Below are 144,179 nucleotides of genomic sequence, written 5' to 3'. Positions count from 1 at the left end.
TAAGTTTAATTTGGTCCCATTTGTTTATTTTTGTTTTTATTTTCATTACTATAGGAGGGGGGGATTCAAAAAGATATTGCTGCAATTTATGGCAATCTACAGATTCAATGTGATCTCTATCAAATTGCCAATGGCATTTTTTGTGGATCTAAAACAAAAATCATAAAATTTGTTTGGAAACACAAAAACCTCGAATAGCCAAAGCAATCTGGAGAAAGAAAAACAGAGCTGGAAGAATCAAGCTCACTGACTTCAGACTATACTATAAAGCTCCAGTAATCAAAACAGTATGGTACTTGCACAAAGACAGACTTATACATCAATGGAACAGGATAGAAAGCCCAGAGGGGAAAAAAAAAAACCACACACACCTATGGTCAATTAATCAATGCCAAAGAAGGCAAGAATATACAATGGAGAAAAAACAGTCTCTTCAATAAGTGGTGCTGGGAAAACTGGACAGCCGCATGTAAAAGAATGAGTCTAGAACATTCTCTTACATCATACACCAAGTTAAACTCAAAATGGATTAAAGACCTAAATATAACACTGGATCCTATAAAACTCTTAGAGGAAAACATAGGAAGAATCCTCCTCAAAAATTTTTAAAGCACCCTTCTTATAAAATATTGTTACTTTGTAATTAGAAAAATGTCAGCTTGAAGGTTCAAAATACATTCCATGTTTGAACAGGTTTCATTGCTTTTAGAAAAGATGTGATAAGCATAAAATAGAGACAAAAATAAATTTTGCTTTAAACTAAAATTTGCAGACTAACCTTATCACTGTCATTTCCAAAGCTGTATTAAATGAGATTACTGGCTAATTATATATGCCTGTACAAAGAGTCCTAACAAGAGTTTACACAAATATTACCACTCTATTGAAAAATCAGTTTCCTAACCTTCATCTTGCACACTCTTTCACTAATAATGTTCCTACTCTAATAGAGTTTACAGTCTATTGTGGGGAGAGGCATAAAGCTAAATGATTACACAAACACGTGTACAGTTTCAACTGTGACGTGATTTACAAAACAGGTACATAGCACACTGAAGTCCTATTAGCAGGAAAGTTGGCCTAGTCAAGAAACTCAGCAAAGTCTCCCATGAGGAAGTGAAGTTTAGCTGAGATATAAAGGTTAATAAGAAGAGTGGAAAAGAAAAATGAAAAGAAATTCAGAGGAGGCAGTGGCTTTTGCATGGACTTGTAGGGAGCAGAACATGTAGGAAACGGACTGAAGGAAGCCCACGGCTGGAGCATTTGACTCATGGCAAGATTTAGCAGTGGGGGGTGCTGAAAGGTAAGTACTGGGCAGCTGAGACAAGCACCTGTAGGCCACGTTATAGTCTATTTCTTGCCTGCCGTTAGTCTCCATAAAACTAAAAGTGTAGAGTATTTATTGAGAAAGCATTTAAAGTGCTTCTCAAACTGGCGTGTGCATCAGAATCACCTTTGGTCTGTTTAAACATAAACTGTGGAGAATTAGCCCTGGACTTTATGATTCAGGCCTGAGAATTTGCATTTTTAAAAAGTTCCTGGTGATGTCCATGCTGCTGATCTGGTGAGAACACTTTGAGAATCACCAAAACTCAAAAATAACTGAAGAACTGTAGTATCCCACTTATCTATTGCTACATAACAAACCCTTCAAAACTTAGTGACCTAAAACAATTTTTTAATAAGATCTCATAGCTCTGTGGGTTGATAAGCTTGGCTGGGTTGCTTCCTCTTGAGGGCTGTGGGAAGAATCTGTTCTCTGCTTCTGGTAGTTTTCGGCAATCTTTGGAGTCCCTTGGCTTGTAGATCTCTGCTTTCATTCTTCCAGTGTGTATCTTTCCTTCAAATTTCCCCATTTTAAAAGGACACTAGTCATATGGGATTAGAACCCACCCTAATGATCACATTTTAACTTAATTATCTCTGTAAAGATCTTATCTCCAAATAAAGACACATTCTGAGATACTGGGGGTTAGAACATTAACATTTGAACTGGGGGGGTGGAAAACATAATTCAACCCATAACATAAGAGTAGCCCTGATTCAAAGGCAGGGACTCTAGGAGGATGTGGATACTGGCAGTTTTGGTTCATTTATTGGGCTGGATTTTCATATTATTTCCATATTTCCTTATTTTGAGAAAATACCAGGTAACAGGGAAGTATGGAAGAAACTGCCAATTTTTTTAAAATACAGATAGTAAATGCTTCCACTATTCCTGTATTAACCTCACTCATTCATTCATTCTTCTTTTCATAGTCAAGTAATATTTACTGCCAAGAATAGTCAAATGCCAGGTGACTAACACAACAAAAGACTGTTTTGTTTCTAAATTGAAAGGAAAAATATGAACTTTAATCTTTAAAAAATTCACCACTGGCATTATCAACTATTAAAATTGAAATAAGTAGAGGACAGAATTTATTGCTTTTAATTGTATACAATTATGGTTAAAATATCTTCTTTCCCAATTGGTTCTCAAATATCATGTCCTCCTTTAGTTTTACTTCAGATGCAGATGCAAAATTATTGTTAGAATGATAAATAAATTAGGAAAAATATCCTCTTATCCTTTACAAGACTTCAATGTTACAGTTTTCATGATGTAGTAAAATTCAGGAATATGTTACTACAATACATTTTTACTCTCAATCACTTGAAATTTTTTTAAAAAGAGACATTCCAACTAAAAACTCAAAACTTTTACTTGTACAAAAGATGTTTTAAAATATATATTTAATTTAGTTGTGGTGCATATGATTAAGTGAGAATTTAATCATTTTCTTTAAGGAAAGAAATAGAAGAAACATAATCCTCCAACTCATATTACTGAAAATAATTTTAGTTTTTGCTTTTATTTCTGTTAACATGATTTAATTCTATGTATTAGAGAACTATACACTGATGACTTACAATATACAATTCTTGAGCTAGAAACTGGTGCTCTAACACTGAACAAAATAGGCCAATTTTGTTGGCCTATTCCTCCCTTCTTGGAGTGGATTTTCTATTGGGAAGGCACATATCAAAAAGCTATCCTAGCTCTCCACCCAACCGCTGACAGGCCGCCATCACAGACACGAGCTGTGTGCAGCCCATCATTGCCAGGGTCACCAAGGTGCTGCGCAGGACCGGTTCGCAGGGACAGTGCACGCAGGTGTGCGTAGAATTCATGGAGGACAGGAGCCGCTCCCTGATCGGAAACGTGAAAGGCCCCATGCGCGAGGGCAACGTGCTCACCCTGTTGGTGTCAGAGCCAGAGGCTCAGAGGCTGCGCAGAACATGTAACTGTGTCCTGGATGTCTGGGTCGACCACTTGGCCCACGAGGATGATCTGCTGTTAATAAATGATGATCTGCTGTTATATTGTATGTTAAAAAAAAAAAAGCTAGCCTATTACAAATACGAGAATTTATTAAAATGTATCTAAGTTTCAAAAAATGATAATTTAATCTGAAAATTAAAACAGAAAGGATATAAATGAGGAAAGATGGGTTATGTTGTGGTGTTTAGGGAGAGCTTTCCAGAGAGAATTGATAGCATATGTAAACATTCAGATATGACATAATCTTCAATATAGTATGTCTTTATTATTGATCAGAATTGTGTTGAAATTAATAGATTTTTTTAATTTATGAGATTTTTTAGATTGACGAGTCCTTTTTATTTTTTTATGAGTCCTTTCTAGAACCTCTGAAATCTGCATCAAAAGTTCCTTCTGCTACTTAATGCAAGTGAAATATAAATTTGAAAAATAATTCATTTATTCATATAGGCACAAAGTTTACAGGAGTATTTATGAATTCTCACTATTTTTCTAAAAAACTATTCTTCACAACACTTTTTATCTGGGGTAAGGATGAAACAAAGTAATGCATCATTCAGCATGTTAAAAAGCAAAACAAATCCAATCCTCTAAACCAAACTTCCTCTTATGTTTCTTAATTTTCAGGGTTTTTTTTTTTTTTTTTTGTATTTTTAAAAATACAATTAGTAATACTGACTTTTCAAAAAGTCTAAACAAATAAGCAGACAGGCAATTGCAATGGGGAATGAATTAAGAAATATAAAAATCATAAGTATTTTCATTTAAGAGGAAATATAGAATAACTAGAGCAACTCTACATTTGGAATTATGTAATCTAGAGATGAATAAGAGGACACTTTATGTCCTTCTGTAACAGTAAGTGATACCACCTGCTTATAATTCCTACTGAGAAACAAAATTAGATTAGATATACTGTAAAGATTGTAGATGATATGCCAGGAAGAATTCCTTGTTGTGGGGAATATAGCCACTGAATGACTTCTTTCAGTGTAATTGTTTCAGTAACACTACTTTATTTTTCTGTCATTACATCTGCTTTAAAAATATTTTCCATTTTTCTCTATGTTCTGCAGTCAACAATTTTAAATAAGCATAATATATTCAATAAAATGACTATTTATCTCCTTAATATTAGGACTGATCTTGTAGAAGGGAATCCTCCTACCAAGTGCAGCATCTGGTCTACTAAAGCTTGTATTATTTGCAATGTTTTATGAAAGTCCCAGTACGATAATTTAGATTCTGTTTGAAGTAAGTGATAGAAACCATCGTTTTTAGCTTAAGCCAAACAAGGGAAAGGATTGGCAGGATATTGTAGAAATGACAGAACTTAAGGAACAGAATTTAAGGAGCAGAGCTCCAGACAATTACCTCAATAATAGGAAGTTTTGGATTTTCTCTATGGAAACACTGCTGATTCTGAAAATGAACCCACACACTCCCAGCTTCCCTGATTAACAGTTTCAAATTCCAATTCCTAGAGAGAGAATTTCTAGTTTGGGTTGAATGTCAGATAGTTATAGGTATTTGGGTAGGAAAATTCATGACTATTTGGAACAATATCAACTCCTAAGAAATTAAATACTGTTTTTAAAATTAAAATATGAGTTATTCTTACATGTTTCTTGTATGTTTCTGAGACTCTGGGAGAACAACACAGCTCTGCTTTGTTTTTCCCTTTTAAAATTTTACCTCTTCCAGCCACAGGTGCATTATGAATGATTTTCTGCATTTTTAAATACTTAATGTAAAATAAATAGTAAAAAATACCTTGAGCATACTTCAGAATTAAGAGATACACAATATGTGGAGTTATTTAATACACACTACACATATATATGTATTCAGTTAATGTTGTTATTTTATGTGCTAATATTATAGGTATGTTTGCTGTGCTATTTTATGCCTATTTTCGAGCAATAAAAACAAAGAAAAAGAACATAGTCCACTACTCGGTAAGAGTGTTAAGATTTAGTTAATAGGCTTGCAGACATCCATGTCTTGATAAGTAAATACATACACACATATTTTACATAAACAGTCCACATAGCTTTATAAGAATAAAGTTGTATTATTTAAAGACAAATACTTTTATAATTTTATTTTAATTTAGGAGAAGGAGAAACAATCATGTGAAATGGAAGAAATTCCTATATTTCCAATAATTATACCTTCAACATGATATATTAGTGACTAAAAGATCACTTTAAGTATGATAAGAAGGTCATTAAAAATCATCAAGAAGTTGTAGTTGTTATTTTGTAAGCCACAGTTTAGACAGTTAAAAAGAGGAGCTGATTTACACTTTTCTTCTCTCCTCTATCTCAGTTTTCATTGTTTTATATATTGTTCTTTAACCATAAGTCTTCTCACTCTTTCATCTCAAGTTTTAAAATAAATAAACTCATTGTCCCAAACCAGTCCTTTTACCATGCCTTCTGTAACTTAGAGTTGGTATTTCAACACATCTTTTTCAACCTTAATCATTTAGCTTTTAAGAGAAATTCTTGTGGAGGATGCATTTCCTTGATTCATTGATATTTGAGAATTTCTGCCTTTTATCTTTATTTTAGAAGGACAAATTACCTGATGTTAATACTCTGGATCTTTTCCTTATTCTTATACTATGTTTCCTCATAGTATTTCATAGCCAGTTTGCATTTGTCCTCTGATTCTAATGTTAGTTTCTATATGCTTTTTTTTTTTTTTTCTTATTTGGGCCCCTTAAAAGAATTATCTTTACAGTTGAATAATGTAATATAAATGTGCCTTGATGCTAGTAATTTTGTATCAAATTCTTCCCTTATAATTTTCATTTCAATCAAAATATCCTTTATTCTTTCATTTTATAGAAAGCTTGCTCTTATGTGTTTGAATTTCTATTCCATTTATTGATTTTTTTTTACCACTAGTTACTAATTATCTTTATGTTGAACCAGTGATATCTGTTCTCTTATATATAATTTTTTCTCAACTTTAATAATTTTGGGGATTTCTCCTCTGTTTTCACCATGACATTAATTTGATTTTATTCTTCTGAGGCCGGGTGGTATGGTGATATTTTGTTAAGCAGGCTCTCTGGAGGCAGACAGCAAGTGTCTGCATCCTAGCTTTACAGGGTACTAGCCTTGTAACCTTAAACAAGTTGCTTAGCCAATCTGTCTAAAGTTTATTACTTTTTAAATGTAGAAACTTGAGTTTTCTACATAAAAATGTTTTTGTGAGTATTAAAAGAGATAACACAAGTAATGGGATTATGAGTTTCTGGCATATAGTAGTTAATAAATATTAGGTATTATTGTTATTTATCAAATTTGTTTAGAAGGTAAACAATGATTCAGTATATTGTTCTCAGTCTATTTCTCTACTTCAACTACTTTATTATCTCATTCTATTGTTTTATCATCTCCTTGTTGATCTTATATATGATAGGATTACTATTAGTACTAAATTCTTCAAAGCACAAATAGGTAATCAATTTCAATCCTTTAGAAAATGTTCTCTTCCAACCTGAATTTTTCATTTGCCTTTTGCATGCTATTTATTATCTTTTGGTGGTTTTCCTATTGTGTTTGCACAATAGAACAAATTTCAGGCCATTTATTTCATTTTAATTTAAACTAATGTGGATAAATTTGTCTAGATATTATGCTTACTTTTGGGTGACATGGGAAAATTTATTCTGAATTTTTCCCACCTTCTCTGGGATTACTTTGTGTTGGCTTAGGCAATTTGAATGGGATGTGAGAAACCAAGATGGCTTCACTCACATATCCAGTGCCTCATCTGGGGAAAGTAGTAGAATGACAGGGAGCTGGTCAGACTTCTCATTTCCCCTCTTGTTTCTTATTTTCCAAAGCCTCTCTGTATCCACCTGGCATCTTTCTCCAACAGAGGAGTGGGCTTTTTTTAAATGGCAGCTGGCTTCCAAGAGAAAAAATCATAAGCTTCCTCGGTCTGGAACCACATAGTACCACTTTGATTTTATTCTATTGGCTCAACAAGTCATAAGGCCAACCCAATCATGGGTAGTGGACATAGAGGCCACTTCGCGTTCGGAAGAAGCATATTTGTACAGAGATAGAAATAATTGTCTTTCACTGTTATATATTCTCCAGGGTCTAGAACAGTGCTGTCACATTGTAACTGGCACATATCTGTTGGATGGATGAATGAATATCACTTTCATCATTGCATATAGTTTAAGAATATATTTTGGAATAGAAGTGGTCCTCTCTCTCCTCCTCCTCCTTCTCCTCTTTGTCCCCTCCCTTCCCTTCCTCTTCATCTTCTCCTTCTTTTTCTTCTTTTACCACAGACTATTATCATGATAGAGCATCTTAGAATACATTGTGGGAAATGTTGCCAAATATTCTTCTTCTGAAATATATTGGCTTTCAAATAATGGTATGTAACACAGCATTAAAAACTCAGGTTAGTAGCAAGAAACTAAGCAAAAGTTCTGATTTGTGTTCTTGTGTGTTTACAAATTGATAAATATTTTATAAGCATGAGGCTGTGGACTCAGAAGATGTTTAATTGGGAAAGTCAAGGAACTTGATTTTTTTTTTTTCTCTGAGAGCCTCTTGAGGAATCGCAAGGCTTTCCCTACTTTTCTTCAAACCCTTATTGTACATTTAATCAAGAACAAAGTCCTTCACTGTACCATAGCTTTTGCAATGTGGTCTATTTTTCTGTATGGAATTTGTTTCTTAAGACTTATTTCTTCAAATGAGCCTGGATACATAAATGAGCTTATTTGTTGCTTCTGTAGAGGAGACCTTGGCCCACACACTTTCTTTCTTTCTCCCTTCCTTCCTCCCTCCCTCCCTACCCCTTTTTCTTTCTTTCTTTCTTTTTTTCTTTCTTTCTTTCTTTCTTTCTTTTTTTCTTTCTTTCTTTCTTTCTTTCTTTTTCTTTCTTTCTTTCTTCTTTCTTTCCTTCTTTTTTCTTTCTTTCTTTCTTTTTTCTTTCTTTCTTTCTTTCTTTTTCTTTCTTCCTTCTTTCTCCCTTCCTTCCCCCCTCCCTTCCTCCTTCCCTCTCTCTCTCTCTCTTTCTTTCTTTCTTTCTTTTCCTCTTATTTCCTGTCTTTGGACTTTCCTTTACGATGAAATGAAGAAGGAATAAACAACTTGGATGCTGTCTCTTTCTACCTCTGGATATTTCTTCCATTCTTTCTTTCATTCTCTTTTCATTGACAGGTGAAACAGACTTGTGATGCTGCCATTTGGTGGTTACCCACCCTGAGAGGGTGGTGTTTCTGTCCTGAATTCTCCATTCAGACTCTTTTACCTCACAGTTAGCAAAGCAACATACAGGTAGGCCTTGTGCTTCTCCCTTCATGCAATGACCTTCCTCTGAGAAATTTACTCAAAAGATCTTGCTTTGGCATTATCTAAGCATTGTAGAAAATACCATTCTTTTTGCATAACTTATTCATGCTTATTACCAAAGTAATAAAATACAAATGCTTAAGTATCAGCTGTTCCTTTTGGAGTTCCTGAGAGGGATCTTTGTTTCACAAGAAACAGCTAGGCAAAAGATAAAAGATGTTACTATGATTTCTTTGTAATTTTACACTGAGGCATCCCTGAAATTTAGCTGTATGTATTTAACAGTGTTTAAGAGATGATAAATATCTTTCTCATAATTCTTATGTTGGAGTTCTTCAGAGAAGGAGAACCAATAGGAGATCTAATATATATGTATATTAATGTTATATATTATATACATATAATATATATTAATATATTTGATATTATGTAATACATATTAATATGTCTACATTATTTATATAATATAGGAGAGATAATTTATTATATTGGAGATCTAATATATATGTATATTAATAGTATATATTATATGCATATATTATTATATTTTATATCATTTAATATATGCATATATTACATTATGTCTACATTATATATAGTACATATATTTATATAGGAGGGATTTGTTTTAAGGAATTGGCGCCATGCAAATATGGAGGCTGGCAAGTCTAAAGTTTATATGGCAAGTTGACAGGGTACAGATTCAGGTAAGAGCTTGCAGTCCTAAGTCTGAAAACTGAAAACTCAGGATTTCTATGCTGCAGTCTGGAAGCAGAATTCCTTCCTTGAGAAAACTCATTCTTTGTTCTTAAGTTCTTCACTGATTGAATAAGACTCATCCACATTATGGAGGATAATCTGCTTTACTCAAGTCAACTGATTGAAAATGCTAATCATATCTAAAACGTATCTTTACAGGAACATCTAGACTATTGTTTGACCAAATAAATAATTACCAATCCAGACAAGTTGACACACAAAATTAACCATCACAGTCTCCTTCCATTTTGACTTTGACTTCATAAAATGCACTTCCATTTCATTCATTGTATTCACATTTTTTCATTATGATGTTTCTGACAAAGAAAGTTATCAAAGTAAATGCACTGGTTTGTTTGTGGAAATCTTGCTCTATGTTAAAATAAGTTATTTGTTAAACATATGGAATGAATCCAGTAGAAAAACAGTATAGTAACTTTAAATGAGATTTGATAGAACAAAAATAATTATTAACAAAGAAGAAATAGTGATAATTCTCTATCATTTTGAAACCTATTGGGTTAGAAATATATTATTTCTTAATTTACATGCTGCCTTTTCAAAAAAATTTTTAGTAAAAAAGGAGTTAGAATTGATGATTTGCATTAGTGATTATTTGCTTTATTTTCAAAAAGATAGTTATGTATGAATACCTAATAATATATTGAAGATTGTACCTCAGTTCTTTATCCGATTTGTTAAACATTTTGTTCATTGCATATTATTGTATAACAGTAGTTGTTATGCCAAAATTACCTAAAGGATATTTTCAAATATGTTAAAGAAGTTAGGACTTCTGAAATGATAGCATAAGGAGCTTAGAAAATTCTCTTTTCCTAAAAATTAATGATGAAACTGGACAGCATTGTCAAAAAAAATCCTTGTCAGGATTCTGGAAATCACCCAAAGGCACAGAGCAAATTGAGAAGTGATTATTCAAGGAAAACTACTAAACAGGCGTAGAAACAGTGGCAATCTGTGGTGTTTTATCCCAGTCAAGTTCCCCTCCCTCCCAGCTACATCGACATTGTAGGGTTTTTTTTCTAATTTTTTTTAACATCTTTATTGAATTATAATTGCTTTACAATGTTGTGTTAGTTTCTGCTGTATAACAAAGTGAATCAGCTATACGTATACATATATCCCCATATCTCGTCCCTCTTGCATCTCCCTCCCTTTCACCCTCCCTATCCCACTCCTCTAGGTGGTCATACAGTACCTAGCTGATCTCTCTGTTTTATGTGGCTGCTTCCCACTAGCTATCTGTTTTACATTTGGTAGTGTATATATGTCCATGCCACTCTCTCACTTCACCCCAGCTTACCCTTCCCCCTCCCCGTATCCTCAAGTCCATTCTCTACATCTGCGTCTTTATGCTTCTCCTGCTCCTAGGTTCATCAGAACCATTTTTTTTTAGATTCCATATATATGTGTTAGCATAAGGTATTTGTTCTTCTCTTTCTGACTTACTTCACTCTGTATGACAGACCCTAGGTCCATCCATCTCACTAAAAATAACTCAATTTCATTTCTTTTTATGGCTGAGTAATATTCCATTGTATATATGTGCCACATCTTCTTTATCCATTCATCTGTCCATGGACACTTAGGTTGCTTCCATGTCCTGGCTATTGTAAATAGTGCTGCAATGAACATTGTGGTACATGTCTCACTTTGATTTATGGTTTTCTCAGGGTATATGCCCAGTAGTGGGGTTGCTGGGTCCTATGGTAGTTCTATTTTTAGTTTTTAAAGGAATCTTCATACTGTTCTCCATAGTGGCTGTATCAATTTACATTCCCACCAACAGGGCAAGAGGGTTCCCTTTTCTCTACACCCTCTCCAGCATTTATTGTTTGTAGATTTTTTGATGATGGCCATTCTGACCAGTGTGAGGAGATACCTCATTGTGTTTTTGATTTGCATTTCTCTAATGATTAGTGATGCTGAACATCCTTTCATGTGTTTGTTGGCAATCTGTATGTTCTCTTTGGAGAAATATCTATTTAGGTCTTCCGCCCATTTTTGGATTGGGTTGTTTGTTTTTTTGATATTGAGCTACATGAGCTGCTTATAGATTTTGAAGATTAATCCTTTGTTAGTTGCTTCATTTGCAAATATTTTCTCTCATTCTGAGGGTTGTCTTTTCTTCTTTTTTATGGTTTCCTTTGCTGTGCAAAAGCTTTTAAGTTTCATTAGGTCCCACTTCTTTATTTTTGGTTTGACTTCCATTTCTCTAGGAGGTGGATCAAAAAAGGTCTTGCTGCAATTTATGTCTAAGAGTGTTCTGCCTATGTTTTCCTCTAAGAGTTTTATAGCGTCTGTCCTTACATTTAGGTTGTTGATCCATTTTGAGTTTATTTTTGTGTATGGTGTTAGGGAGTGTTCTAATTTCATTCTTTTACATGTAGCTGTCCAATTTTCCCAGCACCACTTACTGAAGAGGCTGTCTTTTTTCCATTGTATATTCTTGCCTCCTTTATCAAAGATAAGGTGACCATATGTGCATGGGTTTATCTCTGGGATTTCTATACTGTTCCATTGATCTAAATTGTGTTTTTGTGCCAGTACCATACTATCTTGATTAGTGTAGCTTTGTAGTATAGTCTGAAGTCAGGGAGCCTGATTTCTCCAGCTCTGTTTTTCTTAATCAAGATTGCTTTGCCTATTTGGGGTCTTCTGTGTTTCCATACAAATTGTAAAATTTTTTATTCTAATTCTGTGAAAAATGCATTGGTAGTTTGATAGGGATTGCATTGAATCTGTAGATTGCTTTGGGTAGTATAGTCATTTTCACAATGTTTATTCTTCCAATCAAGAACATGGTGTATCTTTCCATCTGTTTGTATCATCTTTAATTTCTTTCATCAGTGTCTTATACTTTTCTGCATAGCAGAAAAGACAGGTCTTTGGTCTCCTTAGGTAGGTTTATTCCTAGGTATTTTATTCTTTTTGTTGCAGTGGTAAATGAGAGTGTTTCCTTAATTTCTTTTTTGATTTTTCATCATTAATGTATAGGAATGCAAGAGATTTCTGTGCATTAATTTTGTATCCTGCTACTTTACCAAATTCATGGATTAGCTCTAGTAGTTTTCTGGTAGCATCTTTAGGTTTCTCTATGTATAGTATCATGTCATCTGCAAACAGTGATAGCTTTACTTCTTCTTTTCTGATGTATTCCTTTTATTTCTTTTTCTTCTCTGATTGCCATGACTAAAACTTCCAAAACTATGTTGAATAATAGTGGTGAGAGTGGACAGCCTTGTCTTTTTCCTGATCTTAGAGGAAACGGTTTCAGTTTTTCACCATTGAGAATGATGTTGGCTGTGCGTTTGTCATAGATGGCCTTTATTATGTTGAGGTAAGTTCCCTCTATGCCTACTTTCTGGAAGGTTTTTATCATAAATGGGTGTTGAATTTTGTCAAAAGCTTTCTCTGCATCTATTGAGATGATCATATGGTTTTTATCCTTGAATTTGTTAATATAGTGTATCACATTGATTGATTTGCATATATTGAAGAATCCTGGCATTCCTGGGATAAACCCCACTTGATCATGGTCTGTGATCCTTTTAATGTGCTGTTGGATTCTGTTTGCTAGTATTTTGTTGAGGATTTTTGCCTCTATGTTCATCAGTGTTTTATTGGCCTGCAGTTTTCTTTTTTGTGACATCTTTGTCTGGTTTTGGTATCAGGGTGATGGTGGCCTTGTAGAATGAGTTTGGGAGTGTTCCTCCTTCTGCTATATTTTGGATGAGTTTGAGAAAGATAGGTGTTAGCCCTTCTCTAAATGTTTGATATTATTCGCCTGTGAAGCCATCTGGTCCTGGGCTTTTGTTTGTTGGAAGATTTTTAATCACAGTTTCAATTTCAGTGCTTGTGATTGGTCTGTTCATATTTTCTATTTCTTCCTGGTTCAGTCTCAGCAGGTTGTGCATATCTAGGAATTTGTCCATTTCTTCCAGGTTGTCCATTTTATTGGCATATACTTGCTTGCAGTAATCTCTCATGATCTTTTCTATTTCTGCAGTGTCAGTTGTTACTTCTCCTTTTTCATTTCTAATTCTGTTGATTTGAGTCTTCTCCCTTTTTTTTCTTGATGAGTCTGGCTAATGGTTTATCAATTTTGTTTATCTTCTCAAAGAACAAGCTTTTAGTTTTATGGATCTTTGCTATTGTTTCCTTCATTTCTTTCTGATCCGATCTTTATTATTTCTTTCCTTCTGCTAACATTGGAGATTTTTTGTTCTCCTTTCTCTAATTGCTTTAGGTGTAAGCTTAGGTTTTTTATTTGAGATTTTTCATGTTTCTTGAGGTAGGATTTTATTGCTATAAACTCCCCTCTTAGAACTGCTTTTGGTGCATCCCATAGGTTTTGGGTCGTCATGTTTTCACTGTCATTTGTTTCTAGGTATTTTTTGATTTCCTCTTTGATTTCTTCAGTGGTCTCTTGGTTATTAAGTAGTGTATTGTTTAGCCTCCATGTGATTGTATTTTTTACAGATTTTTTTCCTGTAATTGATATCTAGTCTCATAGCATTGTGGTCGGAAGAGATACTTGATACAATTTCAATTTTCTTAAATTTACCAAGGCTTGATTTGTGACCCAAGATATGATCTATCCTGGAGAATGTTCCATGAGCACTTGAGAAGATAATGTATTCTGTTGTTTTTGGATGGAATGTCCTATAAATATCAGTTAAGTCCAACTGGTCTAATGTGTCATTTAAAGCTTGTGTTTCCTTATTTATTTTCATTTTGAATGATCTAACCATTGGTGAAATTAGGGTCTTAAAGTCCCCTACTATTATTGTATAGTATTGTATTATTGTATTATTTCTGTCGATTTCCCCTTTTATAGCTGTTAGCATTTGCCTTATGTATTGAGGTGCTCCTATGTTTGGCGCATAAATATTTACAACTGTTGTATCTTCTTCTTGGGTTGATCCCTTGATCTTTATGTAGTGTCCTTCTTTGTCTCTTTTAATAGTCTTTATTTTAAATTCTATTTTGTCTGATATGAGAATTGCTACTCCAGCTTTCTTTTGATTTCCATTTGCATGGACTATCTTTTTCCATCCCCTCACTTTCAGTCTGTCTGTGTCCGTAGGCCTGAAGTGGGTCTCTTGTATATAGCATATATACAGGTCTTTTTTTTGTATCCATTCAGCCAGTCTATGCCTTTTGGTTGGAGCATTTAATCCCTTTATATTTATGGTAATTATCTATATGTATGTTCCTATTACCATTTTCTTAATTGTTTTGGGTTTGTTATTGTAGGTCTTTTCTGTCTCTTGTGTTTCCTGCCTAGAGAAGTTCCTTTAGCATTTGTTGTAAAGCTGGTTTGGTGGTTCTGAATTTTCTTAACGTTTGCTTGTCTGTAAAGCTGTTGATTTCTCCATCGAATCTGAATAAGATCCTTGCTAGGTAAAGTAATCTTGGTTGTAGGTTTTTCCCTTTCATCACTTTAAATATGTCCTGCCACTCCTTTCTGGCTTGCAGAGTTTTTGCTGAAAGATCAGCTGTTAACCTTATGGAGATTCCCTTGTATGTCATTTGTTGCTTTTCCCTTGCTTCTTTTAATATTTTTTCTTTGTATTTAATTTTTGTTAGTTTGATTAATATGTGTCTTGGTGTGTTTTTCCTAGGGTTTATCCTCTATGGGACTCTCTGTGCCTCCTGGACTTGATTGACTATTTCCTTTCCTATGTTAGGGAAGTTTTCAACTATAATCTCTTCAAATATTTTCTCAGATCCTTTCTTTTTCTCTTCTTCTTCTGGGACCCCTATAATTCGAATATTGGTGCGTTTAATATTTCCCCAGAGGTCTCTGAGACTGTCCTCAATTCTTTTCATTGGTTTTTCTTTATTCTGCTCTTCAGCAGTTATTTCCACTATTTTATCATCCAGGTTACTTATTCATTCTTCTGCCTCAGTTATTCTGCTATTGATTCCTTCTAGAGAATTTTTAATTTCATTTATTGGTCATCATTGTTTGTTTGCTCTTTAGTTCTTCTAGGTCCTTGTTAAACGTTTTTTGTATTTTCTCCATTCTATATCCAAGATTTTGGATCATCTTTACTATCATTACTCTGAATTCTTTTTTAGGTAGACTGCCTATTTCCTCTTCATTTGTTTTGTCTGGTGGGTTTTTACCTTGCTCCTTCATCTGTTCCATATTTCTCTGTCTTCTCATTTTGTTTAACTTACTGTGTTTGGGGTCTCCTTTTTGCAGGCTGCAGGTTTGTAGTTCCCGTTGTTTTGGTGTCTGCCCCCAGTGGGTGAGGTTGTTCAGTTGTTTATGTAGGCTTCCTGGTGGAGGGGTCTGGTGCCTCTGTTCTGGTGGATGAGGCTGGATCTTGTCCTTCTCGTGGGCAGGGCTGCATCCAGTGGTGTGTTTTGAGGTATCTGTGAACTTAGTATGACTTTAGGTAGCCTCTCTGCTATTGGGTGGGCGTGTGTTCCTGTCTTGCTAGTTGTTTGGCATGGGGTGTCCAGCACTGGAGTTTGCTGGTCGTTGGGTGGAGCTGGGTCTTAGTGATGAGACGGAGATCTCTGGGAGAGCTCTAGCTGATTGATATTACATGGGGCCATAAAGTCTCTGGTGGTCCAATATCCTGGACTCGGATCTCTCACCTCAGGGCTCAGGCCTGACACCTGGAGCACCATGACCCTGCCAGCCACACGGATTGGAAGAAAAGAAAGAAAAAAAATGAGCAGATAGAACCCCACATCAAATGGTAAAAGCAAAATAAAGAGACAAAATCACACAAGGAAACATACACATACACACTCACAAAAAGAGAAAAGAGGAAGAAAATTTAAAAATATATATAAAAATATAATAAAATTAAAAAAGAAAAAAGAAGAGAGCCACCAAACCAATAAACAAATCCATCAATGACAACAAGCACTAAAAACTGAAGTAACATAAACATAAAAACCAGAAACAAATCAGATGCAGTAAGAACCCCAAGTCTACAGTTGCTCCCACAGTACACTGTCTCAATTTTGGGTTGATTCGTTGTCTATTCAGGTATTCCACAGATTCAGAGTTCCTCAAGTTGATTGTGGGGATTTAATCTGCTGCTCCTGAGGCTGCACGAAGAAATTTCCCTTTCTCTTCTTTGTTCACACAGCTCCTGGGGTTCAGCTTTGGTTTTGGCCCTGCCTCTGCGTGTAGGTCACCCTCAGACATCTGTTCCCACCCAGACAGGACGGGGTTAAAGCAGCGGCTGATTAGGGGGCTCTGGCTCACTCAGGCCATGGGGAGGGAGGGGTACGGTAGTCATAATTGGAATGCAGGGCGAGCCTGTGGTGGCAGAGGCGGATGTAACATTGCAACAGCCTGAGGCGAGCCATGTGTTCTCCCGGGGAAGTTGTCCCTGGATCTCGGGACCCTGGCAGTGGCGGGCTGCACACGCTCCTGGGAGCGGGGCTGTGGGTAGTGACCTGTGCTTGCACAAAGGATTCTTGGTGCCAGTGGTGGCAGCATTAGCATTTCATGCCCATCTCTGGAGTCCGGGCTGATAGCCGCGGGTCATGCCCATCTCTGGATCTCGCTTAGGCGGTGCTCTGCCTTCTGTGGGCTCATGGAGCAGGAATCCCCTCTCCTCGCGCACCCCAAAACAATGGTCTCTTGCCTCTTCGGCAGCTCCAGACTTTTTCCCGGACTCCCTCCTGGCTAGCTGTGGCACACAAGCCCCCTTCAGGCTGTGTTCACGCAGCCAACCCCAGTCCTCTCCCTGAGATCCGACCTCCGAAGCCCAAGCCTCAGCTCCCTGCCCCCACCCGCCCCGGCGAGTGAGCAGACAAGCCTCTCAGGCTGGTGAGTGCTGGTTGGCACTGATCCTCCGTGTGGGAACCTCTCCGCTTTGCCCTCCGCACCCCTGTGGCTGCGCTCTCCTCCGCGGCTCCGAAGCTTCCCCCCTCCGCAACCCACAGTCTCCGCCCACGAAGGGGCTTCCTAGTGTGTGGAAACCTTTCCTCCTTCACAGCTCCCTCCCACTGGTGCAGGTCCCATCCCTATTCTTTTGTCTCTGTTTTTTCTTTTTTCTTTTGCCCTACCCAGGTACGTGGGGAGTTTCTTGCCTTTTGGGAGGCCTGAGGTCTTCTGCCAGCATTCAGTAGGTGTTCTGTAGGAGTTGTTCCACATGTAGATGTATTTCTGTTGTATTTGTGGGGAGGAAGGTGATCTCCACATCTTACTCCTCTGCCATCTTGAAGGTCTCCCAAGTTTTCTGATTTTGACATCGTAGTTTTATGAAGGCCGGGCAAGCCATAAAAACCAGAAGCTTTTCTGGGGCTACTTGATTTGGAGCAATGTATACAAAATTTCCATGTCCAAGGGTGATGTTGAAAAGAACCCTCAACTCAGTGACAAATATTTGAGGAAGGCCAACATCACAGCTAATCTATGGTTGTGATACTGTTGGAACAGACAACAAACCAACAGACTAGCCAGATATTTAACAGAAAGATCTGAAGAATGATATAGCTGTTGTGGGCATTGATAAGTTTCCATACATACATGGATGTCTGGAAAGCTGCATACATACGCAAGGCTATGTTTACTACAGCAGAAACTAAAGATGACTCTAGCTATCTACCTACCCTAGGCTGAACACAAAGCCTTGAACACCTACAGAGGAGAAACAAAAAGGCCCAGCAGAAAGACAAATCTGAGATAGACTTGTAAGCTGTCTAAGCATTGAATGGATCACCCAGTTTTCACATAGATCCGTTAGTAATGGATGGAAACATTATTGACTCAAGATGTTTAAGAACAACCTCAGACCAATCACTGACTGACAACTGTGCTCTGATGACACAGAGGTGACACCTAGGAAGCTAGGATTAAAATAGAAAAAAAAAGCATTCGTGGAAAAAAGGCAGTACTATAGAGGCAGAAAAAATAATAATAACTAGCCTGGGGCTGGTGACAGACATTGGATTTCCTGTTGTTTGTGTTCCCCCCAAATTCATATATTGAAATTCTAACGCCCAGGAGATGGTATTAGGAGGTGTGCCTTTGGAAGGTGCTTATGTCGTGAGGGTGGAACCGTCATGACTGGGATTATTATTCTTATAAAAGAGACCACACAGAGTTCCCTAGCCCCTTCCACCCTGTGAGATTATAGTGAAAAGATGGCCATTTAAGAAACATACCCTCATCAGACACCAAATCTGTCTTTACCTTGATCTTAGATTTCCTAGCCTCCAGAGTTTTGAAAAATAAATGTTTGTCATTATTAAGCCACATAGTTTATGGTATTGCTATAGCAGCTCGAATGGGCTAAGACAGGACTGACCACAAAGTTCTAAAACTAGATTGTGCTGAAGGTTGCACAGCTCTGTACATTTACTAAAAACATAGAATTTCACTGAAATGGGTAAATTTTATGGTATGTAAATTGTACTTCAGTATAGTTTCTTTAAAACGGTTATATGAATGGCCCTCATCCTTAAGAGTTATTTGTACTCCATCCCCCCCCCCCCACGATACACACAGCTAAAGATTTTGAGCTAAAGATTCTGCCAGAACTAAGATAAAATATTGTGCCTTTAATACTTAGAATTAATAAAGGTCAAGAATAAAGGTGCCTGAGATTAAGCCACTTAGAAATCACAGGAGAGAATCGTTTCAAGTCAGCAATAAAAATCATCAGTTGTATACCTAATCTGTGATATGCTGAAGAAGTGATACGTGTCATCAAGGTGAATAGGGAAAAGTGAACATTTCAGAGTAAACCACCATGAGAAATAGAAAAGGGAAACAGGAAACAGGAAAGGCAAAGCAGATACATCAATATTGCAATTTTTATAAAACTTTTGAGATCCACAAATTACCTTGCTTTTTCTACTTTATGATTCAAGGGTGCATTTCCCTAGGGGAGAGTGACACTTGTTCTTTGGCAATGTTACAGTTAGTTATGTCACATGCTGCATAACAAATAATGACTCTTTATGCTCAAATAAATTTGAGAGGAAAGGAAACTTGTAATCATGTAGTTCAAATCCTGAGGGATTTAGAATTTCCTGTATCTATTGCAAGAGAGGTCTCATAAGGTTCCTAATCCCTGTTTTTTTCTACAAAAGTAAAGGGTAATTTCTGCAATCCTAAAAATACCATATTTAAAAAGAATCACAGTGTGTCACAAATAAAACACATCCTTCAAGAGACCCCTCCTTGAGCCCTGGTAAGGACCAAAAACATTAATGTCAGTAGAATGAAAGATGTAGTACACAACCTTTTCATGTAACTTGTTTCAAGGGAAAGATTTGGTCGATAATTACTATAATATCCTGATCAACTAAATTCTAGTTCTTTAAATATACTCTATGCTTAGAATCACTAGGTGCTCAAATTCATCTAACTCTATGTATTACTATTTCAATTAAGTAGAAGTTGTATTTGAGTACTGAAATTCCATAACTGTTTCATGTAAAGTACCAATAATTATAGTAATGACAATATTTATTATTCAATAAACATTCAGTGCTTACAAATGCCACACAGAAAGAAGGAGAAAAACCTTGTGCTAAGGGAAATTACACTGTAGTGGCAGGAAAGAAATGATTTAAGTCAAACCACTGAATAATAATAATAACAATATATTAGATAGTAATAAGTGTCATGAAGAAAATAAGAGAGTGTAGTGATATTGGGGAAGGGGAATGGAGAATCACAGCTTTAGCTTGGTGTCTAGGGCAGGGCACCCTGAGGGCTAACATTTGAGCTGATGCTCTTCTAGGGAGAAGACATGCAAGTATCTGGAGCAAAAACTCTGAAGGCAGGAGAGCAAGCAATTTCAAACACCCAGGGGGTGGCACAAGCCACAGTTGAAGACTCAGAATGTTCACTGAACTGGATGAGTGCTGAGTTAGGGAAGCCTGCAACCAGATAATGTTGGGAATGTGAACAGGCGTTACAATGGAGGACATTTTAGCTTACCATATGGAGCCTGTATGCATTCTAAATGCAATAATATATTATTAACAATTAACAAAAATATATTATTTAATAATCATTAAAGTAGTTAACTGAAAAATATGGTATAACTAGAAAAAATTATTTCCCTTCCTAATCTTAACAAGGTAAGGAACCTCAACAAAGAATTTGTTGAAATGCTTCCTGGAAGTAAGATTTAGTCTTTGGCCAGATCTTTGTATAGCTGAGTAGAGGTTATTATATTTTACCTATAATGATAGTCCTTTATATCCTTTAGAGCAGACCAACAGGTGCATAATTTGAAAACAGGTAATGAAAGAAAAAACAAAATTAATAATTGAAAAAAGGACTTATCAATAAAAGAAGAACCTTGTCAATTATGAGCTAGAAGGAAAATATTTATCTTCTATGAATTTTGATTATAGAGTCCCAACAAAAGCCGCAATGCTTCTGTGTGTGTGTGTGTATGTGTGTGTGCTTCTTACAAGGATCTTCAAGGACCACAAGCTTTGAGATTCATTCCTCCTAAATATATTTGTTGTGTCATTGCCCATCACTGAAGTTCTTTGAGATGTTATTCAAAGCTGAATGTGCAAAATTTAGGGAACTATGTTAAGTATATTTGTGTATTGAGTATATGCAAATTATATATATTAGGAAATTGGATCCTGGGGCAATATCAGTATCACCACTGGTAGGTGGAAATCTGAAAAACAGTGATTAGAATGAGTAGAATTTGGGAAAGAGAGACCTAGGTTAAGGAAGCCTGGTTAACACCATTGGTAACCTGGCAATAACAACCTGTTAAAGTTTCTGGAGGTTTTTTCCCCTAGATTTGGAAAATGTTATACTTAGCACACAACTAGAACATTTTGACTCCTATATTGTAATTGTTTTTCTTTGCTGTTTTGTTTTGTTTTAATTATCTCTAATCATTCAGTTAAGTTTGATGCAATTGCCTGTTAGTATTGTGAAGAATAAAGAGAGCAGGCAAGGAAAGTCCAGCTTGTTCTACATCAACCTCTTCACTCACACTGAAGGAGTAGCATATATAGGGAGATGGTGTCCAGGAGTTCCAAGAAAAGCATTAATTAAGGCACAGGCAGAAAAAGAGTCGAGAAAAGGGGAATATAAAAAAGAGAAGCAATATCTAAATGGACAATTCAAAATAAATGTGATATGGTGCCTCATTTTAAAACATGTACTAGAAGAAATTCACATTAGAAAAACTGAAGACTCAGTGAAGGAGCTGAACATCTGGCTTACAATAGCTAACACTAATAGTGGTCCTTAACTGGATACATCAGGTATCCTGCCCCAGATCACTTCAGATCGCCTTCTACATGAATCACTTTTGAGAATACCAGCTTGGAACATTTGTAATTTGACTGAAGAGCCCTTCAAAAATATTGCTTTATGTTTGACTTTCTGCCCAGGGCCTCTCTGATAGACAGACTTTGGGACCCTGCCTCAGCACCCATGGGAGGGCAAACCTGAAAGTGCATGGTATTAACACATCCCTGGCAACTGTTGACCAATGGCGGGTGGGAGGATTGTTGGGCTAATTTCCGCTTGACTCATTCATTCCTCAGAACTTAATTCTGTAACACATTCTTAAAGGGGACATATAAGCCATGGACTGCCACAACTGCTGCATTCCCAGTTCAAGTCACCCAGAAGACAAAGCTTATGACATTTTTAATGGATTCTTGCATATTGAAATCAACTATTTAGAAAGGACTGGTAAAACAGCCATATGCTACATGGTTCTCAATTATATATACCTATATTTACTAATGTGTACATTTACCCGAACCCTTTTCTTTGGTCTGTCTTTAAATTCTACTACCAGATTCCCACCCAGTATCTCGTATGGTCTATTTGATCTCATGGATAAGTTCAGGATGCTGAATTGCATCTCTACCTTTGTATTAACATTGCATTGTAATATAGGAGCGGGTTGGTGTTGAAGGCTACCTGTTTGGAGCATGTTGTGGTGGTAGCTAGTACTGATTCAAAAATTATTTCAGCTCTTAATCTCGAGGACAAAGTAGATTTATACATTCTGGTCACTTTTTAGATGGGTAGGATGGGAGGAGGGCACAAAATTAGTTCTGGTTGTTTGTTATGTATAAGTCAAACATTTATTTGCAAGTGTGAGAACTTTCAGCTCTACTCTCCTCTGGTATAGTAATTGGCAACCACAGTGGCTCTTTCGTCAGCCTTGAGTCCTGAGTGATTATGATAAGCAGAAACCCCCTTACCATCTGAAAACCTGTGATAGACATGTAGAGTAGTTGAGAAATTAATTGTTGTTTAAAATTATGAAGATTCTGGTGCTACTACCATAGTACAACCAAGACTGATAACACCTATGCAGTTGTTCCTTAGTGATAAACTCTGTTAGTATTCTTTCATATTGTTAGTAACTATTAGTAGGTTTTTATAATTAAAACTATAAAAATCAGATTTATATTCTGTTTTAACTTATAAATACCAGATGTCATTTAAATGACTTTTAGTATTGTTGTTTTTTTTTTTTCCTATAGTGCTCTACTATATTGTTGCTAATTCAATTCTCCAATTAACGAGGTTTTAAATACCTCATTTCTTATTTGGGAGAAATCAGTTCACTGCTCTATTCAAATAAACAAGCAGGTAGTTGTGGAGAGGCATTTTTACATTTTCTAATATCTGAACCCCAAAAGAGGCACCAAAATATTTTCTGGAATTTGGTTATTCATTTCATGTTTTATTGTGTGTTGTCACTTTACTGATATTATTTTCTAAAATATAAATCCTTTCAATTTATCTCCAATTATTTAGCAACTCAAGTCCAATGAATACTAATGCCCAGTATTAAAATTATGAGTTAGGCTGACAAAGAGATTCCTTCTCTCATTCTTTATTTGGTTTCATTCATATGACAATAATTACTCCCCAAGCCATATTTCTCTAATTTTTACTTAAATGTTGTTTCCATGAAAGGATACTTGCATTTAAATTATTTATGCATACTAATCAAATCAAATCATTTTCAACCCAAATGATTACATTTCTTTACAAAGACCAGCAACAAATCACACTTGGAAGAGAAATAGCAGAAAAAGATGTCAGGATTGATTCAAATATTTTATAAAATATCAAAAGAAAGATTATGCCCTTCATTTAGTCATTTCCTCAAAATTCACTAAGAAATCAAACCAGAGTTACTTTAAGAATAAATTCAAAGCCATCTGTTGTTTCATTCACAGCTTTCCACTTTTTATTCATAAAAATCAATTGGTAAGTAAATATATTTTAATCTCTATGGGGAAATATTTTCTGGAAATTGAAAATTATTTTATATGATCACCAATGAAAAATTACCTTAAAATAAAATTCCAACACCATAAATTTTGTTTGAATAAATGTAATAGAATAACATAGCAAAAGTGAAAAATAAAATATTCAAAAGTGAATATATGCACAAATATTTAACAATGTATACAAATATTTAAAAGATGGGTGATAGTAAAATATTTGTAGTAATACTTATGGAAAATATGTTAAATAATATCTCTATATTTAGAAACTACCTACCACACTTTCTAATTAATCTTTACCTATATATTAAATAAATATGAAGTTTAGGAAAAGAGAATATGAAGATGATTTTTCTCTACAAACAATTTGTTATTCTTTTTCTGCATTTAGTTTGAAAATTATTGGTATATACAAAATATTCCAATAATATATTCTTGGAAATTTTTAGCATAATATAACAGTGTAATACTAGCATGCTCATTATTTTACTTTATACGATTTTCAAAATGAAAATGAGAATGCATTGTTTTCTAATTTCCTGATAGTATTCATCAATAAAAATTAGCATTATATCTCTGGGAGGCTGATGCTACTTATTTTGGGAATCAATGTAAAGAGATTTGGGGAATTTCTAATATGAATTGATGGTGACTTTTGTATGCATCTCATTAGAGTCATAAAGTGAGTTGAAATTTAAATCAAGGGTAAATAACACATTAGAACAAATTGTAGAAAGCTCATTAAAATTTAAAGTTTAAGAACTATTCAAAGGAATACATTATTTTGTATCTGAAGGAATAGATTTTTGTTACAATTTTAAGTGCCAATGAATAGAAAAATAGAAGTTTAAATTTAATTGGTTTATATAATAAAAAGCATACAGTTCCTCAAGTTTAGAATCACATGATGTATATACATTTTAATTTCCTCATGAATGCTATCATAAGGCTGCAAATCACATATCTGATAAGGAGCTAATATCTGAAATATGTAAAGAACTCATACAACTCAATAGCCAAAAACAATCCAATTAAAAAATGGGCAGAGGAACTGAACAGACATTTCTCCAAAGAAGACATACAAATGGGCAACGAGTACAGGAAAAGGTGCTCATCATCACTAATCATCAGGGAAATACAAATCAAAACCATAATGAGAAATCACCTTACACTTGTTAGGTTGGCTATTATCAAAAATACAAGAGAGAACAATTGTTGGTGAAGATGTAGAGAAAAGGGAACCCTTGTACCCTGTTGGTAGGAATGTAAATTGGTGCAGCCACTATGAAAAACAATATGGAGTTTCCTCAGAAAATTAAAAATAGAACTACATATGATTCAACAATTCCATTTCTGGATATAAATCCAAAGGAAATGAGAACAAATCAAAGAGAAATGTACACTTTTATGTTCGTGGCAGCATTATTCACAATAGCCAAGATATGGAAACAACCTAAGTGTCTGTCAGTGTATGAATGGATAAAGAAAACACACACACACACACACACACAGAGCCATGATAAAGAAGGATATCCTGCCATTTACAACAACATGAATGGACCTGAGACATTATGCTAAGTGAAGTAAGTCAGACAGGAAAATATAGATACTGTGTGATATCACTTATATGTGGAACCTAAAAAAGCCAAAGTCACAGAAACAGAGAATAGAATGGTGGTACCAGGGGCTGGGGATTGGGGGAAAGGCAGATGTTGATCAAAGGGTATAAACATCCAGTTATAAGATGAAAAAATTCTGGGGATCCAATGCACAGCATGGTTATTATAGTTCATAATATTGTATTATATACTTCAAAGTTGCTATGAAAGTGCATCTTAAAATGTTTCACCACAAAATCAACTAGTAATTAGGTGAGGTGATGCTGGTGTTAGCTAATGCTGTTAGTAACCATTTTGTAATATATAAGTGTATTAAAGCAATGCATTGTACACCTTAAACTTGCACCTTTTTAAATGTCAATTATATTAACATAATGGGGAAAATCCACATGTGGTGTAAAATTTTAAAATCCCAGAGTTAGAAAGGGATGTAATACTATAAAAGTATATACACATTTATTTTATATGTAATTACGTAGCCCAAATTTTGGGAAGAGGCTGATAAGATATTTCTCCTCTACTAAAGGATGAGGAAATGGCTTCTCACATGTGAAAAACACCATGTGATTTCAGATAGTCTGAAAGTTCAATATAGCCCTCTCCCTGATAACTGTACAGTATTATAAAAAGAAAACATTTAATGAGGCCATTCCATTTCTAAAAAAATTAATACTAATTTTTAATATTATCCCTATTATGATAAACAAATATACTTTAAAAATATTGTCAGGGCAAAAGAATTTTTAAAGAACTTTGCCAGGTGGAAAGGTTAATTATTTTCCCTTGATATCTGAAGCAAAAACTGGCTAACATTATACAACTAAGGTTTGGTTAAAGAGCCTGGAATACAGGACTCCAAGATGGTACCATATTTAGAATGAAACAAAAACCTCTCTATTGTCTGCAAGACTCTGAATTTCTTCCCTGACTCCTCATCCAGATCTCTTGCTTCTCTCATCCTTGCTCGTTATGTTTCTACCACACTGGCCTGTTTTGGGCACCTTACCCACGTCAAGCTCTTTTTGTTTAGAGGTTTCTGTGCTTGCTGTTCCCTTTGCTTGGTGTGCTTTTCCCTGGTCTCCTTTCAAAAGCATCAGTTTGTACCATACGTTTCTGTTGAAAAATATTCTGTTGGAGATTCCTCCATCTAAATTATCCCCTGTAGAATCTAGAAAATATTACCCTACCTTACTTACTACCCTCAGAGCACTAATCTAATTGTAGTTATATAACTTTTTATTCGTCCCATATTTGCTGTCTCCCTCCACTAAAATATAAGCGCCATGAGGGCAAGAGAGCTTCTTGACATTATTCAATTGTATCCCTAGCACCTAGCACATATGGCTTAGAACTGTGTTTTCTTGCCATATCTAAGATATTCTCTGAGTGAATAAATAAGCTTGAATCCAGTTTTTCTGGTTAAAAAAAAGGGGAGAGGCAGCCTAAATAGATACGTGTAACAGAGATTGAGTGATTTCTCACGAATCCGTTTCTTCATTTTGGGTACGTGGGAGACAATACTCCCCATAATTTCAGTCCTCTTGTGATTTCTTTCTTGCAATGTGACTTGGCCAGAGAACTGTGGGTAGAAGGTTTTTACCACATAGACTTGGCCATCATACATGATTTAGTTTCTGTCATAGGCTGTCATTGCTCACTGGACAACTGTACACAGAGGATCCAGTGGAGAATTCTGAGACAGACATAGGAGACGATAGAGCCTCAGACACAGGTAGCCTGGATCTCTGGATCCTTCCTGAAGAAGAGCAGCACTGTAGACACATCTTAAATGTGTTGGACTAAGACGTAAATGAGAAATACTTTTATTGTATTAAGGAACTAAGATTTTGTGGCTGTTTTTAAGACCAGCTAGGAATTATTATCCTGGCTAATATAATATGCAACCATATAGAAAGATTTTCTGGTTAAGGATGTTCAAAATAACAGTGCTAGATATTTAATAATGATATTGGGTTTAATCTATTCTATTTTGATTGATCAACTTATAAGAAAAGAGGTATTTATTTATATGAGTTTTATTTCTTAGATTTCAAATGTTTAAGGCAGTTTCTAAAAGCAGTAAGAATATAAATTTTAGAGAGTTTTAAAGCTGGTTGCCAATTACAAATAATATAAAATAGAAGTAGAAAATTTAACCATTATACATTTAATATTTTCGCTCAAATGCCATTACATTCTTGGCATGCACTTGCCTGTATAAAATGAGGCTTAATAACACACGAATGGGACCATCATTAATGCAATTCAGAGACCCATACAGAGTGATTAAAGCAACCCAAATCGCCCTTGATCATATTTCTGACCACTTATCAGAAGTGTCTTTATACTGTCATTAGCTGAGCTTCTCTTTTATGATTTTCTATGTCCTTGTCAAGTAATTGCTTCAGAACCAGATCAATGAGAATCTATAAAAAGAATTAAGATCAAACTCAGCTCAAATATTCCTTTCAGTGTGGACCTGTCCTCTTTGACAGTAGCATAGAACAATTAATATACATATATGTTCACCGACCCCCTCCCCCCCAGTTCCCTCTACTGGGCAAAAGAATTGCAAAGCTTCAGGATTCTTTACAGAATTCAACATAACCTCCAGATAAGGGGGAAAAAATGCTATTATGGCATCTCAAACTCTACCAGTTCAGTGCATTTCCTCAGAAAGATTATAAGTGTTTTATGGTTGATATGCCTGAAGAAAATGTTCTGCATGATGGGAAAAAAGTAATTAAACCTAGTGGCGGTTTCTTTCACGAGCTATCAGGGTGAAAGACTAGAACTTACAGAGCAGTGAATAAGTACTGACCAAATATCTACTGAAATTTATTCAGAATTAGTAGTCAATACATGCAATTATATTTTTCAATGTAACAATTGCTGAGAATATAGTTTGAGCAGATAGACATCAGAGGTTGTTCTGTCACTGTGCTAAACATATTTATTTTCTGGTATGTATAGTTCACGGACAAGTAAATTATACGGACAATGTGTACGTGTTATAAAAGATGTTCAAATATGCACTATGACCAATGGAGAATGTCAATAGCTCATAAGAAAATATTTGCCTGAGTTTTTAAATTTTATTTGCCTCTGAATTTGTCTAGTTAAAAAATGAGTGTGTGTATTTGTATAGATTGATTAAAATAATCTTTCATTTTCATGTTTCACATTCAGAGTTATTTTATTTTTCTTTATACACACATTGCTACCTAGTACTTTCTGTTCCCTGTTGTTTGCTTGGATAGAGTCACCTTGATTTTCAGGTTGCCAGTAAAATGTCACCTTCCCTGAGAAACCAACTCTCACAGCCCAATGGAAAGCAGATCCTTCTTCCCACAGCCTCTTAACAACTGGTGTTTTGAAATGTTTAATTTCCCTAATAAACTGTAAGACCCGTGAGCATATTGTTTACCTCTGATTTCTCAGTGTCCAGAGTGCGTGGAAAAGAGCAAGTGCTTGAAAGCCAACTCTGAATGAATGAATGAATGAATCTACTCAGTCCTATCCTCACAGCCAACAATGTAGTCAAGCCCTCTCTATTTACTGGGACTGCTAAAATAACCTAAAACTTTTCTTTGCATCTACTTTTTTCTTGTACTAATACATTTTTCATTTCCATTTCACCACAAAGAACAATCTTGTGTAAATGTGATCATAATTACATCTCTTCCTTAAAATTCCCCCATTGTTTTCCATTATGCTTAATATAAAGCTAATACGTATTTCATTACAATTCCATTGTAACAAATATAAAGATACCTATCAGGACATACAAAGTTTTATAGGACATGTTCCCAGCTCAAGACATATCTCTCTGTACTTGTTCCCATGTCACTAGGCTTGAGTCATACAAAACTTATTTTAGGGCTTCCCTGGTGGTGCAGTGGTTGAGAATCTGCCTGCCAACGCAGGGGACACGGGTTCGAGCCCTGGTCTGGGAAGATCCCACATGCCGCAGAGCGACTGGGCCCGTGAGCCACAACTACTGAGCCTGCGCGTCTGGAGCCTGTGCTCCGCAACAGGAGAGGCCACAATAGTGAGAGGCCCGCGCACCGCGATGAAGAGTGGCCCCCGCTTGCCGCAACTAGAGAAAGCCCTCGCACAGAAACGAAGACCCAACACAGCCATAAATAAATTAATTAATTAATTTTTTAAAAAACAACAACTTATTTTATTCCTGATCACACCTAGCTTATTTCTGCTTTGAGACCTTCACACAGGTTGTTTCCTGGGCCTGAACCACAACTCCAGCCTTTAACATTAACAATGCTTTTAACATTAATAATCCTTGAAGTCTCAGCATAAGTTTTACGTCCTCCGTGAGGCCTCCTTGATGCCCCCAGAGAAAATAAAATGTACAATTCTGTTATATGGACATTGATAGTTACAAATGCAATAATAATTGAACATATTTTCCCCACGAGATTATAAGCTCCTTGAAGACAAGTCATGGCTCATTACACTCAACATCGCAACACTGTACCAGGCACATGATAGGTGATCAATACATACTTTTCATAAGTTAATAAATTATTAAACAAAAATAATATCCATGCTATTGCATGAGAAAATGTTAATGTATTGAATGATCAATCATTTATTGAATAACTATTTAAGAATAAATACTTGTGAATAAATATTTATATATTAACCATACAATAATAATTAGAAGTAATATAATACTATCATAAATAAATATTTAGAAATACTATGTATCAGGCACTGTTCTAGGTACAGGGAATGCAACAAGAAAAAAATAATAGACAAAAAGCCTGGCTCTTGGAGAGCTTAAATTCAGGTAGGGATGATAAGCGATGAAATATACAGTATGTTGGAAGATAAGTGCTAAAGAGCAAAAAGGAAGAGAAGGCAACAGGTGTTGAGCTGCATTCTCCATGAGTCAAAAAAAGTGCAGGTATTTCTAATAGGAATAAGAACATACCTAACTGGGAGGTGTTATAGACATATGCTCTTGTCCTTGAATGAAACAGTTCTTCCTTTTCTTCACTGAGGACACTGGGGGCTTTGCTGAGCCTCATTAGAAACCACATGGTGTAATCTTTCCGCTATTAATGAGGCTTTATATTTTCCCTTTTACTTTAACCTTGAGGACTTTACCATGAGCAGTGAGACACACCTGAAGGGTGTCTGGAACCTTCATGTAATATATATCCGAGGCACGAATAATAGTTATTTAGGATAACTTTGCTAAACTTCCATAATATTCTTTTCTAGTTTTTGCATGATGCTACATATTTGCTAGAGATGCATGAAAAACAATAGAATTCTCTCATTTTCCACAGGTGATTTGATTAGCCAAGCTGTACCTGGAAGAAAATACAATGTCTGGAGAAAAAAGACTTAGATTAAGAATAAGAGAATCCATTCTCACATTTCAGCGGCTCAGCTTTTTCCATGTCTCAACCTGTCTGAGCCACGATTTCTCCTGTTGTTTAATTGCACTGAGGATTCATACCTGCTTACTGTGAGTATCCACAAAGGTAATGTGTTTTAAACTCATTAACCAATTTTAAAGTAGTAAATAAATGTAAAGTGACACATCATTCTTATTAAACCCTTTAAGGGTACATAACTGAACTATATTTATGGAAAATAAGTAATAGAAAGTTTCTAGTTATTAAGCCATGCCTATACATCTAAAATTTTCTCTCTGAAGATTTATCGTAGCTTATTTGTGTTAAGTTAGGATTAATAACTTGAATTCTATGTATATGTAACCAAACCTTTTGATCTTGTATTAGCACTTATTTTACATTGCAAATATGTGCCTATCAGTTTCATTAAACTGAGACATACTTGAAGATAAAAACAATCTCATGTTTCTATTCCTCCACACAAAGTTTGACATTCATATTCTAAAAAGAATAGAATACATTAATTAATCTTTTGTATTAACCTAAGTTACAAATACCTTGAACTTTTCCCCAGAAAACAGTGAAGGAATACATGAGTTTGTCATCTTTGGGTATGTTTCAATATTTACGAGATTCAAGTTACTCCTTGGAGCTTTACAATGATTAGGCAATACATATATTTAAAAACATTATTGTAATCCCTAGAAGCTGCACTTTTGAGAATGAAGATCATCTTTGAAGATTTACTAGACCACCAATATTTTATTATCTTGAATCTGAAATTCAGTTTCCAGCCAGATGCATATGTTTAATCAATATCTCATCGCCATTGTATTTTTCAAGAATCTGTGAAATTCCATACCTATTCACTTGATCCTGAAATCATTAGCTTGACTCTAAAACCATGGAAACTACTGAATTTCTATAATCCCTTCTTTTTGATCTGTTTATATAAAACTCTGTTAAGCATAGAATGTGAAAGCACATTGGATACTATTGATGTGATTTATAATTTTCTGCTGTCTTATTGAAATGTAAAAATCAAGTGGTACAATATTAGTTTAAAGTAGGATCATCTCGTATAAAATATACATGTATATATTATATGTTATTATAATTTTCCTTTACTTATGAAATATGCTGTTTTTTGCACTTTGTGCCTGGGGATTTTCTTTTCCTCTATTAATAGAAGGCTCACACTGACCATCCTGAACTTATCACAGTAGTATCAATCCTAACTCCCTCCATTTTCACCAGTGAGGAAGGCTAAGTAAATACTTTTCCAGATAAGGTTATTTCAGTTCATGTAGAAAGTACCTATTTATTGAAGTCCTTCTCAATACTGATAATAAGAAAATGTTTCTCAAAACAACTGAGGTTGAGGTGAATACTGTCTGACTGACTACAGCAAAATAAAGCGGTTATATTGGTTTAATTAGCTCATCATTTGTGTGAACATGGTCAGAGTGTATTAATTACATGACTGCCCTTTCACCCTGTGCTCAGTTCACTAGAGTCACTAGAATAGGTGTCCCTCCTGGGGCTCTAATTGGCAGGTGCCTTTGCTCATGAAGTTCCCATTGGATGGAATATGTACTCGCATTTTTCAGCTTGTGAAAATTGTTGACATGCTGTTGTCTGGTATAAAGTGCCATGTAACAGTTCACTTGAATTTTGAAATTTTGGGTGTTTTCACCTTTCCTCCCCTTAGCTTTTCATTTAAGTACCAGTTCAAATAGTGTCTTTTGTGTTAATTACTTCACAACATTTTCCAAAAAAATTATTCCTTTTCTCATCTATTTTTCCACAGCACTTATGGTGTGCACTTATGACACTTAATATGATGGGTCAGAGTAAGTCTTATGTGTTTCTTTATTTCCACTAATCTGTGAACTCATCGAGGAAGTTAAGTTATTCATTTCCATTTTCACTGAATTTAGTACAGAGTTTACTTACAGTAACAATTACAATATTTTTAGATAAATACATGTAAAATAAATAAATATATATATAATTGTTTAAAGAATTCATGTTAAGTGAAGAATTTAATTAAGTTCAATATAAACTTTGTTTTATTTGCTCAATTAATGAACAATTAGCTGTAATATATACAGAACACTGCATTAAGTATCTGAACCTACAAAGAAACAATTTTAACTTCTATCTGTTCTCAAAACATATTTCAAATTTGTATCTTTATTCATTTAATTCTTTGTAACTTTTGGTAATTTACATGCATTTCCTCATTAGAATCTTATAAACACTCTATGTGTTTGACAGAACAGATGTTGTTTTTTAAACAGATATTTTTTTTTTATTTTTAAAATAAAATGATGGTTTAGAGAGGTTAAATGGCATGTTCAAGTGAAAACTTGGAGAAGATAATTGTAAGTCCAGAGCCTGTGCATTTTGTTTCTTCATCAAAGGGTTTTCTACCAATCCACCCACTCTTCCATTTGTGCTCTATTATGAACTGAATTCAAACAACTTAGATATCCCTTTTTATAATTTCAGCCTAAATGATTTCATATATTTCACAATATGCACTGCCTTAAATGTTGACTCCTCTAAATAAAGTTGAAAAAAACAAAGAACTGGGGTACTCAACTCAGAGTTCAAAGTTGTGAGTTTGACAGTGGCTCTTCTTATGACTTATTTTATTATTTTTAAGGTGTCCTCAAATATTTTCATGTAAATTTCATTAATTCCTCAGGGAAGTCAGAACAATTTTCAGCTTCATCATTGATCTGTGCTTTCATCACATAACTTTGGCTCTCCTTGAGGTTCCTATTTTAAGACTTTTATATTGCCTGCAAATATTTCCATGTAAAGACACATGAGTCTTCATGGAGATAAGCAAAAATATTAGCTGCGTCATTGATCTTTGCTTCTTTCAGATAACTTTTAAACCAACCTAGGGAAAATTTTTTTCATTGCACTTCAACTTGAAGGTGTGTGTGTGTGTGTATATATATATATATATATGTATATAGATATAACCTTGTATTAAGGGAAATATTAAGATCAATATTTTTTGAAATTCATCCAGACTTTTTGCTTTTATATCTATATATTTGCTTCATCCTTGAGCAGATTTGTAACTGGAAAATGTAATTTTTCTCAACAAAGGAATTGAAAATTAAATTCTCTTTTCTCAAACAACCAAGTATACTTATAATTTTGATAAAACACAGTAAGAACTAACCCTTTATTTCCCCTACTCCTATTGAGTTTTTTTCTGTTATGGAATGCTTGCATTAAAAATATGCTGATGGGAAATAGGGGGTATAAGTAGATTAGATATATTGGAAAAAAAGCATATCCCTGTTAACATGGATAATAAATAATGCCTTTTCTTGGTTAGTATAATAATAGATGAGGCATTTGTGAAATCTATTAATGAATTTATCTCAATACAGGAAATATTATAAAGTATCTACATTATGTTATTGATGAGTTTGCAAAATCTAGAAAACCAACAAGGCCAAAATGCAAACAAAAAAAAACAATGGCAACAACGAAAATGCTTGAAACTAAAGTCAGGGCTGTATTGGATTCAAATACGAATGCTAGCATTAAGCTTGATGTCAGTAGAGTTTGCTTCTGATATGGCTATGTAAGTTCCTATTGGACAGATCTTCCTACTGGTAACAACTATAAATTCTGGGCAAACAAGCAAAAACAACAAAACCCAAATACCTGAAGATACTGGAAAGCAACCCAAAGCAGGTACTTATAAAAAAGAAATGGCTTGGAGTAAATTTTCATGGCTGCTAGCTATGATCATCAATGTAAGACTGGGTAGATCTCTGAGATAACACACTGTCTTTGTGACCTAAAGAACCACCCTCCAATTGTGTATTTAATAAACCAGAGCTATTTGATAGTGTGGAGGGCCCAGAAGTAAAAGAGTCATAGAAGGGGAACTCCATATACTGAGAATAAGCTCTAAGCAAATCTCTCACTGGCCATTAAATTACACATTGGAATTTAATCTGCACAGGGCAGATTCCAAGTAATACAGCTAAGAATTAAATAATTAAACCCAGGGTTGACTTGTCACTCAAAATATAGAGATTACAGTCTGAGGCAACCAAATTAACTGTCTCATAGAATAAAACAAATAATGTAATATACTCTTTGGAGGAATACAACACAATCCAGATTGTCTACATATAACATCCAACTGTCCTGATTGTAATCCAGATGATTACACATGTGAAGAAACAGGAAAATGTGAACCACATTCAAACCCCCAAAAATAAATTTATGGATACTAATCCTGAGATAACCTAGTGATTGGAATTAAGAACGCCAGACTGTTATAATTATGCTCAATATAAAAACAGACTTTGTTTGTAATTAATGAATACTTAGACAACCTCAACAGAGACATAGTAACTATCAGAATAGAAAGAAATCATTGACATCAGAGGGGAATGTTTACTCAAACAGCTTTGGGGAGAACAGAACTTGAAGCACCTAACGAAAGCTAGGATGTTCACATGAATTTCACATCCAGTTATAGAGTGAGCTGAAAAAGAAAATCTACTTATGGAAAGTGATCCAAAAACTAAAATGTACAACTGTATACCAACATTACATAGAAAAAAATATAGCCATAATTGTCCTCCCTGAATATTGGAACCATAGGCCAAGGATGATTTGGGTCTGGTGTTCAAAATTATAGTACCTGTGTGGTTAAAATTTTCCAATGACAATTGTCAATGAGCAATACTATTTTGAAAGAAATATTTTTTATGAGAAATATGTCACAACAGTAGGCTTAAAATATTCAGTAATTCAGGTTGTAGAGAGATATTCTGTCACCCAGGCTTTGTTGTGTCATTGATAGAGCATAGTTAGAGTAGACTTAGTATAATTCTAAAGGGTCCTAGAATTTTCTTTTTTTCTTTTTTTTTTTTAAATTTTTATTGGAGTATAGTTGATGTACAATGTTGTGTTAGTTTCAGGTGTACAGCAAAGTGAATCAATTATACATATACATATATCTACTCTTTCCACTCTTTTTTTAGATTCTCTTCTCATATAGGCCATTACAGAGTATTGAGTAGAGCTCCCTGTGCTATACAGCAGGTTCTTACTAGTTAATCTATTTTATATCTAATACTGTGTCTATGTCAGTCCCAATCTCCCAATTTATTCCCCCCTCTTATCCCCTGGTAACCATAAGTTTGTTTTCTACATCCATGAGTCTATTTCTGTTTTGTAAATAAGTTCATTTGTACCCTTTTTTTTTTTAGATTCCACATAGAAGTGATATCGCACAATATTTGTCTTTCTGGTCTGACTTACTTCACTCAGTATGACAATCTCTAGGTCCATCCATGTTGCTGCAAATGGCATGGTAAATAAGCATTGGCTTCAACTTAAAGTCACCAGCTGCATTAGCCCCTATGAAGAGAGTCAGAGTGACCTTTGAAGCTTTGAAGCCAGGCATTGACTTCTCCTCTCTAGCTATGAAAGTCCTAGATGGCATCTTCTTCCAATAGAAGGCTGTTTCATCTACATTGAGATCTGTTATTTAGTATAGCCACCTTCATTAATTATCTTAGCTAGGTCTTCTGGATAGCTTGCTGTTGCTTCTATATAAGCACTTGCTGCTTACCTTGCACTTTTATGTTGTGAAGATGGTTTCTTTCCTTAAACTTCATGAAACAACCTCTGCTAGCTTCAGACTTCTCTTCTGCAGCTTCCTCATCCTCTTAGTCTTCATAGAATTGAACAGAGTTAGGACCTTGCTCTGGATTAGGCTTTGCCTTAAGGGAATGCTGTGGCTGGTTTGATCTTCTGTCCAGACCATTAAAACTTTCTCCATATCAGCAATAAGGGTATTTTACTTTCTTATCATTCACATGTTTACTGGAGCAGCCTTTTTAATTTCCTTCAAGAACTTTTCCTTTGCATTTTTCAACTTGTCTAATTGGTGCAAGAGGCCTAGCTTTTGGCCTATAGGCTTTTGAAGTGCCTTCCTTACTAAGCTTAATCATTTCTAGCTTTTGACTTGGGACTCTTCCTTTTACTTGAACACTTAGAGGCTATTGCAGGGATATTAAACAGCCTAATTTCAATATTCTTGTGTCTCAGTGAACAGAGAGACCTGAGGAGAGGAAGAGAGATAGGAGAACAGCCAGTTAGTGAAGCAGTCAGAATACAAACAATATTTATTGATTACATTTGCCATCTTATATGCATGGTTTGTGGAGCCCCCAAATACGATATTAACATCAAAGATCACAGATCACCATAACAAATAAAATAAAGAGGAAACTTTTGGAAATATTTCAAAAATTACCAAAATGTGACAGAGAGAGACACAAAGTGAGCAAATGCTGTTGGAAAAATGGTGTCAATAGACTTGCTCAATGCAGGCTTGCCACAGACCTTTAGTTTGTTTACTGAGCAAAGCTCAGCAAAGCAAAGCACAATAAAAGTATGTATGCCTGTACTGTGCATATTCAAGCTCCTTGCCCTCAGTCTTAGCAAGGTTTTTTAAATTTGACACTAAAAGCAAAGGAACAAAACCAAAAAACAATGAGACTACATCGAACTAAAAAGCTTCTGCATGGTAAAGGAAACCACCAACAAAATAAAAAGGCAATGTATGGAATGAGAGAACAGATTTGCAAATCACATACTGATAAGGGATTAATATACAAAATATATAATGAATTTATAGAACTTAATAGCAAAAAAAAGAAAGAAAGAAAACAATCCAATTAAAAATGGGCAGAGGATCTAAAATGACATTTTTCCAAAGAAGACTTACAGATGGCCAAAAGTACCTGAAAAGATACTCAACATCACGAACCATCAGAGAAATGCAAACCAAAACCACAATGAGATATCACCACACATGTGTTAGAATAGTTATCCTCAAAAAAAAAAAAAAAAAAAAAAAGAGTTAACAAGAGCTGCCAAAGATGTAGAAAAAAGGGAACCCTTGTGCACTACTGGTAGGGATGTAAATTGGTGCAGCCACTATGAAAAACACTATGGAAAAGAGTAAAAACTTAAAAATAGAACTATCATATGATCCAGGAATCCCACTTCTGGGTATATATCCAAATGAAATGAAAACAGGATAACAACGAGATATCTGCACTTCCATCTTAATGGCAGCATTATTCACAATAGCCAAGACATGCAAACAACCTGAGTGTCTGTCAATGGATGAATGGGTAAAGGAGTGGTATATATATATGCAATAGAATACTATCCAGCCATAAGAAAGAAGGAAATCCTGCTGTTTGTGACAACATGGATGGACCGTGAGGATATTATGCTAAGTGAAATAAGGCAGACAGAGAAAGACAAATACTGCATGGTATCACTTCTATGTGAAATCTAAATAAACAAGCTCATAGAAACAGGATAGAAAAGTGGCTGTCATGGCCTGAGGGTTGTAGGGGATAGGGAGTGGTTGGTAAAAGCATACAGACTTTTAGATATAAGATGAATAAGGTCTGAGGAGGTAATGTATAATATGGTGACTGTAGTTCATAACACTGTATTATATAAGTGAAAGTTGCAGAGAGTAGAATTTAAATGTTCTTATCAAAAAAAAGAGGTAAATATGTGAAGTGATGGATGTGTTAATAAACTAGATAGAGGAATTCTTTCATAATGTATACGTGTATCAAATCATCAAGACGTACACTTAAATATCTTACAATTTTATTTTTCAATTATATTTCAGTAAAGCTGAAAAAAATAATGAGGGAATATCAAATAAACAGTCTTGAGAATTTTATTACTTTTTTGGTTTCCCTCAGTTATTTTTTCTCTCATTCTCACTGAGCATTTATCATGGATAGGGAGAAAAAAACCCCAAACATATAATTTCTATATTTTAAATGTCAAAATAACTTTCTTTCATAAATTGTAATGTTAAGCCATCAATGGGTTTTATTCTACTTTATGTATATTTTTAAATATTCTTTCTCTATATTTTGCTATGTCAATGAAAAAGCAGCAGTTTAAAAGCATTCAGTTAGTTAATTTGAAAGGAAAGATATAAAATAATGTGGCTTAGGTTGTAAGTAGGAAAATTGAATAGCTAGAAATAAGCTTTCATTACTAGATAAGCACCGTAATACCTGCTACCTTGAGCTGGAAAAATATTGAAATCCAAAGTTTTAATTATCAAAACTTACAGATGTTTGTGCTTGGGAAATGTGTTTCTTTGCTGCAATACAATAAATGAGATTTTGAGCTGTGACTAATAAACATTTAATAATGACTGTATTAGACTTTATTTTCCTTTGAGTGTTCTCTTGATGTGTGCAATGTAAAACAGGTGCCAGATTATTCTACAGATACCAGAGTTTAATAATTCTTACTAAGCTTGACGTTATTCATCTAGAATCAGGCCACTTGCATTGCTATTGCTTTGGAAAACTTCATTAGGAGTTAGGGAATTAGAAGCACAAATAATATAATATGGTTCACTCATGATGAGAAATTATTTAGATGCATTATGTTGAAATATGAATATTATACATTCAATGTTTTGTGATTTAAAAATAATTTATTAGAACAGAGAGAGGTAAATGTGACCAAACAAAACAAAACAAAACAACTCTAAAGACCTCTGCCTTAAGCTGTTTTACTAACTTGACATTTCAATCTTCGGATCTTCTATTAAAATCATTATAGCAACTATACCTGTTCTATTATCAAGAAAACTATTTCTAAAACTGTAAAAACTGGAATTCCTGCTGCATCTTCCTCTTGTTTTTCCTTTAGCCTTGAATAACTTGTTCTTTCTTTAAAAAACAATTCTCATAAATATGAGAAATATCTATATCTTAATCATCAAAATTTTCTAAGCACAGATGTTTGGAGTTGTAACTGGAGGAATTTCTTTTTACTGAAATCATATTTTTCCCTGTTTGTAGTCCAATCTCCATATTATCCCCAAACTAAATCTCTGACTGAGTATGAAGCAAGTTTGCTAATGAAGTAGGCACTTCCCAATGAAGCCTCCTGATCTCTTACCCTGTGATTTGAGTGCTCTGTTTCAGACATGATGCTTCCCCACCCCTTTGGGGCCTTGGGGAGTGATAACCATTGGTGGTCTCTGCAGAGTATTTCTCTCAGCCATTTCCAGGCTCCTCTCAGATAGGAATGCAAAACTGCATCTTCTGAGAGGCCATGGTCCATAAGGACACGAGTCAGTGTATTTAAAGTTTTGTTGGTTTGTTCATTTGTTTGTGTTTTTAAATCCATAACTGTAGCAATAAACATTTCCTCTTAGGAAGGTAGTGGTAGATAACTTAATCCATTCTACTAGAAGTGACCATTATTTTGTTATTTCTCCTTAGTCCTTCTTTACTAGTCAGAGCAGCATATTCTGTCCAGTTAAGTCCTCTGTTCCTCGGTTAGTTCCACTAATCCCTTTAAACAATTTGACCCCTTGAACTCCATTTTTCAATTATGAATGCTTGCAAGGAGGAACTCAAGTGTGTGTCTCTAACCTTTCTGTTTTGTTTTTTTTTTTTCTTAACAAACTTTTTAATATCCACAGGGGTATTAAAAAGAAGATCTATGCCAAATGTTAAAATTCTAAAGCCATGCACAAGAGTAGATCATTTACATGATCGTACTCTTCTCAGTGAAATGAAAGGAAATCTCAAGTCATGCCTGCTAGGCCCATGTAATCTGAGAAGCTGCCCTGAAAACAATATTTCAATGAATCATTAATATCCTGACTTTCATAGACGGCAGAGAGAATATAAATCTACCTGTGCTTTAGTTGTAATCTATTCTACCTATATAAGTAATAATACAAATTATTAGATCATAAATAATGTCTAATTGTTAATAAGCATTTATTTGTATTTAAAGTGCAAAAATTTTTTTATTTTATAATTTGCATCACCTCTCTAAATCATCACCTCTAACAAGATTTTATTTCATGAAGAGTAGACAATTAAATTTAAGGCTGCATTTAAAAAAAATAACCATTTCATCCCAATTCCTGTACTGTCTGTCTTACACTACTATAAAAGATAATGCTTTTACTGCCTCTTAAATACTTACCCTGAATTTGTTTCATTAAGCAAATCTTTATGCACTATTTTTTAAATCAGTAATTATCTTTCCTAGGTTGCTTACAAATATAAAAATTATTTGATATATATAAGGAGATTATAAGTGCGTATTGGTATAATTAATAATGTGGCATGTTGAGCCACATTTTTAAAGCAATAAGATGTGAAATCTCTACCTAATATTTCATTTTCAGCAGTTCAGAGTTTTCAGCATTAAATTGAATAGAAAGTTTACCTATATCTATTTCTTTGTACTTTTTATTTGTGAAAGATTATAGAAAATATTTTCATGAAAACTGTTCATATGATTCATTAATATTTCAGGGATATTTACAATTCAAAATCATCCTTAAGTTATCCAAACAGGTATAAATATGTTAATTTTTAGGGGAATTCATTAAATACATCATTATTAATATAATCATTTGTCAGTATTTCAGGAATTGTACTTTTTGAGGGAGATGACATTCCGATAAACTTTTAAGACTCAATAGGGTGTGATTGGTTCTGTTTTAAATATAGCACAAAACGTTCCAAGTGTATAAATTTATATTCACTTAGCGATCTGAAAGAAGGAATGATATTTTTAAAAATCTAGTCCTAATTAGTTTCATTAAACCAAATTCTATTGAGCATAAACTAGGAGCAGGACACTTAGCATACAATGCTGCAAGTACATGTTATTACCTTTATGTTGAGGATATTGATGAAAAAGTTGAACCTTAAGGACACTAAGTCACTTACTCAAGGTAACTGAAGCAAGAAATGTAGCTATGGTTCAAACATACACCCATGTGACTCTAATTAATAGATCTTTCCCAATTTTCAAACAAAGTGGATTTTTTAAAAATTAAGTTTGAAATTTGACATATACAAACCAAATATTCTCATTTATTCAAGCAATGCAGCTAATTTGACTAGAGAGGGTTTTCTTTGTTTTCAAGTGTCTGGGCAAATACATTTGTGACGATGTAGGAAAGCACTTCTAGAATATATGGAACTTGGGACAAGATGGTGAATCTGTTGGCTTAAGAAGTATCACCAAAAAAAAAGCTGTTAGAGATCAGATTGAGTGGGTTATAGCTTAAAAAGTCCACATCTCAACATCAACATCACTAATTATTAGAGAAATGCAAATCAAAACTACAATGAGATGTCACCTCACACCGGTCAGAATGACCATCATCAGAATATCTACAAACGATAAATGCTGGAGAGGGTGTGGAGAAAAGGGAACCCTCCTACGCTGTTGGTGGGAGTGTAAATTGATACAGCCACTATGGAGAACAGTATGGAGGTTCCTTAAAAAACTAAAAATAGACCTACCATATGACCCAGCAATCCCACTCCCAGGCACATATCTGGAGAAAATCATAATTCAAAAGGATGCGTGCACCCCGATGTTCATTGCAGCACTATTTACAATAGCCAGGACATGGAAGCAACCTAAATGTCCATCGACAGATGAATGGATAAAGAAGATGTGGCACATATATACAATGAAATATTACTCAGCCATAAAAAGGAACAAAATAGTGCCATTTGCAGAGACATGGATGGACCTAGAGCTTGTCATAGAGAGTGACGTAAGCCAGAAAGAGAAAAACAAATATAATATCGCTTGTATGTGGACTCTAGAAAAATGGTAGAGATGAACTTATTTGCAAAGCAGAAATAGAGTCACAGATGTAGAGAACAAACTTACTGTTACCAAGGGGGGAAGGGAGGGGTGGGATGAATTGGGAGATTGGGACTGACATATATATTGATACACTACTATGTATAAAATAGATAACTAATGAGAACCTACAGCATAGCACAGGGAACTCTACTCAATACTCTGTGGTGACCTAAATGGGAAGGAAATCTAAGAAAGAGTGGATATATGTATACATATGACTGATTCAGTTTGCTGTACAGCAAGAAACTAATACAACATTGTAAAGCAACTATACTTTTATAGTTAAAAATAATTATAAAAATTATTTATAAAAAAAATATGTCCACATCCATAACTCTAGGAATGAACCTGTGTCAGTATGTATGAGTGTTTTATGTTTTGCAAAAAGTGTTGGTTGCATGTGAATTAAGTGTCTGAACAAAGTATAGTGCTCCTGTGAAGTTCTGAAAGCTAAGGATTACTTTATTGGGATTATTTCTGTATGTACCTTGAATTATATAAGAAATGATGATACTGCATGAAGCAAGAATTACAAAATAGTATTAAATATAATAGTGATTATTTTTCAAGCCTGTGGATTAATGGGGGGAAAATAATCTGAAGAGGATGGGAGTTTATGGGTTATGTTTTGTCCTCCATAATATTCATAACTAGCAAGATAAATATTTGATATGTCTTATTGTTCTATATTAAACACTGCTATGGACTAATGTTATCATCTCCCCAAAATGTATATGTTGAAATCCTAACTCTAAATATGATGGTGGTAGGAGGAGAGGCCTTTGGGAGATAATTAGGTCATGAGGGTGGAGGTCTATGAATGGGATTAGTGACCTTATAAGAGACAGGAGAGGTTCCTCTCTTTCTTCCTGACATGTGAGGATACAACACGAAGAGGGCCCTCACCAGACACTGGATCTGTCACTGCCTTGATCTTGGACTTCCCAGCCCTCAGAACCATGAGAAATAAATTTCTGTTGTTTAAGCCACCCTGTCTTTGGGACTTTGTTATAGCTGCCCAAACTGACTGAGACAAACACTTTCTCCAGGACACTACAACGAGTTTGATGATTATGCATATTTAGCCACTGGTGAACAGCAATTACATGCATTAGGGGTTTAATTAGATTTCAAGTAAATGATTATTTCTCATTTCCCTTGGTGCATAAAATTTGTCCTGGACTATGGTGGAATTATTGGAAAATTTAAATTTGAATTCTGACAGTATTGGTCACCTGCTAACTAAAGGCTGAGGTCATCAGGAGTAGATATTTTTGCCTTAAACTATAGCACATATGACATAAGTAAGATGGTCAAACTTATATTTGTGCAAAGAAATTAAGACAATTAACGACTTTACTTCTGTTTATCTCCTCAATTTAGTTTAAAAATATCTTATATTGAAATAGAAAATTTGTTTTTGCCTTTCTATTATATTTTTGTTGGAAATAGTTCAGAAATGAAAGAGTCTCTATTTTATCATGAAATTTTTGCTAGCATGGCAAAATTAATTTCCTCAATAATATTAGTACCTTTGATGTTGAATAGGGCATTAAATCATGTTTATGAATTTTATGTCTCTATTCAGTTGTATATTTAATATATCTAAATGTGCACATAATATAATGTATATTGATCTGAATTATAATTATTTAATTTTTTTCCATGTTAAACGTAATAATTGCATAATAAAAATAACATGTTTCTTATTTACTTTCTTTGTAATACCCAAAGAGCTAATGTTATTAGTATTTCAGTAAAATGAAAGTAATAAGTAGTCAGGACATTGATGAAAAGCATCAATTTGAAAGATATGTACTTGAATTTAATCTTCTCAATCGCATTGGATTAGTGTTCTTTTATGAGTTTTAAATATCAAGAAATGCATATTATTTCTTTTGCCTCTATAATTATTTTCCAGCCTCAAATTATGCTAAAAATAATTGAAAGCCATTGTAATCTAAAAGAAACAATGAGTCATATGTTCAACAGAGCAAGTTATCATAATTAAAAGACTGTTTTTTTTCCTGTTAGGCTAAATTGCTGATTCTGCTAAATAACTACTTAGAATTAAAATCTGATGCTGAATTGCACTAGCAATGTAATTTGCATTTAGTGCATCCATTTTCTCAAGAGTTATTTTCAATGTATTATTATTATGTGGCTTAGAGAAGACTAAAACCAGACATATTGTCAATCAAAATCAGGTGTATCTGTACTTTGTTTTTGAACATGTTTTCTTCCTTATTTATCCAAAGGTACATTTTACAAAGCTCAGAACTAAGTCATATAAAGCTTAATTGAGGTCTGCTTAAAAGTATTTCATTAATAAACCCTCCAACACGTTACCTTTACAGCACAACATGGTGGACCCTGATAACCTTGGTTACTATTCTTGGTGATTTTTAATGAGGTCAGAGCAGCAGAAGGGCTATGTACAGATTAAGTAAGTATATCAAAGGATATTTGGAGGTTAGCTACATTTCTATGTCTTTTTAAATTAATAGGACACTTCATAAGAGTAGACAATTTCATGACAAGTCCCCCAACTTTTCTATGAAGTACTTGGGATTTGATTAATAAAAAAGGAAGGAATATCCTATTTCCATGATTCTCTCAGAGCATTTCAACATGTCAGAAAAACTGGGGTGACCAAAGTATTGTCAATATAGCTACTAGGCAAGCCAGAAGCTACAATTAACTGGCTAGAGGCTTTCTGCAGGTATATCTCCTAAGCCTGATTCAACTCTTGGTGTACTGGCATCTTATTGTATTTTCCGGGTTTAACAGATATCTAGTATGTGTTTATTTTCATTCTCACTAGAGAAAGAAGGAACATTCTGGTTAATGAAAGTAACAAATAGATGGTAAACCATAGCTCGTAAATCAAGTAATCATCCTGCCTTATGTTTTGGAGGTCATTGAAAATTTGGTTATACATTGCCATTTCAGGTCAAAGAAGATAACTTAAAGGACTGTAGTCTATACTAAAAATTAATAAATAAATAAAAATTAATAAACCCACTCCATTATTTTTCCAGCAATAGTTTTTAATTTCAACCAGTAATTTGGTACAAAAAAACCCCCTTTTTTAAGGGTAATTTTGTTATACAGGTAGAAGCCAATTAGCTCTCTATATAAAGGCTTCTATTTTTAAAACTAATTATAAATGAGAATTTGTCAATCTGTCTTAAGGGTTAGGATATAGGTTTGATGTTTTAAAATCCTAGATTCCAAATCCTATAGAATAATTGATCAGTTATTAAATTAAACACTGTTTTCCTACTAAGTATAAGATACTCTGATGGGTGGGGTCTAAGAATGAAAAGACAAATTATAAAAGATAGATATTTGCATGTATCTCCCAGTACTTAGGGGGATGGGGTGAGGAAAATAACAACAGTAATATATGTACCTAGGAGACATGATAGGTCCTATAAAACAGATCATTATTAACGTAGAGAAAAAAAGATTCTGTTTCTGAGCCAAATTAAAGCTAGAAAATTTAGATACAAATAACACTGGAAGAAAAATGGGGATCATGGTAATCTATAACAGAAAGAGAGTTTAGCGAATAGTGAGTCTAAACATCTTATTTTTCAGAAAAGAAAAAGACTATGGCTTTGCAAGTTTAAGTGAACTGTACAAATTCACACTATCGTCAATATTTAATAAACTGAAATTATTTTAAAACTTCATTTTTATCAAAATAAGCTATACATTTTAGATATCATCTTTAACCTCATATTTTCTAGAAACAATATCAGATCTCATTGCAAAAGCAGTATTTTCAATAGCATTACTTTTATCTGGTAAATTTGAGAGGATTCCCTTGTGAACTCAATTACTCATTTCCATAAAACATCAGGGCGCTAGAACTACAACTGCATGGAACTAATATGGGAAGCCCAGGCCATGGTTTACAATCTTAGAGCAAAGCAGTTCTGGTTTTTGTATCTGCTGAAATGTCCCTGCTGCAGGACTGGAGTGTTTTAACTGAGAACATTACAGTGATTCTGTTTATGTGATGTGTCCTTGTTCTTTTTTCCACTCATTTTCCTCAGTGTTTCCTTCTACTTTTTCTTTTTTCTTTCAATTTATTGACTGTATTTGGTCTTTGACTCTTCCATTTGAACTTTATATTAGCTTGTTAAGATTCTCAGGAAACCAATCCTGCTATCATTTGTTTTAGAATTGTATTAACTTTAGCAAGTGGTACGTGGAAAATTGGAATTACAAAGTCTCGTTCTGTTTTGTTCACTGAGATATCCCAGTTCTTCAGAAGAGTACTTGACACTTAATCGGCATTTAATAAATAGCTCTTGGTTCAATGGATGCATCTTTATGATATTAATTTTTCCTAACCATGAACATGGTAAATCTCTTCATTTATTTAGGGAAATTTGATGTTTTTAATTATATTAAAAAGAGCATGGGATCGTGTTCCCAGATTGCTAACTTTTCTCTTGTTCACCTTTGTATTTTACCTGTCTTGAGCTACTCTCTGTAGGATATTGCCATATATGTATCCTCTGGCAACTGTCAGTATTTGTTACTCTGAGATATAGTTCTTTTTTTTCCATTATGAGACCCAGCCTTTCTCCAGAGGGATTATCTTTTCACATAGCTAGTTATTAGTATGGTAACCAAGAGGGAGATGGAGGTATCTTAATCAGGGGAATGTGTGCTGTCTTGCAAGGCAAAGGCCTCTGCATCATATTCAGGTAAAACGTGGTTTTCATAGGGAAGGATGGGATAACTCTGAATGTCTAGAAGTTTTAGGTGAATCTGGGGATTCAAGATTTTCGAATATATAATTCAAATGTTTCTCTCCCAAATTTCACAAAGTTACTTCTTTCCAATGAGGGTGCCAACCTTGGCACATTACTGATGAGATCTAGAGTTCGCCCTCTTCTTGAATTCTGCTACTCTTATAGTTAAGTCCTGGGCCTGGTTATCATATCTGTGCCTTCCAGATTCAGGTGATCCAAGTCTATCTATATGATTCCAAAGAGACTCTCTAGCTTTCACACTTAATTTTTTATTAGTGATTAATCTCCCTCAGCATTTTTTGCCATTTGCCAAATCATCAGTTGCTCTAAAACAACCATTACACTTTGTAATTATAATTTATAATAATTAATAATAATTATTATTATTAACAATAATAATAATTATTATTATTAATTTATAATTATTTTGCCCCATATTTTATAAATTTCTGTGACTCACAAGTCCACCCATCTGTGTGCCAACCCAGTCCACCATGGCTGAAAATTTTCACAGTTGTAATACTAGTATATCTCAAAGCTATCCCTCTTCACCTACTACCCATCACCTGTTACATGGTACTCCAAGCCAGCAGATCAACAACTGTTCCAGTTCCAAAATCCTACTTTACAGTCTACTGTCTCAGGCCACTTCTAGTGCAAAATATTGCAAGTCAAATTCTCCAAAAGCAGAAATTTAGCTAGGTATTTGCGTTCATGGAAGATATTGAATAGAGTTTGGGGGACCAACATCTGTGGGAGACTGAAGGAAAAGGACTGTAGAAAAAAATATAATTTGACCTGTAAATCAGTGGCAACAGATATTTCAGCGGTTCCTATGGCAGCTCCGGACCTGGGAAGGTGGCATGGGTGGAACTGTGTCCCTCCCCAAATTCATATTGCAGTCCTAAGGTACAGTACCTCAGAACGTGACCCTATTTGGAAATAGGGTTGTTTCAGATGTAATTAGTTAAGATGAGGCCAGAGTGGGATAGGGTGAGCCCCTAATCCAATATGACTCATGTCCTTATAAAAAGTGGAAATTTGGACACAGACACACACAGGAGAAGATAGAATGCAATGGGAAGATGAAGGCAGAGAACATCATGATGCCACAAAAGCTAAGGAGAAAAGATTTCCAGTCAATTACCAGAAGGTAGGAGAGAGGCCTGGAACAAAGTTTTCCTTCACGCCCCTCAGAAATAACCCCCACTTTCCTGCTGGCGTCTTGATCTCAGATTTTTAGCCTCCAGAACTCTGAGACAATGAACTTCTACTGTTTAAGCACCCAATTTGTGGTACTTTGTTACAGCAGCTTTGGAAAATGAATACGGATTTTTCTTTTAAAGGATTGTCCCAAATTGAGATACTGTGGCTAGCAATTTGTATCTTTGCATCAACCAGTCTCTTGATATGAGATGCTCTAATTAAGGGAGGGGGAATGTGAGACCTTGAGTAAAGTGGCTTTATTCATCCAAAACAAATCCCAGACGTGGATTCATCTGAGAGCTCTTGAGTGACAATACTGCCTGCATTTAGAAAAACGAGTGCTTTAGTCTTGGGGTTTGGAACAGGGAGATCTGTGTCACACATCTGTTACATCTGACTAAGGAATTAATTCCACTGTCTGAAGGGAAAGTATTCATTAATACTAATAAGCAGTATACAGTTTATGTTCTGAACCAGCGACTAGAGTTTGTTTGTTTATTCATCTTAAACTCTCCTAAACTATTGGAATTGTGCCATCAATGATACTGAGTCCATTAGACTCAGTAACATATACAGTATTCCAACATTCAGGCCTTTGTTGCTGGATTGTAAGGAGCCACACCTGCATCTAAGCAACAAGGTTAAACATAATCCACAGGCCTCAGGCAGCAATTAGATACAGTGATTGGTAGAGATCTGGAGATGTCTACTTTGCAGAGAGTTGAGCATCGTTTATTTTGAATGTGGGGTTAGGGTAGTAAAGTATTGTTTGAATGTTGTTCATTCATTTTTTCAACAGACATTAAATTCAAAATTACAAATGTAAAGAGTATTGTGAATGAGATGTACACGAATCTTTGCGAGGGCGTACTAGGAAGATTTCACCCCATTTAGAAAGTCAGACAACATACATACCTCTGAAGAAGTGACAACTGAGTTGAAATCTGTAGCACCTGTGGTTACTTGGTGAGAATGGCAAGGAAAACCATTCCCTTCATAATGAAAGGTGTGGAGTATGTGCAAAGGTCCTGTGGTATGAAGGAAGAGTACATGCTAAAAACTGAAAGAAGGCCTATGGCTCTTGAATGGAAAGACAGTGACAGGAAGTGGCACAAAATTAAATCAGAGGAGTAGATAGGAGTAGACAGTGTGGGATGTTTCAGGCAGTGTGTTAGATTTTGCTTGCTGAGTACTATTATTTGAATTTCAAGAAATTTCTCTGGCTGTACTGGGAAAGAAGAGATTGGAAGACAGAGGAGAAGATGGTAGGGAACCTACTGGCAAATGTGGAGTTCCAGGGGTGAGGTGACAGTAAAGTTGGCCTTTATAGTGATAATTAAGATGCAATGAACCACTTAAGGGGTTAAGTTTACAGAAGGTAGAAATACATCTAATACGAGTGGTAAGAGAGAGGAGACAGCAGGCATGGGTGGCGGTAGACGTCACACACTGAGCCAGTGCCACTAGAAGACTGTATCAGTGCATGTGTGGAAGCTTGATGGAGGAAGAAGGGGAAAATAACTTGTTTTTAACTAGGGAGTGTTTCATTAAAGGTGCTCCTAAGAACCCCAAAAGAAATAAAAATATTAACACAGCAGTTTGGTATAGGATCTGTAACTCAGAGGGAATTCCTCAGTTGAGCAGAGTTTTAGCCATCTCTGTATACCTATATTTCAGGTATATCTCTGTATACCTATACAGAGTTTTAGTCATCTCTGTATACGTATATTTTAAGACATAACCATGGAGGAGATTACTTATGGAGGGAATATAAAGTGAGGAAAGAGAAGAGGGCCAAGCACCAAAATTCATGGTGCTCCTGTATTTAATATCTGGAATAAGGAAGATGAACCTGCAAGAAGCACTGAAAAGGAATTAGTCAGGGATGCTAGGAAAATCAAGGTAGTATGGAGTCATTTTTTGCAAGGGAAGAAACTTCTTCAAGAAGTCAAATTCTGCTAGGATGTCAAGTTAGGTGAAAACAGAAAAACAGTTTCTTTGATTTAGCAACAAGAAAGTTAGGTGTAGCCTTAACAAGAACGGTTTCAGTAGAATGATCTGAGCTAGGGAAGTCATGAAAGCAAAAGTGGTAGAGGCAGCAACTTTAGGAGACTTTCTTCAGAAATCTGCATGTGAAGGAGGGAAGAGAAAAAGCAGTGGCTGCAGAGCTGGAGGATGATATTCAGTCAAGATAGGATTGTGTGTGTGTGTGTGTGTTTGTGTGAGTTAGAGAATTGTGAACATGTTTAGAGTCTAAGGGAGGGCATATGCGTTCTAGAAATGGCCTTTGTGTGTGCGTGTGTGTCTGTGAGTCTGTGTGATAGGCTAGATTTGGGAGGCCAGGCACATGGACTGTCTTGGTTTACTCAGCAGCCCTTCTTTCCTTTCTGTGATAAGAACACCCTGGGCTTCTGGCAGAATGTCCACCCTCTTTGTCTTGTCTTCCCAATGATGCCTGACTAATCAAACCATCCTAATTCCTGCCCACATAGATTCTGGCAATTAGTCTTTTTAAAAAATTTTATATGCATGTGTAATGAGAGGGAGTTTTCCATTTCTTCGGGTTGTTTGGTGGGATAATGTAAGCCTGGCCCCAGGGACTCCTGCTAACTGCATTTAGGCACAAGCAGATGGGTGATTGGAAGATCAAATTCAGCCTGAATGCCGCTGGCCAAGCCATGTGCCCTGGCACAGGGCTGCTTTCCCCAGAGAAAGAGGCGGGCTTTTCTATGACCTGTCATTATCGAGCTCATATGGCTGAGCTTATTTTGAAGAAGTATGTTCTGCTAATTTATTTAGCTACACAGATACATTTTCAATTTCACACAGAAGTTCCATATAGGCCGGTCAGTGGTGGCCTCAGCTCCAGCTCTCTCTGGCCATTTCCTGGGGACTTAGTTCATAGAGAAGCCTACATAAAGTTTTGTATCAGGTCTGCATAGAGGGAAAAGGAAATATGAGTGAGAACACAGCACAAAAAAAGATTAGAGAGAGATCTGAACTTATATTGTACGTCCCTCTCAGCTATAAAACCCACACCACACCTGGATTTCCCAGATACAACAACTAGTTTCCTTTAAAATATTTCTCATATTAGAGACACCAGCTAGTTTGAGTTAGGATTTTGCCATTTTCAACTAAAGCATTCTGATTAATATACTGCTTATTTTATAAATTTTTTAAAAATACTGCCATATTCTCCTTGATCTTTCTATAAAAATCATTTCCTAAATAAATAGTTTGTGATAAAACTACATAGAATCAAAGTCAAAATCACCTATGTCTTTATGTTACACCTAGAGATAGGATTCCTCAATTCCCTGGTATCATAAGTTTTCTTTTATGCCATAGAGAGTATAGGTTTCCTCTTTTATTCTTCTGTTAGAAGGAAAACTTCCTGTTAGTTGTCTGGTTGGCATAGTGCCTTCTTATCCATGGCCACAGTCTATTGGTGTTCATGACCAAAATTCCTTCTATTCACAGCTGGAGTCACTTCAAGCTCCCTGTAAATCAAATCTCCCTCAGTCTCCAGGTTCCATCCTGTCCCTCACTACTGATGGTGAACTTTTGCTCAGTAGCTACATTACTCAGCCTCAAGAATGGATTCTCTCTGACCTCCAATTCTATTGGCTCTTTTCCTTCTTTATTTCTTGACCAGAGACTTGATATCTATCACAGTACCAATAAGTATGTGTGCTGAGGTGTGGGAGGGATGGTTTTTCCCAGGCTGTCTCCTCGGGTTTCCATGATGTGCGATTTTTCTGAACACTCCTAGTCTCTAGCTCCATTGCCACGGGCTCTACTTCACAAGGGAAGTTGGAGTAACTTTTGAGATAGTGAGATTGGAAGCCCAAAGCCGAGTGAAAGCACTTTTTCTGCTGTACCCTACCATGCTATAAGTCATATATGGTTTGGTTCCCCTATGCAGAAAGCCTGTGATTACTCCTGTGATTGAATGGATAAGACTCTAATTCTGGGTTTCACAACTAAGAGGCTTACTGGTGGCCTAACAGCCAATCTAAGTTCTATCAGTAATAGCCTTCTTGACTCTTTTCTGTCTATTGTCTCACTTTATACTGAATAGAAACAGAGAAAAGGGTGCTATATTGTGACCTCTCAAATTCTAAACAGGTTCTCATTATATTCTTTAGGTCACATCCCTTGACTCTGAAGCCTATATTCCTGCATCAAGTTGTTTAGCACCATATTCCTACATCTTTCCTGAGTCTTGATGTCATATCCAGGGACTCTGTGATGCTTTCACAGAACCTAGCTCCTTGTACTTCTGCCTACATCCTCTGATACCATCTGCTGTCCAATTGTAAGGATACTTGTCAGTTAACTGTTAACTTTTTCTTGGGATATTGCTGCTTCTTTGCACTCTCTTCTCCTGAGATATGTGACTCAACATTTCCTGACTTTCTAGCACCTCTTGCTCTGTCCCCTTGTCTAGGTCCTCTTCCATCAACCTCTAAATAGTAGAGTTCCTTAATTCTCTGTTCTGAGATTTCTTCCCTTCTCTCTGCATTCTCTTTCTTGATTATTTAAATGAAGTCTTTATAATAGTGAACTAAATGTGTGTTCCAGTCAACCAGCCGACCAGTTCTTTGAGTTCCATATGCATATGTTCACCTTTCCCATCTAGACTATCTTTCAAGAGTGTTAAGCTTACATCCAAAACTGAACTCTTGATTTCCTTTCCATTCAAATTAATTTCTTTCTCTGTTTTTCTCATCTACTCCAATCTTATCAGTATTCACCTTAAGAGGAAGTTTGGGAGTCATTCTTAACCCTGCCTTTTTGTATCTTAATTACATCTATCTTCAAATTCCATAATTGTCTCACCTAATTTCTCATATTTATTCACTTATTTTCAGTGTCACTGCCACTACCTTAGAGGTGAAGATATCTTTCTCTCACCAGAACATTAAGATAGCTGGTCTGCATTCCTACCATGTTTGTGAAACTGTTTCAATAGCTTCTCATTGCACTTATATTAATATCTAAAATTTTAAACATGGTTTAGAAGGTACTACATAATCTATCATATCCTCATATCCATCCCATTTCATTTGGAAACAATCTCACTATACAGTACATTCTAAACACATCATTCTTCTTCTTTTTTTTTTTTTTTTTTTGCATGCTGGGGGCCAGGACCTTACTCTATATGTCCCAAATCCTATAATTTGAATGGCCATATTCATTGCAAAGCTCACCGTTCTTCTTTTAATTGCCAAAATAAGTAAGCTCTTTCCTGGGTCAGGTCTTTAATACACATAGTTCACTCTCCCTGGAGATACTTCCCTCAAATATTTGCATTTCTGCCTTCTTCATATCCTCAGAACTCATCTAAATGCCAGCTCCTCAGAGAGGCATTCCCATGGTAGCCATCTAAAAAAGACACTCCATAGTATTCTGCAAGAGAACCTTTTGTTTCATTGTTATTACCACAGTATCTAATGATATTTATCTTGTATTAGTTTATTTCTTCACCTGTTAGCTTATAAACTCTAAAAACTGGGGATTGAGTTTCCCCTGCTGATTACTATATACCCTGGTACAGCACAGTGTTTGGCATAGACTCTCAAAAAATATTTGTTAAATGAATTAACAAATGTATTCAGTAATGATTTTCATGAAAATATTTAAAGTGTTTATGTGTGTACATGAGTGTGAAAAAGAATTATTCTGATAGCTCTTCAAATGATTATATCTAGTAGTCAAATGGCTTGGCAATTTAAGTTCCTTGACTAGTTAGATGACTTTTAGTGCATACACACCTCTTAATTGTCACTAGTTGGATATTTCATAACGCACAGTACAGGCATGCCTTATTTTTTTGCACTTTACTGTGCTTTGCAGATATTGCATTTTTTTTTTTTTTGCATTTTTTACAAAATGAATGTTTGTGGCAACCCTGGGTCGAGCAAGTCTATCAGAGCCATTTTTCCAATAGCATTTTCTCACTGCATGTCTCTGTCACATTTTGGTAATTCTTGCAAAATTTCAAACATTTTTATTATTATTCTATGTGTTATGGTGATCTGTGATCAGTGATTTTCGATGTCACTGTTGTAACTGTTTGGGGCTATATAAGAATTCGTTCTGACTGCTCCACCCACTGGCCATTCCCCTATCTCTCTCGGTCTCTTTGGGCCTCCCTATTCCCTAAGAAGCAACAATATTGAAATTATTCCAATTAACAACTTGGTTTTTCCTAGGATGCAGGAGAAGGGAGGCAGAGAGATGGGAGAGAAGATAATAATAGCAGCATCAAATGAGGAGGAGAAACACAGATGAACTTTGATCTCCGGGGCTGCTCTCTCCCTTTTCTTTCTAGTCACAGTGGCCCCTGTGTTTCCTTCCCTATGATTACTTCAATACTTGTCCCTCCAAAACATAACCCTTGTAAGAGAAAATAAATTGATTACATGAATGATACTTATTATGATTCCATTCTTAAAATAGTTTCCTTCAGTTATGAAAATTTGATTCCAAAAAGTATTTGTAAATCTGTCTTTATTTCTAATAATAGAATCAAAGAAAGAGTTTCTTGACAATATTAATTTAACTGTTTTGCAAATTTTCTGTTAATGAGAAAAACCCTTGTGATTTGAACAGTAAAATCCCGCATGATTTTTTTTAATAAGGCCATTTGATTCAACAGAACTTCAAAGATGAGTGGGTAAAGATGCAAATTAATTTAATGGATAAGCCACTAAAGGGCTGACTAGGAGCTAGTTATTGACACTTCTTTAGTTGATTGCAAGATAGATTCAATAACTAGGAGTGAAAAGGAAACATAGAGACAACTTTTTTTTTTCTTCCTTGCAAGACTCTTGAAAATAAAAAGGGAGTGTAAATGGTCACATTTATCTTAACATAGTCATTCTGAATAGTGTGTTAATAATTGAACCTTTGCGTCCTAAAAATACAGGCATAACACCAATGCTAAGGCACTGTTAATCAGAGATGCCTCCCAGAAACTGGCAGCAATTCTTTTGATGATCTGTTGCTGGTGCTTTTGCAAGGCAAAAGTCACCTTCTTGATATTGTTGAATTCAGTTGCCTTTTACAAAAGGTTTTTTTTTCCCTGTCATTTTGCATGAAATTAGGATTTAATTTCATAATTTAAATTCTTATAAAACTGTGTATTATATCTGTATAAAAATAAATACATGTAAAATGTATGAATATATTCATAACATATCTAAAATATATAACAGATCTCTGTTAGTAATTGCAGTAAAGTTTTAGAGTCTGAGGTATTTAATCTCAAATACCTACCATCCAAATTGATGAATTACCTATTTGATTAATACTTGAAAATTTAACAACAGTGCATTTTTGAATTATTATGAATTATGATGAGCATCAGGTTGGCATATTACCTTCAGTTAATGTGATTCTTTCTTTTCGCTATGAGACAACTTAAAATAAAAATGTCTTTTGAAAGCCCATCTCTTAAATCGTTCTTTCAATTGTTCCAAAGTAGTATTAAATTACTACTTAGCTTTGGGTAATATATCATGAGTAGACTGAAAGAAATTTGTGAACTCGTAGATTTAATTTTTCATAATGTTTCATAAGCCCGATTATCTTTCTATTTCCTTCACAGACCCCGCCAATCAATTTTTCTTTTGTTTCCATGTTGATATCACTTAATTACCCTGGTACTAATCTTTTTAATTATTACGCTTGTCACGAGAACAATAATTACCCCAGTTTGCATTGTTGGACATAGAAAAAAGAATGGGCAGGGAAAATTTGAGTTTGACACCATTTGGCCCCATTTTTGGCTTTTTCCTCCATTCTGTCCTCCCCTGTTCACGTTCCCCATCACTCTCTCCTCTGGGGGGCAACAAAATTAACCACCTCTCTCACTATGTACTTCCTTGATTTTCCTGTTCTCAAAGCTAAGTAGATTAAAATGTACTTTTTATAATATATAGATATGTGCCATAAAATATATATGTAGTATAATCACTACCCACAAAAATCTATTCATACAATTTAGAGAAACAGATAAAATAACAATAATAATAAATAAAATCTTGTATACTAGTCAATTCTCCCACCCCCCAAAAAACGAAACACTACAAAAGCCTACTATCATAGAATCCCCTATGCTTTCTTCCCTTGTCTCATTCCATCTGTCCCCCACCTTGAGTTCAAAGCTGTCATAAACTTGGTGAACAATTCCTTGGTATTCTTTTCAAATAGTTCTAATCATCTATGTGTGTTTTCTTAGAGTATACATTGTTTACTTTTCCATGTTTTAAATTTTATTTAAAAGTAAATATATGGTGCATATTTTTCTGTGATTCACTTCTTTTACTTACCACTAAAATGTTGTAATGCAACTATGTCAATGTATGTAACCCTGGTAGATGTCTTTTCATTGATGTTTTGTTTAATTATTGGCCCCAATTCTTTACCGCTTCCTGCATCCACACCCTTGCTAAGGCCTCATCATGAGCAAGTAAACTTCCCTATACATTGAATGTGGGCTTGACCATGAAATGTTGACATGTTTTGGCCTTGAACCGAACAAAATCTTAAAATATGTGGCATTGGACTTGCAGAACGAGTCAAGGCCAGATCATCACAACTTTTTGTAAAGAACTTGAAAAGAATTATGGTGACAACTTATCATTTCAACTGAAAATAGACTTCAAGAAAGATTGGGAGACTAGACTTACAGAAGCCTGATATGTTCCAAGTATTTCTACTTCACTCTAGAGAGAGAAGCACACCTGAACAAGAATTCTGCGGGTGACTTTAGGCACACTAACTTGATTAGAACCAAATATCCAAAAACGTTTTTTTTAGAGAAAGCCATATTGGCAAAAAGTATTGGCAGCCTGAACTAAAAGAGAATGAGACACTAAGTGATATGAGAAGACATTTTAGCCCCCAACTTTCTACAGGCAGGGAGCAGGGTATGCAAAAAGCATATATTGCAAAGTCCTCTTTAGAAATGTCAAAGGGGGATAATAGAAAAAAAGGAAGAAACTTCCAAAGAGCAGAGTCGAGAGCATGGGAGAAAAATGGTTGAAGAGGGCACTCCCAGGTTGTAGAACGGAAGACTGAACAAGGTGCTTTTCCTACTCTAAGTAAGGGTATTTAGCAGCCTTTTCCCAGTGGAAATTCAGAATTTCTGTGGACTAAAGACTGTCACATGCTTCCCATTCTATCTTTTTTTAATTGAAGTGTTTGTTGTGGTTTTCCTGACAAAGGGTCATCACTGTTGATTGAAGGTTGCTTTTGTGCAGAACAGATACAACTTTTTAGTTCACAGGTCTTTGGATCAAGAGCAACTTCACTCAGACCTGAGGGCCTAATGTATTTGATGAGATCTTGGTCGGGATTAGATGAGGTCTACAAGGTCCTGAAATGAGGGTGATTGCATTTTGCATGTGGGACGGTTATGAGTAATTGTGCCCAAGAGGGAAGACTATGGTACTTTGAACTACTGGCTACAATTCTTTACCTCTCACACCTATAAACTTGGCGCTGCCGCAGGATGGGGGAGTTGGTGGGGTGTGTTTCCTGTCCCCTTGACTTTGGACTTGATTATGTGATTTGCTAGGGCAGATTAGATGTGGCAGAAGTGAAAGTACCAGTTTCGAATCCAAGTCTTAAAAAATCTTGCCCTTTTCCAGCTTGTCCTCATGTACTTCTGCCATCACTAATATTGTTAATGCTCCTGCAGCCTGAGCTCCAACACAGACCAGAAATTGCTAGACTTGGACCTCGAAAGAGGGCCACCCACTCCAGTCAAGCCCAGCCTAGGTCAGCCAACTCCTAGCCCACCCACAGATAAAGGCTGCTGACCTGTGAGAAACAAACGCTTTTTCTTGTGTTCCAATGTTGTTTTGTAGAAAGTGGTTTTGTACAACAGTTAACTGATTCAGAAGTATAGTATATTACTTATTAACACACCATAATTGCATATCCTTAATGCAATGGTGGACATTTAGGTTCTTTCCAGTTTTAGCCGTTATTAGCTTGTTGATCTTCAACTCCAAACTTGTAACTCTACACCCACTCTGTGATTCAGGGGCTGGAACTTCTGAAAGTCACTTTTCCACATTACCAGCTGACTCTGGTTAGGTACCATTAATGTGGGGTGTTCTGGGGAGACTACCAAGCTAGAGGACGAAGCATGGTCTTACATTTTCCTATTTGCTTCCTGTTGCTTCGCTCTGCTTCCTTGAGAATCATCCTAGCAAAAAATCTCAGCTATAGCAGTTCCTTCCTACAGCAATAGCTAGATCCACTTTGCTGTTTTACCAAAACTCACAGAACTGCCTTGTCTTCCCTCAGAGAGACATGAGCACCAGGTAACAGGTGCCTCTTACTCAGAGGTCTAGAGCCAAGCCCACCACTCTTTCCTCCCTCAGAGACCTCAGCTATCCTTCAGCTCTGTAGGGTTTTCTCCCTAAGCTTTTGAGTTTTAATACTTCCAATTTTTTTACTTGTTCACCTTAATCCTAGGGTTGTTAGCTGCTCACTGCAGTTTGTACCTTTGTAAAAGCTTACTGTTTTCTTTCTGCCTTTTCTGATACCTACTTTAAACATTATAAGTAGTTAACATTTTTTTATATTTAATTCTCTCTGTTAAGACAACTGGATTCCTCACGATTTTTTTTAAAGATTGTTATGAACATTTTTATGCATTACTGTGAATGCACATATTTAAGTTTCTCTAGCATTTATGCTTAACATAGGCTATTCACATGTTTAACCACAAGACAACTCCCACTCTCTCTGCAACATGGTTGTGTTCATTTACACTTCCTACAGTAGTAAATGCGAGTTCCCAGAACTCCCCATTGCCGTCAATATTGTTAGTCTGACATGTTTTTCCTTCCAATAGTGGTAAAATTAGATCTCATTGTCACTTTAAGATACATTCTTGAGATTACGAATGAGTTTGAACATCTTTATATATGTATAAAACCATTTTATGTATTCATAGTGGGACTCAAAATTAAGTAATGGTACATTCAGGGGAATCACATATTTGCTCAAATCACCCCACCCCCAAGTTCAGCACTCCAGTAGAAGCATCGTAAAGGGTGAGTGATCTTCCTAGACTTTCACACAATGCAGCAAATGTAGCTTCAAGGCTACTGTAAAAAGAGATGGTAGGATAAAAGTAAAGCAGTTGTAGAAAAGAAGACTTGTAACATGAATCGAGTAAGAATGAAAGAAAGCAACTCCACCCATTTTCCTCAAATGTAAAAGTTCAAAGGGACCTTTGGAAGGCAGGGAATAAGCTGCCTAATAAGAGTTTTAAAGCACTACCCATTTTAAATTCATAGGAAGTATCTCCGGAGCCAGGATCTCAGTGAAAATTGAGGCAATTGTCTTCTTCTTGGCTGCTTTAGCTAAACATATGCCCCTCTATCCAATATTTTTATAGAAAACATGTATGCTTTAGTGTGCATATGACCACTATGTAAAAATTCAGAAATGGGTTAGCAGTGAAACTGTTTCTTAAATACAGAGATAATATAGCCAAAACAGTGATATTACTATCTCTCCATCTAATTTACTCTACATAATTAGATTTTGTCCTAATCTTACAAAGGTAAAACACTTTATGTCTATTCAGATCAGTGAAGAATAGATGTTAATTACATAAAGTCATCCTCAGTACTGGAGAGATATAGGCACCAGCACAAATAAAATCTCCAAATGTGTGTCCTCTATCCATACAATACTCTTTTAAGTCAAAGTACAAAGCATGAAAATATGATTTACATGTGCCCGAGACAAGGGTTTTGCTGTGCAGAAAAAATAGTTACTACTTCTAACATAATTTTTTAAAGTTTACTGGAAACAAAATGTACAGAGCCTTTGGAGATTTATCACATGCTCAGACTCCAATATTTTGGTCAACTAGTCACAAATCTTTGAGATGAAAGTCATGTTTTAGGAACTAAGAAACATTTATTTTGAAGCAGGTGATTAAGTTACCTAGGAGAAATTTTTAACTTTGTTCATAGTGGCAAGACCTGCTATAATGAGAAGGCAAATATTGCTAGCTCTGGAACTTGAATACCGAAAAAAGTAAAATAGAATCAAATCAGACACGTTACTTTGATAAGGAGTTTTTAATTGCGACGTGACTTCTCAGTGTCCAAGGTTTACATTCTGTCAATGATGCTAACAGTGAGGGTGTAAGCACAGATTTCAAGAGTGATTTGACCTGAGAAACACTGTGATATCATTTCTTTTATTGGTTTGGTGTTTTGTCGGCCGAGGATTCTCTGTGCAGTGGGCTCTCTTGTGGCTGCATTTTCCTTCTAACTCACACCTTTGGGAAGCTCACCTGCTTTATGTTCATCCTAGAGTTTATCATGATTATCTTTCTTCTTTACCTGACAAACAGATGTGACAATACTCCTTTATTCTTTTTGGGAAATCTGTGACAGAAGTGTGCAATTGGGTACAAACGTTCAGAACAGCTTAGATCAAGACTGACAATTCTTTATTTAACACAAATGACATCCAATTAACCTTCCACTTGTAGCGTGAGTGCTGGGTGTTCTCAGGATTTTCCAGTGCTTTCTCCTGACAGAGCTAAGATCCCCTCTCAAAGAACAGCTTTAGAATTTTGTCCTAATTAGAAAACCAACAAACAAAATTCAGAGTACTTTCAACCAATTATGCTTCATGGATTTTAAGCCAATCAAATGTTAAACTTGGGCTAAAAAGTATGTTTGTGTTTTTCTCCTGGTCAGTTTAACAATGTGATGACCACATTCACTTTTGACTTCCTTTTTGCAGACTATAATGTACCAAAAGCAGTTTCTTGTCTTTCCTTTATGTTTCTGTTGGATCAAAGTTGATATGTGAACATTAGAACTATGGTTGGGAAAAAATAAAAAACTGACATAGACTATGATTGAAATAGCTGATTATTAAGGTGTTGTGTCTAATTAAGTTACATGTGTAATACAGAAAACAGTACAAGTTTAATATAAATATGATATAGTTTTGTCACATAGACATAGTTTTGTCACATAGCCATAGGTACTCTGTGTGCAAAACAGAGGCTTATGTCTCTATACCTCTAATATTTGTGTAACGTCTGTGAATATACACACACATGATCCTGCATACATATACTCTCTTTAGGTGTGTATTTAGTCACTGTTTCTCTCTTATAAACCATTAATATTTTATAAAGTACCTCTATACATTTAGTATCTTATCCTCTGAATAATCTTTGAAGTAGGTATGCCATATCCTAATACTCACGTTCTACGTGAGCAATCAGAGCTATAACTAATTTAAGTAACTTTCAAGAAGTGTCCTAACCCTAAGCCCATTCTTCTTCCAGTACACCTCTTTAAAATATCATGATCTTTCTTAAAGACATTATTTATCTGCAACAATTTCTTCCATAGCCACAGAAGGATAATGTGCAAAACTTAATACACTGTAGGCTACTTTTAATTCTCTAGGCAACTTAAGAGTTAAAACAATTATTTATATAATAGTGAAAGAGAGTTTGTTGAACAAAAGATACCTGCTCTAATTAGATGCTGAAATTATTTTAATAGAAGAGAATGCATTCTGAAGTAATTTCCCAACTGATTTAGAACTATTTTTAGAGAAGTGTGATGTTGCATATTTTAGTACTTTTGTCAGTTCATTAATTAGAGTTCAAATAAATACAGCTTTTTAGGTGATTAGCCATCTTTAAGAATGTTTTTATTAGATATTCTTCTTAATATAATTAACTGTACTTGCTTATTTTTTTTTGAATTTTATTTTATTTATTTTTTATACAGCAGGTTCTTATTAGTCATCAATTTTATACCCATCAGTGTACACATGTCAATCCCAATCTCCCAATTCATCACACCACCGTCCCCCCCCCCCACGGCTTTCCCCCCCTTGGTGTCCATATGTTTGTTCTCTACATCTGTGTCTCAACTTCTGCCCTGCAAACCGGTTCACCATTTTTCTAGGTTCCACATACCTGCGTTAATATACGATATTTGTTTTTCTCTTTCTGACTTACTTCACTCAGTATGACAGTCTCTAGATCCATCCACGTCTCAACAAATGACTCAGTTTCATTCCTTTTTATGGATGAGTAATATTCCATTGTATATATGTACCACATCTTCTTTATCCATTCGTCTGTCGTTAGGCATTTAGGTTGCTTCCATGACCTGGCTATTGTAAACAGTGCTGCAATGAACATTGGGGTGCATGTGTCTTTTTGAATTATGGTTTTCTCTGGGTATACGCCCAGTAGTGGGATTCCTGGGTCATATGGTAATTCAATTTTTAGTTTTTTAAGGAACCTCCATACTGTTCTCCATAGTGGCTGTATCAATTTACATTCCCACCAACACTGCAAGAGGGTTCCCTTTTCTCCACATCTTCTCCAGCATTTGTTGTTTGTAGATTTTCCGATGATGCCCATTCTAACTGGTGTGAGGTGATACCTCATTGTGGTTTTGATTTGCATTTCTCTAATAATTAGTCACGTTGAGCAGCTTTTCATGTGCTTCTTGGCCATCTGTATGTCTTCTTTGGAGAAGTGTCTATTTAGCTCTTTGGCCCATTTTTAGATTGGGTTATTTGTTTCTTTAATATTGAGCTGCATGAGATGTTTATATAATTTGGAGATTAATCCTTTGTCTGTTTATTCGTTTGCAAATATTTTCTCCCATTCTGAGGGTTGTCTTTTCGTCTTGTTTATGGTTTCCTTTGCTGTCCAAAAGCTTTGAAGTTTCATTAGGTCCCATTTGTTTATTTTTGTTTCTATTTCCATTACTCTAGGAGGTGGATCAAAAAAGATCTTGTTGTGATTTATGTCAAAGAGTGTTCTTCCTATGTTTTCCTCTAAGAGTTTTATAGTGTCCGGTCTTACATTTAGGTCTTGAATCCATTTTGGTTTATTTTTGTGTATGGTGTTAGGGAGTGTTCTAATTTCATTCTTTTACATGTAGCTGTCCAGTTTTCCCAGCACCACTTATTGAAGAGGCTGTCTTTTCTCTATTGTATATCCTTGCCTCCTTTGTCATAGATTAGTTGACCATAGTTGCGTGGGTTTACCTCTGGGCTTTCTATCTTGTTCTATTGATCTATGTTTCTGTTTTTCTGCCAGTACCATATTGTCTTGATTACTGTAGCTTTGTAGTATAGTCTGAAGTCAGGGAGTCTGATTCCTCCAGCTCCGTTTTTTTCCCTCAAGACTGCTTTGGCTATTCGGGGTCTTTTGTGTCTCCATACAAATTTTAAGATTTTTTGTTCTAGTTCTGTAAAAAATGTCATTGATAATTTGATAAGGATTGCATTGAATCTGTAGATTGCTTTGGGTAGTATAGTCATTTTCACAATATTGATTCTTCCAATCCAAGAACATGGTATATCTCTCCATCTGTTGGTATCATCTTGAATTTCTTTCCTCAGTGTTTTATAGTTTTCTGCATACAGGTCTTTTGTCTCCCTAGGTAGGTTTATTCCTAGGTATTTTATTCTTTTTGTTGCAATGGTAAATGGGAGTGTTTCCTTAATTTCTCTTTCAGATTTTTCATCATTAGTGTATAGGAATGCAAGAGATTGCTGTGCATTAATTTTGTATCCTGCAACTTTACCATATTCATTGATGAACTCTAGTAGTTTTCTGGTTGCATGTTTAGGATTCTCTATGTATAGTATCATGTCATCTGCAAACAGTGACAGTTTTACTTCTTCTTTTCCAATTTGTATTCCTTTTATTTCTTTTTCTTATCTGATTGCCATGGCTAGGACTTCCAAAACCATGTTGAATAATAGTGGTGAGAGTGGAAATCCTTGTCTTGTTCCTGATCTTAGAGGAAATGCTTTCAGTTTTTCACCATTGAGAATGATGTTTGCTGTGGGTTTGTCATATACGGCTTTTATTATGTTGGGATAGGTTCCCTCTGTGCCCACTTTCTGGAGAGTTTTTATCATAACTTGGTGTTGAATTTTGTCAAAAGCTTTTTCTGCATCTAGTGAGATGATCATATGGTTTTTATTCTGCAGTTTGTTAACATGGATTGATTTTCGTATATTGAAGAATCCTTGCATTCCTGGAATAAACCCCACTTGATCATGGTGTATGATGCTTTTAATGTGCTGTTGGATTCTGTTTGCTAGTATTTTGTTGAGGATTTTTCATCTATATTCATCAGTGATATTGGTCTGTAATTTTTTTTTTTTTTGGTAATATCTTTGTCTGGTTTTGGTATCAGGGTGATGGTGGCCTCGTAGAATGAGTTTGGGAGTGTTCCTTCCTCCACAGTTTTTTGGAAGAGTTTGAGAAGGATGGGTGTTAGCTCTTTTCTAAATGTTTGATAGAATTCACCTGTGAAGCCATCTGGTCCTGGACTTTTGTTTGTTGGAAGATTTTTTATCACAGTTTCAATTTCATTACTTGTGATTGGTCTGTTCATATTTTCTATTTCTTCCTGGTTCAGTCTTGGAAGGTTATACCTTTCTAAGAATTTGTCCATTTCTTCCAGGTTGTCCATTTTATTGGCATACAGTTGCTTGTAGTAGTCTCTTAGGATGCTTTGTATTTCTGCGGTGTCTGTTGTAACTTCTACCTCTTCATTTCTAATTTTATTGATTTGAGCCCTCTCTCTCTTTTTCTTGATGAGTCTGGCTAATGGTTTATCAATTTTGTTTATCTTCTCAAAGAACCAGCTTTTAGTTTTATTGATCTTTGCTATTGTTTCCTTTGTTTCTATTTCATTTATTTCTGCTCTGATCTTTATGATTTCTTTCCTTCTGCTAACTTTGGGTTTTGTTTGTTCTTCTTTCTCTAGTTCCTTTAGGTGTATGGTTAGATTGTTTATTTGAGATTTTTCTTGTTTCTTGAGGTAGGCTTGTATAGCTATAAACTTCCCTCTTAGAACTGCTTTTGCTGCATCCCATAGATTTTGGATCGTCGTGTTTTCATTGTCATTTGTCTCTAGGTATTTTTTGATTTCCTCTTTGATTTCTTCAGTGATCTCTTGGTTATTTAGTAACGTATTGTTTAGCCTCCATGTGTTCGTGTTTTTTACATTTTTTCCCCTGTAATTCATTTCTAATCTCATAGCATTGTGGTCAGAAAAGATGCTTGATATGATTTCAATTTTCTTAAATTCACTGAGGCTTGATTTGTGACCCAAGATGTGATCTGTCCTGGAGAATGTTCCGTGTGCACTTGAGAAGAAAGTGTAATCTGCTATTTTTGGATGGAATGTCCTATAAATATCAATTAAATCTATCTGGTCTATTGTGTCATTTAAAGCTTCTGTTTCCTTATTTATTTTCATTTTGGATGATCTGTCCATTGGTGTAAGTGAGGTGTTCAAGTCCCCCACTATTATTGTGTTACTGTCGATTTCCTCTTTTATAGCTGTTAGCAGTTGCTTTATGTATTGAGGTGCTCCTATGTTGGGTGCATATATATTTACAATTGTTATATCTTCTTCATGGATTGATCCCTTGATCATTATGTAGTGTCCTTCCTTGTATCTTGTAACATTCTTTATTTTAAAGTCTATTTTATCTGATATGAGTATAGCTACTCCAGCTTTCTTTTGATTTCCATTTGCATGGAATATCTTTTTCCATCCCCTCACTCTTAGTCTGTATGTGTCCCTAGGTCTGAAGTGGGTCTCTTGTAGACAGCATATATATGGGTCTTGTGTTTGTATCCCTTCAGCAAGCCTGTGTCTTTTGGTTGGAGCATTTAATCCATTCACGGTTAAGGTAATTATCGATATGTATGTTCCTATGACCATTTTCTTAATTGTTTTGGGTTTGTTTTTGTAGGTCCTTTTCTTCTTCTGTGTTTCCCACTTATAGAAGTTTCTTTAGCATTTGTTTTAGAGCTGGTTTGGTGGTGCTGAATTCTCTTAGCTTTTGCTTGTCTGTAAAGCTTTTGATTTCTCCATCAAATCTGAATGAGATCCTTGCCAGGTAGAGTAATCTTGGTTGTAGGTTCTTCCCTTTCATCACTTTAAGTATATCATGCCACTCCTTTCAGGCTTGTAGAGTTTCTGCTGAGAAATCAGCTGTTAACCTTATGGGAGTTCCCTTGTATGTTATTTGTCGTTTTTCCCTTGCTGCTTTCAATAATTTTTCGTTGTCTTTAATTTTTGCCACTTTGATTACTATGTGTCTCGGCGTGTTTCTCCTTGGGTTTATCCTGTATGGGACTCTCTGTGCTTCCTGGACTCGGGTGGCTATTTCCTTTCCCATGTTAGGGAAGTTTTCGACTATAATCTCTTCAAATATTTTCTCTGGTCCTTTCTCTCTCTCTTCTCCTTCTGGGACCCCTATAATGCGAATGTTGTTGTGTTCAATGTTGTCCCAGAAGTCTCTTAGGCTGTCTTCATTTCTTTTCATTCTTTTTTCTTTATTCTGTTCCGCAGCAGTGAATTCCACCATTTTGTTTTCCAGGTCACTTATCCGTTCTTCTGCCTCAGTTATTCTGCTATTGATTCCTTCTAGTGTAGTTTTCATTTCAGTTATTGTATTGTTCATCTCTGTTTGTTTGTTCTTTAATTCTCCTAGGTCTTTGTTAAACATTTCTTGCATCTTCTCGATCTTTGCCTCCATTCTTTTTCTGAGGTCCTGGATCATCTTCACTATCATTATTCTAAATTATTTTTCTGGAAGGTTGCCTATCTCCACTTCATTTAGTTGTTCTTCTGGGGTTCATCTTGTTCCTTCATCTGGTACATAGCCCTCTGCCTTTTCATCTTGTCTATGTTTCTGTGAATGTGGTTTTTGTTCCACAGGCTGCAGGATTGTAGTTCTTCTTGCTTCTGCTGTTTGCCCTCTGGTGGATGAGGCTATTATGTACTTGCTTATTGATACCTGAGTTTACCATCCTTGAGATTAAACATGTGAAATATGCGATATTGTTAATGTTCCCTTTAAATTTAGGCTATTTCGTTGTAACAACATATAGCAACAACAACAAATAATTCAATTGTAACTAATCTATTGTTTTATTAAAAAACATTGCTCTCTAAATGATCAATGAACATTTAGGAGAATACACAATTACTATAAAACTAGTGCAGTATTTATATGCACAGTACCTTTCCTGTCAAGAAAATAATGTTCTTTGCCCATTCGTCTTGTAGTTTTTATGATATGAACATACAGGTAGCATTGAAATAGTCTCATATAAAAATGTATTACATAGTCAATTTTCTAAAAAAAATTCTCTATTATTCTATTTTTTACATTAAAATCCTGAGTTGAAAATTCATTTAAATTTACAAAATAATTTAAATTCTTTATTTTCAAATAAAGCATGGAAAAGTGGCCATTCTGGTGCAAAATACGTATATGACTAAAAAACAAAGAACACAAATTCACAAATTTTTAATTTGTCTGCTCTTCAGATATTTTAGTTTGATGACCTATTTACATCAGGAGAAATGGGAATTAAAAAGAATAATTGTTGATCTGTAGATGGTAATTGACTTTTAAATTTTTGTTAGAGTTCATTGAGATGATAATGGATAATAGAAAATTATATATTCTGCATATTTGAATCCATACTTGAGATTCAATTCTATCCTAATGTATAATACCAAAGATGTGGCCTACTTGTGAATAGCTCATTTAGTTTCTACATTTAAAAAAAATTTTTTTTTAAACATCTTTATTGGAGTATAATTGCTTTACAATGGTGTGTTAGTTTCTGCTTTATAACAAAGTGAATCAGCTATACATATACATATATCACCATATCTCTTCCCTCTTGCGTCTCCCTCCCTCCCACCCTCCCTATCCCTCCCCTCTAGGTGGTCACAAAGCACCGAGCTGATCTCCCTGTGTTATGCGGCTGCTTCCCACTAGCTATCAGTTTTACATTTGGTAGTGTATATATGTCCATGTCACTCTCTCACTTTGTCCCAGCTTACCCTTCCCCCTCCCCGTGTCCTCAAGTCCATTCTCTAGTAGGTCTGTGTCTTTATTCCCGTCCTGCCCCTAGGTTCTTCATGACCATTTTTTATGAAAGTAATTGATTATGTACAAAACATATTGAAGCATCCTCAAATCCATTCTTCAAATAGTTCAACATCAGATGGGAAATTACTTCCAAAATGCATTCTCCTTTATTAAAATACCAAAGTGGTACTTGAGATTCCACACATCTTTTATTCTTACTTTCATAGATATTTTTTACATAAAGATGGCACAGATAAATCTGGACTATAGACATGGTGTGATGTCCTTGATCACATCAGCATCAGGAAGAGTCATACAATTTCAAAGGCAGAAATGTCACAATTTTCAAAGGAAGACCCTGGTGGAACCAAGATTGGGGATGTTGATACAATTACTATCAAAACCAATTCAATTATTTTATCATTAGAGGGAAAAAAAAAAAGAGAAATGGGAGAAAACACAGGAATTGAATAGCATTGGTGTATGTAGTTTTCCTTATTTTAATTTCCTTTCTAGAAAAATGATGACTTTTTAAATTGAGAAATTAACTAAAATCTTTATCTCAGCAAAGTTTGACATAAGGAACATGGTATAGAACCTTGATACAATGTTTCTACATCTACTGTGTTACTCACAGTTGGGTAAACTAACAGGCGTATAGGGAGCTGTGATATCTAGGGAGCAAGTTCTCTCTCTGACTGGCCTCAGTTCTCTAATTCCTATTGCTCTATATTCTGCCTTCTTTACTCTTACAATGACTTTATTGATTGTAAAAATAATATCAAAAATTAGCTTATTTTGTTAATGCCAGAGAAAAATAAACAAGAAAAAAACTTAAAATTGCTCCTAATATCACTAAAGTCACTATTTGCTAAATTATGGTATATTTAAATATTTTTCTAGCAACTTACACTTTTACTTAAGTTTCTGCAGATATCACTTGGGTTTTCATTTGTTTGTTTTATTGTTTTTTGGTAGTAAATAACAGTAATCAAATCTGATTAAGACTGAAAGAAAATGCAGAACTCTTTAAAGATACCTGGATGGTTACAGAATCAGTTGTTATAATTAGAGATAGAAAAAGAAAAGCGGATAAAACATGAACAAAATAATCAATTATTAAGGTACCAGTGTTAGTATATAAAAATTCGAATGTTTCATTCTACCCTGCTTCATTGTGTTCAGAATTCAAAATCTTTGTAAAGACAGTTTACTTGCCTGAATCTAGTCCACGTGGCTTCACTGTGATTCCTCTGGTGAGCCAGAGCTTCAAGAACCCCAAAGACGTCCAAAGCCTGGGTTGGTTACCTTTATGCTGTTTCACAAGACTAGCTATTTAGCTGTATATGATTTTCAAATTTTATCTGAGTTCACTGTAACTATGGGTAATATAAACTAGATATTCTGTGTATATTCAGCTATATTTAAAATTCAGCATTTCCTAATATATGATTACAAAGATATTGCCCATGTGAAAGTAAGACACAGAAAATTGTGAATAAAAATATCAGGGCATTTGTAAGAAAGCAGAACATATAGTAACATATTTAGCTTTTCAATTGGTTTTGTTTCATAAGCTTATTCAGCATTAAAATTTTAGCTTTGCAATGTATTATTAAATATTCTTTGGAATCATAGTTTTAATGATGATATACTTGTACCTCAAAAGTGTACCTGATGCTCTACATTTCTGCTTTTTTGTTTGCTTGCTGATTATAAAAGTACCCTACACTGAGTGTCAGAAATTGAAAACTTGAAAAAGCAAATCACATATTTCTGTTTCTTTATCCTAAGTAAGACAATCCCCCCCATTATAGTTTTACTGGAATTGTGGTGTAGCATTTACTTGATATATACCTCACCTCCATTTAGTTTTAGCTACAATTACCTTACAATCAATGACATGTTAAAATTGATAAGATGTAGTCTAGAACCATTGGACTTTAAGTATTTAGGTCATCCCTGAACTGCAAATGAACAGCTGGAGGGGCTAATTGAACACAAAGTAAGTTAATAATGTGAAGGCTAGAAAAAAGATCCATTCAAAAAATAAAATAAACAGAGATCTACTTCATCTATCCCCATGTGCAGTTGGGTGACATCCTATGCCCTCTGCTAGAGCAGTGTCAGATCTGTCCTGGTTGAGTTAACAAGGATTTACACCACAGCCCAGGGGTTAAGAGATGACCAAACTCCTCCCCTGTAGTATCACTAGAGGCCACATGGGGAGCAATAGGAGGTATTCCTGTCCCTTCCAGTCAAGGAACTACACTGAAGTTCTCCTTGGGAGCCAGAACAGCCGCTCCTACCCAGCAATAATGAAGATTCCCCATCACTGGGGGTCAAGGAGGCAAAGTGAGGAATTTGGACTTCTAGTGCAAGAATAGTTCGTAAGATACCAGCTACAACAGAAGGATTAAATAATATCCAGATTCTCATATCCTTAATATCCAAATTTCAATAAAAATTCACTTAGCATCAGAGAACAGATTGGTTGTTACCAGAGGTGGTTGGGCAGAATGGGTGAAGGGGGTGAAAAGGTACAACTTCCAGTTATGAAATAAATAAGTCCTGAGGATCTAATGTACAGCATGGTGACTATAGTTAATAATACTCTATTCCATATTTGAAAGTTGCTAAGAAAGTAGATCTTAAAAATTCTCATGAGAAGAAAAAAAATTCTGTAACTGTATGGTGACTGATATTAACTAGCATATTGTGGTGAACATTTTGCAATATGTACATACATATCATAATATAGTACACCTAAAACTAATATAATATTATATGTCAATTATATCTCAATAAAAAAATCACTAATCGTACAAGAAACAGGGTAATCTGAAACTGAATGAAAAAAAGCCAATCAATAGATGTAAACATCAAGAGGATAGGCAGAATTATCTTACAAAGATTTTGAAGTAGCTATTATAAGAATGCTACAATGAGCAATTACAAATACGTTTGTAACAAATGAAAAATAGAAAGTCACAGTGAAGAAAAAGAAAGTTTCAGCAATGAAATAAAAGTACCAAATATAAATTTTAGAACTGGAAAATACAATAAGAAAAAAACCCAAACAAACAAACAAAAATCCCAAATCTCAATCCTCACGCCCAGCAGCAGAATGGGAAAGACAGGGAAAAAAATCAAGGAACTGGTAGATAAAATAATAGAAATTACCCAATGTGAACAATAAAGAGGAAATAGACTAAAAAAAAAAAAAGAAAGAACATGGCCTCAGAGAATCTGTAGGACTATAACAAAAGACCTAACATTTGTGTCATCATGGTCCCAGAAGGACAAGAGGAAAAGGGTGAGACTGAAAAAGAGCTCAAAGAAATAATGACTGAAAATTTGGCAAAAGACCCAAACCTAAAGATTAAAGAAACTGAGTGAAGTTCAAACAGGATAAACCCAAAGAAATCCCCTTCAGGACACATCATAATGACACTTCTGACAACTAAAGACAAAGGAAAATCTTGAAAGCAGCAAGAGAAAAATGACCATAGCTTTAGGGGAAAACAGTTGGATTGACGGTAGATTTCTCATCAGAAACCCTAGAGACCAAAATAAAGTGGCACAACATTTTAAAGAAAAGAACTGTAGATCCAGAATCCAAACCCAGTGAAAATAACCTTCAGGAATACAAGACAAAGAGAAATCAAGACATTCTATGACGAAGGAAAATTAAAGAATTTATCACTAGAGACCTAACCTAAAAGAATGGCTAAGGGGAGTTTTCCTAAACAAAAAAAGAAATGAGAAAAGAATGAACCTTAGAACATGAGGCAAGAGGAACATGATAAGCAAAAATGATGGGGACTGCAGTCTTCCTCTTTTTGAATGTTCTATATTATGTTTGTGGAAGCAGGATTTTAACACTGATGTGGTTCTAAATGTACATAGAGGAAATATCTAACTGAAAATATGTAAACAGCTCATACAACTCGATATCAAAACAAACAAGCAACCCAATCAAAAATGTGACAGAAGGTCTACATAGACATTTCTCTAAAGAGGACACACAAATGGCCGACAGGCATGTGAAAAGATACTCAACATTACTAATTATTACAGAAATGCAAATCAAAACCACAATGAGGTTTCACCTCAAACCGGTCAGAATGGCTATTATCAAAAAGTCTACAAACAATAAATGCTGGAGTGGGTATGGAGAAAAGGGAGCCCTCCTCCGCTGTTGACGGGAATGTAAATTGGTGCAGTCACTATGGAAAACAGCATGGAGATTCCTTAAAAACTAAAAATAGAGCTAACATATTAAACTAGCTTATTTTAAAATTTATATGGAAAGACAAAGGAAGTAGAATGGATAAACTGATTTTGAAAAATAAGAATGTCTAAAATTGAAAAATAGTGACAATTTCAAATGCTGATGAGGAGGCAAAGAAACTGAGTCACTCATTCTTGATGCTTGAAGTATAAAATGGTACAGACCCTTTGTAACGCAAGTTGTTATTTCCTTAACTTATCATACAACTACCATATAAGCCAGGAAGTTCACTCATGGACATTTACACACAAAAAAATGGAAGCTTATGTTTACTCAAATGACCTGTACACAGATGTTTATAGCAGCTTTATTTTAAATAGCCAAAACCTGGAAAGATGTCCTTTAAGGGGTGAATAGTTGATAAAAAAGAAAAACTGAGGTGTACCCCATCATTGGTTGCTTTCAGCAATACGAAGGAATAAACTACTGGTATACACACAGTGTGGCTCAGTTTCCAGTAAATTATGCTGAGAGAAAAATTAACATACTGCTTGGTTGTATTTATATACCATCCTTGAAGTGACAAAATTATTGAAATAGGGAACAGATGAGTGATTGCCAGGGACTAAGGAGGTAGTAGGGAAAGGAGAGGAAGTGTCTGTGTCTATAAAAGGACACCATGAAGGATTCTTGTGGTGATGGAATTATTCTTCTCCTTGACTGTATTGATATCATTATCTTGGTTGTGATATTGTATCACTACTATAGTCTTCCAAGATGTTACAATTGAAGAAAACCAAGTTAAGGGTACACAGGACTTCTCTGTGTAACTTCTTACAGTTGTATGTCAATCTACAACTATCTCAAAATAATAACTCAATTAAAAAGGAAAACATGGTAAGGATGTATATTTTTTTAATTACTGAAAGAAAGAACCAGGCTTACCCACTACCAAAGAATAGTCTTCAGAAAAAATAAGCACCTCTGAGGAGGCAATATGCATAGTCCTACCAGGAGCCTGATAAGGGTGCTGAGAAAAATATTGTCACACAAAGTGTGTAACCTTTCTAGAGACTCAAGGAGATAATTTGGGCAGCTACATGTTGAAGAACCATAAAAACAGTTATACGAGATTAGGACACCTTTAGAACATGAAATGGTACCAGAATTATATCACATCTTTCCTGAATAGAAATTTTATTTTATTTTTTCTATTATCAACTTTTTGTTTTCATTCTCTTTTTTTTTTAACATTGAGACCAGATAGGGTTAAAAGGTTATAGTATTAGGGACTTGGTGTTTCATAAACTGATTAGGCGAGCAGCATTTGATTAAGTGTTGATTGAAATAAAGACTAGAATTCCATTTTTTTTTTTCTTTTTTCTTTAACTCCCCCCGCCTCAGGTGTTGTCTCTTTATTTCCTATAAAATTCTTTTATTTTCCCTGAAAACCTAATAATGTTAATGCCTTAGATTAGGGGAAGAAAGGCATAGTTTTACTCTTAAGAGTGTTTAAGGTTTGGCTTGGCATCACACTATGTCAACACTGGGAAGAGTCAGCAATGTGAGTTATGTGTAGAAGAGGAGAAGCCTATGGAGAGAGTAGTCTGAGTTGACCATATAGTCAGTCATTTCAAAGGGATATTTCTGTACACCTGTAGAATGCATTCTGGCATAAAAGACTGCCAACAAGCTTCTTTTTCTCTCTCAATCTCTCCCTCTTTTTTTTTTTTTAAATCAATTGCACTTTTAAAAATTTATTTATTTATTTATTTATTTTTGGCTGTGTTGGGTCTTCGTTTCTGTGCGAGGGCTTTCTCTAGTTGCAGCAAGTGGGGGCCGCTCTTCATCGCGGTGCGCGGGCCTCTCACTATCGCGGCCTCTCTTGTTGTGGAGCACAGGCTCCAGACGCGCAGGCTCAGTAGTTGTGGCGCACGGGCCTAGTTGCTCTGCGGCATGTGGGATCCTCCTAGACCAGGGCTCGAACCCGTGTCCCCTGCATTGGCAGGCAGATTCTCAACCACTGTGCCACCAGGGAAGCCCCTCTCCCTCTTTTTATTTACTGTCTCTATTTCATTCCTTCCTTTCCTTCCTTCTCTGCCTCAGTATTTTTTAAGCTTCTATCTTGGTGGGTTTTTTTTTTTTTTTGGAATGAGGTCATTGCACCTGAATCAAATTCTCTAGATAATCCTTAAGTTTGGTTCTGTGTTTCAGGAAAACAAATAATATTAACTTTTAGGTTCGCATTTCTAGTGGTCACGCATAATGCAAACATTATGCCATTATTTATCACATTCATCTCCCTGTAGGCTGAAGATAGAGATTGTTACAGTGGACATACCAAAAGAAATATATCACTTTTAAAATAATGTCAGAAGCAAGAACTTATATAAGTTCTAAATCCTAAATCTTTAATGCTCCTGCTACCCGCTCTATTATACTGAGTCAGGCCTGGTGAACTAGATCAAAGACTACTCCAAACCATTGTCACTTCAATTTTTCTCCCCATTTGTCCACCAATCCAATGAGCTTTTCTTTTTTTCCCCAGGTGATTCTCTATTGAGTTTACATAACAAAATTCATTATTTCAGTAAATCTCTAGTCCATACACTCAAGCATTTCTTCTCTTCTTCCATATTAATATAATATATGCATAAAAAATATTCACATAAATATAAAATAAAAAATTATGAAATAGAGAAGAAAAGTAAAATCTTTCTATGTTTGGTGATTTCCTACTTTCCAACTGGGCAAGTCAAAATATACACTTAGGGTCTAGTCCAGCAGTAAAGATCACAGGGGTGTTTTTATATTTAAAATAATCTTGATAATTCACTTTTTGGCTGACATCATGTCAGAGATGATTAGATTAGACAATTATTTTTTTCCAATCATTTTTATATTGTACTTTGATCTTATTAGTAGTATATTCAATATTTTTGGAAAAAAGATTTTAGACCATTTATTCATTAATGAGTCTTAGCTAACCCTAGATAGTGTAATATAAATGTATTTTACTGGATGCATATGAATTTCTGAATGATGCTATTCACCATGAGAAATAAAAAGAGCAAACATGACACTTTTCCCCTCTGTATTCTACAGAACTTCTTTTTTCTCAAGATATTTTACTTCAAATATACTCTTCTTGATCTCCATAGATTAGAGAAACCAGTAATATATGAGAATTTCCCTTTCCTCATATCCCTAACAATAGTTAGCATTCTCACACATTTTGAATTATATAAATATGGTGGATATAGGCTGGTGTCTCAATAAAGTGTTATTTTATACTCACCTGATTATTAAATCAAGTTACTTTTCATGTTTATTCACAAGCTCTTCAGCTTAATCTACCTCGTCACTGAGCAGAAGATCAAGGTCACATATCTTATAAACATGAATGTGTTAAAACCCCAATCTCCATTCATAAGTCCTGTCTCTTGAGCTGTCATGTTGCCAGCTCAGAATTGCTATTCTGACTTGTGTTTTTGAATCCCCTCTTAGTTTCTGGTCGCTCCATAAAGAAGCCTTTCCTCATTACTCCTTCTGATTGGGCTAGCATGCTGTTTTTTCTTCATTTATTTCTGAAAACCATTCTGAATACATATTACGTTCCAGGCACTACGTCTTTTCTACTTTCTGAGAGCACACTGAGAAAAACAGCTTTAAAATGTGATTATATAGCAATACTTATCATCTTGTTAAATTTCTTGTTTATGTCCTTGTGTCTTCATTGGACTCTATGCTACTTCAAGTTATAGTCATTTTCCTTTAGGTGTTTATCATTGTAGTGACCTCGTGAAAATCCAGTATTAAAATAATTAGCTATAAAAAGAGATTCAATATATATGCACATGTCATTTGGTGCAGTTAATAGTGCTTCTGTTTCTGACATGCAAATACTATTTCATATGATACTCAATAAAGCATCAAATTGTTTTAATTACCTTCCTTTCATCCCATTGTTAAGGGAGGGGTTTCCACCCTAGGGTTATGAGGATGGCCAGACCTGACACACTGCATGGGACAGACGAGACTGACAGCAGGTGATTAGTCACATATACTCACGGGTCAGAGGAAGAGGACACCATACACTAGGCAGGGCCATATGGGGTTGTACTTGAGAACAGGGTAAACCAGGGGCTCTGGGAGGTTGCTGGCTTTGTAGTGTCAAGGCAGTGGGGTGCCCCTGTTTCCCATGGAAGGATGTGATTAGCTTGTCTGAATAATTCCAGAGACTGGCAGAGAACTGAAACTCACTGCTCATGTATAAGCAGGAATTGTGTCTCACCCCTTAAAAGAGGAGGGTTGTTTTTCTGGGGAACCTTATCCATGGGAACAGAGTGGGGAGGCCTACTTGAAGTTAGGCCATTTGAGGCCATCCCAATTTTACTAACTGTCAAGGCAGCACATAATATTGACCTTAGTTTTAGGCCTTAAACATCACACAAATCCAGATGTATAAACTGAGTTTATTCTAATTGATGTTATTTTCATGCAGAGATTAGCAGGTTTTTGGTTGCTAGCGTTGGTTAGAATTTTCAGTGACCACAAACTAGAAACATTATATGGAATTTTATTTAAATTTTGTTCCTATAGAAGGAGTGTATTTCCACATATTAAAATCATTCATAAATAAAGTTTTCTTCTTCTTAGTTGGTCTTTACAAATCCACATGATTGTAGAGAAAGCTGCTCTCTGACAGTTGTTGAAAGCTGCCTCTCAAGGTGAAGAATATACACAAGCTAAAAAAATAATGCCAGATGCACATTAGTTATCAAAACGAATGCTGTACAAGCACTGAAGGAGGAGAAGTTCCCAATATCCACAACTGTTCCCTGAACACAATTCAATGAATAAAAGTACCTGTGAAATTGCTGAGTCTCTAGAAGAACTAAATATAAATAAAAGATTTATGCCATTTTCAGGGCACTACAGAAACATAGTAGAAAGAAAAGTTTGCGTAATTCAAATTTGGATGATACAGTGAATAGTCAGGGGAGCATAGTGAGAAGGCTACGTACTTGTAAATTGATAAAACAATGTCACAGCAATAAATGGGTATTGGAAATACACAAGTAAAATCCAATGGGAATAGTAATGAAACATTTAGTTCATTTTTATTTTGTCAGACTCAGAAGGCAAGTTCTGTTCAGTCTAAATTGATTGCTATTTTGATGGATTACATCTTACAAAGTTAACCAATGTGCAAAATGTAAAACAAAAATATAGTATATTCAGTGGGGAAATCAATTTGTGGGTATAGGGTACTATAACAAAACTCAAATTCTGAGAGGAACACAAAACATGTATGGAATTAAAATAACTGTGTTGAAGGGATAGAGGACATGACAATTTACACAAGGTCATACACTAAATCAGCTATTGAATAATTACTTTCCATAGAAGTTCCAGATATATAATTAGCTTTAAGTAATATTTCTTGATTTTTTAAATTTGCTCAGTCATTTCTTCTACCACTAATTCATGAAGGGTTTACTATGCATAGACTTTCTGATAAAAAAAAACTGCAAACAAAGTAGAGATGGTTTCTATTGTCATGAAACGTACAGTATAATATGAAATTTATGACTGTAGTTCAGGAATCAGATAGCTGTGGTTAAAGTTTCAGGTAACTTACTATTTCTATCTCATTAAATAGCCAAATAGAATCTTCTGTGATGATGGAATGTTCTAAATCTGCTCTGTCCACTAATACTGAGCACTTGAAATGTCACTAGTCAGACTGAAACTTTAATTTTGTTTAATTTTAGTTAAATTTAAATGTAAATAGCCACATGTGGTTACTGGCTACCACACTGGACTGAGCTGTAGAACTACTGTAAATATCAAATATGCATGTAGCAGTTAATACAGTGCCTAGTACATAGTAAGTGCTTATTATCAAGTAACTATTAACATCCATGATGATAACGATAATGTAATTTGGGGGGAAAGAGATTAAACAGTTTCAAAATGAGAAAACTTCTCACAAAACCATCTAGATATTAAAGTTCAGTAATAGGCATTGATTTCTGAGGAATCATAAGGTAAATATTTATCACTGATGCTTATGGTCACAGTACTGAAATTTAATATGCATACAATGAGTATATTAAAAAAAACACAATAAGATATAATCCTTGAGTGGCCAAAAATGATGTCAGATGCAAATAGCATTCAAGCATTGGGGCAGATACTGATATCCACAGATGGGAGTCCTGAAGATTCTTTTCCCATTCAAAAAAAGGGATATCTATAGAAACACCTCTCCAAAGAGCAGTAGAATTATTCATCTTCTTCAAGTCTCAGCACTGCAATTTACATTGGTGTAGTGATGCAATGCCTCAAAATCTCCTACCACGTAATAAAAATGTTCAATAATTATTAGAAATAGGTCACACTGTGTGTGTGCTAGCTTTGTAATGTTTGGAAACTGTTCATCTCTTTAATGATACTGTTTCTTAGAGTATAAATATTCTATAAGGTAAACAGATTTTCAAAACAGCATGATATCTAAACTGGCTCAAACTTGAACTAGAGAACATTCTTCACAAAATGGTACACACTCAAAAGGACTGTCACTTTCTTCATCCATACACTTTTCCAACTTTAGAAATGTGTAAAGGATTTCAATCTTTCTCTTGGAAACCTTCTGCAATCTGTTCCAACTCCACCATCCATACATCACCATCATGGTCTGTGTTCCAGAAAACAGTTCTGTTCTGACTAAACTCCCTAATCCTTTGGTTTATGTTTGGGATTTGGAAAATAAGAAACTCCAGAAAGAGATTAGGGGGTGGGAAGAATGAATCCTTACCCTATATTTTCAGGGCTAAGGAAGGTAAAATTTCCCTTATTTCATAGCCTTAGGATATCTTATTGGTAGTCTTAAACCTTGTTCATAATTTTTAAAACTTTTGCTTATTAAATTTGTCTCAATTACTTTACAAGTGTGAATTGTTTGCTGCCAAGCCCCTGACTGATACATGAACCAGTCTTGGTATAAAACTGTGATTTTTAACTCATGGAGAACCAGGATAAAATATTGGACGCATGTTTGCATGAACAGACCTTTAAGAATTTCTTCCAAATCTGTGCTTTTGGGATTATAAATCTTAACTGGATAAAAGACACATTTTTATATAAGACAATTTGCCAAACAGCTAGATCATAAGACAGAGAACAAAAATATGGACAAAGAAAAAGAAGAAAGAGACTGAATAAGATCAAGTGGAGATGAACATTACGGCAGGGCCGTCATCACGATAGGTCTAGAGCAGAAAAGTCATCAGGATATTGAGAATGAGACAGCAGGTGATTACGTGTAAAGGAAGACAAGGTAATTGTATTATTAAAATTTGTAACTACAGGCATAAATAAAATATAAGGAGACATAGAAGAAGAATAAAAATAAAGCTTAGTCCTAGATAATTATTATTTTTATATATTCTTGTTTGTTCATATACCCAGAACTTCCATGTACAGTAGAACAAGTTGTGTGGTATTTCAGGTTACGTGAAAAGTCAAAGTAACAATGAAAAATATTAATTTGCATATTGACCTATTTTGTGCACCACTAGAGTATATGAAAATTAATTTTAATTCCGGATATAGAATAAATAGAAAGTATGTGATGGTATATGTATATTTACTTTATCCTATGAATTAAAATAACTTTATGTCATAATTCTAATCATGACACCTCTTCCCATTCAACCCACTCCATCTTAAGACCCCGGACAACTGAAAAAAGAAATTTTTGGTCAATGATGCAAGTTCCTCCACAAATTATATTTCCACAGGTTTTTCTCTCTTATACTGAACAACACAAAATGTAAGGCATTCTAACAATACTATAGTACACTGCTAGAGATAGACTCTGAAGCCAGATGTCTTGGTTTACTTTCCAGTCCATAGTTGCTATGCTGCATTGGTAAAGTTACCTAAGCTCTCCATTTCCTTATTTAGAAAACAGAGATTATAGTAGTCCTAAACTCTAGTGTTGTTATGATTATTAAAGTTACTTCATATCAAACCACTATAAATATTAGTTATTCTTTTTATTTTGGCACCATTACAAAGGGCTGAATTTCAGACTCATGATACACAAGCCTTATTCAACTCTGAGCTTTACTCACAATTAGCAAAGTATGCTACTAATAAGGAACCACAACAAAGCTGCATCACTAATCACAGGGCTCTGAATTTGTCAAATGCAGCTTCCTACAAGCACTTTTCTCCTCAGGATGTGTTTTGGGTTCACAGAGATGAGCACCAATCATGCATGGTAGAGTCAGTGCTGGAATTTCTACTTTTTCATGTATTGCTAGTCGTAGCTAGAGATATGATAGATTCTTTCAGTAGTATGCTGTGCGGCACGGAAAATGAATAAACTATAGCAATATATGTCTTCAATGCATGAATCTAATAAATGTATGAGTTAAAGAATAAAGAGACAAAAGCATACTTAATGTATATTTTCATTTATAAAAGGTTTGGAAGTAGACAAAGCTCTAATGTAATGCATATTCAGATATAATCTTGTAAAGAAAGATGTGATTACTTTAAGCCTAGATAGTGATTTCCTTTAGGGAGACTGATGGATTTCTGTTTGGTGGGAGAAAGTGGATTGCTTCTGGGGTTCTATTTCTTATCTTAGGTGATAATGATATGGGAAGGGTTTTTCTTTTTGGAGAAGGGGTATGATTTTAAGTAATCCATATTACACTGGACTCTTATATTTTCCAGTTTTCTCTACGTAGATCTTACTTCTCAATAAAAGAGCCAAAAATAATAGACTAAATTTATAAAAAGGAACGAGAGGGTATTTTTTCCATAAAAATAGATGTGTATTATGCACTCAACTGAATATAATTTTTAGTCACATCTCTGATTGGTATGGAAATCTACTTTTGAAATATTTTTTGACTTGATAGGGTAAAGGTTTGCATTGGAGTAAATACGCAGATTAGTTGTCTGCATTTGTGCGGTTTGTTTTGTTGCAATGGCCATTTATTGGTTTTGCAGTTTGAAAATAATCGACAATAAAATATTTAGAGAGAGGTTCTGATTGACTACTATCTCAGACTTTTGCAGTGACTTATCTTTAAATACCATGTCTCTATATCTTAGGAAGACAGTGGATACTGTTGTCTGCTTCACTCATCTGCTACTACATCATTGTTTTGCAGCGTTGTAGTATGAGTGAGTTTGATTCCATCTCCCATCTCCTAGAAGGACCATGATGGCACATCTTTTTGCAAAGTTTTCACTTCAAAATCTGATCCTAAATTATTCTAAATGGAATCAAGCCCAGAACGTTGGGTAATGGTTGAAAAAAATGAAGTTTTCTCTTCTGGACAGTGTGTAAAAGGAATGTGAGATCTTAAGTTGCAGCATCAATTTTACTACTACCATATAAGCCAGGCTGTGGATGAAGGTAGCACCTAGAAGAGTTCAGAGATGAGATAATTTCAGTGATCTTGAGTGGTCACTTGTTCTAAAATAATCTGGGTCTTTAGTGATTTGTGAGTTGGAAAAGATCATCTCTGTGGACCCTGTTCTTTGTGAGAATATGAGGCAAGTACCTAAATATCCTTTGTCATTTGTCAGTGTGAGTTGGATTTTCTGTTGTTTGCAATTGATCATATTTTACCTGATGTAATGAAGACTGGATAGTGAACAGAACATCGTCTATTATACTTTCATATATTTTAGATTTTATATTTGTGGATCTTTAAATTGTTTGAGAGAGACTTAGATTTTCAGTAAACAAACATTATCTTTTATTCACATCTGAATAAAATCACAATGGTATAGGATACATAATAAGTAAGCAAATGCTAATCTAAAAACTCTCTGCTGTAGGTGATTCAACTCCATAATCTTCAGATTTTGACCTATGTTGTCTTTAAGCTATATTTCAAGTTTGAAAAAAAGAAACTATCTCTGAATGGTAAATATAAAACCCTTGATAATTCCAAATGAATATAAAAGGCTTTCTATGAAACTAAATGATTTTTGGCATGTGTGCAGTTGTTCATCACAATTTTATAAAATAGTATTTGTATTATGTGAAGCATAGATGCAGTTATTTATTCCTGCCAGCCCTGACATCTCAGACATTAAAAAATTTAACCGTATGTTCCTGCCCCAAATCCCTTTCATACATGTTTTCATAGCTCTAGCCCCACTTCTATGACCTAACAGAAGAATATCTCATTTGAACTCACAATGGTATTTGTACAAAAATCTGACTTTTCAGGAAATATTAGAGATTGCCTTAAGAGACAGAGCTTAACAAGAATGTTTTGCAGTTGTAGTAATTAAAGTCTTGGTTCTTAAAATTGGCCATTGAGTGAAGCCAGAGTCAGCAACAAAGTGAGTAACTATAGGCATAACCTTGTTCCAAAATGTAGGTAAATAATGGAAACTGAACTATTAAAAAAGACTAATATATTTCAGTAGAAATACATGCCTCAGTCTGAATTGAAAAATTAATTCTAGGATTTGTTAGATATGTTAATTGGTTCAAATCGCAATTAACATATGAAAAGGAAAGGAAAAGACACTGAAAATAGACTGTGAATTAAAGCAGCAAAAGAAGTAATAGAAATAAACCTTACATGTGACAGCTTGTCACCTCCATAAAATAGGGCTGTGTGGCAATACGGCAGCCGTTGCAAAGCACTGTGACACTGATATTCAAGAACACACCAATGTTGGTCACATAGACATTTTCTTTGCAAATATTCATGTCATTAATCTTCTTTAAAAAATCGCTGAGGTATAAACATGAGCCAGACTTGCATTTGTGCACAAAGAATGTGCACAAAAATGAGTGTGTTACACTCACTTTTACTGTTTCTGTTTTACATACATTATAGCAAGTATATGCAATATGAGATGAGGCCAGATGTTCTGAATAATTGGTTTACCTGCCATATACATAGAGCTCACACTGTATACTAAGAAATTTAGAAACTCATGATTTGGTATGTACTATGTCTTTTGCTTGTTTTACAAAGTCTTTCCTAGAATGGGTTCTAAATGAGATTTGCATTATAGCAATCCCATTTATTTCTATATTGTGGTATAATAAACTATTCATTACTTATGTAAACATATACCCACAGCTATAGATGGAGGGAGAGAGAGAAAAATTATTTAAATAAAATTTAAAAACACAGCATACAATAGAAAACACAATACATATTCATTAATGTATACAGTTAGCAAATATCTACGTATATGCTCAAAGCACTGTGTAAGAGGCTAAAGAAGAACGATGAATTCCTGCAAAGGGACTCATCATCTCGGATTCCAAGCAAAAAGAAGAAATCAAATGGAATCCTGTTGGTGCTCTTTTGGGGGTGTAAGCAAAACATTATTGAGGTAGAGAGGAGAGAATCTGTTTTAAGAAATGGCAAAAGGCTTTGTAGAAATTTCCATGAAAGAAAAGGCATGTGCAGTTCAGGTAGAGACACAGTATATGGGGCAGATAGTCATATGTCTAGGCTATTACGAGTAGCTTATTCTGGCTCTGATATAGTTTGCATAGGTAAGTACAGCAAGATGATTCTGGACAGCTTTGCTGGACCCAATCACAAAGAGTTTGTATATCTCCTGGGGAGTCTGAAAGATCACAGTATGTTGAAACAAGGGCAAATGCACACACTAAACTCATTTTAACTGCAATGCTAAAGACTAAATGTGGCGGTACAGGAAGGTGGCAGAGAACCTATTAAGATATTAGTGTTATTGTAAGTGAAATTTGACAGGGGCTCTGAGTAGGACAGGGGCAGTGGGGATGAAATAAATAGAAATGTTTGAAGAAGGTATTTAGAATTGAGCGCCCACGGGATTTAAAGTTACGTTTAGGAGTCAAGGGAAAGAAAGGCACTCATGACCATCCAGGTTGTAACTAAAGTGACTGGAGGCTGATGATAAGGAACACTAGACATGAAATATTTTTTAAGGAAAACTAAAATGAGTTTAGACTTCGGACGTACATATTGAGATTCTTATGGGACATATGTGCTTGTGTTTGGTTTTCAGTTAGTCATAATTTCTGAAATTTGAGGCACAGTTTAGCTCTCATATAGAGGCATTAAAGTTATTACTAAATTATATATATAATATATAATGTTATATATTTTACTGTATTACTATATAAAAATAAAATATCTTGTCAATCAAAACCAAAGATTCAGAGCTATAACTTATGAGAAGTTATAATGATTAGAAAGCTAAATTTAGAAACTATGCAAAGATAGTCTGATCTTTACTATTCAACTCTCTAGCTGACCGCTGTTATGTTGACCTTGTGTGCAGAGAAAGGACACTCAACCAAGGAGGGGGAAGAATGATATAAGTCATGAGTTAAGTGATTACTATAGTATTTTAGATTTTTCCCACCATCAGATAAAATTTATTTCACATAATAGGTAAGTTTACTGAATGTCTTGTTTCAATTTTTAGGAATACCAACATCTTTTGCTAAAATAGTAATATACAAATCTGTTGTGTTTAATTTTAGTAAGAACTTTTCATGCTAACAGACTCACAAAATCATTTGTCAACATTGAGAAGGATTGTAAGATTAAGGCCCTAGAAACCATGAATAGGTGTTCTTAATGGAACACTCACCCCAAAACTTTTAAAAGGATTTGAATGTAAGCACCTTAAGCCAAAACATCTACTTCCTTCTTTTATGATTTTGTTGTTGCTGTTATCCCAAATTCTGTACCTGGGACATAGCATGCACTCAATAAATGTTTACTGAACTGAGCTCTGCAAAGTACCAATATTACATTAATTTTACTTCGTACAGTTTATTATTATAGACACAGAAATTATATATGTTGTACCATATTACTGTTAGATAAATTCATTGAAATGAAGCAAACATGTTGTTATTTCTAATTTACTAAGTCAAGCCATGTAGAGTTAAAGAATTTGGGCATGGTTACATGGAAACAACAGTACAGTCAAGACTAGAACCAGGGAAGGAGATGAATCCCAAGGAAGCCAGCTTCGGCCCTGCGGCTGCTGCTGTCATCGCCGTGGAGAAATTGTTGGACCTGGCAGCCTAGGAATGAATCTCCTCTCAGCCTCTAAGCTCACCTGGTCAGAATCCTTGGATGCGCCTGTGGGACCCTTCCCTCTAGCCCTGTGGTTTGGAACCAGTGGCTTTGGGGCTGTAAGAGGATGGGCAAAGATTCTCAGGGGCTGCTGGATTCATCCCCGATGGCATCAGGCACCGCCATCCGCTCAGAGGATGAGTCGCCGCTGACAGGGCAGAAGCGGGCCTCCTCACAGGCTTTGGGCACCACCCCTAAACGGAGAAGCTCCTCCAGGTTCATCAAGAGAAAGAAGTTTGACGATGAGCTGGTGGAGAGCAGCGTGGCTAAGTCCTCTACCCGAGCGAAGGGGGCCAGTGGGGTGGAACCAGGGTGCTGTTCCGGGAGTGAACCCTCCCTCCTCCAGCGAGAAGAAGAAGGTGTCCAGGGCCCCCATCATCCCTGTGCCACCCAGCGCAGCCCCAGCCCCTGGACTCACCGCGCGTGTGAAGAAGAGCAAACAGCCACTCAAGGTGACCAAGGATCTGGGCCGCTGGAAGCCTTCGGACGACCTCCTGCTCATTGATGCCGTGTTGCAGACCAATGACCTGGCATCTGTCCACCTGGGCGTGAAGTTCAGCTGCCGCTTCACCCTGCGGGAAGTCCAGGAGCGCTGGTACGCCCTGTTCTACGATCCTGTCATCTCCAAGCTGGCCTGCCAGGCCATGAGACAGCTGCACCCAGAGGCCATTGCCGCCATCCAGAGCAAGGCCCTGTTTAGCCAGGCTGAAGAGCAGCTGCTGAGCCAAGTGGGATCGACCAGCCAGCCCACCTCAGAGACCTCCAGGACCTGCTGCACAGACGCCCCGATGCCTTCTACCTGGCCCGTATTGCCAAGGCTCTGCAAGCCCACTGGCAGCTCATGAAGCAGTATCACCTGTTGGAGGACCAGACAGCCGCTGCCCAAGGGGGACCAAGTGCTGAACTTCTCCGATGCAGGGGACTTGATTGACGGCAGTAAGCTCAAGGACATGTGAGATGAAGTTGACAGTGGCTGACCAGCTCCAGAAACGAGAGATTCGGCAGCTGGAACAGGAACTGCGTAAGCGGCAGGTGTAGTAGATAGCATCACAGGCACGAGCTCTCCGGACTTTGACAGCCAGACCCTGGCAGCGCTGCGGGGCCGCATGGGGCGGTGCCTGCGGCGCTTGAGAAAGATCATCCTAGGCAGAGCAACCGAGGAGAGCCAGATTGACGTGGACCTGTCTCTGGAGGGTCCGGCCTGGAAGGTCTCCCGGAAGCAAGGTGTCATCAAGCTGAAAAACAATGGTGACTTCATTGCCAGTGAGGGCCGGCGGCCCATCTACATCGATGGACGGCCTGCGCTGTGTGGCTCCAAATGGCGCCTTAGCAACAACTCCGTGCTGGAGATTGCCAGCCTGCGATTCGTCTTCCTCATCAACCGGGACCTCACTGCCCTTATTCCGGCCGAGGCTGCCAAGATCACGCCACAGTGAGAAGTGGTGGCAGGACCCATGGACTCTCTCTGGCCTCAGTTTCCCCTGCCATCCCAGACCCCTGGAGCTGGGAACTCAGGCTCCTGGAAAAACCAGAGGGGGCTGTGGGAGACTCAGCTCCTGGCCCCTTGATCTGAGCCTCTGCGGGGGGACGGGGCTGGCCCTGGGGAAGCCCCTAGAGGCTGGGACCCTCAGGCTTCCTTGGTGCCAGAGCCCCTCCCCTTCTCTCCCTGCAGAGGACCCTACCCTTCCCCCCAGATTCCCACCTTTGCCCGGTGTCTCCAGCTGATTAGCTTCAGACTTTTCCTTTATTATTTTTCTTTTGTAAATACAAAGCACTGATTTCCAAAAAAAAAAAAAAAAAAAAAACTAGAACCAGGTATGTTTACCTCTAAGGTTAAATTTCATTCAACTATAGTTATCACATTTGTGACACTGCAAATGCATAAGTAGCCTTATTTATACCCTTCAACAAAGAACCTATATAATAGAAAACATATACAAAACTTCAGAAAGGGATATAATAATTTACTTCATTTTAAACTATTATTATGAATGATACACTTTTAAACCCTCATGTAAAACAAAATATTACTCTTCCACTTTTAAGAACACATTATTGAAGATATATTAAACAAATAGTAACATACAGATGATAATTTAATGAATATAGTAATTTGGTAAAATTGTTTAAATTTATAAAGAAATAAGACATTTTACATATGGTTGGAAATTCTTTTGCAAACTTCCCTAGCATCATTCTCCTCTCACTCAAAGGTAACATTAAAATATTCTAAAATTAGTATTTAAGATCCTGAACATATTACTTAATATGATGGCAGTCATAGATAGTAGAGTGTATTGTAATTTTTCCTGTACAGTAGCAAATACTTATTAGAATACATAATAAAAACAAAGACACTGCATACAATTATCAAAAAATGATAAAGTGTCAAACTACTAATAGAGCATATATAAAAGTTCTGGGGAAAATTTAAATGTTTTATTAAAATATATGAAAATGACCATGTATAAATGGATGGGATATCATATTTATGAAAAGGATACATCTATATCATGATTATTAACACTTTATAATTTGTTCTACTTAAAGGGCTTCTAATAAAAATTTTAATAGGTGTTTGTGTCTGTATTTGTGGGTGTGTAAAATTCAAAAATCTTTTATAAACCTTTGACGTAAGTTCTTAAATTAACAATAATTAAAAGAAGAATTATATTGAGAAAATTGCTTTACAAAATATGTAAAAAGATATATAGTATAATATTAGCACAGGGATAAAGAAAACAAAGGAACGTATTAGAAAACTGAAGGAATTGTTCCACATAAATATGGAAATATGTAGGTCAAGAACAGCAGCATTAAACTGAGAAAATTCATTCCTTATAAGGAAAATAAAAGATATCTTCTCACACCACAGCTAGATGTACATTCTGTGTGGATTATAGATATAAATGTGAAAGCTAAAACTCTAAAACGTGACAAAGACAACTTCTGCTCTTCAATCTGTTCTCACTTTTCATAGTAAACAGCTTAACAACAACAACAATAAAACAATAAAAGACGAAAATATGGCTCACATGTGGGCACATAATAAAGAAACATATTCAAAACTAAATTGTGTTTAGTTTTGAAATTAGAAATTAGGTGTGACCACGTAAGTACATTTTCTATAGTAGAAAGCAAACAAAGGTTATGTTCAGAAATTCTGGGATAAGACACTTAAGACATCCTGTGTGCATGTCTCTTCTCGCCTTTCATTGGTTGAACAGAGATGATAGATGCTCTGGAGGGGGACGATCCCAGAATGACTGCTGTACAGCACACTGGCTGGATCTGAGTAGGCTCAAACATTATGACCAGGGCTTCCCTGGTGGCGCAGTGGTTGGGAATCTGCCTGCCAATGCAGGGGACGCGGGTTCGAGCCCTGGTCTGGGAAGATCCCACATGCCGCGGAGCAACTGAGCCCGTGAACCACAACTACTGAGCCTGCGCGTCTGGAGCCTGTGCTCCACAACAAGAGAGGCCGCGATAATGAGAGGCCCGCGCACCGCGATGAAGAGTGGCCCCCGCTTGCCACAACTAGAGAAAGCCCTGGCACAGAAACGAAGACCCAACACAGCCATAAATAAATAAATAAATAATTTAATTAAAAAAAAAAAAAAACAAAAAACATTATGACCAGCCATAGTGTAGAACTCATTACTCTAGAAAAATGGTACAGATGAACCTATTTGCAGGGCAGGAATAGAGACGCAGATGTAGGGAACATGTGGACACGCTGGGCCCGGGGAAGGGGGTGGGATGAATTGGGAGATTGGAATTGACGTATGTGCACTGCCATGTGTAAAATAGATAGCTAGTGGGAACCTGCTGTATGGCGCAGGGAGCTCAGCTCAGTGCTCTGTGATGACCTAGATGGATGGGATGGGGGGTGGGGAGGAGGTCCAAGAGGCAGGGGACACATGTGTACATATAGCTGATTCACTTCGTTGTACAACAGAAACTAACACAACATTGTAAAGCAACTATACCCCAATTTAAAAAAAAAGTATATCACTTTGTTAAGATCCACATATATCATGGTGTTTGCCCAAGGCTGAACGTTGAGATAATAAAGGCATATATTCCTAATATAAATGGTTACGCAGAAATCTGGTGCCTCTTTTTAAAATAGCACCTTGGCAAGAGCTTTCTCATTCCAGTTCCTGCAACATGAAAGAAGTACAAATATGTCCAAATAAGAGGAATTAATCTATGTACCCAAACTTTTATGTGTATGTAGCTGACAAGTATGGCTGCCACAGGAGAAATTACTGTGTGAATGAGTAAGTGATGTGAGCTAAATCTACTTTTCCCCATTTACCTTCTGTACTTCCTAAATTTTGAATATGTGCATATAAACCTTTCAAATATATACGTTTCAATATTTGCGTGCATTACATAAACACACACATTAAGCAAACAAAAGTTTGAATTCACACTTTGGCAAGGGAAGGTAATGAGGAATTAGTAAACTCAAACATTGATCCTTTGATATATATTTGTAAATTGATACAACTTTTATAGGGAGCTATTTAAATATTAATCTCTTTTAATTATAAATACACTTACCCTTTGACCCAGAAATATATTTCTAAACATATATTTTATTGATAACCTTGCACATATATAAAATGATTTTTTCTGTTTAAGATTATTCTTTTCAGGATTATTTGAAAGTTCAAAAAATGAGAATTAATCTAATCCATCTATAAAGACATTGTTAAATAATTAAGAGAAAATCCAACAATGATACACTATGTACCTGTATCAAAGAATAGGTTATGTTCTAAAGTAGAAATTTCTTCAAGATAAATTACAGAGTAAAAAAAAAAATAGTGCAGTATGGAACAATGTGTTTAATGTGCTACTATCTGGGTAAAAATGTAAAGAATCTGTACTTGCTTGTGGATACAAACATCATTTTAAGAGGACTCAAAAGGAACTAATGGTATTATCTTCCTTCTGGGGAAAAGAAATGCAAGGCTGAAGGAAGTAGCCACAATGCAGACTTAAACTTTTAAATGTTGCCCTATATGAATATATGACCCAATAAAACAGTAAATTAAAAATATATATATATATTTATGGGATAGGGAAGAGATGGGAGGCAATGAAGCAAGTCTTCAAAAAGAAAATGGAAAGAGTATACTCTATGACCCAACAATCCCTTTCAAGGTATATCCCTTTGAGAAAACTAGTCACAGGTCTCTAAGGGGATATGCAGGAAGATGAATTATGAAGAATGCATACTATAGGATGCTTTTCTGCATTTAGAGAAAAATAACACTAATTATAAGCAAAATTGGTAGGTCTTAAAAACATGTTGTGGAAAAAGGAAACAGAATGGCATCTATAGCACAACGGCATTTTTATAAATTAAAAATACATGCACAAAAAGCAAAATTATGTATCTTTCAAGGATATATACTCACAAAAAATCAATGTCAAACACATTAGCATGGGTGACTAAGGTGAAAAGGAAAGTATTAGTGATATATTGCTTCTTAGCAAATAACTCCAAAGCTTAAAGACTTAAAGCAATAATGATTTTTACTTCACAGTTTCTGAGGGTCAGGAATCCAGGAATGGCTTAGTAGGGTGATTCTGGTTCAGGATTTCTCTTGTTGCAGTCAAAAGGTGGGTCAGCCCTATAGGCATCTAAAGGCTTAACTGGGACTAGAGGGCCAAATTCCAGAATGGCTTGCATAGCATATGGCTGTTGGCTGGTGACCTGAATTTCTTACCACATGTGCATCCTCACTGGGCTTGCTTGAATGTCCTCAAGACATGGCATCTGGCTGTCCCCAGTGCAAGTGAATTCAGAAAGAAAGGGAGCAAGATGTAAACCCCAAGGTCTTGTAAGACAACATCAGAAGTTAACATAACATTACTTCTGCAATATTCTCTAGGTCACACAGCCCTACCCTGGTAGATGTGGCAGGGGGCTACACAACAGTTGGTAGGAATCATTAGGGGCCATTTTGAGTCACAAATAATAAATAATAAAAAGATCAGAAAAAAGGGAAAAATTAATATACAATCAAATAAAACAAAATTAATCATATACTGCCTGATGATCATAATGCCATGAAATGATATGGTTAGTTTAACTTTATGTACATGGGTAGAAAGGAAAACACACATACAAATGTGTTATTCATACATATGCACATAGCTATTTATATATTCTCTTGCTGATAAACTTATTTCCAATATGTTTTTCTATTACAAATAATGATACAGTAAAAATTTCTGTATACATTTTCTTGTGTACATGTACAAGAGTTTTAGTGAAAGATATATAGTTTTAAGTGGAAATATCAACTTTTGTATGTACATCTCCAACTATACTAGTTGGTGCTAAATTTCTTCCCAAAGTGGACATAATGATGGGCAGTCCCAACAGCAGTAAGTGAGAGTTCCCATATTTATTATCCTTCTTAAATTATGGTACATACCAACTTGAATCTGGTGGATATGAAATGGAATAATATTATTGTTTCAAATTAGTTTTTCTTCCTGATTAATACTGAGTTTGACACCTTTTCACCTTTATTTCATATTCATATTTCCACTTCTGTGAATGGTCTTTTCAAGCCTTTCTTTTTTATTGGAGTTTTTTGTTCTTCTATTATTTGAGAATTATTTTTATAATCTGATTACAGATCTTTGAGTCTGCAATGTTTCTATAATTATCTCTAAGTCTGTGGGTTGTATTTTTTATTTTGTTTAGAGTTTCTTTTGACGGATAGAAATAATCATTGCATGGTAGTCAAATTTATACAGTTTCCCTTTATGGTTAGTACTTTTGTATTTTGCTTAAGGAATCCTTACCTAAGATTATAAAGATTCTTCTCTACATTTCTAATGTAAATTTAAAGAATTTATGTTCAGTTTAAATTTTTAATATGCCTGAAACAAATTTATGTATGTTGTTGTAATAGCATAGAATTATATTTTACTTTCTAGGGTGACAGCCAATTGCCCTACAATAATTTTTGTAAGTTCTGACTTTTTAATGTATGGTAAATACATCAGCCTAGATGTATAATAGTAAAAACAACAATGACAAATGTACCTACTCACCAGTCAGACTCATTAACTTTGGACTATGCGGTCATTGGCTGAGTCACTAGAACTTGAGCTCTTGTGGATTCCTTTTTTGGTCTCTCACTTCAAACCATTTATTGTCCTGCTGAAAGAAGAAATGTAAGAAATAGGGCTTAAAATTTCTTGAAGTCAGTGGTTCATCCTGTCTAGGACTGGCCCAGTATGATGTTTAATTGTATATGTCAACTTGGCTGGGGCAAGGTGCCCAGACATGCAGTCAAATGTTACTCTGGATGTTTCTATAAGGGTGTTTTGGATGAGATTAACATTTACATCACTGGACTTTGAATAAGGCAGAATGCCCTCCATAATGTGGATGGGCCTCATTCAATCAGTTGAAGGCCTGAATAGAACACAAGACTGATCTTCCCAGAGCAAGAAGGAGTTCTACCAGCAGACAGCTTTCAGAACTGAACTGCAACACTGACTCTCCCTAGGTTTCTAGCCAGCACACCCTGTAGGTTTTGGACTTGCCAGCCTCCATAGTCACATGAGCCAATTCCTTAAAATAAATTTCTCCGTATATGTATACATACATCCCTTAGGTTCTGTTTCTCTGGAGAACTCTGGCTAATACACCACATGTGCTTTGGTCTTTGCTAATTGACCATTTCACTGGTGCTACTGGCAACAATGTTATATGTTCTAGTCTCACTGTTTAACTGGTATCACAGTTAAACCCTCTCGCCCCCATGTCCTGCAAGAAGAGAAATAATGTGATGGAATTAGTTTCCATTGTTTGCCTCTTTGTTAATTTTATTTTATGCCTTAGAAGATCAACAACACCTTACCTTTCTCAAATGCATTGGAGAACCTCAGCTGGGAGGTCCTCAGCTACCCAGTTCTAGCACATGCCTCTTCCTGAATACCTTCTCATGCATATGTATATAACAGGAAGTACCTTTCTTTATACTGTCCATATAGTGTCACATTGGGGCAATTCTTGACGTCCATACTCCACTAAACAAACGTGATAATGTCCAGTTCCCAGGACTACTTTTGGGACAACTCTTTATTTTTTTCTTGTATTATTAAATTATAATAATATTATCCTTAAATTATAGGATTTATATCCAAGCAAAGTCTGCTACTAGAGGAAACTTTTATTAAGTATGATCTTATTGATATTACGTCAGATATTACTCTAGCAAAATTAAATTTGCATGGGGATATTTGTTAAGTTTTACTTGTGAAATCTGTTAAATTATAGATTTATATTTAAGAGTATTACTTCATGTTTCTCCCTAATAAGAGCCTGAAACTGATAAACTATTTTGATCTTTTTAGTTATATGGCATGGTATGACTTAATGATATAACTGTTCCCACATTTAACTCTGACTACTTTTTTGGAATACATATTTCTTATGTTTATTAATCCTACCTTTGTCAAATAATGTGTTTTGTAAAATATCAGTTCACTAAAAAACACAATTACCTGAAGTTTATATTTTACCTTTTTTCCCTGTCTAGTTAATGACTGACACATTGCTTTCTTCCAAAATGGATAGAAAAGAGCTTGAAAATGCATAAAATACAACAGTCAGCACTATTAGTCCAGATAAAGAAAATGAAGTGATAAAATAAGAGGAAACAAACCTGAATTTAATAATTCAGCCTAAGAACTTTTTACATTGTGGAGTTTGACCACACATCTGGGCCTCAGTTTATTAACAGAGCAAAAAACAAACTTCTTCATTTTAGAAAAAAATTCAGTTGCTAAGAAGAAAACACTCAATTCTCACACACTGAAATTGATGCATTATGAAAATATACACCCAATTATGAATACTGGCTTCTTTTGTGATTTAATTTAAGAAATGTGAAATAAAGTTCCAAAAGTCATGTAATGCTGTTGATTTTTTCTATTAGCACCTCTCTCACTTTTTATATTAATATGGTACTGAGTTCCATAAATTTGTAAGTTCCATAAACTTAACTTTTGTTTTGGACATTGATGTTATCATCTGCTAATCTGAAGATGCGTGTCTGTGTGTGTGTGTGTATGTATTTTGAATGTACTTATGAATTATTCAAATATTTCTCAGATTCATTAGAATTCATGAGCTGACTTCCTAGTATTACTCGACAAAGTTTTGTAATGTTTTAACATTTATGAAAAATCTAATCTCTAATAATGAATAACTCGAGACAGATATTTCCTATTTAATAATTACAATTATTTGTTTCAAACAAATATCATAGAAAGAGAAACTCCTCCTAAGCGACAAATACAAGGACACTCAAAATGCCATTTTCTGTTGAAGGCATATCAGTATAGTTAAATTTGATTCTATTCAATAAGCACACATTGAGGAATTAAATCGGGAGCTTTAAAAGCTATAAATTTGGTTTTCATCTTCAAAGAGCTTACTATTAAGAACTAGTAGACAGGTCGTGAAAAATGGGCTGGGACACAAAACTTGAAGAATGAATGAAAATTTAACAAATTGAATGAAAATTTAACAGACAAAATGGAAAATGTAAGCTCCTTGCAGGCAGTAGTTACCTGTTTTATTTAATCTTGTGTGTAGTGCCTGGAACAGTGCAGAAAAAAACAGTTGATTCTCCATTAATGTCCACTAATATCTTAACTGAATTTAAAAAATTTCAAGAAAACGCCTTTGTTAGCATAGGAAACAGCACAAATGGTTTGTGTATGATTTTTACATTTTAATTTAAAAAAAGATCCAATTCTTCCACATAATAATTTCCTGGGAAAATACCACCATATTAAAGATATCAAGTAACTTTTCTTTTATTCAGTAACTTTTTTATGTCTTTAACATTATAATTGACTTGAAGGGTGCATTAGAAATAGGTTATAAATTATATAAATGATACACAGGTTAAAGAAAGAGAAAGTAATGGAGATGACAATGGAGATTTAGCAGATACATGTTCTATTTATTTAGCTTTCATTCTTCAGCTTCTTCTATGTGGTCAAAGGATAGCATATCTGTTTTGCTGTGGAACAAATCTCTTCGTATAGAGAATTCACATATATATTGGAAACTCAAAAACCTCTACTTTCATTTCCAGTTTAAAATGTCATCTGGCTAGTAGGCCTGAAGCAGCCTCCTCTACCTTTTCACTAAAGTAGTTAGGAAGAGACTTAAAAAGATGAAATTGCACAACACTGTGAACTGGGACTCACTGTCAACTTATTGTTAGAACACGAGAGGAATTTCCATTAACTACAAAGCTAAGGGGAGTGGATTAAATACATGATATAGTACGATGCTGCTAGTGTGCCTGCCTGCCAGAAAGTAGATAGAAAGACCTTTATTCCTTCCCTCTTTCTCTAATTCCTGGATCAGAAACAAAATCTCAACAAAGCAGAAAACTGAATAGCCATCCTTCTACTGACTGCATGCTAAATTTTAGGCAATGTTTCAGTTTCCCATGCCCCCTGCCCTGACCCCTAATACTATGTCTCATTCTTTATCTCTTCAGATATTATAATTTCAAAAAAATGGAACAAGGGAGGGAAAAGAATTATTGAAAATGACTTGAAAGCTGAGACTGATTCTTGTGACTAGAGTACTAATTGAGGAGGGGAAAGGAAAACATGGTAAACCCTAATAGGACTCTTTTCTGTATTTGCTCTCCATCTGTTAAGACTGTTAGACACATTTAATGTGAATGAGAGAAGACCCACATCAACAGATGAAAACACTCATCAAATAAATGGCAGATATATGTTGGAAATTGGGCTGGGAATTATGTATACTACAATCTGTAACTTTATGCAATTACTTGCCTAAGTTGACAGGATTTGGATATCCACCTCCCTTTTTAATGATAGGAAAACATGAATAACGATATTAATAATAACAACATCTATCTGAGATGCCCCTCCCCTACACACACGCACACACATTGAGTCACTCAATTTCCTATTATCCTGCAATATTTTTCTTTATATTACCTGTGACCTCTGAACTATGACTTACTTATTTATTTCTGTTAATAGTGATTTTGCTGACTAGATTATATGCTCAATGAGTGCAGAATCCTTTTCTGTTTTGTTCTCTGTTCTCTTCTCTGCACTTATAAGAGTGTCTGACACCTAATAGGTGCTTGACAAATATTTATTAAATGAAATAGTGAAAGAGAATGAACGAATTCCAAGAATTCAGAGGAGAGAGCCTCACTGAAGTGACCTACTCTAAAAATATAGTATTTTAGACAGTTTAGCATCCTTGATAGGACATGAAAAGTAATGTCATATATTAAATGGGTACAGGAAGCATAGAACACCTGATTAAAAAGCCAAAAACAAAGCTAAAATGGAGATTGAGGGGAGAAGATTGCAGATAGCAAAAATGCATAGATAGGTAATTATCTCCTGCTAAGCCTTAGATCATGAAGTAAACTTATACCTGTCAACATTTACTGGAATTTCTAATGTCTTTCCTAGCTGTACTCAACTGATTTAGTTAGGTAGTAATGCCATACAGACTTTAAAATAGAAGGCTATTCCTAAAGACTATCAAAATATTAAAACATGATACAAGAAACTTCTTCCTCAAACCTTGACCCTAATTATAAGCTACTCCGTGCAGATATATTTCTGAAGTTATATGATTAAATCCCATTTCTCTGAGGCAAAAACAGTGATTATGATGCTTCTGATGAATCTTCAGAATGAATATAGGTCAGGGCCTCTTGTTCGACCCTGATTTTTTTTTTTTCTTTTTTTGTCCAGAGAAGTCAGATCTTCAGGATCATCATAGAACTCCTAGCAAAATTATTTAGTGCATTTATCTTAGCACTAAAACCAATATTCTGGATTTTTTCTCTTTATTATGTTTGTCATAAATGAGACATACTATAGCATTTGTATGCCATATTTACATATAATGTTATATGCTTTCTGCTAAAAGATCTTATTATATGAATTAATATAAATATTTCAGTAGAAGCTAGAACTTATATCTGTCATAAGGTGTATCAACAAATATAAAGATTTTAAATTATATCCTGTTTTGATTATCATAATAAAATTCATATTGGATATATTTAAAATAAGATATTATGATGTGGAAAAACATCAGTGATGTCGATAACCAACTTAGCATTCTTTTCCAGAATGAAGAGAAAAGATATGAGAGGATGAAAAAATTGGAAAGAGCAGTTATAATTGAGGACAGAGAATCGAGATCCAATATAAGAATATAAAAGTGTTTTTGACAGAGAAACCTGACAAATTTTTGGAAAATTATCATATAAAACATAGCTGTGGGGAGTTCACTGGTGGTTAAGACTCCGTGCTTTCAATGCAGGGGGCGCAGGTTCAATCCCTGGTCAGGGAACTAAGATCCCACTAAATCCTGCATGCTGCATGGCACGGCCAAAAAAAAGCTGTGAATTTACTGGTTTAAAAATAATATATAAGCATTTAAGTTGAAAGTCACACTGCATTCAACAGCAAAATTAATGAGAGAGTCTAAATGATAACACACTTCCTGGTCACATTTTTGTTGTCTTCATCAACTGGAGACAATAAAAATGCTAGAAGGAAAGTAATCAATGCTTACAAAATTTTAAGGGAAGACAATCATGTTCCCCAAATTTTATATCCTGGGAGTTTTCTTTCCATGTATATTATCAGTCCCAAACATACAACTCAGAAACTATTCTACTCAACTTCTCTTATTCTTAAAAGCAAGCATACATACAAACAAAACCACCTAGGGTTTTTAGAAAAAAAGTAAAATCCACAAATCAAATCTGGATAGTTTAATCAGTAAATTGATTTATTAAATGATATTAAGCAATTTTCATAACTGCTTGGAAGTTTGGAGGAATCAATGCTTTACTGCACCTGCTATTGCTGCTAGCATTGATGTGGTCCCTTTGCTGGAACCAGGTTTGCTAACACTGAGAATTTGTGGTCACTACAGATAACTCTGCTACCACTGAGGGTTGATATTCTGCCCCTCACCTTGCCAGCAAAAGTGAATGTCCTATAAAAGCCTGTTTCATCACATGGGTCACTTCTGAACTAAATTCGTATGCAGGTGTTCTGATTGGGAAATTAAGTCACATAGGCATGATTTTACTGTAAAGGAGAACGGGTACTTATCTCTGACTTTTCTGTGTGAAGAGCATGTCAGATTGAATACATAGGAATTTCTCCAAATATTGAAAAGATTATTCACAAGATGAGAGACAGTCATGAATATGGAAATTACCCATGACAACACCACCACAAACAGCAAATAACACAGGAAAGCAAACTAATCAACCCATCAACCAACAACTGAATGCTAATAAACGAGATTTATTCCTGTTGGTGAAGGCATGAAACATTAACATCTCAAGAATGGGCATGTTATGATGCAAAATAATTCCACCTTTTGGACTGAACTATAAACTTAGGAACCTTGAAGCATCATGTGTTCTCAGTACAGGTTGTGCAACCAGGAAATGAATGCTAGACCTACTTCCCAGAGCCATTCCTTTTCTGGTCAGTTTCTTTGGAATTAGGTGATAACATGCCTTGCTTCACATCTTTCAATCAATAATTTAGAATACATTTTATTCCCAGGATTAGTAACATCTGAAAATGAATCTTCCAGGACTTGTTAAAAAGTGATTAAACCATTGACTTGTTTGGGGAAACGGTGCTAGGAGAATTACTGAACAAAAGTTTCAGGTGCTAGAAGAATTAATGAACAAAAGTTTGTTTCATCTTCAGAAATGCAGCAGTGCATAAAGCGACATAATTGCCTTCTGCGTTTCCAAGAAACTTGAAAATTATTTCCTCACACTTAAAACTCTGATTAAGTATGTAGTTATTGGATTAAAAATATGTGAAATTGTAGCTACACAACACAGCCATACAATTGGAAGGGAACCCCCAACTTCTAGGGATAATATACAGCGTCAGTTTAAATCACATGTGTGAATTAGCTTATGATATGGAGGGATATGGGGCAAAAGCACCCAAATTTTTAGTAAATATAGTATAAGATGGGAATGGTGATGCTGAATAGCTTATAGTTTTTCTGTAGCCCCCAAACCATTATTTTCTCTTACTGCGGGAAAATAGAAAATAACAATAGTATGACAAAAGAAAAACTAAACATGCTGGTTAGCTAGTATCTGTCAAATTAACTAACAGATATTGATGACAGTGGACATATGGATACTAGTTTTGGATAGGACATTAAACATTAAACCACTTTAACTCTCAATTTCCCCATCTGTAAAAACGTAATAATGGTACTTAACTCACAAGATTTTTGTTAGAATTAATTGACATCCTTTACAAATAGCAAATACTAAATAAATAGTATATCATCATTATTATTATCTTTATCGTTGCTAATAACCCACCTTACCACATGTATTAAAATAATGATGAACACTCTACAGAGAAGAACCAAGGGAGTCATATCTCAGTATTCAATAAGTGATAATTGAATAAATCAAATAGAATTTCCCTGACCCCTTGACATGGGCATGTAAAATGAATAACTTCATTGACACATTTCTTGTTTAAAATTAGAAATCTGGAATTAGAACATTTTGATGTGTCAGACTACTGTAAGATGAAATAGACTTGAGTGTGTGTGTGTGTGTGTGTGTGCACGCGTGTGTGTGTGTTATTATTCCTCCTAGTTAATTGTTTATGAAGTATTGTGGTCAGGAAAGAGTGGTTTCCACTGATTCAATAGAACTTGATATATCTAGACTTTATAGCTAAAAAAGTGTGATCCTTGCTTGTGTCATGTACATAAAGAAAGCTTCAGCCCTAAATAGGGACGAAACTTCTTGAAATGAAAAGTATAACAATGCAAGGAAGCTTTAGAGTAAAATAAAATATGAATTCTCATGCTAAAATTCTAAGGTTTGCAGCTCCAAGAGTTGTATTTTAGAAAATATGTCCATATAGTTGCAATAAACAAATTATTTCAACATTAATCTGCAACTTTAAATTTTAACAAAATAGCAACTGTGTTTACCAATAGGTTAGTAGCCAGGCATTTCCTGCACTTCAGTCCTCATAATGAGGCTATGAGGAGTTATCAGCCCCCTCATTATATTAATGAGGAAACTGATGCTCGCAGGAGCTGACTTAACCAATAGAACACAGAGAGTAAGTAGAGAGGCAAAACACACCTTAAAATCTGGCTGCAAGCAGTGCCTTGGCTTTGATGCCATTCTGTATGCATTCAACAGTGTCACCAACCTTCTCATCAGTCATTTTGAAATGGCAATTTATCAACTAAAAGACCATGCCTTAATTGATGAAGCAACATAGAACTGAAAAGTTAAGTATCTAAGCTCCAAAATATTTCAAGTTGCCAGGCTATGAATCCTGGCTCTGCCCCTCATATCTCTGTAAACTTGGCCAAGTTTATCTTTGTGCCTCCATTGATTGATTGATTGATTTATACAAGTCAATGTGTTGATTTTAGTTTTTATTTTTTAAATGAAGTATAGTTGATTTATAATATTATATTAGTTTCAGGTGTACAACATAGTGATTCAAGATTTGTATAGATTATACTTCATTTAAAGTTATTACAAAATAATGGCTATATTTCCTGTGTTGTACAATATAACCTTGTTGCTTGTCTATTTTACGCATAGTAGTTTGTATCTCTTAATCCCATACCCCTATCTTGCCCCTCCCCCCATCCCTCTTCCACTGGTAACCACTAGTTTGTTCTCTGTATCTGAGTCTGTTTCTGTTTTGTTATATATACTCGTTTGTTTTATTTTCTAGATTCCACATATAAGTGATAATATAGAGTATTTGTCTTCCTTTGTCTGATATATTTCACTAAGCATAATACTCTCTAGGTCCATCCACGTTGTTGCAAATGGCAGAATTTCATTCTTTTCTAAGGCTGAGTAATATTTAATTATATATATATATATCTATATATCTATATCTATCTCACATCTTCTTTATCTATTCATTGTTGATGGGCACTTGGCTTGCTTCCATATCTTGGCTATTGTAAATTATGCTGCTATGAACATTGGGGTGCATGTATCTTTTCAAATTAGTGTTTTTCTTTTTTTGTTGTTGTTTTTGGATATATACCCAGCAGTGGTATTGGTGGATCATATGGTAAGTCAATTTTTAGTTTTTTGAGGAATCTACATACTGTTTTCCACAGTGACTGCACCAGTTTACCATTACACCAATAGTATACAAGTGTTCCCTTTTTCTACATCCTCACCAATATTTATTATTTTTAGACTTTTTGATGATAGCCATTCTGACAGATGTGAGGTGATACCTCATTGTGGTTTTGATTTGCATTTCTTTGATGATTAGCAATGTTGAGCATTTTTTCTTGTACCTGTTGACCATTTGTATATCTTCTTTGAAAAAAATGTCTGTTCAGATCTTCTGCCCAGTTTGCAGTTGGGTTGTTTGCTGTTTTGATATTGAGTTGTATGTGCTGTTTACATATTTCCTGTGTGCAAAACTTTTAAGTTTAATTAGGTCCCATTTGTTTATTTTTGCTTTTATTTCTTTTGCCTTAGGAGGCAGATCCATAAAACTATTGTTACGTTTTATCTCAGAGAGTGTCTGCCTATGTTCTATTCAAGGAGTTGTATGGTTTCAGGTCTTACATTTAGGTCTTTAATCCATTTTGAGATTATTTTTGTACATGGTGTGAGGAAACGTTCTAATCTCATTCTTTTACATGTAGCCACCCAGTGTTCTCAGCATGACTTATTGAAGAGACTATCTTTTCTCCATTGTATACTCTTAACTGCTTTGTAATAGATTAATGTCCAAGACTGTGTGGGTTTATTTCTGGGCTCTCTATCAATGTATCCATTGACCTATGTGTCTGTTTTTGTACTGGTACCATGCTATTTCAATTACTGTAGCTTTGTAGTATAGTATGAAGTCTGGGAGCATGACACCTCCAGCTTTGTTCTTTTTCTCAAGATTGCTTTGGCAATTTGGGGTCTTTTGCGGTCATTTATTCTTATTTAAAATAGAAAATAATAATCACTCGGTGCATACATTTTGAAGATAGTTCAATAATTTAATACATATAAAGAACTGACAGTGCTCTTATATGTAAGAAGTGCTGAACACAAGTTTATTATTATTATTAAAATAATTATTTATTTTTTAATATCACTTTTTTCTATATTTATGATCTTTTTGAATGGAGTCGCTAAATTATATACAATCAATTAGTAATATGGAACATCCATTCCATACCAGGAACCATAATCTGTTATACAACTTTCAACAGAAAAATTTTACATTAGTGCAAACTTTCTGCTTGTTAATAGTATCCATAATTATTAATATAAAACATTTCTAAATTTCTATTGCCATGTTTTTATAAATAAATCAAGTAATATGCTTATATTCACAGTATCTGTAAAGCTAAGGAAATCTAGGTATGTAAATATTTTTACAATTATTACAGTGCAGACTTTTCCTTCCCCAAAGTAAATGACACTGTGCCAGCAACCCTGTAGATAATTAATATATGTTTCTTAAATTACAATGAGATATTAAAGTGTTTTCTGTCACTGTCTAAACCTAAGTGGCAACAGATTGTTAAAATGTACATCCTGTACTTCCAGAATACATTACACAGTTGCTCTGTGTACTTGGAATCTACACAGTGAAGATGCATTTGAATCTACTACTACTCTTGAAGGGCTTTGCCAATTTGGAAGCAGAGATTATTATTATTAATCTGTGTCCCTGCTAGAAGTGAACCTCTTCTTGGAAAGTTTTCCTTTATATTCTTCAATTGTGATTGTGCCAAAGGAATATAAATTAAATAATGAGATCGCTGGAGCTCCCCAGATGCTTGTCCTGTTACATGATTTTCATGGCCACAATTCAGATCCTATGTATAAACAATAGTTCTGACAATTTTCCCTGTGGAAGTGCCAATAATTGTGCATTGGGGGAACTAAAGCAAATAGAAAAGCTTATATAATCAGAAAGTTTACTTTCTCCAAGATATTCTTTAAAATATCTCTAAGATATTCTTTCAAATAAATAGATAAACCTTAAGCCAAACTAATTTTTTCTATATTGCAGTAAATCATAAAATATATACATTGTAAGAATGGAGAAAGGAAGGAACTGATAAATTAAAAGTGAAAAGCAAAGGGCAATGCAAATGAGGGAGAAAATTGTAGCCATAAAAATAAATTCTTAAAGTTTATCTTGAAGTATAATTTTAGAAATAGATAATTTTGTTGATAGAAATATATTGCTATGTTAAGAAGACAAGTTTTGATTTACTAGAAAATAAATAAATCATTTTCTAAGTCTCCATACCGTTTAACTATGAATACTTCAACAACAGTTTAGCACTGAATTTGAAAACTATATTTTGTTGTTCTTGAGAGAAGAAATATTTAATAAATAATTAAAATAAACAGTCAAAAAATGGAGGACCTATTAACCTCTAGCATATATAATAAAAAATAAAATTCCTACTATATACAGTCAACAGTTATCAAAATATAGAGATTTACTAAGTTCCTTTACATTATACTACCAGTTTTTATAAAATTTGATAACCTTCTTTAGGAATATAGAGAATAGTTTTTAACACATTTTAAAAACTACAGTTTTTTTTGGTATTTATTCAGAAATAATCTGGAAAATGCATATGTTTTAAACTATACCAGGACAAAGTAGTACTTATTTCTTTTTCTTTTTTTCCTTTTCTTTATCTTTTATTTTATTTATTTTTTTGATAAATGACTCGGAGGAGGCCTCAGCAAAAAGATAACATATCTTAAAATTTATTATTGTCAATAGTCTGCATGACCTTTACTTTAACTGCATTGTTGCTGTCAGTAATAATCCAAGGCTGCACTTTCAATGATAAAATGAAAGACTTTGCATATTGAATCTCTGGGTCTCCTTGAAAGTGTTCAGATATCACAGTCATTTATTCCCATTGTCAGAGCAAGGTCCATTATGAAAGGCCATCTGTCTTTACTTGAAGATGAAGAGTGGAGAAACTCCACTTCTGCCTTGAATCAAGTACTAACTACTTCAGGGCCCTCAGATGTATCAACATACTGACTCGCCGTAGGTGTGAGATATTTCTCTCTCTCTTTCTCTCTCTGTGTATGTGTGTGTGCCTTCCTCTTTTGGCTCTGGGCACGGGTCTTTAAGAGTTTGCTTTTCCTTTATAATACACAATTTCAGTGGCACATAAAATAATGCTTTATCACATCCCTGAGAGTATCTTTTGAACAGGGCTTTTCGTTTGTCTAGTTTGTTTGTTCTTTTGTTTTTCCCAACTTAAACTGGCAGCTAGATTACTAGCAGAATTTTGAAAAAAGCTTGCTTTGCCATCTTTAGTAATAATACCAACAGGAATCATAATAATACCTTTTATAAATATGCAATTTCAAAATTTTACTTTGAAATAGGAACAAATTTCATGTATTTATGATGAAATATTCTTATTTAATAATTGGCCAGAAGATATAACAATACCTAAATACTGCATGGAACTAATCATCCCAACTTATAAGAAAATATAGGAAATATATACAGAATAAAGATAGTAAATACCATGGTGCACATACTATTAGATGATGCATTTGCCCCAGACTCTAAGTCAGATAAATATCACAACTAAGTCTGTCATAGGGAATCCCTATTTTCCTAAAATTGTCATGTCTGAATAACTTCAGACCAAGCACTTAATTTTGGCTACTTCACTCCCTATTCCAACAGAAAAACTTGTGTCTCAGATTTTAGTCTCAGACTTCTTCAAGGTAGGGAAAATAAAGAAAAGATTGAAAGAATTTTAATTTGTCAACATACCTGAACCTTACCTAGCTGGACACTTGACACTCAGAAGAATGTAAAAGAGAAGGAAAATGTCCAGGCCTTTGCCAGAAGAAAACAGCCAGGGGATGAGACTTGCGTTTTCCAGGGCTGTTGTATCAAATGACTAAAACCTGGGTGGCTTAAAACAAACAAATTTATTCTCTCGTAGTTTAGAGGCCAGGATTCCAAAACCAAGACGTCAAAGTCCATGCTGTCTCTGGAGGCTCTGGGAGAGAACCCAATCCTTGTCCCTTCTAGATTCTGGTGGCTGCTGGCATCCTTTGGCTTTTGGCGTCATCACCCCAATCAGTACCTCTGCCTCCACATCACCTTCTGCTTTGTGTTTGTGTCTAATCTCCTTCTGGTTCTCTCTTATAAGGACACTTGTGGTGGCATTTAGGGACCACCCTGATAAGCTAGAGTGTTCTCCTCATCTCTAGATCCTTAATCATAGTGGCAAAGACCTTTTTTCCAAATAAGGCCACATTTACAAGTTCCAGGGATTAGGACATAGACTTATCGTTGGGGTATGGGTGGCATTTTTCAATTTACCCCAGGCTATTTACCATTATTGGCATGGAAGCAAAAGGAAAATGCCACCTCTAAATGGTGATCTTTTTACACAGCTTCAATTATGGTGAAATACATATCCTCACATACGACCAATACTTCAGGGGGTAAAAAGAGGTTTTGGAGAGCACTGACAACTCTTTTATGCTATAGCAAAATTAATATTGAGCATTTCCAAAGTACTAAATAGTTTAGAATAATATGGAGGTTTTTGGACAACTTCCAAAAACTCCCTTTAGAATATGAGCATATTTACTTGGTTCTGATTGATGCAAAATAAGAACTGAGAAAACCACTATTTTTACTTACTTAATATTTTATATAGAAATATTGCAAAATAAATAAAAGTGAGATTGCATAGATAAACATCTAATACAATTGAATGGCTAGTATATGTCAATGGCAGGAGTAGATAAGAGGTGGATTTTTTAGTGACTTTAATGATGTTTGAATTGATTCCTGGGGAAAAAAAAGAACTTACATTCATTTTCTGTATGTAATAAGTCTTTAAAAATGTGAATGAATTTAATTAGCCGGCGGTCCTTGATTGTACCTTAAAAAAAAAAAGCACTTTCTGTAATGCTTTTGTATTTCTTTAAAGAGCTGAACTAACTTACTTTGATGCAGAAGTCGGCAAGGAGAACTCATCTGCTAAAATGCAAACTAGGGATGCTTTGCTATAGCTATTCTTGGGTGCTCTCAAATCAAGCTTTTTGAATCCTAGATCAGCTGCCTCAAACACCCCCTTATTTACATAAACTCTGGGGCTTTTGCAGTCATCTCCATTGTGCAGTGGAGTTTTTCTGCATGCATTCTGATTAGACTTGTGTAAAAATGCATAAATTTCTCATCCAATCAAAGGCTGACCTGGCGAAAACTGGCAGGGAGTGGGCAGAGTGGCAGATTACTAAATTGGCAATACCTTTTTAACTCTAGTTCATTTGGATGAAATGAACCAGATCTTAAAAAGGGCAGCAGTATTGGTCTAAATAGGATAAAATGCCTTTGACTCCTGGAAAGGTACTGCTGCAAGAAACATACAAAGAATCATCAGGAATAGAAGATCAAAGATCAAAATGGGTATTTTTCTAGAATATAAAACAAGTAAGATAGCCCAATGAATATGTGAATTCTTCATATTCTATAACAATGTATTTGTTATAAAGTAACTTACCAAGACAATAGATTCATTATAATTTATTACTTCTTCTTTTAATTTCTATCAAATTCCATCGGAGAAGGAAAGGTTTGACCATAAGGTTAAGTATTGCAGATTATTTACACTTTTTGTTATCATGTCAGATGTCTGGATAGCACTTGATAATAAAGCACACTCAAGAAGAAGGTAAAAAATCCCCATGCATTTCTCTGTATTCTATTTCAAACAAATATGAACGTATTATAGGGCATTTTGAACTGTGGAATGTAAAGAATGATGAAAATATATAAAATATATTAAGAATAACACCCCTATAATTATCATGACTACTTAAGTATTCTAAAATGACTCTATATTACTTCATTTATTGAGAGGAAATACACATATTATAAAAGTTTTCTCTTAATCTGATAAGAAAGGGTGGTCCTTAATGACTATGATTTTTATGAAATACCAGCAAGAATTTTTTTATTTTCAAATCTTACCAAATCTAGAAATATCTAAGGTCAAATCAATCATATAATATTATCAGTTAAAGGGATATGAGTCGTTGCAAACAAAAAGAGCAAGGTGAGGGATATATACTTTGGAAGCAAATTTATAATATGCCAGAATAAAAAGTTATTGAATAGTACAATGATTATTAAGTGAAAGTTGGAAAATGTTAAATTATATTTTAAATTATTTTATTGGTAATACAAAGACATATATGAACATTTATGTGGTATGTGCATGAGCCTCACTTTAGATTATGGTACAACTGAAAGAGATGTTAAAGAAAGTCAGAGCTGGACAAGAGTTAAAGAGGTAAAATGAGATTTTATTCAGAAACTATTGCAATAGGGGAAAAGAGACCTCAGTATAGAACTGGGCTCAATTCTGCATATGACAAAGGGCAGTGGGGATTTATAGCCAAGGTACAGGGTTGGGTGGCGGTCAGAGGATGGAAAATTACTAAAAGGAGACATCAGAGGTAGAGGGGACTCTTCTAGATCTACGGAACAAGATTCTTGCTGAAGGCAGGCCAGAGGGATCAGGTATCACCTGGGTGGATGGTGGAGGGCGAGACTTGATTAAATATGGAGAGTGATCAGATAGCAAGGGTGGGAGATTCACTCTACACTGACTTAGCAGGATTCTGGCTAAAACTGGGCTGTCTCAGACCTGTACAGCCTGGCAAGTGTGGGGCCTAGTGGAGCAGAGCATCAGAAGAGCCTGACTAAAGTTGAGTCAAGGAGAGGGTCTTTGTCAGGGCTCATCTACATTTATACTGACCTTGTTTGAGCTATCCTGAGTGTATGAGGAGAGGGAGAGAGAGGGAAGGAGAGAGAGAACCCTATATGTGTGTATATATATATATATATATATATATATATATATATATATATATATATGATTCAAATGTTAAAAGGTCCTTAATTTTCAAGTGGAGTCAGTCAAAGTACAAAGCAAGTTTTCTAAATAGGGAACCTACATTCAAATTGGAAACACTACAGAGGAAACAATAGAACGATAAAACTAGCTTCCCTGAAGGACTAATTGGGCCATTAGATGCTCAACCATAACCTGAGGCCCTAATTACCTCTGCTTTATATAGAAATTTCTGCCTGAGAAGACATCAGTGGATTCCTGATCTAAAGGTATTGTTACAAAATATTTAGCTTGTGTGAAGAAAAGTACTTGTCTTCTCCAGAAAGAACAGTAGATAGCCGTGCAGAATATATTATGCCTTCTGTCTTTGCTCCTCTGCAGTGATTTATTTTTTAAATTTTTGTCTTCTTTTATGTTTTTTACATTTCCATTCTTTTTTGAAATATTTCAAGTTGAGGAGAAAAACCAAACAGGGATGACATGACTTTCGGTAATTACAATCTCTCATCATAAAGTGTCAGTCTAGAGTTCTTCCAAAATGTTCTCTCACCCATGACTTCAAACCCCAAACCTACACCCCCCTCCCTATTAGCTTATCAGTACACTAATATTACTCCCAAATATTCACGGGAGTAAGAACACAACAAAACCTTTTTCTTCCTATCCACCATCCTTCTCTTATTTCTCTAACAGCAAAAATTTTAAATATATGTATTTCATGATTACTACTTTGAAGTCATCATTTTCCACTGCTTTTTAAATCCAGTAATTATTGGCTTCTATTTCAAGCTGTCACTGAATTAATAGTCATCAAAGACCTCCTACTATTAATTTCAGTTCCCAGCTGACACGTTACTCCACTGCAGTTGCTTTTAACATGGTTGTCTAATCTCTGCTCTGAAACCTGAGTTTTTAGTTTATGAACACTACTCATTCTCAGTTCCTCTGCTTTATGAGCCTCCACGTCTTTCCCTATGTTCAAATATCACCAATCATTAAAATTCTGCCATCTTTCCTCTTCCTAATCTAGATTTACTCCGAGTGATTAAAGCTACTGCTACAGCTTTAGTGAACGCCCATACGTTGAAGAGCGAAAACCCTGAATCTCTATTTGAGGCTCCAAAATCGTATATGCCACTGTGTAGGCAGAATCTTCCACAGAGATTTCTCACTCATTTACTCTCCGTAGAGGACATGTGTCATTGTTTAATTATTTTATTTTTCAGCCAACTAACATCAGAAAGCACTTTTTATTTGAGCAGAACACCCTAGATGTTTTCCTGGGTGACAGAGCAGGATTTTGTCTTCTAGGCAAGAAGCCAGAAACCTCTCCCCAGTGCCCAACTCTGACATGTTATGTAGGCTTGGCTGGTTACTTAGCTTTTATCTGAGACTTGAATCCATAGTGAAGGGCAGGGCAATTCAGTACAAAATTGTCCGTAGTTAATGGTGCAGGAGGCTGTGATGACACAGAGACCACCAGCCGGCATGCCACAGCGATGCTTACTGACGCTGTCCCTGCATGGTACAGTGGCGTGTAAACTTCCACTGCCTCACATTCCAAGATTTCTGCCAACTTTGTGAGCCTAGTTCTGTAGACGTCATTGATTTTGTAACCCATTCAATAAGACTCAAATAATTTCATTTTTATGTTTAAAAACAACCGTTTCTGTTTGAAACGTTTGAAAAAAGAAGGTCTGATGGACACCATCCCCCAACTTCCCTCTCAGGCTAGCTACACACTGAACATTTCACATCTTCCCTGTTTATTATTGTAGTGATTTGCACTTTCACCCAAAAGTCATCCACACCAGAAATATGAGTGTGATCTTTGTTCTTCTCTCTCTATATCTAATTATTTGCTAAGTGCTATTAATTCTATAGATCTTATATATCTTTTATGCCAATGCCTCCTTGCCAGACTAATTAATCCCTTCTTACTGAAGGCCCTAGTAATATTTCAACTAGAGTGTTGTGAAGCTTATAACTACATTCTTTGTTTTCCTTATCCAAAACATATATTAATGCTGGCAAAATATTAACATTAATGACAGACAAATATTTCTAAAATACAAATCTAATTATTTTATTAGTCATCACCTTTCTATAGGTTGGTCAATGGCTACCCATTGCTTTTTTTTTTTTTTAGTGTAATCTTTTTTTTTAATTTTTTAATTTATTTTATTTATTTGTGGCTGCACTGGGACTTTGTTGCTGTGCAACTATCTCTAATTGTGGCAAGCGGGGGCTACTCTTCGTTGCGGTGCGTGGGATTCTCATTGTGGTGGCTTCTCTTGTTGCGGAGCATGGGCTCTAGGCGCGCGGGCTTCAGTAGTTGTGGTGCATGGGCTCAGTAGTTGTGGCTCTCGGCTCTAGAGCACAGGCTCAGTAGTTGTGGCACACAGGCTTAGCTGCTCCACAGCATGTGGGATCTTCCCGGACCAGGGCTCAAACCCGTGTCCCCTGCATTGGCAGGCCGATTCTTAACCACTGTGCCACCAGGGAAGTCACTACCCATTGCTTATTGGATAAAAATCAAAACCAGAATTAGAACCAGTAACAACCGTAGCATTGTTTTGTTACATGTAATACAGTAAGTACATAGATATACACTTGTTCTCTCATTAACACACAATGTATGTGACTTACGTCCTTATCATAATCATGATCTTGTGTTGGACAAAGTCTCCAAAGTCTTCAAGCAAGGCCTTCTATACTGAGCTCAGAAGATTTAGATTACCTATACCACCACTTTATTGGAAGTGTACTGCTGCAGCCTCTGAGTAAAGCATAGAGATAGGAGGCCAGATGACCAAATGTTTTTTGAACACAGCTTACTGACTCAAGGGTGGGCATTTTACCCAACCTAAGCCAACTGATTTCTCTCAAATTTGAATTAAGAAGCACATGGTTAGGTCTATAGTGACAGCCACTGGATTTAAGAAGTTCATGTTGAGTCAAGGACAGAACTGGGCTAGTGATAACCAAAACCACTTCGCCACTGTGAAAGAATAGATGTAGCAGCCTTTAAAGAACAAAAGCTGACAGAGAGAGAGAGAGCGAGAGGGGAGAGCAGAGAAAGGAGAAGGGTTAGGGAGATTAAACAGAGAAAAGAGATACAGAGAGTCACTTAGCCCCGCTGTGTGAAGATTTTCCTACAGTGAGGTCCCATGGGTTGTTCTGATGCATTATCATATTTCCTCCTTTATGTAAACCCATTCCATGGGCTCTTGTCCTTTGCAACTTAGTTATCCCTAGATTAGATGCTATGCCAAATCAATGTTTCCTAAATTTAAGGTATGTTCTTTATCTTTTCTTCATCTCAAAACATTTCAGATACTCTAAAATTTTATTTTCCTTTTCTTCTGTGTTGGCGACTATTAAAGGATTATTTCAATATCAACTTGGACTTCAAATTTAAACCTATGTTTTCTTGTGTGTGATGTTTATATTACTTTAGCACATTATCCTGTGAGTATATTTGTGCTGATTATTTTAAATTAAAATAATTTTTCTAATATTCTCTCAGGGTGCAGCTTTAGTTAGTAAGACTTTTCTCCACTCGCTGCTCTCATAATATTTTTTCTGCTTCTATCTTGACCCCTTTGAAATAACATAGTCATGTTTGCTGCTTTCAAATCCTCTAGAATCTCTCCCAAGTCTAGTGAACTTTAAAAAATGTCAGTTAAAGGTTCACTGGTTTTCTTGTTCACTTCCTTTAAAATTCATGGAGAGCTGCCATCAAGATCGCTGCTCTGTCTACTTGAAGCATAGTGCCCTTAGCAGTTCTGCTTTTTATCTATACCTTTCTCGCTCTTTTTCTTACAATTTTACGAAATCTATTCTTGGTTGAAAATATCTTATTTCTTATTTTTTCTGAACACAGATTTAAATAAACATTTTCACTTCCTTGACTGAAATGATAATGATATAGTCCTGTTGCTGGGGAAAATGGTTTTTAATATATTGAAATTAAAATAGCAGCAAATACAAGTAGTTTAAAACTAAGGGTTATTAATTATTTTCTAAATGTTTTAAATAATTTATTGAAAGTTATGCTTATGTGGAAAGTTTCTGGGGAATTAAAAACCTATTTTTTTATTCCTTAGAAATCACGTGCAAAGCATTACTACCTACTTTAAGATAAGCTTTTTTCTTGAGGTAAAGGAGTTCAGTGAAGCAACAGGTGTATATATATATATATGTATATGTGTATATATATATATATATATATATATATATATATATATATATATATATACACATACACACACTCCCCTAAAAAGGAGACTCTACAAATCAGCTTTCTATTATCCAAACACTATACATTTAGTCATGTTAGCTATGGCTAACCAAAAATTCCACAGGTGAATATAGAGAACTATGTTGATATCTTAATAGAGATATATGTGTATATATATAGCCAAAATAAGAGAAGAGTAATTCTCTAAATAAAGATTTAATACACACTGTCATGAATGTAAGTTTATAGTTTCAATAAATAGTTTTAACTCTAGGTACGTATTCAGAGACTTACCGTCTAGGTCTTAATTAATCATTTACTTGGAATTTGAGAAATTTTATATTAGGCAGTCCAAACTAATATTTATTTCGAAAGATTATAAGAAATATTTAATTTTTCATGTTATTTTATAGTAGTATATTCGTGGAATAATATAGTCAAGTCATATCATGAAATATCCCCAAACTTTTAAAACTCCTTAATCAGATAACATAGGCCACATAGACAGGCCTGAGGTTTATTGAAATGTTTTGTTTTCCATGAGAGGTTAGATTAAAAACACCTGTTTATTTTTGTGGAAATTATTCTACTCTCTGTGTGTTTGTAGGTTCTGTACAAGTATACAAAGAAAGTGTGTAAATGAGGTGTTAAAGTCCCCCACTATTATTGTGTTACTGTTGATTTCCTCTTTTATAGCTGTTAGCAGTTGCTTTATGTATTGAGGTGCTCCTATGTTGGGTGCATATATATTTATAATTGTTATATCTTCTTCTTGGATTGATCCCTTGATCATTATGTAGTGTCCTTCCTTGTCTCTTGTAACATTCTTTATTTTAAAGTCTATTTTATCTGATATGAGTATAGCTACTCCAGCTTTCTTTCGATTTCCATTTGCATGGAATATCTTTTTCCATCCCCTCACTTTCAGTCTGTATGTGTCCCTAGGTCTAAAGTGGGTCTCTTGTAGACAGCATATATATGGGTCTTGTTTTTATATCCATTCAGCCAGCCTGTGTCTTTTGGTTGGAGCATTTAACCCATTCACGTTTAAGGTAATTATCAATATGTATGTTCCTATCACCATTTTCTTAATTGTTTTGGGTTTGTTTTTGTAGGTCCTTTTCTTCTCTTGTATTTCCCACTTAGAGAAGTTCCTTTGGCATTGGTTGTAGAGCTGGTTTGGTGGTGCTGAATTCTCTTTAACATCTCACTTATGCCAATGGACAGATCATCCAAAATGAAAATAAATAAGGAAACAGAAGCTTTAAATGACACAATAGACCAGATAGATTTAATTGATATTTATAGGACATTCCATCCAAAAACAGCAGATTACACTTTCTTCTCAAGTGCGCATGGAACATTCTCCAGGATAGATCACATCTGGGGTCACAAATCAAGCCTCAGTAAATTTAAGAAAATTGAAATCATATGAAGCATCTTTTCTGACCACAACACTATGAGATTAGAAATGAATTACAGGGAAAAAAACGTAAAAAACACAAACACATGGAGGCTAAACAACACGTTACTAAATAACCAAGAGATCACTGAAGAAATCAAAGAGGAAATCAAAAAATACCTAGAGACAAATGACAATGAAAACACGACGATCCAAAACCTATGGGATGCAACAAAAGCAGTTCTAAGAGGGAAGTGTATAGCTATACAAGCCTACCTAAAGAAACAAGAAAAATCTCAAGTAAACAATCTAACCTTACACCTAAAGGAACTAGAGAAAGAAGAACAAACAAAACCCAAAGTTAGCAGAAGGAAAGAAATCATAAAGATCAGAGAGGAAATAAATGAAATAGAAACAAAGAAAACAATAGCAAAGATCAATAAAGCTAAAAGCTGGTTCTTTGAGAAGATAAACAAAATTGATAAGTCTGGCATTAGCCAGGCTCATCAAGAAAAAGAGGGAGAGGACTCAAATCAATAAAATTAGAAATGAAAAAAGAGAAGTTACAACAGACACCGCAGCAATACAAAGCATCCTAAGAGACTACTACAAGTAACTCTGTGCCAATAAAATGGACAACCTGGAAGAAATGGACAAATTCTTAGAAAGGTATAACCTTCCAAGACTGAACCAGGAAGAAATAGAAAATATGAACAGACCAATCACAAGTAATGAAATTGAAACTGTGATTAAAAATCTTCCAACAAACAAAAGTCCAGGACCAGATGGCTTCACAGGTGAATTCTATCAAACATTTAGAGAAGAGCTAACACCCATCCTTCTCAAACTCTTCCAAAAAATTGCAGAGGAAGGAACTCATTCTACAAGGCCACCATCACCCTGATACCAAAACCAGACAAAGATACTACAAAAAAAGAAAATTACAGACCAATATCACTGATGAATATAGATGCAAAAATCCTCAACAAAATACTAGCAAACAGAATCCAACAACACATTAAAAGGATCATACACCACGATCAAGTGGGATTTATCCCAGGGATGCAAGGATTCTTCAATATATGCAAATCAATCAATGTGATACACCATATTAACAAATCGAAGAATAAAAACCATATGATCATCTCAATAGATGCAGAAAAAGCTTTTGACAAAATTCAACACCAAGTTATGATAAAAACTCTCCAGAAAGTGGGCATAGAGGGAACCTACCTCAACATAATAAAGGCCATATACGACAAACCCACAGCAAACATCATTCTCAATGGTGAAAAACTGAAAGCATTTCCTCTAAGATCAGGAACGAGACAAGGATGTCCACTCTCACCACTATTATTCAACATAGTTTTGGAAGTCCTAGCCGTGGCAATCAGAGAAGAAAAAGAAATAAAAGGAATACAAATTGGAAAAGAGGAAGTAAAACTGTCACTGTTTGCAGATGACATTATGTTATACATAGGGAATCCTAAAGATGCCACTAGAAAACTACTAGAGCTAATCAATGAATTTGGTAAAGTTGCAGGATTCAAAATTAATGCACAGAAATCTCTTGCATTCCTATACACTAATGATGAAAAATCTGAAAGAGAAATTATGGAAACACTCCCATTTACCATTGCATCAAAAAGAATAAAATACCTAGGAATAAACCTACCTAGGGAGACAAAAGACCTGTATGCAGAAAACTATAAAACACTGATGAAAGAAATTCAAGATGATACCAACAGATGGAGAGATATACCGTCTTGGATATATCTTGGATTGGAAAAATCAATATTGTGAAAATGACTATACTACCCAAAGCAATCTACAGATTCAATGCAATCCCTATCAAATTACCAATGGCATTTTTTACAGAACTAGAACAAATCATCTTAAAATTTGTTTGGAGACATAAAAGACCCTGAATAGCCAAAGCAGTCTTGAGGGAAAAAAACGGAGCTGGAGGAATCAGACTCCCTGACTTCAGACTATACTACAAAGCTACAGTAATCAAGACAATATGGTACTGGCACAAAAACAGAAATATAGATCAATGGAACAAGATAGAAAGCCCAGAGATAAACCCACGCCCCTATGGTCAACTAATCTATGACAAAGGAGGCAAAGATATACAATGGAGAAAAAGCAGTCTCTTCAATAAGTGGTGCTGGGAAAACTGGACAGCTACATGTAAAAGAATGAAATTAGAACAGTCCCTAACACCATACACAAAAATGAACTCAAAATGGATTCGAGACCTAAATGTAAGACCGGACAGTATAAAACTCTTAGAGGAAAACATAGGAAGAACACTCTTTGACATCAATCACAGCAAGATCTTTTTTGATCCACCTCCTAGAGTAATGGAAATAAAAACAAAAATAAACAAGTGGGACCTAATGAAACTTCAAAGCCTTTGCACAGCAAAAGAAACCATAAACAAGACGAAAAGACAACCCTCAGAATGGGAGAAAATATTTGCAAACGAATCAACGGACAAAGGATTAATCTCCAAAATATATAAACAGCTCATTCAGCTCAATATTAAAGAAACAAACAACCCAATCCAAAAATGGGCAGAAGACCTAAATAGACATTTCTCCAAAGAAAACATACAGATGGCCAAGAAGCACATGAAAAGCTGCTCAATATCACTAATTATTAGAGAAATGCAAGTCAAAACTACAATGAGGTATCACCTCACACCAGTTAGAATGGGCATCATCAGAAAATCTACAAACAACAAATGCTGGAGAGGGTGTGGAGAAAAGGTAACCCTCTTGCACTGTTGGTGGGAATGTAAATTGATACAGCCACTATGGAGAACAGTATGGAGGTTCCTTAAAAAACTAAAAATAGATGTACCATATGATCCAGCAATCCCACTACTGGGCGTATACCCAGAGAAAACCATAATTCAAAGAGACACATGCACCCCAATGTTCATTGCAGCACTATTTACAATAGCCAGGTCATGGAAGCAACCTAAATGCCCATTGACAGATGAATGGTTAAAGAAGTTGTGGTACATATATACAATGGAATATTACTCAGCCATAAAAAGAAACGAAATTGAGTCATTTGCTGAGACGTGGATATATCTAGAGACTGTCATACAGAGTGAAGTAAGTCAGAAAGAGAAAAACAAATATCGTATATTAACGCATGTATGTGGAACCTAGAAAAATGGTACAGATGAGCCGGTTTGCAGGGCAGAAGTTGAGACACAGATGTAGAGAACAGACATATGGACACCAATGGGGGAAAACTGCAGTGGGGTGGGGATGGTGGTGTGCTGAATCGGGCGATTGGGATTGACATGTATACACTGATTTGTATAAAATTGATGACTTATAAGAAATAAATAAATAAATAAATAAATAAATAAATGTCATTTTTCTTCCCTCATAAAAAAAAAAAAGGTCTAGTTTTTGTATTATGGGCTCACCTGACTGGAAATAAGTTACCATCAGAAATGTCTATTGGACACTGACAGATTAGATCCTTGCATTTTATGAAACATAATGTGACTCATGTTGTCAAGAAAAAATATTTTATTCAACATAATTGCTTCATACTATATATATTACAAGAAATTAATGTGAATGAAACCTTGTTTATATGGCATGATAAAGAATTCAACTTTTTTAAATATGATACCTCACATTTTATGATTTTTTTTAATATTAAAAGAACAACATTCCCATATTTTTTTCTTCACCTTCTGAGGAGGTTTTCAAATTGAAACTTTCCTTGTTTTTGAGGAAAGTTCGACTAAAATTTGTCATGGCTAATGATTTAAGTTCAGAATTTAATAGACATTAAAGAGAAGGGGAAAAAAAAAACCCACTGGCTTGGGATTGGTACAGAGGTGGAAGAAAGGAAGAGTGTTTGGTGGGAACTAAGGGAGGAAAAGATGGTTTTCCCCAGCAATAAATTGGGTCAACAAGTTGAAGAAAAATGTTTCAAAAGGTTTTGAGCTATTGAAGGGCTCAACCTAACGATTAGCCTGGAGGGGAAGCCCAATAAGGGGGAAGGGTTGGTGAGAAAGTGATTAAAGGCCCTGTTTGTGACAGTGGTAACTCATAGAAATGTGCTTTGAATCATTATCTATACTGCCCCATCCGCCTCAAGTGGGCAACGCCACTGGCTGTGTCCCGGGACTGGAAACAGTATCCTCTATTCCATTCCTCAATATCCGCTTGCTCAGCACTCTACAGCACCTCCAGAGGGATCCAAGCCTTCCATGATGCAAGAATTTTCCAAATCACATTCGGCTTGGAAACCCTGCTTACAATTACACTGGGATACCCATTCTTGCCATTGTTGGTTCACATCCTCCTCCAGAGGTTCCTGGGTGAAATCTGAAAGGGGCCCTGTACTCAGAGAGGGCAAGGAGAGGCCAAAGAAAGAGGCCAATCACTCCAGATTGGTAGGTGGCAGGCTTAATAAGCAAGAAAACTTACTCAGGAAGCTTGTCTTGGGCGACCTCAAGATAAGTAGATTTCCACACTTGCCTGCCAGAATCTTAAAAGTTTCTGTAGAAGCTTCAACGGTGTTCAGTCACGTGTGCCTTGCAGATAGTCGCAACACCTCACTCTCCCAAGGTTATGTCCTTGGAACAGCTTACACTGTGGGAAGGGTAGGGAGAGCACGCATTCCAAGAACAGGAGAGGGAGGGAGGAGCCTCCGATTGTCCAGGTCCACTTCTCAGGACAGTCAGTGATCACATCCTCAGTTACCTCCTCCAACACCCTTGACGCATTATTTTTTAATATACACTGATGGATTCAGTTTTCTAATATTTTTATTACAGATCTTGTATTCACATTGACAAGAGAGATTGGCCTACAATTTTTCTTCTTTCTTTATCCTTATGTTGCTTTGGAATTAGGTTTATAATAACTTACAGGTATTAAGGAAAGTGTCACTTGAAAAAAAATTCTCTAGAGGGATTTTTTTGTGAAAATTATATAATGTTTTTCAGCAGTTATAAAAAAATTCTCAATCTTTTCTTTTTAACCTTGGAAAAATTTAAACTACTGTTTAATGGTTTTAATGATTATAGAATAATACCAATTTTCTTTAAAGTTTTCTCTTTAGTAAACTTTCACAAGTTGCATATTGTAGAAATTTTCCTTCTCCCAACTGATTTTGTTTATTCGTGTCTTTTATTTCTTGATAAATTTTGCCAGATATTTATCAATGTTTACAGCCTATTTCAGAGAAAAACTTGTTGGCTTTGTTGCTCTCTTCATTATGTTTTTATTTTCAAATGGATCCATTTCTACTCTCAAGTCTTCATATTTATAACTTCTTTTTTCTATTTTTTGTTCTTATTTTTTTTTAACACCTTAAGTGGTGGGCTTAAGTAAATATTAGCTTCTCTTCTTTTCTGATATAATCATTGAATGCTAAAAATTTCTAAGTATTATGTTAGTTTCATTCTTTCCAATTAAATATGTAATGATATATAATTGCTTAGCTCTAAAATTTTTTAAATTATTCTTATGATTTTTGATGCATGGTTAATTCAGAAATATTTAATATTTCCAAATAATTATAGCTTTTTAAAGCTATGATTTTGTTAAGTTATATAAAAGCATTTCCAGGCTTTTCTTGTCATCTTTCTCTTCTTTGCCTTCATTTGGTTTATGTTTTTATATTTCTCAATTCATTTTTATTACCACTCATTTAGGAATTACTAACTCTATTACTATCTTAAGTGGTTAAAACATAACTCTGATTACTCCCTTAGTGAATTACATGATGTTTTCTGATATTTAAACATCCTCTCTTTTTAACCCAATAATTGGTGCATTATTTTTACTAGTTTATATGGTCAGTGTCTGTTTATATTTACCTATAAAATTACTGTTATTTTTTGATGACCATATTTTTCTTGCATCTCAGACTTTATTCCAGGATCATTTTTCTCCTTATTGGAATCCCTCCTTATGAATATCATTTACAGCGGATCTGCTGGTGGTAACCTCTATCAGTTTATATTTATGGGAAACAGCTGTTAGTCCCATACATTAAAAAGAGTTTCACTGAACCATTCTCTATTGGCAGCAATTTTCTCACTACGTTCTACATGTCATAATCACATTGTAGTCAAACTCTGGAATACCAATGGCAATGAGAACCTGCAATATTTTGAAGAGCATTTCAAATAGGTTTGTTTTTCTTTTTTACATATCTGCTTTTTCTTGAATATTGATTGACTTTTTACCACTTCTTATTTTGTAGCTTTTTAATCAGATCATTTATTTTATAGCCATTTCCCTCCCTATTCCTCTCATCTCTATGTCATCTTTATTTTCTTATATTTGGTTCATAATATGTAAACAGAAACTTTATATATTGATACTTTTTAAAATGTTCCCTGGTAAATAATTTCGTATTTTTATTATTTCTTTGATTTCTCATAGAAATTGTTCATTTCTCTTATGAAGCAAATTTTTTATTGACTCTGCAATGCTTGTGTGTGTATGTGGGCGTGGGGGGAGCTTAGTTCATCTTTGAACTTGGAAAGTTCTTTACAGACTTATTTTCAAATATGTAGTTTATGTTCTCTGTTCCTACCTTAGACTTTTAATAGATTCCAAAGTGGCGTGAAAACTCTTTGGTCAAGAGTTTTCTAACCCAGTAGATTGGTTGAAATCTACTAGGCATTTTCTGGAATTATTTCACTTTCTTGCCTGAAAACATCCTTTCTCACTGTCAAATTTATGTAACTCTGAGGAGAATATTTGCTTTTGGTTAATTTCAGGCAGTCCCTATTTTTAAGTTTATTAGAAGTGATGCATTGAAAATTACAGAACCAGTTGTTCAGTGTACTGGGGCCTTTTTTAGTGTCTCCACACATTGCCCTACTATCCCTTGTTACAATGGGCCATAATACACATCTTCAAATCACGGCCCTATAATATTAACTAAAGATTTAAAATAACTTTAGAAATAAAGGATATGTGGAATCTATAAAACAAACAAACAAGAACTTGAGCTCATAGATACAGAGAACAGATTGGTGACTGCCAGATGTGGGGCGAAGGGTGTGGGCAAAATGGGTGAAGAGGTCAACAAAAAATAAAAAGTAAGGCGAAAATTGGAGATTGGTCAGCAGTGGAAGAGTGAATGGAAATGGCCCTGTCCTCATCACAAAGCTTATGCTCACCATAGAGATAATGACTAATTTTCTGGCAGAGACAGATTCTGTGTTTTTGAAATAGGAGCCGTGCAGGTAGCTAAAAATCTTGTCCAATCCACTATCTGTGTTATTGTTATTTTCTTTCAGAGGTCAAAGTTCTATTTATTTAGAAGATGCTTATATTTCTTTTAAATCTCTTTCTTCCTGCTTTTTTTTTTTAATTGGGGTATAGTTGCTTTACAATGTGCCAGTTTCTGCTGTACAACAAATCAGCTATATGTATACTCTGCTTTCTCCTCATTCCTTCGCTGACATAATTTTCTGGCCTCCCTGTTTTTGTATACATTTTTAAATTTTATGCTCACGACATCCTTAGTATTTATTATGTTTTATTCGTCCAATTACCTTATTAATATAATAAGCCAAATTCAATGAGCAGCCATATATTGAATCTGTTTGCTATTTTATCCATAAAATCTATCAAAGTAAGTGGTATCTAGTTGTACTAACTTGATTTTATGAATAAATTGATTAAATAGTAACCAACTGGATTAGACTCTGAGATATATTGTATCTTGTTATCACTAATGTTGCTTTGTGACATCTTTCAAATTTTAGTTATTTGGAACTACTTTTCTTAATGTTTGTTTTAAAAATTGATCTGTATGACAAAAGAGATTGAGTCTGTAATACCATCCTTGAAACATTATAGGTGCTCAATAAATATATGTTGAATTAATGAAGAATGGAATGCAGGCATACCTCATTTTACAGCACTTTGCTTTATCGTGCTTTGCAGATACTGTGTTTTTTACAAACTGAAGGTTTGTGGCAACCCTATGTTGAGCAAGTCTATTGGAACCATTTTTCAAACATCATTTGCTCACTTCCTGTTTTTGTCTCACTATTCGGTAATTCCATCAATAGTTCAAACTTTTTCAGTATTATTATATTTGTTATGGTGATCTGTGATCAGTGATCTTTGATGTTTCTATCACAATTTGGGTGCTCCAATAAACTACTCATATAATAAGTTAATTCATAAATACACATGTTCTGACTGCTCCACCGAACAGGTGCTCCTCCAGCTCTCTCCCTTTCCTTGGGCCTCCCTATTCCCTGAGACACAACAATATTGAAATTAGGCCAGTTAATAACTCTACAATAGCCTCTAAGTTTTCACATGAAAGGAAGAATTGCATGTCTCTCATTTTAAATCAAAAGATAGTAACAGTTAAGTTTATTGAGGAAGATATGTCAAAGGCTGAGATAGGCCTAAAGCCAGGCCTCTTGCACCAATTAGTTAAGCCAAGTTGTGAATGCAAAAGCAAAGTTCTTGAAGGAAATTAAAAGCGCTATTCCAGTGAGAAAATGAATGACAAGAAAGGAAAACAACCTTATTGCTGATATGGAGAAAGTTTCATTGGTCTGGATAGAAGATCAAACGAGCCACAACATTCCCTTAAGCCAAAGCCTAATCCAGAGCAAAGCCCTAACTCTTCAATTCTGTGAAGTCTGAGAGAGGTGAGGAAGCTTCAGAAGAAAAGTTTGAAACTAGCAGAGATTGTTTCATGAGGTTTAAGGAAAGAAGCTATATCTCCATAACATAAAAGTGCAAGGTGAAGTAACAAGTGCTGAGGTAGAAACTGCAGGAAGTTATCCAGAAGATTCAGCTAAGATAACTAATGAAAGTGGCTACAAGAAACAACAGATTTTCAGTGTAGATGAAACACCCTTGTATTGGAAGAGGATACCATCTAGGGCTTGCATAGCTAGTGGGGAGAAGTAAACACCTGGCTTCAAACTTCAAAGGACAGGCTGACTCTCTTGTTAGGGGCTAATGCAGATGGTGACCTTAAATTGAAGCTAATGCTCATATACCATTCTGAAAATCCTAGGGCCCTTAAGAATTATGCTAAATCTACTCTGCCTGTGTGCTAGCAATGGAACAGCAAAGCCTGATGACAGCACATCTGTTTACAACGTGGTTTACTGAATATTTTAAGCTCACTGTTGAGACCTACTATACAGAAAAAAAAAAAAGATTCCTTTCAAAATATCATTGCTCACTGACAATGCACCTGATCACCCAAGAGCCCTGATGGAGAGATTCAAGATGAATGTTGTTCTCATGCTTGCTAACACAACATCCATTCTGCAGCCCATGGATAAAGAAGTAATTTTGACTTTCAAGTCTTATTATTTAAGAAATATATTTTGTAAGGCTATAGCTGTCATTTATATTGATTCCTCTGATGGATCTGGGCAAAGCCAACTGACATCCTCTGGAAAGGATTCACCATTCTAGCTGCCATTAAAAGCATTAATGATTCATGGGCACAGGTCAAAATATCGACATTAACAGGGGTTTGGAAGATGTTGATTCCAACCATCATGGATGACTTTGAGAGGTCCAAGACTTCAGTGGAGGAAGTAACTGCAAATGTGGTGGAAATAGCAAGAGAACTGGAATTAGAAGTGGAGCCTGAAGGTGTGACTGAATTTGTGCAAACTTTTTTTTTTTTTAATTAATTTATTTATTTATGGCTGTGTTGGGTCTTCGTTTCTGTGCGAGGGCTTTCTCTAGTTGCGGCAAGTGGGGGCCACTCTTCATCGCGGTGCGCGGGCCTCTCATTATCGCGGCCTCTCTTGTTGCGGAGCACAGGCTCCAGACGCGCAGGCTCAGTAGTTGTGGCTCACGGGCCCAGTTGCTCCGCGGCATGTGGGATCTTCCGAGACCAGGGCTCGAACCCGTGTGCCCTGCATTGGCAGGCAGATTCTCAACCACTGCGCCACCAGGGAAGCCCTGTGCAATCTTATAATCAAACGTTAACGGATATGTTGCTTCTTATGGACATGCAAAGAAAGAGTTTTCTTGAGATGAAATCTACTAGCGTTGAAGAAGCTGTGAAGATTGTTGAAATAACAATGAAGAATTTAGAATATGATGTAACCTTAATTGATAAAGCAATGGCAGGGTTCGAGAGAATTGACTCCCATTTTGAAAGAAATTCTACTGTGGGTAAAATGCTATGAAATAGCACTGTGTGCCACAGAGAAATCATTCATGAAAGGAAAAGTCAACTGATGCACAAACTTCATTGTTGTCTATTTTAAGAAATTTCTACAGACACCCCATCCTTCAGTAACCACCACCCTGCTCCATCATCAGCCATCAACATAGGGGCAAGACCCTCCACCAGCAAAATGTTGAGACTCGCTTAAGGCTCAGATGAGTATAACATTTTCTTTAGCAATAAGGTATTTTTAAATTAAGGTATATACATTGTTTTATTAAACATAAAAAGGTGTGCTGTCACACACTTAATAGATTAAACTACTGTGTAAACATAACTTTTATATGCACCAGGAAACCAAAAACGTGTGGCTCACTTTATTTTGACCTTCACTTTATTTTGGTGGTCTGGAACCGAACCTGTAATATCTCCAGGGTCTGCCCATACTGTGTGCGCACGTCTTGGATAGTTATCTTAAAGTAGCATTAATCCTAAAATCTTTGATTTCAAATTTAGAATTTAATTCTTACTGTTTATCTTGAGAGGTCACAGCTTGAATAATCTTAAATATAAGTTGACCATTTCTTTACAGTTACCAAAAGAAAAATGTGGGGTGAAGTCTAACAGAGGTGCACATAGACAATATGTCAATAGCAATAATACATTCCTACAGAGGTTCGTAGGGACACACAGGGACTCACCCAGAATCAGGTCAAGTGTCCCAGTGGTGGTGGTTTCAACCCCCAAAGCAGAAATCATTATTTCTTTTTCCCTTATTTTGATGTCAAGCTTTGCCAGGACCACTGTCACCTGTACACCATTATCTAAAATGCCTGAAAAGTGCAATTTTCTTTTATTCCCCCATTTAACTCTAAGCTTAGCACATGGCCTCTGGTTCTCTCTGGGGACAGAGGAATGTGGACTTAAGTTCTACTTTAGTTTACTTCTGAAAGTTAGAGGTCTGGGCCAAGACTGGCAGAGACCTCCGACCCCTCATCCCCCTTCCCTGCCCAGCCCATGGGGGATGGGTGGAGGAAACAGAGCCCTTGTCAGTCCCAGGGCTGCCCAGCAGGATTTAGCCACTGGTTCTCTGGGTTGCGGCGAGGAAGGTGGAGAGCTGGGCGGAGCGGCCAGCAGGAGTGGGCAGCTGTTTCCTGGCCCGTCTCCAGGCGGCTGTGCAGGGCAGGCGGGGACTGCTGCTGCAGCTCGTGTCATTTCTTGGTAGCACCTGCTCTCTGGGTGCTCTGAGGAGGGAGTTTGTAGCAACTGCCCCACACTTGGCCACTCTCCCTTCTTGGCTTGGGCAAGATACCTCTGGAGAAGATGCAACTAAATCTCTAAGGTGTCTTTGCTACTGGACAAATCAATACTGAACAGCTCTATACTCGCTCTCTTTTTCTTTTTTTTTCTGAAATTTCTACAGCTTGCTGCACTGCTGAGTTTTTATCGGCACCTGCTTAGCGTTACTCAGCTCCTGGGATTCCCTCAACCATCTCTGGTCCTATTGTTTGAAAGCCACAAACAGTGTCTAGGGAACTGCTTCCCTAGTTTTTCTCAAACTCTTCTTTTGGATTTCTAATCTGACCCACTAAGTGAACTTAGCCAGGGGTCAGGGTCAAAAGAGAAGGATCAAAGATTCTCCTGGGAAGCAAAAGAAAAGAAAAAAGAAAAAAAACAACAACACTTGTATCAACAATGCACTAGCATCCCCCAAGAATGCTACACTGCTTCTGTTAGCATTCCCCATGACAAGTTGCCACATTACGTGAAGTGCCCATGAGCTATTGTAGCAGTTTCCAAGACCTATTGGTGAAGTCCTCGTGGGACCCTCAGACTCTTGCAAATAATCCACTAGCACCCATGTAGAATGTGCCCCAGACTCGGAGAGGTGCCTTGCAGGATTTTCAGCCATTTCGCTCTTCGCGATGGCATTATGCTTAATGAACTACCCTGCTCGCTGAGCCAATTGGTCTAGAGTTCACTTGAGCTAGAAAGAGAGTTAAATTGCCAAGTGCTGGAGTAGTGGATTAACGCAGCAAGTCAAAATGGAAGTAAGAATCAAGACTTTAATTATTTACTGTTATAGTGTAAGCAAGAGACTCAACCAGGGAAAGCATCAACTTCCCCGGTTCCATTTTCCCACATAGAACAATGCACCGGTCAAGACTATATATACAATAGATAAACAACAAGGACCTACTGTATAGCACAGGGAACTATATTCAATATCCTGTAGTAACCTATAATGGAAAAAAATCTGAAAAGAGCATATATATATATATATATATATATTCTTTTTCAGCTATAGCTGAATCACTTTGCTCTACTCTTGAAACTGACACAACTTTGTAAATCAACTATACATCAACTTAAAAAAAAGAAAATTAAAAAAAAGAGTCAGGTGAATCAGCACAGACCTGAAAGCCCTCTCACCTCCAAGGGAGCCCAGAACAAAAGTCTTCTAAAGTTTTATGGACCCAGCAGTCAGAGGAAGGAAAAAGGGAGAGGGCTAGGAATAGAATACTTCTAGATACTGAGAGCGGAGAAAAATATCTTCAAGGTACCCCCTACCCTCAACCCTCTGGCCCATAACAAGGCTTCAGCTGAGGTGCCTGAAGAAGATCTTAGCTGCAAACCTTACATAAATAAATCTAGGAATGTAGGTGCCTGAGCCAGGAATGCAAACGTCATAAGAGCGTGGCTGGCCAGAGTGGTCTGAATCCTTGACTGCAACCCCTCCAGAGACTGTAATGCTTGCATCAAGGGTAGTGTGGGGAGGGCAGTTTCCCCCAATGAGGCCTGCCAGGTAAAGCCATTGTAGTTGTCCATGGTCTGGCCTGAAAAGTCACAAATATATTTTTGGCCCCCTCAAGTGGTAGAGACAATACTTGAACATGTGTAGTCTGACTTCAGCTACAGGGTGTTTAACCGTTACATTGTGATGACTCTATGTTACATGCTGTCAGGGAGTGGAAACTGCTTGTAAGACACTCTCTTGATTTGGGGTTCTTAGTAGTTTAAGTTGTGGCCAAGAGTGGTTTTTTTCAAATTTAAGCCATTTGAGTTTTGCTGAGATTCTTGAATTTATAAATTTATGTCTTCCAGTATTTGAAGGTAATTTTAAACTATTAATTTTTCAAGTATTTTTCTGCCTCATTTTCTTTTATTTTTCCTTCTGAGATTTTAGTTACCCACATGTTAGACCTTCTACATTGTCCTCCAGGTCTATGGGATTCTGTTCATTATTTGTCCATTTTTTCTCTTTCTTATTGGATAATTTTCATTGATTTATTTTCAAGTCCACTGGCCCTTTTCCCTTTCAACTCCTTTCTGCCACTTAATCCACCCAGGGATTTTTTTTTTTTTTTAATTTAAGATCTTGAATTTACAGTTTTATAATTTCCTTTTGTTTCTTCCCAATATTTTTTATTTCTCTGAAGTCTCCTATCTTCTTATTTATGTTAAGAGTAAATTCCTTTACCTTATTCCCCTTGGTTAAGATAGCTTACTTCAAGTTCTTATTTTATATTTCCAATAAAATATAAAATGTATGTGTGAGCCATCACAGGACGAACTCTATTGATCATCTTTTCCTTCGAGAACATTTTCATGCTTCTTTGTATGTTGAATGATTTTGAATTATACTCTCAACATTAGAAATGTGTTGTGTAGATTGTTGATTCTACTATATTCCTTTGTAGACTATTGCTATATTTGTTTTACCAGGCAATTAACTTTATCAGACTCACGTTGCAAACTCTCTCTTGCCTACCATGGATGGTAGCTCAAATTTCAGTTCAGAATGACCTCAGTTCACCCTTCAAATGCATGGTTCAGATGTTGTCCTGAGATCTGGGTAGAATTTATCCATACATTTTGGAGTTACCTTTCTCTGGCTCTCTCCTTTCCAAGTAATCTTCCCCCCAACCTGTCTAGGAGCCTTAGTTGCCTTGACTCCCTCCCCTGATACTGTAAACCAGAATCCAGAAAGTCTGTGGGCTGGGCAGAGCCACTGAAATCACAAACTCACCCCATGCTGTTTGCTTTCTCCATGTACCATTTCCCCTCTAAAATCTGCTTATTTTGTTCACTCTCCTTGAGCTCTCTGTGGATGACTCCATGTCCGTTCTGTGTTTGTGTGCATAAGTTTTGATAAATTGTAACTTTTTATAGTGGATTTGTGTATATTTTATGGTAGCTAATGATAAAATAGACTAGTATCTGCATATATTTTATGCAGTCATGACATACCTAACTTTTTCTTAATTTTTTCAATATTTATAGGCTACTTTGTTTGCAAGTTTTTTCAAGTTGTTTCAAATCTCCAAAAAAATTCCAATTTATTCAGTTTAAAAATCCACATATAAGTGGACCCGCACAGTTCAAACCTGTGTTGTTCAAGGGTCAACTGTATTTCTAAGGTAAAGTTGAGAGAATTTGCTAAGCAATTTGATTTTTGATGTGGAAAAACAAACTAATCAAGAATTAACTTGAGAAAATAAATATGTAGATTTGTTATTAAATGTTATGGGAGAATCTGAGAGAAGAAGCCAGTTGGGATTCAGGTTTGACTTTGGGTGTATTAATTTTACATGGCCTGTGTAGCATTTAAGAGATCATTCAACTGTGTAACTTAGCTAAGATGATTGAATTGGAGATATAAATTTGGAGTTATTGGTGTATAGATGGTACTTAAAACCATAGTGCCAGATGATATCACTTAGCAAGGAAAATAGTTAGAGAAAGCCCTTGGACAAACATCAGTCATAGCCACATTGAGAGGTCAGGAATAAGAATCATTCATACTAGAAGACTGAGACAGAAATGCCAGTGGCGTAGGTGGGTGCAGAGGATTATGTTACCACAGAAGCCAAGCGAACAAAACACTTAAAGAAGAAGAGAATGAGCCAAAAGTTGCTAATATTTGTCAAATATGTGGGCTTAGAATTGATCACTGAATAGTACAATATTAGCAGGTGACTCTGACAAGAGTAATATTTTAGAAACAAGTGGATGTGAGAAACATGATACAGAATGAAGACACCTCTCTTTTGTGCACTTTCCTTTAATCAACTTCATCTCTTGTCTAAGTATTTTTCCCCCTTTCACATACCTGTAACTCTTTGGCCTACTTTCTGAGCTCGAAGGCCTCAGCATGCATTTGGAAGCTTTTGCAAAGTATGGGTTAAATAAAATGTTACGTTCTCCGTGAAACTTACTGCAATCTTTCCCATTCAAGGAACTCTTCCCCTTTTTAAGTGCCAATGGCACATCAAAATCCCATTCTGAGACTGTCATTTTGTACTTTGTATTATCTGTCCTTGTAGACTGAGGACCATAGCTGTGTCTTTTTCTAATTCCAGCCCCCACTAGTACCAGGCATGCCACTGTTTGTTAAATCAGATAAAAATGTCACTCAAAGAAAGTATAATCCACAGAGAACCTGAGCTGGGTCAGGATTTACGTTAACTCTAAGCTTTTTGCTTATGCAGAACATTTCCTTATTACCACAAAATTTGTTCGGAAACACTAAAACTGAAGCATATATCCTGAAGGTAGCTAATAGGTATCGTCCCCAGTTGATCATATTTCAAAAAAAAAAAAAAAAAAAAGAAAGAAAGATAGTTATATTTCTTTTTTATTTTTGGGTTTATTTCTCCACTCATGTTTTCTGTACTGATTAGGAAAATAAGAATATAAAAGTGAAAGAAATAGGTAAGTTGATCAAAGGTTCCCAATTCCTTAGATTGTGGTAATATGATACACAAGTTCTGAATAATTTCTATGAATGTAGATCAGAATCTGAACTTCTTCTGTGTTCTTTGAGCTGGAAGATAGGAAGCTGGAGCCTCCCTTCTGAGTCACTCCAATATTACACAAAGATTAAGAAATATTAAGGTAACAATTTTTAATGCATAGGTTTGCTGGAGAAGAAACGGAAATAAACACTCTGGGGGAAAAAACCTCTATTTTATTTATAGGCAAATACCCTCGGCAATTAAAACATTGTATATCCATTTAAATTGTGTATCATTTATTTGCAAATTAATCATGTTGGGTCATGTTGGTCATGAATAAGAATGAGTAATAATTAGATGTGTTATTCTATTTACTTTAAAATGTAATTCTATCACAGTCACAGTTTGTCACAGAATCGGGGGAATTTAATATCTCAGTTTGCCACTGTGAATTTAATATCTCAATTTGCCACTGTGAATTCTGTATCATGATAACCAGGGTAAAAATTGCTTTTATCCATGTTATTTTTGAGGCCATAAAGGCTGGCTCTATCAAATATGTCTGATAACGTTGAGTCACATTTAGTAAACGTAGTCTATTAGCTAATTGTAGAACAGTTAAACTCAAATAGAAACAGTAGATCCCATTTTGAGGTAGAGGACTTTTATCCACACTTCTTTGTTATCCCTAAACACTCCTGGATTCTTGCTCCACATTGGTGGAATGAGTTACCTGGCAAGTGTACAACATATTTGTCAGATTTCTTAATTGGGTAGATCTAATCTAATGAAAGGTCACAAGCATAAAGGACACAGGAGCCATAATGCCTAGATTCAAATCCTGGCTCTGCCACTTACTCACAGTATGACTTTGGGCAAATAAAGACTCTCCTCATCATTAAAGTTGAGACGATAATACTAATACCTATATTATAGGGTTTTATTGAGGCTTAAAATAGTTAATATATTTCAAAGTGCTTAGAAGACTGCTTCTAGGTGTCAGATGGCCTGACCCGCTGACCAGGTACATGGAAAAGAAAAAGACTGGAAGATGGTAGACAAGGAGGTCTGAGTAAGAGGCCCTGTGGGTGAATGTGGACATAGAGTGTGAAGATTTGTGTGTCACATATTAGTTCTCATGATAAAGCACCTGCCATGGAAAAGGCATGAACAACCAAACAGACAAAACGATTCTATTTACAAGCCAGACTTTGTCATTGTTCGTCCTAGAACTAGCCAGAGGGCACGTGGATATCGTAGCCACAGTGGCAGAGAAGGAGGCTGTAGATGGGTACAACGGCAAGGTATCCTGCCTACCAAGGCTGTTTTATCCGCTATCAACTGATTGCCCATCTTGCCAGCAGAGAGACTTCCATCTCCCAGAGGAACCAAGAGTCACAGCAATCTAACAGGAACCCTCCCTCAATGTGTTGTCATATACAAACCACTCTCTCCTCATTGCTGTTCTTACAGTATAAATTCTTCCCCATACATTGTGTGGCTAAAACTTCCCTTGAATTTTGAATTTTCAATTCTTAATTCAGTCGTAGGAAACACTCTGTTAATCAATATTCATCTCTGTTATTTGAGTTGAAACTCCATCTCTCCGTTAAAGCAATTTAATCTGTGTCTAGACAATAATTTCAGTAATACACCCCTAGTAATCCCTCAAAGTGCTCCACTCGTATAAAGTTTTGCTTGTATTTTGTTTCCATTTTTCACTCTTTTCTCTTTCTTTCACTCCTTAGAACAATATAATCTGGGTTTTGTGCCAACATTCCTCTGAAACAACTGATCTCAACTAAAACCTCCATTCTGCTAAAAACAATGAGCATCTTTCAGTTAGTACCTTACTTTCACACTGAAGAGTTCAACTTCCTGTATGAACTCTCATGTTGCTCTTTCAGAGGTACCTCAAATTCAATGTATTGAAAGTTGAAGCCTTGCCATCTTTTTCAAACTCAGCCATCTTCCATTTTTTGCCTCTCGATTAAAGACCTTACCTTCCATTCTATGGTATCCATCAGTAATATAAGACTTAGTTTTAATGTCTCACACTCCCACCATTTTATGTTGAGCACCAGCCCTGTTGACTTTAACTTCTGTCACTTAATTTGCCCTTTACTCAGAATCTTCATTGCACTGTCCTTTTCTAATTAACCTTCAGCTTTTAACACTGGAACAGCCTCCTAACTTAATTTCTTTCATCTCCTCTAGCCTTCCTCCAAGCCATAATGATACTGCAGCAAATATGATTTTATCAAAATATAATACAATAGCACTGCATTCCCTTCTGATAAAATTCACCTCAAAATATTACCATTTCTCTTTGAACTGAAGAACAGTCACAAAGTGGCCAGCAAGGTCCTGCAAGTTTGCCCCTATCTGCTTCTCCTTCTGCTTCCATGCTATTCTCCACCCTGATGTCTGCGTGTAAGTCACTCCAGCTGTCCTTCAGTTATTCAGCAGGCCAGGCATAGATTACCATGGTTTTGCCCAGGTGGTTTTACTCATTATTTTAGCTCAAAATGTTGCACATTTACTTTTTTCTCACTTAAAAATGTGTGTGGAATGAATGGGTAGGATGAATACCTTAAATTATAGGTTAGTGGGAAGTGTATCCAAGTTCAAAAGTCGAGTCAAAATTGTGAATCAAGCAACAGTATCCACAAAGAGGATAAATGGATATTTAAAGAGAAAAAGGGGCACAGTTGAACAAAGGATTGAGATGCATTGGGAGATGATAGATAATTTAAGAAATCATGAATCTTGTACACACAGCTCTTTGTACTCTTTATTTAGAGCCAAGCATATACATATTCAGAAATCTATTAATCATATATTTCCTTATTTTTTTGTTCTATTCCTGAATTTTCCTCTCCAAATACACATTTCGTCCTTTCAATATGATTATTCAATGATTTAATTACAATTAATAATTATTAATCATTTGATAGGAAATAAACATGGTATCACTTCAACTTTCTTGGAATATTTTCTTTACCTGTTGACAAAATTTGTCAACATTAAGGACATTTACCATTCAATGTATATAACCACTCATATGGTTGCTTATACCAACACTACAAGCCCACATACAGTATGATAAAATATTTACAGAGAGTACTAACATATATATTTAGTGAAATTGTAGCCTATTTCAGAAACATATACTGAGTTTTTACAAATACTGGTAACATTTTTTGCTGGGAATTTTCATGCTTTCCACTCTTCGGGTGCTACCTAGCAGAAAAATGACTTAATTCTCCTATTTATAAGAAACATATGTGGTAACAGGAGTAGTGAGTAAAATATATATTTTCCAATTAAAATATTTTTAGATGTTTATTTAAAATTTAATCTTGAAATGAAGCTGCATTTGTTTACTTGTTTTGATATTATAATACATATTTGTTCATTCAGATGGTTAGGACATTTTAAAGCATGTTAATTGCCATTATAAATTTCAGTACAAAGAGGAGTGAATGTGATAACACTTTTAAGTGAATTGATCTGGTGGGTACTATGGAAAAATGGGCGGGTACTAAAGGAAAATGCATTAATCTTAAGTAGATACCATTGTCTCATTTCAGCCAACAATGGCCATTATTTGTACATGTTTTGCACAGGTCTCTTATTCTTCCAGAGAAAGACAAAATATAGATATGTATTAATTTTCTGATTTTAAGTGTTGGCAACAACTTAATTTCAAGATGTTCCAAAGTATGTATGCAAAAGTATTTATCACATATATAAATTAAGTACAATATATCAATATCAAATGTTATATAAATGAATATGCAAAGATATATGAAACACATGATGATAATTTTAAAATACCTTTGCGTGTCCACTTAGTTAAGAATGGGATTATCAAACCATTTAAAGCCTCCAGTGTGCTGTTCCTTCATTCATATTACTTCCTTCTCCCAGTTCCTCATCTCAAGTAAATTCTATTAGGATAGTGATGTGAGATTATCATTCCCTTGTTTTAAATACAAGTCTAAATAAATTTTAATGAACATTGAGAAATATTCATAAGCTATGTGAAAAGCATGAATAATAATGATAAAATGAAAATCTGAGCACTCACAACAAAGCTTAAGGGAATAGTTCTGCTGTCAAAATTTTAAGTACACATTATGTCCCTCCTAGATCCTCATAATCCAGAATTTTTTGTTTTAATTTGTTTATTTTATAGTTAAAAATGTGTATGTGTATGTATCCTAAACATTATACTTTTTAGTTTTGGATTTTTAACTTACTATAAATTTAACTATATGATATATTCTCTTCTAGAACTGTTTCTTTCATTATTATGTTAAATCAGATTTATCCTCATTAATATCTATATTTGTATTTTAGTCATATTAATTCTTCATAGTATATATTGGATAAAAAAAACAAGTATATATAGCTATAGGCATTTAGGTTGTTCCAAGTTTATTTGTTTATATATTTGTTTATTATTACAATATTGCTATTTATATTCTAATTTATGTCTCCTTAGTTAGACAAATATGCAGTAGTTCTCTAGGGTATGTGCTTGTATGTGGACTCACTGGATCTCACTGTATAATCTGTTACTTCATCATTCACCCATATTTATCTTTACCTAAAAGAAAAAAATATATTTTATAATCTGTGTATGGCAATTCCAAATGTTATAGTCTCCTTCTATTAGTTCTGGTGGGGATTGATCCATTGCTGATTCCCGAACAAGGTTGTTTTCCATTCTGAAATTAAATTTTACTGGGCAATAACCTACAGAGAGTAACATGCACAGTTATTAAGTATATAATTTGATGTACAAATGTATACACCTGTATAACCATCACACAGATCCAGGTATGAACATTACTAGCATTTTAGAAGCCTCCCTCTTGCTTTGAATATACCCTCAAAAGTTATTAGTATTCTGACTTCTATCAACAAATACTAAGTTTGCCTGTTTTTGACCTTCTTTTAAATGGAAAAGTATAGAATACATTTTTTGATGTCTGACTTCCTTTTTTTAACATTTTGTCTATTATTATCATCCATGTTATAATTATTATAATAATTCATTATTTTTACTGGGATATGGTATTATGTTTTATAAATAGACCTCAGATTATTTATTCTTTCTATTATTGATGGATAATTAGAAGGCTTCCAGTTTTTCATTTTGAATCAAGTCAGTATGAATACTATTGACCCATATGTTGCACAGACACCCGTTTCCCCTGAGCATATAGTAAATAATATACTATTTAGTGAACCGTAGGGTATGTGAATTCCAGTTTTAGTAAATTCTGCCAAATTGATTTTCAGCATGGTGGTAATCCTCTAGTTTTGTATGAGACTTCCAGGTGTTCCTCTAATTTGTTAACGCCCAGCTTTTAATTATTTCTTTTTCAGGGATTTTGTTGGATCTGTAGTATTATCTTGGTGTGATTTTATATTTACATTTCCCCATTTCCCCACTCCCCATATGTTTACATTTTATATTTACATTTCCCCATGTTGCTAAATAATTGAGCAACATTTCATGTGATTATTGACTATTTGGAGATCCTCTGTTCTGAAGTGATTGTTCAAGGCTTTGCCTATTTTTTAAATGATTGGGTTATCTACTTTTTACTTATTGATTTGTATGAATTCTTTTTACATTCCGTTAACAGTCCTATGTAAATTGTTAAATGAATCCTTTTATGGATAAATTTTACAAGTATAAATTTTTCTCTCTCCTCCCTACCAAACAGAAGGTTTTAAAAAATTAATGATATCCAAATTGTCCATACATGTTTTGATGGTTAGACTCTTGTGTCACATTTAAGAAATTGTTTCCCCTAATCTGATATACAGAAAATATTTTCCTATACTACCTTCTAGAAGATTTATTCATTTACTTTTTGCATTTAGGTCTCAATCAATCTGGTCTCAATCAATTGAAAATTAAATCAATTAATTTTCATGCATGATGAAAAGAATGGGTCAAAGTTTATTTTTTTCCTTATGGAAATCCAATCGAGTATCTATTAGAAAGGCCATTCTTTCCCCCTTAAGGCATGTTTGCAGATTCAATTGCTAACGCTTTTTCTTGTTGCTGTGTTTGTGGAATTTTTGTTGTTTTATTTTATTATAGAATGAACTCATGTTTTATGGTATACTAAGTCTTGGAATTCTTTAAGGTCTTTTATCATGGTCTATTCTTTTAGATATTACTTTTTTTCTTGTTGCTGCCAGTTTTCTGTGGGCATCAATAACCTTAAATGACTTTAAAGAAAAAATTTTTCTTGTGGTTTGTGCCTTCCCCCATTACCTTCTCCACCCCCAGCAACACAAGCTGTACAGATTCCACCTTCAAACCCAGTTGAAGACGGAATTATGTTTATGTTACACATTCTCAGATCAGGCTTCTTTCCTTCCCACCATCAAACAGAACCAAGGCCAAGAAAACTAAAAGTTCTTATTCATATTTTTTTTTCCCTCTAACGTTTGGTTTTGATTTGTTTTGTTTTTCCTGATCACACATTGAGGATGACAGTTTCTGGAGTCAGAGCTTTATGTAGGAATCTTTTTCTGACCTATGACCAATAAAATCAAATATCTAGGCCAGCAAGTATTGACGGATGCCACAGGTCATTGCCAGCCTCAGGACTCACTCGTCCTTCTGGCTTAGTCATTTTCAGTTTTCTTGTTGTTTTTAGTCTCTAAGATTTTGCTTCCTTTTTTTTCCCCTACCAGGTCAACGAAGCATTTAAATCTTGTTGTTTTGTTGTTGTTGTTGTTGTTATAAAGTATATTTTACTTGTGTTGTGTGCTTCTTTACTGATACATTAACTAAGAAGGTCCAGCAGCAGGTGTCACGACTGATTTTGAAGCCGCAGACATGGAGCAGAATCTGTATTATCTGCAACAATTGTAGCATGATACAAAGATATCTATTTAAATTGGCAACAGTGTCAGAGGCAATGCAATCCTGCTGTAGTATCACCATGTTTATTTCATAAAGAAAAGAACTGGTAAATTTCAGTTGGAGATAGATTAGGAGAACAAGGATGAATTTTTCCCACCCAAATTCACAGAACCCAGATGAAGAACCCCTGCTCTAAAGTAAAGAGAAATAAGCAATTGTGTAAAACATGTTATTTTAATACTTAATCTAGTCTCTCTCTGTGTCTCTGTTCCTCCCTCAAAACATTTTTTTAAATTAATGATATCTAAATTACCCATATTTTTTCATGGTTAGACTTTTTGGTGTAATATTTAGGAAATTATTTCTTTCAGTATGGTTATTGCAGATATCTTGTCTGCTATATAAATCAAAACTATGACAAGTTTGGCTGAGACAATACGAATAAGAGCACAGAAGAACCAAACAAAACATGTCTTTAGACCATATTTTAATTCTATTTTGAAAAAGACATAGCCATATTGGAAAAAGTTTATATTTCTGTGAAGGAGTACTTATAAGCAATTCTAAATACCTTCTTCATTATCAAAACAATTAGTAAAATTACAATTGTTATATTTAAACAAAATATTCTGAGCCTTGATGAGATCATATTCTGCATACACACAATCACACAATTCATAGTCTTGAATATGAAACTTATAGAATTTACATAAGTATTAATATTTTTAAATATAGTGATGTATAAACATCCCCTATATAAACATAAAAGATAATTTTGTATTTGTTGCTGTCTTCAAATTTTAATAACAGAAACATTAAGGCCAGTTTGTTTTATGTTACTTAAAAACCATCTTTCTCCTATTTCTTAGTGATACCAGTAATAAGTGTGGGTATGATCACAGATTATTTTATCATTCAAGAAGGAAAAAAGCTAAAACTGTTATGAGTTTTAGTTTTTCTAATATTTTCATAGAACTTAAATGAACATAAAGTAATTGTTTTACAATATCTTGTTACTCACTTTGGAATTGAAGCTTATCATAGTTGTCAGTGAAAAAGGACAAAGTGACATCAAATGATTTATCTTTATTTTTAATCAAAGGTAAGACTTGGTAATTCTATTCTAATATTTAATAAAAGACCATTCTGGTATCTTTGGGAAAATTATACAATCATTTAATTATTATAAAAAGTACATGTAAATTATTCTAAATCAAAGTTAATGAATCTAATGATCATAAATATTTTCTCATTCTTTTTAAAAATACTATTAATGGAAGAATCAAAAACTTCAGATTCTCATGGTATTCTTAGATTAATATTATATAAATATTACAGAATCTAGCATTTTTAGGCAAGTATATGTCAAAACACCAGGCAATAGATTTTATAATATAGTAACAAAGTGAGAGGTTTTTTTAGTATAAAAAATATGGAAACAAATGGAATTTATATTTATTTTCACTAAACTGTCATTACAGAATTGATTTCATTGGTTGAAATTTATTTCCCTTGTCTTCAGAAGCCCTGTGCTGTTCAAAGATAGTAATTTGCAAGCACAGTATAGAAAATTAAGTGCAGAGCATACAAGCACTGACTTTTCAAATAATTTTCAGAAGCTATGCCTATACACTAGTCAAATAAAATGTTTAAAAAATAGGTAAAACTGGAAAAATTGCCTCATTCATTGATACAATTGCCATAATATCATCTAATTCTACTGATTTTTCTATTCTCTTGAACAAACTACCTATTGAGATTTTCTATTTGCTCTAGTCCAGACATGATGACCGTGAGCTTTCAGAGAGATTACAGCTGATAAGACCTTGGAGAGCGTCTCTTCAGGGGTCCAGATTGAACTTGTGTCTCGCTTTTATACCTGGCCTAATAGCCTGAAGAACTCTTTTGATGCCATTGCAGCAGCAATTGCAGCAACAGCATTAGTGGCATTGCCCCAGTGGGTAGTAATGCATCAGCCAACCATTACTAAAGAAACAGGAATGAAGAAGAAGCCTAAGGATGCAATGGCAACTGTAGTAGTTACTCAATTTCACTTTAGGGAGCAAAACACTGTAGCCACCCTTTGCTTTAGAACTTTCCATTTGTCAGTTTCAATTGCTTATTCATTGACATTATTATCTGAAAATTTATTTATAAAATAAGTAACATAAAATTCTATTTGTGTAGCAAGTTTATTACATGTTTACCCATTTATTACCTGTATACTCATATTCAGAAAATGGTGATTTAGTGGAATCAGAAAACTCCATTGTTTTCAATACCAAGTTATGTTTTGTTTTGTTTTGTTTTGCTTTTGGGTTATCCAGACAATGCCAGTAAGGTATATTCATGTATTTGCTTTAAAATTAAATTGAATATAGATAACTTGGCTAGCCTTAACATCTTAAACAAATTCTTTAAGTACCATATTCAAGCAAAAATTGCCCATATGCTTACATCTGTACTAACTTTTGGTATTCATGTGATTTGCCTACAATTCACAATTTCTGTAAGTGAATTTTTTATGCTTTGTTTATAAAGCCTGGTCTGAACACTTGAAATTTGAGATAAAGACAAAGTACAATTTATAGAAGAAAAAGAAACATTTGAATATTATACATTAAGAGAACATGTGGCTTCAAATAAAATCTAAATATTCTAAATACTCTAAACAGAGTCAGGAAGCAGCTTGAAACCGTCTTCACTGTGTTGTAATGTTTTATGAAGAATTTTATATCCCATGTGTTGTACTGTCATATTCTTCTGATATCAATTTGGACGCGATGCAGGAAACAGTTCATGAATTTAGAGTGTGTCACAAGATACTACCTGGATGATATCTCATAAAACTTATGTCAGAAGGGATATCAAAATTTATTGCATAATTCATATTCTTTGTCCAACAGCTTTTAGCATTTTGTTGTATACAATTTAGCAATATGTCACAAAATATTCAGAAATTGTTTCCTGATTGCTTTAGTTAAAGTACAATTTATAACTACTCACTTAGAACATATTTTTTTCTGTATATGTAACTATTTCAAACATTGCAGAAACTCTAGTAGACTTGTTAATATTTGTATTGCATTGAAATGAATTTAAGAATAAGTCATAGTTTAAAATGGCAGTCCAGATCATTTATTCAATGAAAATGAAGGACATATGGTCATAGATATTTGTTTTTGTGTTCTCTAAAAAAACTTTTTAAAATATCTAATTATATTACAATGGAAACAGACCATCAAATCAAACTATTTTGGCAATAAATATAAAAAGTCAAGAACTAAGTCCCAAATTACTGAATTAAGCATATAAAATATAAAAAACCTCTTGCAAATTCATGTATGTCAGAATTTTGCATTTTGCATATTATGTAATACCTCTACCAGAGTCTGGACAGCTCCATGTTATTATTTCTAAGTAAAATATATGAATGTTCATTCCAACCAGGAGTAATGAAGTCTATAAGTAGCCTATGTAAGTTTGGGTTGACACAGATTTCACCATACTTTGCTGCCAAATGAGCTACAAAGTTTTGATTTTAAACATTTTTCCATTTCACATTTATGAATAAAACTGTCAGAACTGAATTGGGTTGTATGAAAAAGAAATGGTCTCAATGTAGCTTAAATAAAAAAGCAAAATTAACTGTCATAAATAGAAAAGGATTATGGAAACTAAAGAGCTATGCATCAAAGAACAGCGAGAAGGGAATCTTACTTTGGTGCACTTTAAGTATCTTTATGTTGCAATGCTAAAGAACAACATTCCCTTGTGTCTTTTCATTAAAAATCCAGGAAGAGAATTCAAATGTGTCACATGGAAATAGAGTGCACTCAAAAAAGATGTTCTGGTTTTTGATAATCTACCTAAAAATAATCCTCTATTTCTGTTTCTCTTACAACTATTATATTTTTGGGATTAATGTACATACGTTTCTAAAAGGAAGCATCAGGCATTGTTAATTTAGACCCAGAATCCATAATCTGGTGAATACATTACTGTTTGTCTTACAGAATCATGAGATTTATTTCTGTATGACATTTTGTAGATGACCTGTTAGTAACCAGAAACATTTGAAAAAAAAGTGGTAGAAAACAAACAAACAAACAACATGCTGTGATATTATCTTGTATGATGTGTTAGTGTACAATAATATTTTATCTTAATGATCAATCTTGAGGGAACTAAATTTTATATTTGTTATGGACTAAAATATATCCTGAGTGTAAATTACTTATTTGTCAAGGCACAAAAGAATAGCCATTAGTCTAAACTACTAGTATGAACAATTATTAATATAATGATCAGTATAAGACTTCCATCATTTTTAGCATAATAGATTATTTATACCTAGAAATATCTCTATATTAACTCAAATTACTAACAGCAAAGTAGATTTTCGAGAAAAACACTGTTAATTTGTAGGTAAGGATGTAAAGGTAGATGTTTCTTAAGAACACTTCATTTTAACAAGAGGCATGTTACATAATTAATTAGAGTGAAGACCAGATCTAGCCAATACAGTTCACATTACCCGACATCAATTGATCTTGATGATTTTTAAGACTGAAAAGCCAGATCAAATGCAAAAAGAATTTTTGTTCAAAATGCCATTTAACACTGAATGTATTCACTTAAATACATTTTATATTATCCCACAGAATTTCATATGAAGAGTCTGAAAGTCAGAGTAATAAATGATTTGCCCGTTGTCACATAACTAGAAGTTGTAGAGATGACATCTAAACCCAAGCCTTCCAGATACAAGTCATTACTCTTTTTGTAAAACAACATAAGCCAATATTAAACACAAATGCCTGTTGTCTTTGGAAAGAAACCTGGTTAACATTTCTTATAATGTCATGGAGATTAAACATAAAAAATACTAGTAAAGTAGTAACTGATATTCACAGACTTCATCCTCACCAAATTCCAGACCTACAGAGTTCTTCTTTATTCAGAGTGAAAAAGAAAGGAGGTGTATTTAATAAAGGGTGTTTGGCAAAGATATTTTTAAGTGTCAACAATATTGGCTACCTATGAAGTACCTTATATAAAATAACAGTTAATGTTAAGTATAATTATTGCTTTTTTCTGTTTTCTAGATAAGCATACAAGTCACATGGAATTACTTGCACATAAGAAATGGAGGGATTAAGATTCAAAGCCAAGCTTGCTTGACTACAAAACCAGGACTTTTGTTAGTATTTACGTTATTAATAAATATTCATTTTTTATATTAACTTAGTTAATGTGACATCAATCTTTGATGGCCATAAAATAATTATTTATATAAAGAAATTTAGATTATGTCTTCACTTTAGAATTCTGGTTGCTCTCGAATTTTTTTCTAGTGCTTTTATGTGGGCATTAAAATATAAATCAAATTATGGTATTATGTGCTAACAGTGGTTTGATCATGGGATCAGCAGGAAAAGGGCACAAATATACAGCCATCCACATTCAGATACAAATGAAAGAGAATTTCCAATCCTAGTTTCATTGACCTCTGTCTGCATGCTGCTCATCCCATTCTATACAAATAAGTTACATATCAATACAATTTGTTATTCCCTCCTCTAAATTCACATCTAGGATGTGAAGTGTGCTTTAGAATACTAAATGACTGTTATGTTTTTTCCATGTTTTATACAACCATCTCTAAGTCACTTCTCTGATTACTTGAAAAAAAGTATTACATTGCATTGAGATTAACAGTTTAAGAACTATTTCTGCAGTCAAGTGGCTATTCACTTAAGTTCAACAAAGAGTTGTCTACTGATTCCTGAGTGTAAACTAGCACAACAAGATGAATAGGTTATTGTTCGTCTAACATTTATTACAGGTAACCCTCAAACTTATGATGTTGGATCTGTGTTTTAACTATGTCAAGAAACACAAAGATATCAACCACTTAGTACTCCAACATAATGCTATTTGTAAATTAAACAATGCACAGATTGACAAAGAAATCCTTCTGTCGTGGAAGTCAAGAGGTTCAACAACTACTCCTATAGGTAGGTCTGACAAGTATATTGTTCTTTAAGGATAGACCTATGCTCTTAATCATTTCAAGTATATGCAGTGCTGAAGTCTATTGCTGAATAAATATGTGTATATGAATATGACATTTAATACAAATTCAGCTTGAGTGAATCCCAGATTGTGTTGTACTGCTTCTATCAAAATTTTTTATATTTTAAAACCTCTCTGGTCTAGCTCACCTAACTGTTCATATTTTATCAATAGATATTCAGGATCTTCAAATAATTGACTTCTTGCTATGGCTATGAAAGTATACCTGGAAGGATGCTTTTTGAAGAATTCTTGTCATTTACTTGTCTAACCCTAAAATATAGGTATTACTAGCTTAGTGGACGGAATGGATGAATGAAAAAATCATTAATCAATGGTTTAATAAATGAATAAAAGAATGAAATGGGCACCACTGATTTACATTGAACATTCTTCATGAAGCCTATTTCTAAATAGCTCTCATTAATGTATTGATAAAATTTATGAGTGCTGACTTGTAATACTTCTTGCCTTAAAATAAAGAGGAAATTGTGTATTCATATATATACTAAGTTTACTACACTAAAGGAATATGATAATTGTCTTATAATCTTTGATCTATAATCAGAAAGAGTTTCAAGGATCATTTCAATATAGTATGTTCTTTTTCTTTTCAAAATGGCTACAATCATTTAGGTTTTGACTATAAAAATCTTAGATAACAATATGAGTTATGTATCTATTATTTTCAGTAACATATGTTGTTAAATTCATTTTTTCCCCCAGAAATATATTTGCCTTTAACTCAGGAATAAATGTAAAGGAAAACTGACTATCACCATAAGAATCTTAATTTTCTTCAAGCAGATTATTTGATTTTAATAATACATTTTAGATAATAAAACATT

At 35.1% G+C, this 144,179-nt stretch overlaps 1 protein-coding gene, 1 long non-coding RNA gene and 1 pseudogene across 3 annotated transcripts; 2 read left to right on the top strand and 1 right to left on the bottom strand.

The window, feature by feature from the left end:
• Positions 1 to 2,066: 2,066 nt before the first annotated feature.
• On the top strand, positions 2,067 to 3,894 carry LOC309661472 (uncharacterized protein; the record flags this gene model as incomplete). The annotated part of the gene is made up of 2 exons (XM_082463168.1): positions 2,067 to 2,150; positions 3,065 to 3,894. 2 exons carry the CDS (start codon positions 2,067 to 2,069, stop codon positions 3,428 to 3,430), a joined length of 450 nt encoding a protein of 149 aa, XP_082319294.1. The 3' UTR covers positions 3,431 to 3,894.
• A 49,636-nt stretch (positions 3,895 to 53,530) lies between these two features.
• Positions 53,531 to 126,659, bottom strand: LOC309661431. Its single transcript, XR_014264042.1, has 2 exons — positions 124,111 to 126,659; positions 53,531 to 53,643 (listed from the first exon to the last, which is right to left on the bottom strand). It is a non-coding gene; the product is annotated as an uncharacterized lncRNA (long non-coding RNA).
• On the top strand, positions 85,034 to 109,227 carry LOC309661430 (microspherule protein 1 pseudogene; annotated as a pseudogene). The gene has a single exon. The product of its transcript is annotated as a microspherule protein 1 pseudogene (transcript).
• Positions 126,660 to 144,179: the final 17,520 nt, after the last annotated feature.

Source organism: Balaenoptera physalus, assembly GCF_965194825.1.
Source record: "Balaenoptera physalus genome assembly, chromosome: 5".
In the NCBI taxonomy this organism is placed as follows: domain Eukaryota; kingdom Metazoa; phylum Chordata; class Mammalia; order Artiodactyla; family Balaenopteridae; genus Balaenoptera; species Balaenoptera physalus.
This window is presented reverse-complemented; position numbering and strand designations above follow the sequence as displayed.